Source organism: Cheilinus undulatus, linkage group 17, assembly GCF_018320785.1.
Source record: "Cheilinus undulatus linkage group 17, ASM1832078v1, whole genome shotgun sequence".
NCBI lineage: Eukaryota > Metazoa > Chordata > Actinopteri > Labriformes > Labridae > Cheilinus > Cheilinus undulatus.
In genome coordinates, this window is record NC_054881.1 from 20,709,185 (window position 1) to 20,851,361 (window position 142,177).

The following is a 142,177-nucleotide window of genomic DNA, read 5'->3' on the forward strand; positions in this document are numbered from 1 at the left end:
AATAGTTTTGTGATTTTACAGGTTTGAAAAAAGACATGTTTATTTTTTACTCCTTAATATCTTAACCCTTAGTTAGTTTTAATGTGTGCCTTAGAGGAAAGCATAAAGAGGGGATAGCCTCAAATATAAAGTGTTTTAAATTTAGCCAAAATCAAAGATATTGAATAGGCTCTACTGTGAATCATACACAGAGGAACTGAAACTGAATGAATTGAGAGAAAAGTGGGTGTGCACACAGTGAAAGAGCATGTTCTTCACAGCTGAGAGGAGGGGGGCAGTGGGAGGGAAGGAGGGGGCGTTCTGGGAGGGTACAAGTCTGCTGGAGTATATAAGGGTGGGCAGATCTCACATGTAGCAACAGTCTTCAGAACACTGACAACTTCTGTGGACATATCTGCACTGAACGTTTCTTTTTCTTTCACAAAGGACAAACAAAGAAGAAAACAGAATGGAGATGGAGCCGACTGAAGGGCCTTATGATTACTACGACTACGTGGAGACTGAAAACTCCACCATGTGTGACTATTCAGAGTGGACACCGTCATACTCCGTCATCCCGGTGCTGTACATGCTTATTTTCATCCTGGGCCTCTCTGGAAACGGGGTGGTCATCTTCACTGTGTGGAGAGCCCAAGGAAAGAGGCGAGCTGCAGATGTCTACATCGGCAACCTGGCCCTGGCTGACCTCACCTTTGTGGTCACGCTGCCTCTGTGGGCAGTTTACACTGCCATGGGCTACCACTGGCCCTTTGGTGTGGCCCTGTGCAAGATCAGCAGCTATGTGGTGCTGCTCAATATGTACGCCAGCGTCTTCTGCCTCACCTGCATGAGCTTCGATCGCTACCTGGCCATTGTTCACTCGCTGTCCAGCACCCAGCTGCGTACCCGTGGCCACACAAGAGCTTGCCTCACAGCCATCTGGCTCCTGTCCAGTCTCCTGGCCGCCCCGACTCTGATCTTCAGAACGACAAAATATGATCCAACTAGCAATCGCACATCCTGCGCCATGGACTTCAGCCTGGTGCTGACAAACAAAGAACAAGAGAGCCTGTGGATCGCTGGACTCAGTATTTCCTCCTCAGCTCTGGGTTTTCTTCTGCCTTTCTTGGCCATGATGGTGTGTTATGGTTTCATTGGCTGCACCGTCACACGCCACTTTAACACTCTGCGCAAGGAAGACCAGCGGAAGAGGAGGCTGCTGAAGATCATCACCACGCTGGTGGTGGTATTTGCCGCCTGCTGGATGCCTTTCCATATCGTAAAGAGTGCTGATGCCCTCTCCTACCTGGAGCTGTTCCCTGCAACGTGTGCCTTCCTGCGTTTTCTACTGCTGGCTCATCCGTACGCCACCTGCCTGGCCTATGTCAACAGCTGCCTCAACCCCTTTCTTTACGCCTTCTTCGACTTGCGCTTCAGATCCCAGTGTCTGTGCCTACTCCACCTCAAGAAGTCCTTGCATGCAAGCCCCGCCAGCTCCCTGTCCTCTCAGAAGACAGAGGCTCAGTCTCTGGCCACAAAGGTGTGACGACAACTGCGGGTCAAGATTAACTCTGGGGGAAAAAGTTGAACAATTCAGAAGAATGCAGGTAAATCAAAACTTGGCAGTGCTTAGTATGCCCAAAGATCGCCTATGGTCAGTTCCAGGGTGGCATCTTTGCTCCTCTCAGACTCTGTAGACCATTGTGGGAAACAGTTGGGGTTGAAGTTTTGAGGGCTGGCCACACACAACCTCCTGCCTGACTTTCAGTAACATGGCAGCAAAACTAGACTTCCTAACACAAGGCACAAGGCAGTGCCACGATTGTCTTTTTTGGAATAAGTGGAATGTATTATTGAAGGACTACATGCTCTTGTGTCTCTTGGCTCTCCTGTGGACTGAATCAAAAAGACTGAGCTCTGAACTTTGTCTCGTCAGTCTTGTTTGAATGTCTTACTCATGCATTTGATCCTGCTGTTCTTGTTTTCATTTGTAAGCACTTGAAGTGTGATCTCTACCACGCCACCCCACCCTCCAGCTCAGTCGGTAGAATCACAGGCAGCAGTTTTATGTGTGTATATGTATAGGAAGGGTATGCCAGTCAGTAAGAGGTGTTGGAGTCTGATAAGGGTGTTGTAAGAAGAGACGGAGATAGTGGTTGGGGTTGGGGTGGGGGGGGGGGGGGGGGGGGGTGCTGGGACCCAGACAGACAGACAGATGGCAGCTGACAAATGTTTTCAGGCTGGTGGAGTGCCCAATTAAAAGGTGACTGCCTTGACAGCCTGCCTGAGTGCATGCATGTGTGATTGTGTCTGAGTTTGAAGGAATGAGTCTGCTTGTGTTGACTGAATAATAAAAGCATTTTGTGGAATACACAGTATTTTGAAACCATGTTCATGATTTGTAATAAAAAGGTGCTCTGAAAAACACAAACTCTCCCTGGTCTCTCTCTTTTCTTTCTTGTGATAGCTTGTTAAGTTTTGGTGGAATGTATTTTCTCCCATCCAGTGAATGTTCTTCTTCTTCCTGTTGGTGCATTGCTGAGGGGAGGCAGTCGCCCTCCTATTGTGTTTCGCAGGGGCTGGAATCAAAGCATATGTCTGCAGGAAATGCATGTAGGACTTCTGTTTCCCGCCTCCAACATTTTTGTTTCTTCACCCAAACAATCAGCGAGTACAAACGTTTCTAAATTGGATCAACAGAAGGACATATGGCTTTGTTTCAGAAATGTTTATGCCTGTTAGGGGTTAATAAAACAATGATTTCAGATCAGAAGAGAATCTAAGTTATAACTCATACCCAAGTAAGGAATAGGAATATAAAAAAAGAACAGGCATATAAAAGAGTGTTAAGTTTGGCAGCTATTTTTAATTTTAGTCTTAGTTTTAGTCTTTAGATGAAATGTCTTTTAGTGTTAGTCACATTTTAGTCATTTCTACCCTTTATAATTTTAGTATAATTTTAGTTGATGAAAACTCAAAAACATTTCATTCTAGTTTTAGTCCATAAAAAGTCCTCACATTTCAGTTTTTACTCTTAGTCCAAGCATTTACTTTCCTGCCTAAATCTGGTACCAAGTCGTGGTAGTGCGCTCTATGGACTCTCCCAAACCAGGGGTCCCTGCTTTCTACAGCTGAGAGGCAGAATAGATACAGATGCATTGTTTTTGGATAGATTTAACCACAGAGGAGAAATATCAATGATTTTGAATGTTCGACAAAAACTACATTACATTTTAGTCTAATTTTAGTCATCTTGACAAAAACTAAATTAACTTTTAGTGAGTTTTAGTCATCACAAATGGATTTTTGTAAGTCTTAGTCTAGTTTTTGTCATGGAAAAAACGGCTGTCGACGAACATTTTTAGTCGTAGTTTTAGTCGACGAAATTAACACAGAAAAAAAACAAAAATTTAAGGAAGGAATTGTATTTGATTTGCATGTACAAATATATGAATATAAATATTAGGCCTGTCTGCATTAATGCATTATCTTTACAAGAATCATATTAATCACATTCTTTATTCTTTATTCTTTATCTCAGCTAGGGCTGAAAATCACAATTAATTTAACTTTTTTTCTTCGATTTTGATTATTGAACATTTATTCCATCCCTGATTAGTTTGTGCTGTAAATACAGTTGAAACTAGACATTTGCATACACTGTATAAAAACACACATGACCTTTTTTTCCCTCACTGTCTGACATTAAATCAGACAAAACTCTCCTGTTTTAGGTCAGTTAGATTACCAAAATCATTTCTATCTGCTCAATGCTAGAATAATGAGAAAAAATATTTAGAGAATGTTTATTACTTTCTTCAAAGTCTGAAGTTTACATACATTTCCTTAGTATCTGGTAGCATTACCTTCAAACTATATGACTTGGATCAGACATTTTGGGTATCCATCCACTAGCTTCTCATAAGAGTTTGCTGAAGTTTTTGCTCATTCCTCCTGACAGAACTGAGGTAACTGAGTCAGGTTTGCTCGCACACTTCAGCTCTGCCCTCTTATTTGCTATAGGATTGAGATCAGGGCTTTGTGACCTCAGCAGTCAGCCAAAAACTCACAAAAAGTCACCTGCGCCTTGTGTTGCCAAACACTTAACCCTTTAGCTTTTCCCTTATTTCCTTTTCAATCTATAACAAGTTCATTTTCAATAGTTAAGTTCATGTCCTTTTTTCCAGTTTACCTGAAGTTATTTATTTTCATTTAAAATAAGGAATACACGTTCTGTATCAGAACAGAAAGTAAAATAATATACAAAAATCCAACATGAAACAAACATTAAGCAGGGCTCAAGTCCTTGTTGAAAAAGTTTTATTGACTGTCCATGACTTTTGAGTGGCCATCAAAGTAACTCAAAGTCTCAAGGTTTGATTCACAACACATGCCATGCTAATCATTATCAAGATCACAGGCAGATGACCTGGTGGTAGCCAGGGTCCAACAGGGTTTTCCTGAAATCTGATTGTCCAGGTGAAATCCTTAACAATGATTGGCTATTTGTGTTGTCAGGTATTAATGCAAATCTGTAAGGTAGTTTTTTTTTTCATTTGGTTTTACTCACTTTAATACACTAGAGGGGAGGTCTATCAAAATGGCCCTGGGCATGCAATATTTTATCTGTTCTTCTTAATTTAAAGGATAACCACAGTCCTCTAAAATGTTCATATTAAGGCATGGACTGTCCATCCTATTAAACGTATTATTTTCAGCAAAGAAACTCCAAAATCAGTAGTTAAGCCTTAAATTAGAATTTGCTGACCGTCCATTTTGAGGGTAATGAGCTTTTTCTTGGATAAAACAGCAACAGCAGGCAGACAGAAGGATTGGACTAATCCTTGTTGCTCTTTTGTACGATGGGAGTCGACTATCTGCCCCCGTGTAATACCTGTGACAAGGAGAATTGGCTTAGTTCAAATCACTTCCAATTACATTTCACCAGTTTGTGCCACTATGTTGAGTGTGACAGCTGAATGTCTCATCAGGTGAAAAGGGCAGCTTTAGTTTGAGACAGGTGAAATCTGACTACTTTTTTGTCCTTATTACAGTGAGAAACCAAACAGCTGCAGCGACAGCAACTCTTTCTCCTTTATCGCTGTTTCAGCACTACTTAATCTCATCCCAGCCAAGTCACAAACACAGACATTCAAGCTGGGCTTTTGTTAAATAGATCACTTAATTTAGTCAAGGAAATCTAGACTATAAAACAAGAGATTTACCAAACACAAACTTTTGGTAATTAACATGTAAAGCTGACAAAGGAACATCCATGAATTAGATAAGAAATTCCAAGCAGCAGCCACTTTATAGGATGACTTGTCACATTATCCTCCACCTGTCAGCATCAAAGTCAAACCCTGCTGTGAAAGATAATCCGGGTAGATTATTTTCATTGGTTTTCAAGTTTTATGAAGCCAATGTGATCATGTTACAGATTTCATGGCATGCAAGCCGAAGAAAGAGAGAGAAAAGGAGGGATGAATGCCCTCTGATTCTCCGCTGCCTGCATGTTTGTCTGAAATGACAGTTCAGAAATGATTCAACAAATGCTTTCATTCCTCTGTAATAACAGAGTGTGAACATTTAGTGTCTATGCTGGAACCAGAATGGCTGCAGGGAATCCCGAGGGTGTAAACAGTCTGCCCTCCCTCTCCCTCTCTCTAAGAAATCACAAGCATGGACAAAAGCTCTCTAGAAAAAAAAGCTTAAATCATTAGATAACCTCTGCTCTTTAACAACAATAGAACTTTATCGCTGTACTTAATTGTGACACATTACTCACATTACTACACACCTTGCATCCATATCATTCATGCACATGTACTTGTACTGGTAAAAATCACTGACAAAAGATTGTACATATTTAAATCTTACACTTCTTTTTTGTTTTATTCATTTTTATATCTAATTTTTAATACCTGTATATCGAGAGTGAAGCTTACTGGAGTCAAACTCCTTGTTGCGTTAGCATACCTAACCAAAAAAGCTGATTCTGATATAGCAGAGGCAGAAAAATATAAAAATAAAATAATAAAAATATTTTTCTCCTAGTGTCTAATTAAACAGGCCATCCCCCAGTGGCAGTAGATTTCAAAGAAATTCTTGGTGTTGTGTTTTTTAAATTGCATGATCACATAAATCTTATAATAAGCATTTAGTTGTGCAATATTTTCTGAGATGTCCAAGATGTGCTGCTTATTGCTCTGTTTGAGGCTGTGCTTCTAACCACACAAATTAAATTTGTGGCAAGAGGTGTAAGGTATTAGTCATGATGCGATTAAAGGCCATAATTAGTTAGTGCATAATTTAAAAAAAAATCATAAGTTCAGCCAGTGCAGTGTCTCCCTGCAGCCACAGTGATGTAAAATAACTCCACCACTGCTCCTTATTGTTAACCTTGCAAAGCAGATAGATACGCCCATTTCTGTGTTTCTCACTGGCTCCCATCTGAACCGTTTGGACCCGGTTAGAAAGTGACAGGACCAATCAGCGACGACGGGCAGTACTTTCAGAGTCATGACGTAAGCAAGCATCAACAAGAGGCCGATGCAATTATGGCGGAAGAGCTTAGCGTGGATGCTGCTAAAGTGCCAGTTTTATCAGAACTTGGTGACATTTCTTTGTTAAAGAGGAACAAAGAACAGCAGTGAGTTGTTTGTTTTTCAGAAACGACAAAAGTCGTGTACTGACATGTCTACAGTCACCATGGTTCGCGTTATGCAGCTCTATATGGAGTTTACTCCTTCAGTAGGGGCGCAGCTCAGTAGCGGCTACATCACGTGTTTTGTTGCTCTGATTGGCCAGTAAAGACGTGACAGACAGAAAGTTCATCCAATCACACTGAGTTTTTCTTTTCTTTCTTTTCTTTTCTTTTTGTATTAGCATGTTTTTCTTCCTTGTTTTCTGTGGAAATATGTATTTATTAATTTACTTTCTTTAATAATATATTGCAGACAAAGTCCCACTTAGAACGGGAGGGTTTTAGAATTAAAAAAAAAGGTTGTTGCAGGATTGCAATCATTTTGTGCCTCAGTGTTAATTATACAGGTGTAAATACATACACTGATGCATACCTGCGACTTAGAAATGAGTAAAAGCTGGTCACACTGCAAAGAATATGTTGGAGAAAATGTTGTGAAGGTGCCCTTTAGGGTGCCTTCCAGTTGATAATGTAAAAAAAAAAACTCATTGATGATTAAATGCCCAAAACACATAGAGATCGGCGTGTTTATTGTATGAAAAGTAAATAAAGGCTGTTTCAGCAGCTTGCTGTTTATCATCTCATTTGACACCTACCCTGCAGCGGTGGCTACAAGCATTAAATATAACTTCACAGAAATAATCAGTCTTGTCACTGAGCCGGTCTTGATTTCTTTTGTAGCTCTTAAACAGACATCAGTCTTAGTTTCAGTCTGTATTTCGACCGGCTAAAAACTCCTCGCAGCAGCTTTAATTACCACCTCTGTAACTGGGGTAAGATGTATTTTTGTGTTGTGCCTTTATTTTCTGGTCTGACCCTTCAAGTCTAACCAGAGGGAAATCCCCTCTGACTTTGGAGGAAACCTAACAAATACACTGTGAAACCCAACACCTTAAATGGGCTGAATACTGTTTGATTATCAGGTGATGTTTAACAATAGAGACGAGGGTCAAAGGTAAGAGGGCCTGGTTTCTGTTGGAGAGCCCATTCACTCATTCAGTGTCATATCAAGGCTTGTTCCTCTGCGTTATTTTAAATCAGGCCTCCTGCGTGTTATACGCACATGTCTAACTGTCATAAATCAGAAGCTAATAAACCAGGTCATGTAAAAAATAGACAGAGGAAGTGTGCACACGTTTCTCCTCTTTGTAACAATGGAGGCTGAGCAGCACAGCCAGCAGACCGGACCTTGGCCCTGGTTTGACCATAGTGTGCTGGGATGAGATGCTGACCCTGGGGAGCGTCTTGGAGGACCCTCAGCTTCCTGCCGCCTGCCTCTGCAGACCTCCTCCTTGTATCGTCCCAGGAGGATGCCAGACCTCACGGACAGGATAGGAGTCAGCAGGCCAGGCAGGAAAGGCAGAGGGGTGGGCAAGGTAGGGGTTCCTGACCGGGGATATCCTGTCTTTCAGAAGCATCTTTATGCTTTTAGGGCCTTCTGTGACAAACATTAAGATGCATGCTCTACCTTAGGTCTGCTTCAGACTCTCCTTTACAGGACAAGATGTCAGTCTTTGAGACAGGTTATCTCTTCTGAGAGTAGAGTCACAGAAAAAGGACAATAAATCTTCAAACATGTGTCTCAAACACCTGAGGTGACAAATCAGACATCTCTTTCTCCCTCTCTCGCCCGTCTCCCCCTCTGAGATGTCAGATATTTCAAAGGCAGCCATCGTTAGTGAAGACACGTCGTTTCCGATGGCAGAAAGGAGCGGAAGTGGCCAAGCTTTGGGTGACTCCGGATCTTGGGTTATGTGGGGGTCTCACTCAGATAGGATAGTCCTCTTCACTGTGCACAAAGCCCCCCTTCATTCCCTCCTCTATCCTCTCCATTGTGCATCCTTCGCTCCCTCACTCCAGCCTAAATGAACGCCCTGTCATCTTCAGCAGCACCGAGCCAGCTCAGAGGCTCAGCTGCAGGGATTGAAGAGTCACAGGTAAAGAAAGCTGCACAGACACATGCAAACAAGAAATTATGCAACAGAGAGGCTGTGTGCCACGGTTCTGATTCATTCAGGGAGGTAACTTGGGTGCATGTGATAATGCCAGTTTGTTACTTAATCTTACAAGGTATTTTTGCAGATATATTTAAAATTCAGCTGATTGTGAAAGCTCATGTTATAGATGCAAACATGTGATCTGCTGCTGCTTCTTCTTAAAAGTCAACAGTCTGTAGCTGCCATACACAAACACAGTGAGAGATGGTACAGATGTGTCATGTATGTCTGCTATGTGGATTGTGGTTCAAAAGACACAATGGAGCAATTTCGTAATTTAATTTTTAAAAGATCTCCTGTGTACATTTTAACTCCCTTTGCTTGAAAATAAAAATTCTCATCATATTTCCAACTTTTGCCTGTAGTCCAGGTTATTTCTCAAGCGATGTGCAACACAAAAAGAATGTGGGCATGTTTTTATGTAGTAATATGTTGAGGGATCCCTGCAGCTCTAGTTGTTTTATTTAAGGACCTGCAGTTTATGTTTCTGCAGTTATTAAACTAAAAGAAAATAAGGGACCTCCAGAAAAAAGGCTTCAGTGGCAACTACATTAAGTCTATTTAACTCAAGTTGCAGGAAATTCACTTGAGTTGCGAAAAATAAAAATTGAAAGCCAAAACAAAGAGCTCCAAGCTTTCTGTCAACTATATGAAACTGTGCAAACCTTTTGCTTTGGCTACATTATACAGTCAATGGGACGCAGCGAGCAAGGTTATTATCTTTAACTAAAACTAAATTACTACAAATAAAATCTAAAAAACTAGCTAAAACTGTATTGTGTGCTTATAGAAGTAACTAAAAAAATACATAAATAGCATTAGCTTTAGTCTTTGACACAAGCTGACTGACTGGCATGTACATCAAACCCTGAGGAGTGTAAAGCAGTCCAGTTTGAATGGTCATGACCAAACACAGTGGTAATTTTGGGTTTTGAGTTGTTGTCAAATATCAAATTTGAGTAAATGGAATGGAAAGTGAAGATCAGCCATATTAATAGTAGTTTTTGAAATAGTATGATATTTACTTTCTCTGGCCGCGAAGCATTTCTCCCCTAACAAGTATCCTATGTTACAAAAAAAAAATATATACACTAAAACAAATAAGAGTCAGAAATATGAGAAGGTAAGTCATAAATAAAATATAAAAATTCAAAATTAAGAAACAAAAAGGCAAAATTATGAAATAAAAAGTCAAAATTTTGAGATAAGAAGTCAAAATTCTTACAGGATAAATCAAGATTATACAGTTTCATCTCATAATTTTGACTTATTATATTTTAATTATGGCTTTTTGTCTCATAATTATGACTCACTAGCTCAAATTTTGAACTTTTATGTTATAATTTTCTCTTTCTACCCATAATTCTGGGTCTTCATTTCACAATTTTGGCTTTATTCTCATGACTTCATCTTTTTATATCAAATTTTAACTTCTTTACTTCACAGATTCAATTTTAAATCTCCTAATTATGACTTTGATCTCATCATTGGGATTTTTACAATCCCATCATCTCATTGTTAATATCAAACTATCTTTTATCTCAAAATTTTAATCTTTAATGTCTTAATCATGACATTTTTTCCCTTAGTTTCCACTTTTTACATAGAATTATCACTTTTATCTCTAATTTGGGAATTTTTCTAATCTAAGAATTAAATTTTTTATATCATAATTATAACATTTTATTTCAGTTTTGATGTTTTAGCTCGTAATTTCATCCCTTTACATCAATAATAATAATAATTATTATATTAATAAAGAACTCGAAAATATTATAAAATAAGCTAAATTATAACTTTTTATGACATTATTTCCATTTTAGATTTTTCTTTTTTTGATAATTATCTAACTCCGTTGTTTTCTGTTTTTGTTTTTTGTTTTTTTTTTTTTGTTTCGTAAAGTGGCAGAAATGGGCTTCCATACTTTTTAACCCATCTGCATGTTGTAAAAATAAAGGTCTTTACTTAGCCATCACATAGAGAGGGATGAAGCACACTCCGCATTTAAAGGCCCCCTGTTTAGCTACAGTTCGCTGTTATTTCAGTCAACCTGTCCTGAAGGATGGATTAACTTTTCAGTTAATAAATATCTGTTTTAGAAAGCTATTCCATGCTGACATCTAGTGACAAGACTGGAGCATTTTTCGTCCCGGAACCTTTTTGTCCGTGTTTCGCTTCGGAGCTAGTTAGAAGTAGGACCTTCGACCCGTCAAAGAGAAGATAAATAGAACGGTACTAGCTGAAGCTGAAAGGCCTTCTTATGTGAGCAGAAATTACACTTAAAACACTTATTTTATCAGTGACAGTGTAGTCTGTTTCTACTCGATATGGTGTCACACAAACAGAAAAAGCTATGGAGGTTCATAGAGGACGGAGATTTGTTGCAGCTAAAGTCTTACTTGAAGAAGCACCGGGACGTCAGTGTGAACTTCTCCCGGGGAAGGAGGCAGAGGAGCCCGCTACACCTGGCCTGTTCCCTGAAAAACGACGATATGCTGCGGCTGCTGCTCAAACACGGAGCCGATGTTCTCCGGAAAGACCGGAAAGGAGACACGGCGTTACACATCGCGGTGAACAAGGCTCTGAAATACGGGAAAATGGGTGAGGAAGACCGGGAGTGAGATGAGTCTTTGTTATTGTGAATACTAGCTGTCAGTGGTTACAGCTGGTCTCTTACTTTCCAGAATATGACGATTTTGTTGTGCCTCTGAAAAAGAGCTGCCCAGAAGCTATGAAGGCTCCTAACAATGCTGGAGTCACACCAGAAGACCTGCTGGAGTGGATGAAACACAAAGAGGTAAATGAAGTTATTTCAAATAACCTCATCTCACCTAACAAAGCAACAGAACTACAGCACATCTGAAACATAAATACCCAATAATACACAAAAAAATCAGCCCTGAAACGTTTAACCCTGAGATATCTCCAGTTTTTGCTGTTTTGGGATGTGATGTGGAATCATTTCCTCTATGTGCTACTGTTTAGTCAAAAGAGTAGAGTACTCCAGTAAAAGTACAGTGGCTCTAGTTAGTAACCTCCTTAAGTTGAACTAAAATTACGGATTTCAAATGTACTTTCCACCCTTGTGTGGTTGTTGTTTTAATGTCAAAATGCTCAGGGCTCACAGTGGGCCCTCTTGAGTGTGTGCCACTCAAGGCAACTGCCCATATTTGATATTACGGTTGTAAATGTTACTAATATGTAAGGCTGATATATATACTGCCATTATGCTTGGCTAATAAATATGTATATCTGATGAGAACATCCCTGCATCCCTTGTTAAAATTATTTATATAAAATATATCTGTGTATCTCTGCCAGCCTTGCCCCTTAAAACCCTGTCTGCAAAATTTATTAACAGGATTTTTTTTTAATCCAATTTGGGCATTTAGATGCCAAGAGGTAACCTTAATACTTTGTGTGGACACACCTCAGTGTGTACAGAAGAGTTTGAAGGGACCATTTAGCCGTTTTTATATCCTTAAAACAAAAATAAAATAGGAACCAGCTTGCCTGCGAAGGCCACATTCTGATTCCCTCATAACTTGTCTTGAATTTAGTTGTCTTTACAATCTTACCAGGATCCCATAGGATCTATATGCTATATGGTATACCACTATGTCCTATAAAATGATTATGAGGAATTAAGGGAGAAAATCTGTTAAAGAAGCAATGCTTACCTCTTTGCTAACTCGCCCTTATCTTACTACTGTAATTGGCAGCATGTCTGTATGTCTGTGTTGATTTGCATGCCACACCATTGATTCAATTATCCCTAAAACCTCTCAAAAGACTTCTTGGGTGTACTGGTTTGAAACTGGTGCCATGAAAAAATCATAAATATATACAGATTTTCTATAAAATCCAGAAATGTTGCGTCATGTCGTCATTTATGCCATTATTTGAGGAAAGACACCCTTTTCCTTGCAAATTGTCACCTAATAATAAGGAAGGCATGGCATAAATAGAGTAAAGAGTAAAGATTAGCCTACTGTCTGATGAGAGTGTGTTGCAGTTTTTATGAAGCACAAACTGTCCAGAAATCAGGAAACAATTCCACCTCTGTATGACTTTAAAGAGATGCGATGTGTCACATATTTCTATTAGAATCATTCACTGTGAAATCACTGCTTGACTGCTGTTTTGTCAGCTGTAGTTGCCGGTGCAGCGTAAACTTGTTCGTTCTTATTGCAAGTGGCTTTGCTGTACATGGCATGTAGGGATACCAAACTATGGGAAGAGAGCCACTCAGTATCTAAATGCCCAAGATGGATTGTTAATCCAACTCGAGAGTGTTAGTGTGGGTGTTGCAGGAGCGCTCATGCCTCTGGACCGTCCTAGCTGGCTACTTTTTCCTACTGGGACAATCCCTGGTAATATACATTGAAAAATATGTGAAGTGTGTTAAAATGGAGAGCCAAGCTACTCAGCCATATGCATTTAAAGAAGAGATGTGTAATGTGGATTAATTGTGAAGATAATTTGATCATGTTTACATTTGTCAATGAGATTCTTGATCTCAATGTGGTTCTCCTGGTTAAATACTAAATAAATAAATTTGATTCTGTTGGTTTCTTGCAGCCTGCAGATGATTTGAGCAGTTCATCTGAATCTGATCCTGATGAAGCTGATCCTGAGAAGGAGTGGCTGAATAAGCTTTTTGATGAATGCGAGGATGAATTTAATGAGGCGTTTGGAGCATATGATGGTACATTAACATGCATCTTTAATCCATTATTTAGATTTTTGACTCCTGTGATAATAACACTCCTGTGTTTGGTTCACTGCAGATTATTTTTCCTCTGATGATGACGAGGAAGATTTTGGCGACTGGGCTGATCGCATCAGAAGAGAGTATTTTGAGAAAAAGCACGCTGAAGCTCAAAGACTGGCTGCCTCATCTTCTGGGTGGAAAAAGAGAAAGACTCCACGGGAGAGAGAGCAGGAACAGCAAACCAACAAGGAGAATCTGGAGCGACTGCAGAGAGAACATGAAGAGTATCTGGCTCGAGCTGCTCGTAAAGAGGAGGAGACTCGGCAGGGGAAGAAGCGCAAGTACGAGGAGGGCTGTGCAGCTACATTCCACGGAAGCTCCTCTGGTGACAGCAAAAAGCTGAGCTACAGTGACATCCCTTGGCCGGCTGCACGAGGCACCGTGAAGGAGATGGTGGAGGTGATGCTGCATGGCGTGGATCGCAGAGACACAAAGGCGTTTTGCAAGGCACTTCGCAAACAGCAAATGCTGTGGCATCCTGATAAATTTGCTCAGAGGTGTGAGGCTCGGTTAGAAGAGAAGGACAAGCAACGAATTCTGGAAACAGTAACTGCTCTATCACAGGAGCTCAACAGAGTGGCACAGAGCCTGAGGACTTAAACACTTGGTAATAATTCAGCTGAAGGTTTTCTGGATATTTGCAGAAATATTTCCATTAATGCAAGAGAGCCAAACAGCTGAGTACACTTTGTTTACTTGTTATCACTTTAACAAACTCATACAGGCTTAAAGCCCAGTGCCATGCATGTAAATGTTTACATAGCTCATTCAAATACATTCAAATCAGAGCACCAACATCTGTTGGCATGCATTCAAATGAAGATTTGTGGGATTATAGAAGTTTAAAGTCAACTAAGCTATCAGGGAAAACTGAAAGTAATAAAATAACTAAAACTAGAATATACAAATACAATAAAATGTACATGGGGACAAAATATCCTTATTTTTAGTCCCTGACAGCAGCGTACTGGCTGGCATGTACACCCAACCCTGGGTGATTTTATATGGTATGATTTGATTGAAGAAGCCCTTAAACTATGGCAATATTAGGTCTTGAGTACTGAAATATCACATTTGAATAAATAGAATTTAAAGAATCAAGAGTACCGTATTTGGCTATACTTTCTGTATGTGTACTTTTTCTGGTCCTGTTAGGCCTTATCTAATCTTGCAAAGCCAATGGATTGGCCAGATTTCATGTCAGTCATCAGGCAAATCTACCTTGCAAAGCAAGCTCTAGTCTGAGACAATTGTGCAAGGTCTGAGTAAAAACCAGACATCTCTGCGTCATTTGAGGAAAATGAGGCAGTAGCTACAGGCAGGGATTAGTTGTGCTGGTAGCTGGAAGCAATGGCTGCCACTGGTGTAGCAATGAGCTCAGATGCAGCTGTAGTATGGTGGTAGTTTAATCAGAACTAGGCCTTAGAGCAGAGAACAGCGCTGAAAGCTTCTCTTGGCAGAGTAGATATTTTTGCACTTCTCCTGACCAGCCTCAGCATGAGTTTTATCCAACAACAAGCTCCGCCGTTCATATGCAACGATAGCATATCGTGATGTAATTAGCCGTTACAATATCTTATTTCAAAAGTAGTTGCCCTACATAGTTAATGTTTCTATGTAAGCTGATGTTAGCTTTAGCAATGTTAGCTTTGTTAAAGTGTTTTTGTGGAGGATAAGCTTTCCCTCTGTAAGCAGACTGTTCAGCTGGCTAAAGTGGGTGTATTTTTAAACTTTTATCTTCGGTGTCCTAACCCTAACAAGAAGTTTATTCTAATTTTATTTTGAAAGTTTTGCTTGCATTTCTGTTCTGACACTGCCAGTGTCTGACAGCAGTGGTCTGCAGAGCAGAAGTCTAAGAGAGGCGGTCTGCCCAAATAGTCGTGACAGACAGAACATTCATCCAATCACCATCTGAGAAAATTGCCTGGTATGGGGGGTTTTCCCAGATATTGGTTTTCGTTTATGCTTGTAATTCATGACACAGTCTATCTGGTGTGTCAGGTATCCCATGGTACTGAAAAAACCCTGAAACACTGAAACTAATAAAAACTAAATCGTTTGCTAAATGAAAATTAAACTGCAATAAAACAAATTATTCTGACCTCGAAGGTCAGTCTAGGCTCATTCTTTAAAACTGGTGGTGCTTAATTTACAAATATGTATCAAACAGTATCACATAATTGTACTGAGGGAAGTCTACGGGCATTTTGTCTCTTTAAGTGACCTTCTAATTGGTTTTCTTCATAGATCCTATTTGAAAGGTAAAACAAGTGAGGCGGCATCGGCAGTACTGCAGACTATGAGGGCTGCTTGACAAAAATAAAAAATTTTTTCCTGATGATGAACTCGGGATTTTTACATGATTACTGATGTTACTAAACCATTATCACATGCATTTATCACACAAACACTTTGAAAAACAAGCAATGAATAGAAATAAATGAGTAAAACACTGTTATATCAAAACAATAATATAACAAGTATAAACAAAATACTTTTGTGACCAAAGTATTGGAGCAAACTTGTGAAATCTGAACAGACCTCTGTTAAGCTCCAGTGTGTCTTTGTGTGGAGAAAAATGTATATGGCTCTAGAGAATAGATTCACCTTAAGACAGTTTACTGATTTCTTTTAAAAACCTGAACTAAAACAGGTCTGATCGATATGTTATTGTTGCGTGTGTGTTTACTGAGATTTTTTTTTTTAAATTCAGGATTGAAGATGGAACTCAAATGTGCTTCTGTTGACAGCCTGATGTAAACAAGAATAGAAGAAATCCCACCAAGGTCTCTAACTCTATCAATGATTATATTTTTAGGCTGCCTCTGATGCAAACATCACCGAGTTCTAATAAAAAATGCCCAGACCTTTGCACCTCTATAAAATAAATAATAACGAAATCTATGTGCAAAAAAAAAAACGAAATTTAGACATAATTAATCAAACATCAGCCTAAATAAAAGATTTCACACAAAGACGAGCAGATGGTCGGGCCGCTTTCGGTGATGGAACTGAATAAGAAGATGCGGCGGTTGCCAGGTTTGTGAGCTAACCCCCTTTATCAAGACTATGATGAAAAACGACAAAATTACTCTGGTTTATTTGACTTTTACACTGTATGTTTAAAGCAGTTTCCATTACAATTTTGAAAGGCATTTTCAAAAGATAGATGCTATATAATTCTACTTTATGAAAAATACATGTATCTATATATTTCTAGGTTTTGAATACAGATTAGATGCTAAACCATTTTGCATGTTAGTAATTCATTTTAAAAGGTTTATAATATTTGGTATGAACATTTTTTAAGTATGCTTATATCTCAGTTGGCCCATGTGTCCTTGTCTGACCTTAACTGTTGCATAATCATATGTTTGCTTATTCATATCAAGTAATTGCTGTCTAACTGCCTAGGACAGTGTTTTTTAAACCGGGGCTACAAAGAGGAGAGCAGGAGTAATTTATAATTATCTATATGACAAAAATAAAGAATTTAGCAGACCAAACTCGGTAAAATTTAAACATTTATGAAAAAATGCCTATCTAAATAAGTGCTTAATCACCTCAATATATATAAAACTGATTTATATTTTTATTAACTTTGAATATGCTTTTAATTCATACATGAGAAGGGTCCCCTCCATGGACTCCAGCATCTTGGATTTTTGCATGTTTCTATGGTAGGCTAGCACAGAAGAGGCCAAATAACAGATACGTGTTTTTCCTAGTAACACTGATTGCCACATTTACCACACGAAGCGACCATTGAAATATAGACTCGCTGCACCTTTAATAACATTAATTTTTTGCGATTATTAAATGTAAAAAAAAATCAGTACGTTTGTGAATTGTTTTGTATTTGGTATAGTAATATATAAAGAAGGAATTCAACCTAATTTGCCAAAAACTAATGCTATATACTGTATGTGGGGAACAGGTGGATTTACCATTGTCAAAGGTAGCCAGTTGGAGTCTCATTTGCCAAGGGGCCACTAGTCATTGTAAGTGTGCATCAGATTTGAAGTAGGACCCTCAACAGTGTATCTTGATTGTAAATAAGGGGTCTAACTCTAAATTATAAAAGTCCATTGGGATAGATGTTAATTATCAAAAAAAAAAAAAAAAAAAAAAAAAGTCCATGAAGAGGACCTTGGCCCCACCAGTGAAGTCCATTATAATCCAACAGAAAAATTGCAGCAGCAAATTGGTGGATTATTGTGTGGTAGAATTGCATGCAATACATAAAAAAACATTTAAATAAGAAAGCAGTAGAAAGCGTATGTTTTTATATATAAGTAACATCTGGCGTACAGACATATAAGAATATTAGTTTAAGTTTTGATGCTCCCAATGAGAAAGTACTGATACTGGGGCTCAAAATATAGCAAAGATTGGGAAGATTAGCCTAGCATCGTTTAGTTTGCTAACTGTAGTTTAAAATAGATTAATAGAAAGCCATAAGAAACGAAACAGGGAAACTATATGCCAGTCACACAATAGTGAAAAAAGCTACTAAGTAGTTTGTTTATTAGTAACAGTTTTACTCACGTTTCGAGGCTCCAGTTAGCAACATAACTCAGGAAAAGGCGGCTAATTATTTGGAGGATGCGACCATATCTGGCAACCCGGGGACGCAATCTGTGTCAATTGCCGGGCGACGTAGCGCGAATAAAGGCCGTAGTCTATTTCTGACTGAGGCTTATTTTTAACGCGCGTGGCTGCCTTCAGCCCCCTTTGTCTCCATGGCGGGTTGATGCTTTCTTTATCTTTTATTTGGCCTGTTGCTCGTTTATTTCGTCGCGGTGATTCTGCGTCGTCGCCGTGTTTTTGCGCCGTAATGACAGGTGATCTCAGGATGACGCCTTTCTCTGTAATCGCTCGATGCAAAAGGTGCACAAGGGAGGTTTCTGCCTTTGTTTTCATATTGTTTATTTAATTGAAACCACCAGGGCTAACCGGCACTCAGAATGAGAACCGTTCCCCCCTTGTGAAAGTCGGCATTATTAATGGACAATTATTAATCCTCAGGGGGGGACGCTAATTGGTTAAGGGTTTTAAAGCCACGCACTGACTCGTTGAATTTTGTGATGTCCTATTTTCGCGTGTAGCACGCGCGGCTCGTTGTGCAGGTTCGGTAGTTTGCAGGCAGATTATAAAGAGGTGGTGGAGGTCTGTGTGGCTGCAGATAAAGATGGTGTTTCGGAGTGAGGAGATGTGCTTGGCGCAATTGTTTCTGCAGTCCGGCTCTGAATATGACTGCATCAGTGAGCTGGGGGAGCTGGGGCTTGTCGAGTTCAGAGATGTAAGTAGAGATCATGCTAAGGTGCAAAAACCCTCATTTTTAAACATGTGCTAAGTCATTACAGTGGTGTTAAGTGCTACTACGTATTTGCATGCATGTGAAAAAGAAGATCTATCTATCATTTTACATAATCGTTACATGAGCTTAGGACCAGTGGTGCCACGTTGATCCTTTCTGAATACATTTGCACTAAAATGATGCAGTGACTTACAGCCACCTGACCTGTGGTGCTCCTCTAATTTCAGCTCAACCCAAGTGTCAGCTCATTCCAGCGGCGCTTTGTCAGCGAAATCAAGAGATGTGAGGAGATGGAGAGGATTCTGGGTAAGATAGAGCACCTGGGGTGTTAGAGACATTTACCTGAAACCACCAGGGTACAGTTAGCAGTAGTTCATAGCTGGGAGAGTCTCCTAAAGCAGTCCCTCAGAGATTGAAGATCTCACAGCTGGAGCATTAATTACCATAACACAAACATCAGCATGTTTTGGATTTTCAGGCTATCTTCTGAGGGAGATTCAGAAAGCTAACATAGCTGTACCAGAGGAGGATGAGAGTCCACTCGCTCCTCCGCCAAGACAAGTCCTTGAGATCATGGTAAGTGGAACTCCAGTCACATTTTGTGGCAAAAGTAGGTTTCAAAGTTTTATATCTAGTATATTTACATGCCAGCTAGTATCCTGGATGTTATACTTCACTACTGGGGTATTAAAAAACAAGGAACCTGTCTATTTACACCTCCAAATACTTAATATTATACAGCATACTAAACTGTATTTAATTATAGTTTTTGTCTTACTGCATTGCCTATGAGTGAAAACTGTAAAAAAGACTACATGTTATTTAAGCTGCACTGATCCAACACAGTGAAGTATTTTCCCTCTCTGACTATCTCTAGTCTAGTTTTGGCTGCTTGGATTTTGCATTTCCAGTTCATCATAAATAAAAGGGCACTGCTGGTAGCCTAGTAGTTATATCTGTGCAATATGTACAGAGGTTGTTATCCTCCAAGCAGGTAGCCATGGTTCATCTTAAGGTCCCTGTTAAGTGAAATCTAAACTTTCTGTCTTAACACACTAGATATGTTGGAATAGAGCTGCTGTAAACATGTGAAAACACTGAGATCTCCAGTCTAAGAAATTTATTAGACCACCCTAACCCTAACCAAAGTAAGGTTTATGCCACAGCTGCCCTAAATAAACAGCATTGGTAATCACCAAAATCATTTTTTATGTTTCTGCAATGGTTAATGCACCAATATTTAGAAGCTCTTTAACCCAAATGATATTTTTAATGCTAAAATATAATTATTATTGTTACCCATGAATTTTCAAATGTACTGATTTCCAAAAAAACTGAAAAAATAGTAAATCACCTTATTATTTCTTGATTAATATGTCAAATTATAGTTATTTACTTGCATTCCTGAAGAGAAAAATGAGTTTTAGTGGTTGAATGTTATGTTTGATTCATTTCTGACTTCTCAGAGAAGCCCAGTGAGCCGGCTCAAATTTGGCTGAATTCAGTTTGAAATCCCTCATTCCTGTTCAAAATGGTAAAACGTGGAGAGCTCACTGAAAATGAAAGAGTCCACATTAAAGCACTTCATGATGCCTGATGGTTTTTGAGACAAATATGACAGGTGGTCTAATAAATTTGTTAAGCACTGTATGTGTGACTGAATTTTGGACTTGGACCGTTACAGAGCTGTTCACCTCTTTCCTGGCTTGTTTTAATTTGGGTGGGGCAAATATAGAAGCCCATGACATCTCCAGTCTTGATGGGGATTTACCCCACCCCCCTGCGCTACAATGATATCCCAGAGCAGTTTATCTCAGTACAGTCTGTTGTTAGCTGATGTCACTGCCTTTACTGAGAGGTAATAGCCAGTGTCTTTGTTCATTGTGAGGTAAATTTCCCAAATCTATCAGCCTTGGTGGCCAATGGGTTATTTAAAGTATCATAACAGAAAGATTTGTACCAGAAAACAGTAAATTTGATCCCCAACTTCTGTCCCTCAGCACACATCCAGGCAGCTGCGCTCCGATTAGAAGCTGTTTTTTTTTTTTTTCATTTGAGAGGATCGAATATCTCGTGAGTGGGTGTGGCTTCAGCTCATTCTGCCAGCATGCTGCCACAAGATAATATGCCATGAGATAATATATACAGTGCTTAACAAATTTATCAGACCACCTGTCATATTTGTCCAAGAGGCCATCCAGCATCATGAAGTGCTTTAATGTGGACTCTTTCATTTTCAGTGAGCTCTCCACGTTTTACCATTTTGAACAGGAATGAGGAATTTCAAACTGAATTCACCTTTTTATACCCAAATTTGAGCCGGCTCACTGGGCTTCTCTGAGAAGTCAGAAATGATTCAAGCATAACATTCAACCACTAAAACTCATTTTTCTCTTCAGGAATGCAAGTAAATAACTATAATTTGACATATTAATCAAGAACTATTAATGTGCTTTACTATTTTTTTCGGGCTTTGTGTAAATCAGTACATTTGAAAATTCATGGATAACAATACTAATTGTATTTTAGCATTAAAAATATCATTTGGGTTAAAGAGCTTCTAAATATTGGTGCATTAACCATTGCAGAAACATAAAAAATGATTTTGGCAATTACCAATGCTGTTTATTTAGGGCTGCTCTGGCATAAACCTTACTTTGGGTGGTGGTCTAATAAATTTGTTAAGCACTGTATATAGAATATAAATATCACAAAATTAACAAAATACATAATTATAATTAAGTTATATCTAAGAACATACTTACAATAACATTTAACACAAACAAAAAGCATAAACGTGAATGTATGAGGTTTATGAAAACTTGTTTGTTAGATTATAGATGTTTAATATCTATCATCAAACCTGTATCCATACCAGAGATACATAGCAACACAACAGGTATTAACAGCAGTGAAGTGTTCTTAGGCATCTTTTGCAATATTTTAAAGACAAAAATCTTTTGGGAATAAATTTTTGATATTATGGAGCTCCCATATTGTATTGAAAAATGCCCCGCAGCTTGTGAAATGTTACAGAACCTGCCAGTTTGAACTACAGAAGGTACAAAACATGAGAAATGGAACAAATCAAACACATTTAGAAAGTTCCTTACACACTTTTTGACACAGGCACACATACACAACCCAGTGAAAACGACCCCATCACACAGCTCTGGATCCTGACCCACCTGTTGTGAACTACTGCTTTAGACTACCTCCAAATATCAGTCTAATTTTAAATAATTTTCCTTAGTGAATATTTTTTTTTTCTTTAATTTCTGCTGTTGGGTGCTACTGCTGTGCAACAAAGTACAGATTTATAGTTAATGCAGTATATTTTATTTGCAGTAATCACTTGGCCAATACTCTGAAGTCATTGCAACAAATTGGAGAAATTTTTTAATATTAAAAGCAGTGTTTTTTAACTCAGAATGTGTAGAACTTGAAGCCCTGAGTATTCAGCTATGCTCTTACACCATTTTGATGCTGTCAGTAAAGCTTAAACCAGCTATCATCTACTCTCTGATCAACAGCATTGGGGGTAATGTAACACATTAGTTTATAAACTCAAGTCATCCAAGATTAATCACGTTTTGATATAAGTAAAAAGTACTGAAAAAAATGCAGTTTCACTTTACCTCTTGTCACTTAAAAACAAAGAAAAAAGAAAGAAATCTGTCCCTAAGGCATCTGCACTGATTCTGTTTCTCTCTTACCTGTTGGCATGTTTCTACGTGCCAGCAGAAGGTAAACACAGCTGTGGCAGAGCGCAGGTGTAGCTAACGGATTAAGCTAGTGAGATGTCTGAGAGGACAGCATTACACTGTGGGATTATCCCCATTATGTTGAATTTGTGGACAAAAGTGACTAGAGAAACATCACAGCAAAATGCAAGTCAAAAAGCTTGTTTTGTTTTCATTAAAACAGCCACAGCTGTTTCAGTGAGGCATACAGTTTTACACACAGCCTATGTGTAATACTGTATGCCCCTGCCTAGTTCATTGTCAGTTTGTAAGCATATTAAAGAGTTGTTAAGGTTATGACATCTGTTATGCTGTTAGGCTGTCAAGTGACAGACAATGTGCTGTAAACTAGGCTGCAGATTGACAGTGGAGTTGGCACATTCAAAGGCAGCTGATTTTACACCTAACATGACAAACAAATAGTTTAAGAGTTCTGTTTTTAGGTAATAGTAAACTTTTGTGTTAATATTCAAAGTGTGTAACACTGTGATATCACGGGTTAAAGTAACAATACCCGCCACGGCTGATTAATTGGTGCCAATTAAATGGTGAGAGGGAAAAACTTTATGAATTAATTCATAGCAAAGGTATTGTGTAAAAGTTGAAATCCAGAGGGAGGAGACTTTTGTTGTGATGAATTTTGCAGAAATACAATGTTTCCATACGTTGCTGCACTAAGAGCCAGTGGTTTGAGAGAGACACAGCCACAGTCTGCTTCTTCAAATCATGCAGGACTTAAGACAAGTAAGATACGGGTTAAAAAACATGTTTAGCAGGTGACAATGTTAGTTTCTGCTTTGCTGGGCTGAAGTCACACTGAGACAACCATTTCAGCTCATGGCCTGCTTGTCTCTGTGTTAGAGCAAGTAGGGCAGCTGCCTGGGCTCAGATTTGCATTGGTTTCTGTCAAAAATCACTCTTTATGTTACCTTAAAAAACCTGTCTACACTCAAGAAATAATCTGGCCACTTTTGCCAGGTTTCCGTGTTTTAATTACATCTCAAATTTCAAAGTTATTCTAACTTAAACTAATAGATACTTCTTATGGAATAAAACAGATTAATAGACTGAGAATTTAAGTAAATATAGATCACAGAATTTACTGGATTTAGTTAAAATGTGTTCTAGTGCACACAGTGCATGCCAATGTGTGTGACAGAGTGACATGTGACAGACAACAGCTCAGTCTGAGTCCAGTCATCAACATGTTTTGCTCTAGTATTACAAGCTGCTGGTTAACCAACTACATATCACCCGTTCGTGCCATTTTAATTAAGCACAGTAAACAGGTGAAATGTGGTCTCTCTTCAAGTGTAATGTCTGTAATAACAGCAACATACAGCGAGCATGCTGGCTGAGCTCTGCAGCGATTCTTCTTTTAACCGTATTAGCAACTGTTTAGACTTTTGTTTAACTCATGACTTAGTTATTTTAAGTCTATGATGAGTCAAAAAAGAAGGCTGTAGCTTTACAATGTTATTTAGGGAATGCTAAATAAGGCGATGTATATCTAAAAGATAGATAAGTGTTCATGTTGTTAAGGACCTTGCCAAATGGTCTACACAGGATACTGGCCGTGCCATGACTAGGATTTAACCCCATCATTCTGTACCAAAGTCAGTAATGTAAACCAATGAACTATCCAGCTGCCAGGTCAGAGACAGAGGGCGGAGTGAGGTAGTGCCACATTTAAGTGTAAATACTCTGACCAGAAAAAGAAACCTGCTGCCACTGACTGAGCCTTTATGAAACCCAGTCTCATTTGTTTTATGTGTTTTATTTGAATTTGAATTGAGTTGGAATAAATCACATTGGGTTTATTTATTTGTTATAAATAAAGGTTGTAAATGTATGTAATTGAGTAAAAACATGTTAATTTGTTCTTATAATGTTTATGACTGCCAAAAATCCTTTTTGAGTGCATGACTGTGGCTGGTAGGTTGGGCTGTTAAGGCAGAGATCGGCCAACAATGAGCCAGTGCTTTTGTGTCACTGTAGTTTTAGAGGGCAGGATAATTCTCTTCGGGCTTACTCACATTAACCTGGCATGGCAGATACACTGTACTGCATTTGATATATTACACCTCCATTTGGGCATTGCTGATACAAAGTGTTTTGGAGGGGTAGAACCTTTGAAGTTCTTGTAGGGTGATTGGACAAACATTCTGTCATTCACATTTATTATGGGTGAATCAGAGCAACAAACATGATGATTTAGTGGGTTGGCAGCTCTGGTAGGTAAACAAAATGATGTGAGCTCAACAGGTGGAGCCAGTTAGCGAATAAAATGCATACCACTCCACCAGCTGGGAGAAGAAAAACTTTTTTTTACACCAATAAAGACTTTAAGGGGGGGTTCTTTGCTCATCTTTTTATAAAGAATTGTAGTCCAGCTCTGTTTAAAAATGCTGCAACAGCTAAATACGAACTGATCACTTCACCTGTGGCAGCCATAGTTTAGCAGCTTGCAGAAAAACCAAACCCGCCCATAGCTACTGTCTCGTTCTCCTCAAACAACACTGTTTAGTCTAGCAGTTTTTAATTCAGGGCACAAACACTTCAAGTTGGAAATTTGCAAGATGGAACTGCCTGATGACAGACTCTGGCCAATCCATCAGTCTGGCTTTGTGAGGGGACATGTGTCACTGAGCCCCACATTTCGCCCTGCACAACAAAAGAGCCCTGAAAGTGATGAAAAACTTTCTAACAGTCTAAATTCAAAACTTAGTCATGCATAATTCTTAGCTTTTTCACGTGTTTACAGAAACTTTATTCCAACATATCTAGTTTGTTTAGAGACAGTTTTGTCTGTTGCTTTACAGGGACTTTGATATTATCTCTAACAAGATCATCTTTTGTTGTGGTTCTCCTGTGATAGTTTTTTTCAGTCAGACCAGAGTAGATCTATCAGAATTGAGTCCATTAATAGATGTCATAATACCAGAATTTTGAATTTTGACTAGTTAAAACCAAAAGATAAAGATAGCACAACATGAAAAATTACCTTGTGCGCACTCAGAGCTGCTTTATTTTTAGTTGTTTATTATTTCCAACCTGCACATTAAAGGGTTCACTTAACAGTGAATACATACCTAAACGTAACATAGTTATAGTAATAAAGGGCAAATTAAATCCAATTTTCTACCTAAAATCACATATTTCTGCTGAATGATCAATAAACTGGAAGAATTGATTGCAGTGATTTGCTGTCCATCTTTAAAAGAAGCTAAAGAGAAAATAAAACTTATTTGACATCTGGTGAGTAAAACAGGAGGAGGATAGAAGCTGTGGTGGAGTGGAGAGGCATGCAGCAGGTCTTTTGCATCAGTAACACAAAATCCTGAGTCTTCCTTCATGTCTGTGTAGATGTGTCGATGTTTTTCTTACTTCTTTGGAGCGTAACTGCTGTTAAACAAGCAGAAAATGAATTGCCTTTAAAGCACATGGTTTTGAAAAAAATTTGACAGCTTAATGGCATTTATGTTTTTAAATTGTGATCACACCGTGATACCAGTCATAACCATTGTGGATTCTTCACAGCATAAATGAACTGATTAAGTCATCTCACAGCTGAATTCACACTTCAGCTTTTGTAAAATGGTTTTATGTGTTGATTTTCAGGAACAGCTGCAGAGGCTGGAGATGGAGCTCAGCGAAGTCGCTCGAAACAAAGAGAAGCTGCAGAGGAATCTTCTGGAGCTCACCGAGTACACACACATGCTGAAGATCACACGCACCTTCATCCACAGCCGCTCCAGAGTGAGTCTTTCTTTCTCTTTTGTACACACTGCTCGTCTCACTGCTTTCCTCCCTAGTCTTACTCTGTTTTGCATCTCAAGCAAAGTGTGTCCCTTTACCTCTCCTGCAGTGCCTTGTTTTCTTGTCACTGTCATGTTTTGATTCCCCATGTGATGGGTGTAGCACCAGAACTGATTTTAATTAATGACACAGCTACAGTGCAGCTGTTACAAGCAGCACCTGACTCATCCAGTCTGCCATGTTTACAATAAATACTGCACAGAGCAACAGCGCAAATATGTCAGACAGGGGTTTGTGAGAGTAAACATCCCATCAGCTGTGTTGAGCCATACAGGGAGCAGTGAATATTAGCTGTCATGAATGAAACCTGCTCCTTTTTATAATTAGCATGAGGCTCTTGGTCCCCAGTATGAAGAATTCCCCACCATGGAGACGGACTCGGTGACAGGATGCACCGGCATGCAGAGACTTGGAGCAAAGCTGGGGTGAGCTGCATTATCTAATGCTTACATCCACACTGCTGGATGTTATTGTGGTCTTTGGTTGTGAGTGTTTAAGCTGATCTCATATCTCCTGGCTGCAGGTTTGTTTCAGGTCTGATCCAGCGGGTGAAGGTGGAGGCGTTTGAACGCATGTTGTGGAGAGTTTGTAAAGGTTACACCATCCTCAGCTACGCAGAGCTGGATGAGAACCTCACTGATCTCGACACCGTGAGTTTGGATTTGTTGTTATTGATTTAATCCAAAGGAAATGTGGCACCATGCCTTCAAAACCAGCAGTACTGCTTTTCTTTTATCTTCTGAAAGCCTGTTTACATCTGCTCCTTGATTTGAACAGCATTTCCTCTTTGCATTTATGTGTTTTTCCTTTTTTACACTGTTTCAGAGCATGCAAAACTATGTTGAAAAAGATGTTACTTGTTTCCATGGAATCATAGTTTACTGAATCAAAATGATATTAACTCCAAGGGTTGTTTTCATGTTTTCATGAACAGCTGAATTGTGGGGCCCCCCACCAAGAATTTACATACTCAAATCAGATTTGTCTATAATTACAGTCTACATTGTGTCGTAGTTGCTTGGGACATCCTTTGGGGGACAAAAATTCTTTTTCCTAGCCTGCAAAACTGCAAAAGCACAGATTTTAGACTTCATAGCTAATGCTATCAAGCTGTACTGTCCTGGAATGAGTCATTACTAATAACTGACAAGGAATGATGAATTAATAAACTTATCAGAATACAGTCTGATTATTTTCCATTCCTTATGAAAGACTGGATAAAAGATCCCATTCAACAGCCTGACATGTCTTTCCAACTTTTGTGAATTTTGTGGATTTAATGAATCTAACATCTATTAATCCACAGTAATTCACAGTACCCTTAAAAGATCTACCACTGTTTAAGGTAGTGTGTAATGAAGTGCTGACTACACACACACACACACGCACACACACACACACCCACACACATAAATTTTGGATCCCATTATCAAACCAAGTTTATCCTTTTGCTGGACGACCTGCGGTCACAGTGTTCTCTTACTCGGCTCTGGTCTTCAGTTGGGTTAAATATAAAAAAGTCACCACCATTGATCTCTGGAGGCTGAGGGTGAAGACTGAGCCCGGTTAATTTTGAATTAGTGTAATTTTTTATTTTTTAGGAACATCTTAGTGACTCTACCTTTAAAGAGGGCTTACTTTGATCAGGAGTGGGAGCAGATGTATCATCTTGTCAAAATACATTTCCTTGTGGGTGTGTTTTAACAAAGTCCAGTTGTTTACCAGCTCTGTCCCTTTATCTTAAGAAGTCCTGGAAAATGGAATGCATTCAACTCGGGTGTGACGTCATTCCCAGCTCAGATATCCAACCTGCAGGATAGACGGCAGCAGTTTCTGAATGATGACTGTGCACAACATTTTGGAATTAAAAAAAAATGTACAAATTTTTGATATTTTCATGGCAACAAGGAAAACTGGAGCAACAGTGTTTTGTTCAAATACAGACAGACGCGCCGCCAATGTAGTAAGATATTGGATAATCATAACCTTATAAAGCAGATGGATTTCTTTGCTGTTCATCCGACCGTCTTTGGCATGAGTTTTTTTTGGCTCCACTAATGAACAGCAATAGTGGCTAATGTGATGGGTTCACTCTGGAGCTGTAAAGGGTGACTACATCATATGCCTTGTTGCTCTGATTGGTCTGTAATGAATGAGACAGCCAGAATCAGCCTCTGAGATGTAGTTACAGGTTCTGCTCTTCCAGATGTCACTTATGGTGTGTTTCCCAGACAAATATGATGTATGTGAAACAGTCTATCTGGTATATCTGGTTAGAATGATCATTATGAGTAAAGGAAATTCTTCACATTAACATGGAACAACATTTGTTTTGCAGGGCATTGGTGACACAAATGCGTATTAAAAGCACATCAATATTTCAGACTTAATAAAAAGAAATACCATTAAATTGTAACTATAATTTTTTTTCTTATATGCAGGGAAACTCAATTTAAAGTTGTAGGGTATGTAGTCTTCTATTGTGTGGGTTTCCCCATGAGTTTATAGTAAAGTATGAAAAGCTGCAAGGGTTATTGTTATTTCTGACACTTTATGGGCTTAACGAGGAAAAACAAATGGTTACTGGAACAAAAATTAATTTGTTAAATTAGCATTAATAAAAAATAATTGCATAATAAGGATGAAGATAGGCAATGAGTCATGATTTATTTGGACAAAACAGGCACATTTATATAAAATCAGGCACTCAGCACCCCCATATAGTTGGAATAGAAAGATTTTTGTTTCATAAGCAGCTGTTTGACTGTGGGATTGGCAGCTGAATGAGGCTTCAATAGATAAACAAATATCTGTAACACTTAAAGGGGTACTCACCATGAATACATTATTTATTAACTTGTTGATTAATTGACTGACTTCTTTATTTTGAACAGGTAAAGGTGAACACCAGTTGGAACAATATGAAATGTATTTATGCACTAGCTAAATTTATTGACACTAAAAGATCTTAAAAAAAATAAACTTTTTTTTTTGTTGCATTTTTGTGTTTTTTTTGTGCTGTAGTACTAACCCTCCTGATGGTTGTTGTTTCAGGGTGAGATAAGCAAAAATGTTGTGTTTCTGATCTCTTTCTGGGGAGACCAGATTGGACAGAAAGTCCAGAAAATATGTGATTGGTAAGAAAGACTAAAATCATGCATCTACACCTCACAGTAAATAGTTTTTCTTTTTTTCATTATATCAGGATTCACCTCTGTCTTTGCTATCCCCAGTTACCACTGCCATCTTTACCCACATCCTGAGAATGACGAGGAGCGGGCAGACGTGTTGGACAGCTTAAGGACACGCATCCAAGACCTTAACAATGTAAGGCCTTTTAGCCTCTTAAAGAAACAGCCATTGTATCCAGACATGCTTAGCAGGTTTTTGTCATGATGGCTGTTGTTGGTTTAGGTGCTGCACCGCACTGAGGACTACCTGAGGCAGGTCCTGCAGAAAGCTTCAGAGTCGGCCTACACCTGGGTGGTGCAGGTGAAGAAGATGAAGGCGATCTACCACATCTTGAACCTCTGCAGCTTCGACGTCACTAACAAGTGTCTGATCGCTGAGGTGTGGTGTCCCGTCAGTGACCTGGCAAACCTCCGAGGGGCGCTGGAAGAGGGCTCGGTGAGTGATAAATTGTGAAAGTTTTCATTGTTATGTAATGGTGATTATTTAAAATCTGTATATTTTTAATTTTGGAACCCCTTTTTCTCTTTGATAACTGAAAAATGACCTCCAAGTACACAATCTGCCCAGTAACCATGAAATAAACTGCCAACAACAACAAAAATTCAACTGTGACTGACATTGTCAGACTCTCCTAACACAAAGCAGCAACACTACAGACAAAGAGCTATGATTTAGGTGTGGAAAGAAGTCTTTTTTTTGTTTCAGTGACTGATTTACTTATTACAAAGCTTTTACTCATTTCTAGCCTTTTTGCTCTGTCAAACTTTATCCATTCATCCATCCATTTTCTATACCGCTTATTCCGTTGGCGGTCGTGCCCAGCTGTCATTGGGCGAGAGGCGGGGTACACCCTGGACTGGTCGCCAGTCAATTGCAGCTCCCAAACTTCAGTTTAATTTAATTTAATTTTTGCTTCCATTCAGTTTGGCACAGCTGATTGAGTTTTAATTCCCTCCCTTGAAAACTGGCAGCTGATGATTAGTATGACTCCCTGCCTGAACCTCTCCATGTTTCTTTTTTTTTTTTTTCATTATTGGCTGATTCATCTGTGTTGTTTGCTTTTGTTGAACAATATGTGCCAGCAAGATCTTCTGTTACCAGCTGATTATTTGATATTTTTCTGATAATGTTTCTCATGGAGGATACAACAAAGAAATACTAGCTGGTAATAAATTCTTCTTTAAAGGAGCAGTGTGTAACATTTGGTAATATAAGCAAAATCAAAGTCAGGTTTTAGATTCTGATGCTCTGCTCTGGTGGTAACCATGGCCACCAGTGGAATTAAAAGAGGGGTTTTTGTTATTTTCCTCACTTCTGTAGTACTCCATGGAGGCGACCCTCCCTATGTATGAATGAAGACCTTAAAGTGCATATACAAAGAATTCACCACTTGGATGTTTTATACTTTTCGTGATTTTATAAACCAATCATGGTAATTTGAAACCTTTTTAATTTCTGAGTGAAAATAGTTTTCTAAAAGTATTGTCAATTGAATACAAAAATGTAATATAAAATGAGTGACTGCCTAAATATTCACCCCCTCCAAGTCAGTATTTAGTAGAGGCACCTTTGGCTGCAGTCACAGCACTTAGTCTGTGTGGATAGATCTCAGTCAGGCTTGCACATCTGGACACTCACGTTTTACTCCATTCTTTTCAAAACTGCTCAAGCTCTGTCAGATTGCATGGGAATCAGGCGGGAACAGCCCTTTTCAAGTCCAGTCACAAATTCTCTATTGGACCGAGGTCTGGGCTTTGACTTAGCCACTTTAGAAGATTCACCTTTTTGTCTTTAAACCATTTCTGTGTAGCTTTCACAGTATGCTTCAGGTCATTGTCTTGCTGGAAAATAAATCTTCTACCAAGCTGTAGTTCTCTTGCAGACTGAACAAGATTGTCCTCCAGGATTTTCCTATATTTCGCAGTGCTCATTTTACCCTCTACCTTTACAAGCATTCAAGGGCTGAGAAGCATCCCCACAGCATGATGCTGCCACAACCGTTCTCCACAGTGGGGATGGTGTGTTTGCAGTGATGTGGAGAGTTTTGTGTCTGCCAAACATAGCATCTTGTCTGATGGCCAAAGGCACCATTATGTCACATCAGAGATAAGAACTTTCTTCCACTCAACCATGGAGTCTCCCACATGCCTTTTGGCAAACTCTAGTCAAGATGAAATGTGAGTTTTTTTCAACAGTGGCTTTCTCTTTGACACTCTCCCATAAAACTTTGACTGGTGAAGAGTTATTGTACACAGAGTCTCTGCCATCTTAGCTGCTGAAGCTTGTAACTCCTTCAGAGTGGTTATAGGTGTCTTGGTGGCCTCTCTCTCTAGCCTCCTTCTTGAACGGTCACTAACTTTGTGAGGACAGCCTGATCTAGGTAGAATCACACATGTGCCACATGCCTTCCTTCCTGAATCTTCTGATGTTCAGTCCCTTGGATTTCTTTTTTTTGTATCCATCCCCTGTCTTTTACCTTTTAATAATCTTTTCTCTGAGTTGCTTGGAGTGTTCTTTTGTCTTCATGATATAATGGTAGCCAGGAATACTGATTAACCAGTGACTGGACCTTCCAGACACAGACCTGTACTACTAAAATCAATTGAGACACATTCTCTGCACTCAGGTGACCCTCATTTCACTAATTGTGAGACTACTACTAGCACCAATTGGTTGGACCTCTGTTGAATTAAGTCAGTTACTCAGGGGGTTAATATTTATGTCATTACTTAATTTAAAATGACATGTTTTTATCTAATTGGCATTACTTTGTAGAAATCTGTTTTCCCCCTGATGTTAAAGAGGTTTTGTTTGTCCAAAAAAAAAAAAAAACGAATTATGTAAACCATGTGTTCATGGAGTCACAACAAATCTTTAACTTTACAATACTGTATAATGGTTAAAACAGGCACTTTTTAATCTGCTTTGTTGTGGTCCACAGAGAAAAGGTGATGCCACTGTACCATCCTTTGTGAACCGCATCCCAAGTACCGACACTCCTCCAACCCTTTTAAGAACCAACAAGTTCACGTCCGGCTTTCAGAGCATCGTGGAGGCTTACGGGGTGGGGGACTATCGCGAGGTAAGCCCAGGTAAGAACTCACACTGTGTTCTGTAAAGAAATCTGACATCTCATTTTGACAGTGCAGCTTATAGGAGGTTCAGGGTGAGTGCATTGACTACTTTTCTCTTCCTTACAGCTCCCTACACCATCATCACGTTCCCTTTCCTGTTCGCTGTGATGTTCGGCGACCTCGGGCACGGGACCGTAATGAGTCTCTTCGCCTTGTGGATGGTGCTGACGGAGAAGAAGCAGACGAAAAAACGCTCCAGTAATGAGGTCAGGATGAATAGCTCGTCTCATCTGTAATAGAGGCTCTGGCAGATTTAAATTAGTTTTAGCTCATAAAATGTGTCTCTGTTTGACTCAGATATGGACGACGTTCTTCAACGGGCGTTACATTATCCTCATGATGGGGCTGTTCTCCATATACACAGGGCTGATTTACAATGACTGTTTCTCCAAGTCTTTTAATATATTTGGTTCTGGCTGGAGCGTCAAGGCTATGTTTGCAAATCAACAGTGGACGTGAGTTATAGAGAGAACACACTTTCAGATGCACATTTTTCTTTGTATGCTTGGGCATTTGGTGCTTTTATTACTACGTACTTATCTACTTTTACACTACAGAAACAAGACACTCCAAACAAATGCTCTGCTCACATTAGACCCTAATGTCAGTGGTGTCTTCAGTGGGCCATATCCATTTGGTATTGATCCTGTAAGTGGATACACACTGATATCAAAGCATTAACCTCTGGATTTATTAAAGTATAATTTTCACAGAAATGCTGTTTGATTTTCTCTCAGATATGGAACCTGGCAGTGAACCGTCTCTCCTTCCTCAACTCCTACAAGATGAAGATGTCCGTTATAATCGGGGTCATCCACATGAGCTTCGGAGTGGTTCTGAGTGTCTTCAATCACTTGTGAGTGACTCTGTGTATAAATCGCTTGCAGTGACCTTACATACATTTTGTTTATGTGATTACAGCACAGCCATCAATCAGTCAGGAACCAACATGAGCAGATAAATTTGAGAGTGCATGACGTATAGACATTTACTACTACGCACTGCAACTGTTACAGTAAAATTCACTGTCTAAGCTGGTCTTTTAATACCTATTTTTCATCTAAAAGTTGGCTGCTGCTCATATACTGGGTCAACTTACACTCAACCAGTGTTAATTTAAAACTTAAAAACATTGTTGTCCAATTTTAGTCAATAAAAAGTACTTACATTTTTAGTCATTGCTTTTCATCACAGACATTCTCTGATCTATTTCAGTCAGCTGAATTGAAAATTAAATATAAATGTAAAACCCTCACAATAACACAGTATCAATACTTGGCATAATATGAAATAGATTGATCAAAGTACTGACATACAGCCAATCAGAGTCAAACGACCCCCAAGTTCTCTGATTGCTTGACTTTGTGGCACATTTGTAATGCTGTGCACAATGTAAGTGAGCGCACAGAGGAAGCTGAGTGTGTATATAAGATGAAGATTTTCAGAGAGGGAGAGACGGTCTGAGCGAGCCCACTGTGGTCTGCCAGCACATGGAGGAAGAATTTGTGAGAGGTCATAGAATGAAACTGAGGGCAAAGTAGTTTCTTGTTTGCCCAACCTGAATCTTTTCTTTGCTGAAGTTGAATTTTTCCTAGAAAAAAAAAATAAATTAGTGTGCTCACACAATATATTTTTCTGCACTCAAAGTTTGCCATTGCCCTCTCAGGATTGAGGCACAAATATAACTGTGGGAATGTGTGCAGTGGAGTTGTACAACCAAAATATCAAACATGTCAGAAATCCATCCAGCCAGACGGGAGCAGCTGGTCAGGCTGTGATCAGGTCCTGGTCGTTTGTGGTGTCCCCATGTACACTACACGATGCTTGGCCCAACTGAAAGTCAGCACGATTCATGGCTGAATCGGATGAAATTCGTGTACACCCAGCTCTAAGTAAGGCCCATTTGGGCCCTGAACATTTTCAAAGAGACCCCAATGATAAAACAACCACCAGATTGTCTACTTCCTTGCTCCTTTCTCAGCTCTGCATAAATCATGTTTGTTACAATTTTAAAAAGAGAGAATGTATCAGTATTGGCTGAAATGAGTTTTGAAATACTGGCATATCAGATAAAATCCAAAATCTGATTGAGGAGCAAACCAGGGATCTTCTTGCTGTGAGGCAACAGCGCTAACCTCTGTACTGCTGTGCAGCCTCATCTTCTTCTCATTAAGAAATTTTGTTTTGGGCTAAAGAGTTAGGTATTCGGCCATTGCCATCATCGTGTCGCTAATCCACCTACAAGCATGCCAACTGGTCCAAGCTCTACGCTCAATAATATTTTCCTTCAGTACCACAAAAATTATCTCTGTAGTTTATTTTGAGTCAGTCCCACACACACACACTGTAGCTGCTGTTGCTATAAATACTTATCAAACAACCAGGTCTCAGGTAAAAATAGAGCCCTACAAAGAGTTACCAACAAACTGTTGATTCTCTTCCTTTTATTAGAATATTATCAGAAAAATAGAAAATAAATAACAATCTTAAAACAGCTGTGAAACATGCATTCTTAGCAACAACAGTGTTAGATATTGTCTTCAGATTTCTGTATGTTAAAGTTCATTTAATTAATTTCAGTGTGTAATACTAATTGTCCTTAGTGTTTCTTTTTTAAAGGCAAAGCAGACAAATCTTTCTCTTTTAGAAGATGCAGATTACTCACAAGTGTACAGTTAAATGAAATCAGACAGTTTACAACAGTGAAATGATGATTTTCACTTTTTTCCCAACACCATTCCAAAAATGTTGGGTCATTGTTTAAAAAATTGATGGCAAATCCTTTTTAATTTAATGCAGCACAATACAATGTATTTAATAATTTAACTGATAAATTCTTTTTCTGGAATTATAGACTACACATTCTGATCTGATATCTGCAACAGGTTTCTAAAAAGTTGGGACAGGAGAATGCTTACTTCTTTGTTATATTGAGTTAGATTGCACATGCACCAATCAGCATGAAACACACACACTATATATATATATATATATATATATATATATAGCAGTTATTAATTTGCTCCCATTGCTGTTATGTGTATATTTGGTGGTGTGGCTGTTCTGGGGTCCCCCTGCCCTTCCTCAAGCCTATGTGGAAAACATCAAGCAGGAACAGAGCATGTTCCGACTCTTTCTGTGCCTACAAGGAAATCCTGAGACAGGGAGAGAAGCAGCAATAAACCCCTGAGCAGAGCAGGCATCAGTGACAACAGAATTACATTGATATAGATGTAGATATAGCATAGAGGAGGAGCTGGGGTGGAGGAGGGTTGCAAAAAGCAGCTTTCAGAGGGAGCAGCAAAGCATAGTAAGGCTAGGGCAGTTTAAATATGGCAGCATGAGTGCATTTAGCCAATAGTGTGCTTAGAACAAAACAGCTGGTTGTCAGCTGATGAGGGCTTGCATGGGTCAGCTGATCTCAAATATATGTCAGAACTTGACTTTGCTGCCTACCTGTACTAATACTTTGCGCTCAATTAGTTTGCAACCATTGTGTCCACCTTGTGTCCAAAATATCAATATAATCATTAACTGAAGACTTTTGGACTCGTGTCATTACCTTCTTTTCATTCTTAATTGTGTTGTTAAACTGAATCATCCACCTTTTACATCCCTTGTCACTTTTTAAAAATTTCCAAACTCTGTTCTCTCTTTTCAGGCACTTCCGACAGAAGTTTAACGTCTATCTGCTGTTTCTTCCTGAGCTGCTCTTCCTGCTCTGTCTCTTCGGTTACTTAGTCCTCATGATTCTCTACAAGTGGTTAGCATTCGGCGCACGAGACTCCAGCCAAGCTCCCAGTATCCTCATCCACTTCATTAATATGTTTGTCATGCAGGGGAAGGACATGACTCCTTTGTACCCAGGACAGGTATGTCTCCATGACAGCATGTGCATGAGTATGAGCTCTTTTGTATTCTGATCCCTCTAAGTGTTTATCTTTTTTTTGTCCTTATTCTGAAGACTGGGCTGCAGATTTTCTTGGTGTTGATAGCTATGCTGTCAGTTCCTGTTCTGCTGTTAGGAAAACCTCTGTACCTGTACTGGCTGTACCGTGGAGGCAAAGGCCTGCGCAGACGCAGAGTATGAATCACCAGATAACTGCATAATTGAAGTATTTTCAGTAACTGTTGGTACTTGTGTAAATCAATGCTTTGGTTTCACCTCAGGGTTATGAGAGGGTGAGGCGTGTAAGCGAGGATGAAAATTCTGCACCAGCTACGTATGAAGAGGATGAAGAGGAGGGACTTGATGAAGTGCCAAGCAGAGAAGCTCTTCCCAAACAGGTCAGAGATCTACTGGTGTCCTGTCCCTGTTAAGTGTTGTGAATCAATATGCATTATATTGAATACACTCCCTGTATCTTATTGTGATTCAGTGCAATCTCAGATCCTTTTAAGAGTCATCAGGTATCATTGTCTAACAGACGCTGTGTGCCTCTAGGAACAGACTTGAAATTCTCAGTCCTTTAAGTGAACAAGCAGTTAGTGTTAAATGATTTCTTTTTCTGTGTGGCATTCACGTATACAATGTAAATGCTGCTATGTCTTCATCCATATAGCATTGTATCTGTATAGGTTGTTTGCAGACAATGTCATGTTGCAGCAAAGAATTCCAAATAGGGGGTAAGAAGGGACGTCTCCACAGAGAAGTGCTAGCAAAATACCAACATTTTGGGCCATTTTTAAAACAAATGGGGAAAAAAGTTCGAGCTACTTTTGGTTCCTGAAAGTAGAGACACATTCATGTTAAAAAAAAGAAAAAAAAAAAAGAGAAGTTTAAAACGCTCATGGACAAATAGAATCAGACATTGTTAAAAGCCTCCATATAAAGCCTCAGATAGCACTTTTGTATGGTCTGTTTCCAACAAGTGGTATGGTTTGGTTCAGTACAGTTTGACATGACAGTAAACCCAGATCTTGTTTGTCTTTTCCTAGTTAATGTCTGTCCAGCTTGCTGGTTGTGGTGGGAAATCCATCTCTTTTTAGAGATCTGGGTCATTTGGCTTAACTCAGCAGTAACAGTGGTTATTTTGGCTCCCACACAGCTTTACATTTGGTACCAGTTTGTCTTTTTAAATGTGGATTAAATTTTAAAAAATGGAAGAAAGGAAACTGGCTCTTAAATACAGTATGTGCTGGCTCCTTCTGTTCTTAAAAAAGAGTCGTTTCCTAGAACAGGTTCGTTCAGAAACAACACATCAACACTCTGTGGCTTATCCCACTGTCTTTTTTTTTCTTAATAGTATATCTGTGTAGCTTAGCTTTATAGCTGTAAAAAGGGTACAGCTGGTCTTTTACCTATGTTTAAGACTCCTCAAGAACCCTGTCTCCCTTCATCTGGCTAGACCTGTTTAAGAACGTATGTAGGACTGTGCCATTTGTGATGTCAATCCCCTCCATGTCGGGTAAATTGGTCAACCTGTGGAAAAAAAACATTTTTTTGTAAAGTGTATTAATCACACCAGTGTATGTAGCAATTTTCTGATAACAACTGCAACATACAGGTCTATTTAGAGCATTAAAATACCCGCTTTTACACAGTTCCATTCATTCCTAACTAGTTTTTCTTCACTTCCTGCCCCCCCATCTGATATTCATGCATTGTTGCACCAAACTCTCAATTTAGAATCTGTCACAATCAGCATTTACATGACTTGATGTGATTTTACTATTCACCTAAAGCAGACACAATTCTTTGAATATTACTGCATGCATATATTATGGATTTGTTTTTTTTGTTGTTGGGTATCGTTTATCTCTTAATGATTTTTTTCACTCTTGCTGTCATTTGAGTGAACTGTTGTGTAATTTTTGTATGTTTTTGCCTGTCATCACATCTTTCCAAAGGATTACTGCTAAAAATATGCCTGCTGATTAACACTGGCACACTTACAGAAATGCTGATTGAAATATGTCACACTCACAAATGAAAAAAGAAATGTTAGAGTAAAAGTCACATCACAGAAAGGAATCAGATGTTTAACCTTTTTTTTAATCATGTCAGCACAAGCATTGTCTTTTTACACCAATAATGTACACTGTGTTTGTGCAGATATCTTATAAATTATTTGTATTGTTTTACAGTTTGACTTTGCAGATGTGCTCCTGCACCAAGCTATTCACACCATAGAGTACTGCCTGGGCTGTATCTCCAACACAGCGTCTTACCTTCGTCTCTGGGCACTCAGCTTAGCTCATGCTCGTAAGTACATATAGGAGAAAGCACATCATCCATGCATCTTCAGTTTTTTTGCTTTTAGATAATTTTAATTTGTCTTATTTTACTATAATTTTAGAGTTGTCAGAGGTGTTGTGGTCCATGGTAATGCGTTTGGGTCTGAGGATCACCACGAGAGTCGGGGTTGTGTTTCTGGTCCCTGTTTTTGGCCTCTTTGCCACGCTCACTGTGTCCATCCTACTTGTCATGGAGGGCCTGTCAGCATTCCTCCATGCTCTCAGACTTCACTGGTGAGTCTCATTGTACCAACTAATCAGGATGCTTCCAATCATATATTAGCTAAGTTTTAGTGATAGTCATTGCAATAGGTGGTAGCTGTTCTAATCAGCTGATTATTCTGTCAATGAGTTGATTGAGCATTAGGCTTAAAATTTCAAAGTTCAGCAGGATACTTATCTTCACAGTATGTCAGCACATTTCTTGTTTTGTATTAGCCACCTCCCCAAAACCTTAAAAAGTTAAATTATTGGCAGAAGAGATCATAAAATCCCCAAATTGAAGTTAAAATTTCTCCTCTTCTTACGTTTTATGACGTCTTTATTCATTGTCATTATTAAGAATTAAAAAAAAAAGCCTCAATGATAAATATTTAAAATGCCATTATTAGACAACAGATAAACTTGCTGTTTCACCTTGCATTTGGTCACATTATGGGCATATTGGAACAGTGAGGCTACTTCCTTTAGTTTTGCTATAGATTGAAACCATCAAAAATGAACATGAGAAAAGAGATCAACATTGCAGCTTGTATTTCCAGGTGTTTACATCTGGATCTGATGTACAACTTAGAAGAGAGCACCTTCTGTTTAACCGTGTGAGCTAAAGTACTGGAACATGTGACTTATAGGCGTGTTTTGTTGTCACGTATTGTTCTTCTATGGTGCATTAATAGAGACACAAGGGGACAAAACAAAAAAAACAACACAGCAGGTTTATGTCAGTTATTGGCTCCAAATGTAGGTTTTGATTATTTTTCAATTAATCGGCCAGCACTAGTGAAAGCTGTAAAGAAAGATCTTAAAACAACTGTTAGTGACATCAGCAACAACCTCCAGAGGGCAGGAGTGAAGGTATCACCATCTACTGTTCACAGAAGACTTCATAAACAAAAGTACAGAGGCTACACCAGCAGATGCAAACCACTCATTAGCAAGAATAGGAAGGTCAGAATGTGCCCAAAAGCACGGAGACAAGCCTCAAAAATTCTGGGACAAAGTATTATGGACTGATGAGACAAAGATTAAAGTGATGGAAAGGCTAAAGTTTGGAGAAATATAGGATCTGCTCATGATCCCAAACATACGAGCTCATCTGTTAAACACAGTGGAGGTAATGTCATGGCTTAGGCTTGCATGGCTTCTTCTGGGACGGGCTCATTAATCTTCAGTGATGATGTAACACGTGTCAGCAGTAGCAAAATTAACTTAGAAGTCTACAGAAACATTTTTCTGCCAATTTAAGGAAAGATGCAACCAAACTGATTAAGAGATCCTTCGTCATGCAGCAAGGTAATGCCCCAAAACACACTGCCAAACAACAAAGGAGTTCATCAGGGGAAAGAAGTCGAAGGTTTCCGACTAGACAAGCCAAGCTCCAGACTTAAACACTATAGAGGATGCCTTTGACCTGATGTAAATACCTGAAAATTTAAGCTGAAATGTTGAAATTTTGTCTCATATTCATGTTTTGATAAACTTTTGGAGGGGAGTATGCCTGCCTATACTCTGAGTTTTACTGGAGGGCATCTCCACATGGTGCAAGATACAGCAACTGACTGAAACCGAAATTTGTCCCCAAACAAAGTAATCTTTTCAGGTCCTAATAAAGATACCTGGAACATTTGTCCATTAAGTTGATGTATGCATGTCCTTTTAGGGTTTCCACAGATTAAGACATGGAGTTCATTGTTTGCAATGAAAGAATGTTAAATTGTTAAATTTAAATTTAAACCTTGTTAAATGTTTTCATTGTGCTTATCTTTTGATTTAGGGTGGAGTTTCAGAACAAGTTCTACCACGGGACCGGTGTCAAGTTTGTGCCCTTCGACTTCTCCCTACTGCCGTCTGTTTTTGAACAGGACGGCTTGCTTTAAAACAAGACAAGGACTCTGAGGTGTATGAAGGAAAGCAGACTTTATAATTGGTAAGGGGCTTGAAGGGGCTTTGAATTCTCCACACTGTGATAACGACGACAAACCTTCAAGATTGAAACTCACTCTTGTAGCGTTTTTTCACCATGACAATTTTTAAAACATTTTCGGCTGTGCTGACTGCCTTACTACATTATCCAGCAAACCTTTGAATAAAAAGACGCTCAAAATTCCTGTTCAGTTAACTAGTTAATTTTGTAGGCAACACTTACTTAGCACTACTTTTATGGGTGAATTTGAATTTTTGATTTGCATTGTGCTGTGTAAACTGGTTTTGTATTATTTACATGTTATTTAAAGTGAGAAATTATACAGCACAATGTAAAGTTAAAATACATCACAACAAAACGACTGAAGTCCATTTCAAGCATCCTGATAGTGCCATAGAGATTTATTTCTGGTGATGATACGTGGATGGATGCCTTTGGCTTTTTAACCTGAGGAGAGCAAACCTGTCAGCAGCAAAATCTTAAATCTAAACATTAAAGCCCCTTTTTGTGAGACGTATTGTCACAAAGCACTTTGCAGAAATGATTGTACAATTAAAATTTTTCACTACTGACTGTGATGATGCCAAATGAAAACTAATCTACAACTGTTAGCTGTTCGCTTATTTACTTATTAATGCATTTATTTAAATGTAACCTCCCCTGTAATCAATAGTAAACTATCAAAAACTCAAGAAAAAGTCAAGAAGCCTTAGGTCTTTCTTTGATGATACTGCTTGTTGCATTTGTTAATAATTTATCACGGTATTTATTTAAATATTTGTCTGTACAAGAGTCTAATATTTTACCATTTTGATGTGTTGAATAAAGGTTTCAAGAAATGCAAGCATAACAGCCTGAATGTTTTTTTCTTTGCTCCCTCTATCATTAAATTTTGTGTTAAGTTTGATGATAAAGCAAACTGTTGTTTGCATGAATGGCTCCTACATTTAACTTTGTGAAATGTTCTGCCATGTTTCAGCTACAGTTTAAAGTATCAGGGCTACATTTTTATATTAGTCTCAACATGAAAAACTTAAAAATATCCTAGTTCTTTTTTAAAACAGCATTCATACACTGCATGAGCATAAAATTTCTATAAATACGCCCTTCTTTGTCTGAAACCTAAGCCATCCATCGATGGAGAACTGGAGCAGGAGTATGAAGGGGTAAGCTCATACACTCATTATTTGAAGAAGTAGTTTCTATTTTTATGGCCAGGCTGCTCTCCATTTTGGCTGTAGCCTCTTTTATAACAGTGTGAAGTGGTGATGAGGTTGCAGAGAGGGAAAAACAAGGAGAAATATGCTCATGACTTAAAAGCGATGTGAGCTGTTAGTTGTTTGGTTTGAAACAATCTTACAATCATGTACAGTTTTAATGACGTGGAGAGACAAACACCTATGCTATATTGCCAAAGGTATTCACTCACCCATCCAAATAATTGAAATCAGGTGTTCCAATCACTTCCATGGCCACAGGTGTATAAAATCAAGCACCTAGGCATGCAGACTGTTTCTACAAACATTTGTGAGAGAATGGGTCGCTCTCAGGAGCTCAGTGAATACCAGCGTGGTACTGTGATAGGATGCCACCTGTGCAACAAGTCCAGTGGTGAAATTTCCTCGCTCCTAAATATTCCACAGTCAACTGTCAGTGGTATTATAACAAAGTGGAAGTGATTGGGAACGACAGCAACTCAGCCACAAAGTGGTAGGCCACGTAAAATGACGGAGCAGGGTGAACGGATGCTGAGGCCCATAGTGCGCAAATGTCGCCAACTTTCTACAGAGTCAATCGCTACAGACCTCCAAACTTCATGTGGCCTTTGGGTTAGCTCAAGAACAGTGTGTAGAGAGTTTCATGTAAATAAGCTCTTAGAAGTAACACAAAATGTTGTTTTTTTCAGTGGCCACAAGCATGAAGTTTCCATGTATTAATTTACAGGGGTCTGAACATTAACTTAGGCCCTGCACTCTCAGTTGAAAACAGTTTAACCTTTGGAACAGCTCGATCAAGAAGGAGCCAGGCCTCAGGAGAATCCAAACTAACTTGTCTTTTCAAGGGTAAAGTTATCCATGATGGATCCGTTTTAAAGCACTGTCATGAACACTACAGATGAAAGCAGAAGTAAACTTTTACAACCCAGCAACAATAGAGACCTGTGAGAAGAGCTCTGAAACTAAGGTCAAGAGGGCTTACTTGAGCCCTTATGATTTATTTTTCATTATAATACTCATCAGCAACATAGTTTTTACCAAACAGAAAGATTCGGGACCTTTAAGAAAACATTAGGGCTTAAGCCCTGTGAACCACCCCTTTGCTCCGCCTGTGCTGATTCTACCTAACTGTAATAGCTTAATATGAAGGCATTTTGGGGCTTTTAAGGGGTATGGACCTTGCTGTTGCGGCCAGGGGTCCTCCTTAGTAACTTCTTTAGATAAATAACATCTATTTCAATGCTTTTTTACTCTTGGTTCCTTAATAACATTTAAAGTACATGCCTTAATGATCAAAGGCCATTTTAAATATATACCTCCTACTTGATGTACACCTATAATGACTATTTTGAGCCTTCAGATAATAGCCTACCTAATGGTAAAACAACCTACTTGTACTTTTTTGAACTTTTACTTAATTAAGTTACTGGGAAAGGGCGTTACCTCTCTGTAATCTAAGTAGCATCAGTAACTAATAAGTAAAATAAAAACTACAGTTGCAAGAAAAAGTATGTGAACCCTTTGGGATTTCTTGGATTTCTGCATAAATTGGTCATAAAATTTGTTCTGATCTTCATCTGAGTCACAACAATAGAGGGTGGAAAAAGTATGTGAACCCTTAGGCTAACGACTTCTCTAAGAGCTAATGGGCTCTATGCATGAACTGCTTCCGCATCTGGCATTAGACCGCTCCCACACTTCTTGTGGGGAGAAGAGAAAGGCGTATGATGGCAAATTTGTTTACTTCCTGTTTCATGAGTTACCTGAGCTGACTGTCAATGACGAGCTAAATTTAGCTGAATATGTACATTGCAGCATGCAGCAACGATGTCCAGAGGTGCTTTTAACCTGTTTTTGAAACATCATTTTAGCATGTTTGGATGCCAAGCGATGATGATAGAGTAAACACAAACAACAATCAAAACAAAAAAAACCCAAAATGGACAAATTAAGGCAGTATAGGAGGGCTTAGATTCCATTTTGGCTTAACACGTTCGTTGGGCGGAAGTTGTGAAGCAGCCTTATTTTCCATCAGCAATACGCCACCCCCTGCCGTGCATAGAGCCCATTGGAGCCAGGAGTCAGCCAACCTGGAGTCCAATCAATGTGATGAGATTGGATGTGTTGGTAAAAGCCCTTTAAAAAACACACACCAGTTCTGAGTTTGCTGTTCTCAAGAAGCATTGCCTGATGTGAACCATGCCTGGCACAAAAGAGCCCTCAGAAGACCTATGATCAAGAATTGTTGACTTGCATGAAGCTGGAAAGGGATACAAAAGTATCTCTAAAAGCCTTGATGTTCATGTGTCCACGGTAAGACAGTCTACAAATGGAGAAAGTTCAGCACTGTTGCTACTCTCCCTAGGTGTGGTCATCCTGTAAAGATGACTGCAAGAGCACAGCACAGAATGCTCAATGAGGTAAAAAAGAATCCTAGAGTGTCAGCTAAAGACTTACAGAAATCTCTGGCACATGCTAACATTTGTGTTGACAAATCTACAGTAAGTAAAACATTAAACAAGAATGGAGTTCATGAGAGGACACCACGGAGGAAGCCACTGCTGTCCAAAAAAACAATGCTGCACATTTGAAGTTTGCAAAAGAGCACCTGGATGTTCCACAGCACTACTGGCAAAATATTCTGTGGACAGATGAAACCAAAATTAAGTTGTTTGGAAGGAACACACAACGCTATGTGTGGAGAAAAAAAGACACAGCACACCAACATCAAAACCTCATCCCACCTGTGAAATATGGTGGAGGGGGCATCATGGTTTGGGGCTGCTTTGCTGCCTCAGGGCCTGGACGGATTGCTGTCATTGACGGAAAAATGAATTCCCAAATTTATCAAGACATTTTGCAGGAAAACTTAAGACCATCTGTCCGCCAACTGAAGCTCAACAGAGGATGGGTGATGCAACAGGACAACGACCCAAAGCATAGAAGTAAATCAACAACAGAATGGCTTCATCAGAAGAAAATACGCCTTCTGGAGTGATCCAGTCAGAGTCCTGACCTCAACCCAATTGAGATGCTGTGGCATGACCTCAAGAGAACGATTCACACCAGACATCCCAAGAATATTGCTGAACTGAAACAGTTTTGTAAAGAGGAATGGTCCAAAATTCCTCCTGACCGTTGTGCAGATTTGATCTGCAACTACAGGAAACATTTGGTTGAGGTTATTGCTGCCAAAGGAGGGTCAACCAGTCATTAAATCCAAAGGTTCACATACTTTTTCCACCCTGCACTGTGAATGTTTACATGTTTTGTTCAATAAAAACATGAAAACATATCATTTTTGTGCGGTATTAGTTTAAGCAGACTGTGTTTGTCTATTGTTGTGACTTAGATGAAGATCAGAACAAATTTTATGAGCAATTTATGCAGAAATCCAAGAAATCCCAAAGGGTTCACATACTTTTTCTTGCAACTGTAGTTGGGAATTCATATTCTCTTGTTTATTTCACATAAAGGAAAAATCATTTTCTTTTCAACCCCCTCAGGTATAAATTAGAACTTGAGTAAACATTAAATGGATTACTTTTACTTGAGAAGATTTCAAGATTAGTAATGTTATTTCTATTTAGATACATTTAAAGTAACTCTGTTTTTACAGGAGAATGATATTCCTGTACTCTTTCCACCTCTGTAAAAACGCAGTATTGCAAAACAGATAAAGTATGCTGCAGAGGAGCTAAGTGTTAGACATGCAGGATACTGTATAATTAAAGCCATTATGTAAGAATGTGACTGTGTTTCACTCTAAAACCTCAGACTTTGAGCTTACATTTTGTATTAAACCTCTAAATGATGAATTTATCAACTATTCAAGACTGTTTAATCTTAAATAAATGCTATATCTCTCATATCTGAAATGTTTTATTATTAAAATTATTATTACCACTGCTGACCTCTCAGATGTCTTCAGTTATTTGCTGATAATTCAACCCTATACCACAGGCATGTTTTATCCAATGTTATTTTATTTCCTCTTTGTGGTGACTTAGCATTAAAATGAACGTTAACCCTCTTATAAAGGCAGTATTGCTCTTGCAGCTTACTCTTGCAGTGATGCAGAAAATCTCAGTAAATGCCATGTGACAGACAGACCTGCACCCATATGCTACAATCCTGTGATAAGGACGTCATCATGATCCCCCCTCTCTCTCACATCCACGGGCTTTATTATAACACGCAATACAAGTGCAGGCTCAACCGCTGTATACTTTCATGAGGCAAAGTGGCTGTTATGTTGCTCATCCTGGCTTAAACATTTCTCCTCAGATTTTTTTTTTTACAACTATCCCAGGGCAAAGGTGGACACTGACAGAGCATCACCAGACAGCTGCAAGCTAACAGTAGCTTTAGCGGAGAGAGGATACAGTGCAGTGCAGCTGGCTCACTCACGCTAGCTAAACCACACGGTAACGGTACAGCTGTTGAAGGCTAACTCCACAGACAACTGCCCTGACTCACCGTCCATCCCGCTGGAGTAACGTTACTGCCCGGGAGGAGGATATGAACGAGCTGGTGAAGAGTTTGCCCTCCCCGACTCTCCCGGGGCTCCTCCTGCCAGGTGCGGACACCTACAAAGGCTGGCTCTTTAAATGGACCAACTACCTGAAAGGCTACCAGCGGCGATGGTTCGTGCTCAGTAACGGCCTGCTGTCCTATTACAGGTAACGGTAACTGACGGCTACTGCGACTGTTGGTTGGTTCTACAACTTCAATGGTTTATAGCGTTTTGCTCCGGTAACTAAAATACTTTATTATGAGGGAATTTATAAGCGGCAGGGTGTAGGGTGGTTTTATTCCCTTTATTCAAATCTAGTATATAAAACTTTTTTTTACTGTGTTTGAAAGGAGTGCCTATGTTGCCACTTTAACAGCAAGAAAACACCTGAGTCATAGCCGTTAAAATAATGGCGATTAAGGTTATAACCTGTGGCTAACAATTGAGTGTTTCTATCTATATTCAAGCTGGGTTACGTTCAATGTCCGTACGCATTTTCATTGCGTAGGATTAAATAAATTGTAGATTTTATTCAGGTTGTATTAAAATGTAGAAGGTAAACTATCTTTAACCAGATTGTTTAAGCTAATTAGATTATTGTTTTGCCACTTGCCTGAATGGAAATTAGGTGGCAACGAAATTCTACATTTATAACTGAGTTATATGAAGCATAAATGATTAAAAGAGGGGAATAAAGCCCCCCAAAATGCCTATCAGTTGGCACTATAAAAGAGTTAAAACTGTGACTTTTAAAAGAATGATAATGATATAGCTGTATTTATTAAAAGTTTTACTTTCCATGACATCTACCCCTACGTTAGAGCTATGTCATATTTATTACGTAGAGTTGTAACAGTTACTTAATAATGCATGCAAATATGCAAAATAGGAAATATATAATATGTTGAAATATAAAATGGGGTAAATTGCTTCTCAAACAGGTAAAATGCATGTAGTAGTACATGTAAAATAGGACACCGTTTAAACGCAGAGGTGAATTCTGTGTTTTCATTGAGTGCTGTACCATACACAGCAGGAATAACATGGAGGAATGCTTAGTAATCCTCTAAAATTAGTATCCAGATAAATTAATATAAAATATATCTATTATGGGAAATTATCATACAATACAAAGCTATAAATCTATAATAGACAACATTTTTGTAGTGCTAGGAGCCCAGTAGTTGAACAGACTTACTGAGATACTTTATTAACATAAAACTGACCTGAATCATTTAAATTGTGGTTTCCTTTGTTTTTAAATCTGCATCTAATTAATCTGAAAGCTTGCAGAATGTTTTGCCGCAACCCTGCTGCCACTACTAACCTTATCTATTCCCCATCTGTTTTGTCTGGGTCCCTCAGGACTCAGGCTGAGATGGCACACACCTGCCGGGGCACAATTCCTGTCGCAACAGCGCACATCGAGGTGGATGACACTTGCCACTTTGTGTTAACAAGTGGAGGAAGAAACTATCACCTGAAGGCCACCTCTGAGGGAGAGTGTCAGAAATGGGTGTCAGCCCTGCAGCAAGCAAAGGCCAATGCCACATTACTGATGCATCACTCAGGTTAGAATGCACTTTTATACTCAGCATGATATGTACAGCTCTTCCTTGCTTCAAATGGGAGTTATAAGGTTAAAAATCCAAATGTGATTTAACCTGTGCTTTGCACCACCTTATGTCCTTGAATATGTGGTTCAAAGAAACAAAAGTGTTCACCCTAAAAGGCTGGTGCAGATGGACTAATTTTAGCCATAACCTGAATGAAGCCTTGTGCAACCAAGACCCACTTTGCAAGATGCATATTTTATTTATTTGTTCCCTTTATGTCGTGTGAACAACTGGCCACAAGAGGGAAGCATTGCCCTACATGTGCTTATTCAATGGGCTAGTATGTGATTGTGTAATAGTGGTAAATTATATAGCTCTAATTCTTAACATATATGCTTTCTGTCTCATCATATAACAGTTCAAGAGTACATGAAAGTATATAGCATGATTTAACGTCCTGCCATGGTGAAGAAACAAAAGCACTGCATTTTTCCCTCTCTTTTCTCTCTCTGTCACTCTTCCCTTATCCTCCCTCCCTCTCTCTCTTTAGCACAAATATGCACAGACGCACATGCAGCTCCCACCACCCTCCCACTGCCGTCTCCTTTCTCCCTCCCTGTCTCCTTCAGTATGACGACAGTGAGAGCTGAATGAAATGACCTTCCTCTAGACTCCTCCTCCCATTCTGTTAGCAGGAGGGGTAAAGAAAGAGACAGGGTGTGAGGGCTTTCATTGAAAACATTTTTCAAGCATACACTCTATGGACAATAGGGAGACACGGGTGCTGCTATTTCAATGATTGTCACCTTGTAAGTAGCTTATTCATTATCTAATTAAAAGCGTAGAATGGGGGCTAAAATAGAAGGCATGTGCTTTCATGATTGCATGCATGTGTGTGCTTGTAATTATTGTAGAGTGTTTGTTTGTGTAGTTCAGCAAGTTTGGCGATAATCAGGGTGAATGTCTGTGTGCTGATTGGATTTGTCCCGGGGAAGATTTGACAAATAAGCTTGTATTTTCAAATTCACTGCAGAACAATAGAACAGTTAACACCTGCACAGGTCAGATACACAACTTATGTCACTAAAGTTTCTGGTTGTTATGCAGCCTACTTTTTAGGATAATTGCAATATTTACAATTTCTAACATGATCACTCCTACTAAGAGGTGTGTTGCCCTGAAACACCCTTCACTGCTGACTAAAGGGTTTGCACCTGCAACCATGCAAATCAGTGTTTGAGGATGCAAGCATGGGGAGACAATCGCCAATGTGTAGGGAGTTAATTCTCTTTCTACAATGGATAACAATGGTAGTGATTAATGGCTGTGATTACAGCTAAAAGGGATTTAATGAACTGAGCCTCTTAAGAAGATTTTAAACAGCCTTACTTTCTTTATGCTTAAGAATTGTGAGTAACCATGCTGTTATGGTATTTTTTCCTGATTGTTTTCTACTTATAATGCCCATTGAAAATATAAATGTCTGATTCATTTATTTTATTCTTGAACAATTAATAGCAATACAATCTGCTTCACACAGACCGACTTCTGTACTTTCATGCACATGGCAGCACAGGCATAAACCCCTGTGTGTTTTGATGAAGTGTGTGATGTGATTACAGATTATTAATGCATGAGCCATTTGGTTGTGGACTTAGGGGCTATAATAAAAGGGCAAATTAATTGACTGAAAGAAGATTAGCTCAGAAGTGATTAGGTGGATTTTTTATCATTTGTTAGGTCTTTATAATAACAACTTTAGTTTGGGCACACATAGGTTTAAAAATATAATAAACCTCTTCATTGAAATCTAATGTGCACATATGTGTGTTTATAAGGAGGAACTAGTGACGCACATGTTTTGCTTTTACCATATCACAACATGCTTTGTTTTATTGCAGAAGCTTCTGGCACAACTGCTGATTTTTAACTCTGATTCTCTCTTCCCACGCTGTGTCCATATTGGTTCTTCCACCATCACCTGTGGGTGTGTTTTCATGATTCACTGATGAGTCACCAGTTTATCCCAGACCCTCCAGTGTCCTGCATGAAAAAAATAATTGGTACACAGAGCAGATGAGTAAACCACTCCAAAAACACAAGTTGCCATTACACAGATATGTATCAAACAGCACTTCCATATAACTGAATGTAAAGTGCACTGCTTAGACAGCAGGTCTACATAAGTCAAGTAATATCACTTTATCTCTGTTGTATTTGGGTCATGAAATTGTTCCACATGCCTGAAGGATTTTTTCACCCTCTCATTTTTAATCCTCTCCCCCTGGGACTTCAATAATCCAGTTTGCTCTGATTGTTTTGATTTCTTTCTCCGCTCTTTAAACCAGTGTAGTAGTTCGTCTGCCTGCTTTGATACTCGCAGGCGATGCAGACTCTGGCCTAGATTCAACAAACAAACTCGCGAGTTTTCAGATTACACACGCAATTTGTTGCTCCTAGGGAGGTAAAAATGTTGTGACCCAGAAAAGGCTGTTTTATATGACGGAGGCAGTCGCTGACATTTTCATGCTGGATTATTTAATAAGACCAGCTGTAATCTAAATTTGTACTTTTTAGGTGGTCTTTTTTTAGGACTGATGTCACTGAGAGTTCTTAATAGGGTACAATTTGCCCTCCAACCCACTGACATTTCACTGGATAAAGATTAAAAATAACATTTCAGGCAATGAATATTCAAGGCTAAAGCATGAAAAATGTTGGTAAAATCCTGTGGTTTGGTATCAGATACATCAGTTTGATTTACAGCAACATGGCGCTATATATCTACAGATTTCTTTTATTATCATAGCAGAGTATTACAAAACATGCATAATTGATTTGAAAGTTTCCCTCAAAAACAATCAAGACACGGTGATGAATACAGTTTTCTGTGACATGGTAGCTTATTTTTCAGTTTTAAGATAAAAAGTAACTTATTTGAATATATATTTTGATATAGGTTAAGTGTTCAATGAACTTTAAAATTAAAGTAATCTTTTCTGTCATTTATCTCTATAATCAGTCCACTCTCCCAGCTGTCTTTTTGAAATCTCTGAGACAGACTACTCTGCTGCCAACAAGGGGTAGGGAGGGAAAAGGAGAGGAGAAAAAGGGTGGTGCGTCATCTTTTTTTCTCCCATTTCTCCTTTCTAAAAATAGCCGAGCCTTCTGATTGCATGGGCCCACGTTTCCAGGGCAACGGTTTTCATTCACAGCTTTCCAATGGTGAAGAAGAACGGGGATAAGGGGTGTGAAGTGTTATTATCTTCCTCCATCCGTTCTCCATTAGCACTCTTCAGACTTGTCAAAGTCTGAATATAGAGTTTAAAATGATATATACAGAATGTCTAATGAGGCAGGAAATTATCATTTTGTGTTTGCTACAGTTAATAACCTTAAATAAAATCCTTGCATCTTGGGTAAATTATGTAATCTTTGTGGTTCCCTTTGTTTTTCTTGTGTGAAGATGACTCAGGAGATGAAGGCCCTGAACCTCAGGAAGATCGAGCCCTGACCCAAGGGGTGCTCAAGAGTCTGGCCAGCAAGCTAGATGACCTGAGCACCTGTAATGAGCTGATAGGGAAGCACGGCGCCGCCCTCCAGCGCTCTCTCAGTGAACTCGAGGAACTGCGTGCATCCTCTGACAACACGGACAGAGTGAAAGCTGTTAATGAGAGAGCCACCCTCTTCCGCATCACCTCTAATGCTATGATCAATGTGAGTTCCTCCAATCAGCTTCAAATGTCTCTTCTAATGAGCGACCGCAGCTCCAGGGTTCCTCCGGCCACATTTAAGTGTGTGTTTTGTTCGCACCTCAGGCTTGTCGTGACTTTCTGGATGTAGCAGAGTCTCATAACCGGAGGTGGCAGAAGGCCCTGCAGTATGAGAGAGAACAGCGCCACCATCTGGAGGAGACCATTGAACAGTTAGCCAAGCAGCACAACAGCTTAGAGAGAGCCTGGAGGGAGAATCCCACCTCGTATACAGGTGAGATTCCTCATTATGTCTGGCCCTGTTAACACTTGGTATTTACATACTGTATGTCCCAAATCATTTGATCACTAGTGGATGACTTAGAGATGACCAGTTTACAGCTACCATTAAAACATGTTTCCATGGGACTGGATTTAATTGGTCCTCCTGCTAAGTTTGAAAGCAAAACTGTCCTTTATTTTGCTTTTAAACAACAGCATATGATCAGAAATGAAACAAACTCATCAGAGAGTGAGAAAGAACTGGTAAAAGGAGAGCAGAGAGACTGAGCAGGTAATATTTATCAGAGTTTTGGTTGTTATATAAAAGCTTATTTCTAAGATGATGCCCTGTGTTACTCCTCATTTTCGTGGTTTGATCTTTAAGTACATGAACTACACTGCAGACGAGGGCTGTCTGGACTTTTATCAGTAAGAGCCAATACTGAAAAATGCAAACATCACTGGGACACTTTGATATTTGTGGTTATGTTACACAATACTCTTGGCAGCATCTTTAAGACTGCCCTGGGATCACACTGAGGCTCTGTGAATGCTTCACCTGCAATTTACAACACACCCTGGTTTATGGTCGGTTAAATAGATAGAGAGTTATAGATGTATTGATTAGATAGATTATAGATGTGATGTGTAATCAGCTCTCTAAGCATGAGTTAGTCATGTGTAGGCCCACACTTATGCATTACGAGCTGTCCAGTTTGATCTTTTCAGGCAGGAAGAAGGTTAATATTTGGTTTTACAGGCTCTGTCTCTGTAGGAGAGTGTCACAAAATTAAAACATGGCCCTCTTCTGGCCAGCAGTGGCGATACATGCAGCAGCAAGTAGTTGAGTTTGTTTATCGATAATAAATGATAATAAATGCATATTTTTGTACATTTATAGATGTGAAACCTATATATTATATAAAGGTTAGAGAATGCAGCCAATTTTCTTGTTCTTGTAACTACTGCTCCTCTTTTGATCAGTTGTTTAATTTGACAACATTTTGCATGTTCATATACACTTACTGAAGCCATATCAAATGTTGCAATTGGAATCAAGGCTGCAAAAACTATTAATGTAAAGTTACAATAGTTGATATGCAAGATATTTTGATCTTCAGTTGTCAATGAAACTTTCTTTTTTCTGAACAGTGTTTCATGGTAACTTATAAAGGTGATATTAGGATTCAATTTTGTTGCATCACTAGTAAACAGTAAGGAATACATATAAAACACTGTGTCTTACAACAGAGAGTATTTGACCTTGGTATGAAGACACTGGGGTCATATTGTCCCATTTGTCACTGCAGGCGTGGAGCGGTCTCAGGAGGGGGATGCAAGTGACGAGAATGACGAGGCTGAGTTCTTCGATGCCATGGAGGACTCCCCTGCATTCATAACAGTGACGACTAGTGGTGAAATCCAGCACAAGTAAGATATAGTTTCCATACAGAAAAATCTAAAAGTTGTGTTGTAGATCAGCCACAATCATGGTAATTTAATTTTTTTTTTTTTTTTTTTAAATAAGATGTAATGGCTGCTAGTTCACGAATGTTATGGTACACTACATCCAGCCCTGTTTTCATATTTGCATATCTTGTGGATGATTTTTTTAAGAAAAAAATGGAGGGATAAAAGGAGATCATTCTCAAACATTAAAATTTAATGAACAATTTCAAACAAATTAGAAACTTACGTAATTAATGCACCCACTTCATGTACATGTTTTAGTAAACGATGTAAATGCAAATGCAATAGAACAAGGTAAACATTAAATAGCATGATGCAGTAGAAATAATATTAATTATTGTATCAAAACAGGAAAAAAAAACATGAAAGGTCTATTTTATACTCATTTCAGGTTCTCTTTCTCCAGTCATGTTTGGTTTAGAGGAAGTGCAGGCCTGCAGGCAGGCTTTTATAATGTGGGAGGTTTGCTTGAGCAGGAGTGGCAAAGCAATCAGGTATGGAAGTTCTGAGTTGGTGAAGACTTGCAAGCATTATTTGAAACATGTTGTTTTCCCACAGGCGCTCAGGGAGTAATCAGAGTATGATGAGCGGAGGAGTGTCCAATGACTGGACTCAGAATGAGAATGTAAGCCTTGTGATTAGTAATGATTTTTAAAAAGCCTTTTGATCCTTGTCCCAGGCTTTATACTGACTTTTTTGGGGGGTTTTCTATTTCAGGATACCTCAGGCACAAACCACATACAACTACGAAGAACAAGACGCAGTCGTATTCCTGACAAACCAAACTACTCCCTTAACTTGTGGAGTATTATGAAGAACTGTATCGGCAAAGATCTGTCCAAGATACCCATGCCTGTAAGTTAAACACAAACTGTGAAAAATGACTCTTGTCTAGATTTTAGTTATCTGTTGTTCTAAATAAGGGATTCTCTGCCCCGCTCTGTGTCCAATGCAGGTAAACTTCAATGAGCCATTGTCGATGCTGCAGCGTCTGACTGAGGATCTGGAGTACGTCGAGCTTCTGGAACGGGCAGCTCGCTGTGACTCCTCTCTGGAACAGATGTGCCTGGTAGCTGCTTTTTCAGTGTCCTCATACTCCACCACAGTCCATCGCACAGCCAAGCCATTCAACCCTCTGCTGGGGGAGACTTTTGAGCTGGACCGACTGGAGGAGTACGGATATCGCTCCATCTGTGAGCAGGTGAGACAAAAAACAGGATTCATCCCCTTACTACTATATTCCATGCTCTAAAAACACTGGTTTACCCCATTAACGAAGAGCAAACTTTTCATATATTTTTATGTGCATATTACCAATGTTGAGACAAGACAACACCTTTAAACCTTCAGGTCAGTCACCACCCACCTGCTGCTGCCCACCATGTGACATCACAGCGAGGATGGACCCTATGGCAGCACATCACAATTGACAGCAAGTTCCGTGGGAAATATATTTCTGTCATGCCTTTAGGTAGGAAAAAAACATCAAACATGTACCAATTCTTAATTCAGTTTATAGAATAGTACATACAGTTGCAAGAAAAAGTATGTGAACCCTTTGGGATTTCTTGGGTTTCTACATAAATTGCTCATAAAATGTGTTCTGATCTTCATCTAAGTCACAACAATAGACAAACACAGTCTGCTTAAACTGATATGTTTTCATGTTTTAATTGAACAAGCCATGTAAACATTCACAGTGCAGGGTGGAAAAAGTATGTGAACCCCTAGGCTAATGACTTCTCCAAGAGCTAATTGGAGCCAGGAGTCAGCCAACCTGGAGTCCAATCAATGTGATGAGATTGGATGTGTTGGTAAAAGCTGCCCTGCCCTTTAAAAACACACACCAGTTTTGAATTTGCTGACCTCAAGAAGCATTGCCTGATGTGAACTGTGCCTGGCACAAAAGAGCTCTCAGAAGACCTATGATCAAGAATTGTTGACTTGCATGAAGCTGGAAAGGGTTACAAAAGTATCTCTATAAGCCTTGATGTTCATGTTTCCACGGTAAGACAGACTGTCTACAAATGGAGAAGGTTCAGCACTGTTGCTGCTCTCCCTAGGCGTGGTCGTCCTGTAAAGATGACTGCAAGAACACAGCACAGAATGCTCAATGAGGTGAAGAAGACTCCTAGAGTGTCAGCTAAAGACTTACAGAAGGCTCTGGCACATGCTAACATTTGTGTTGACAAATCTACAGTAAGTAAAACATTAAACAAGAATGGAGTTTATGGGAGGACACCACGGAGGAAGCCACTGCTGTCCGAAAAAAAAACATTGCTGCACATTTGAAGTTTGCAAAAGAGCACCTGGATGTTTCACAGCACTACTGGCAAAATATTCTGTGGACAGATGAAACCAAAATTGAGTCTTTTGGAAGGAACACACAACGCTATGTGTGGAGAAAAAAAGGCACAGCACACCAACATCAAAACCTCATCCCAACTGTGAAATATGGTGGAGGGGGCATCATGGTTTGGGGCTGCTTTGCTGCCGCAGGGCCTGGACGGATTGCTGTCACTGACGGAAAAATGAATTCCCAAATTTATCAAGACATTTTGCAGGAAAACTTAAGACCATCTGTCCGCCTCCTGACCATTGTGCAGGTCTGATCTGCAACTACAAGAAACGTTTGGTTGAGGTTATTGCTGCCAAAGGAGGGTCAACCAGTCATTAGCCTAGAGGTTCACATACTTTTTCCACCCTGCACTGTGAATGTTTACGTTTTGTTTAATAAAAACATGAAAACATATCATTTTTGTGTGGTATTAGTTTTAGCAGACTGTGTTTGTCTATTGTTGTGACTTAGATGAAGATCAGAACACATTTTATGAGCAATTTATGCAGAAATCCAAGAAATCCCAAAGGGTTCACATACTTTTTCTTCCAACTGTATACCACCAATACCTGTGAGATATGTTTATACATGCTTAATATCTGAAAGATCATGAATAATTTAAGTCAATAAAGTTATTTTTAACTGTAATTGTGCACATCTGTTTTGATGTTAATTTTTCATTTTTCTCTTCGCTGCTGGAGAATCTATTTTGACATTTTCTTTGCTTTCTCTGTTTTCCCTTCACCACAGGAAACATTCATCTGCAGTTCCACTCAAGTGGGAACCACTATGTGTGGAGCAAAGTGACTTCAACTGTGCACAACATTATTGTGGGAAAACTTTGGATTGATCAGGTGTGCCCTTCTCATATCTCAGTTTTCTATTTCAACTGTCAAAAGTACAACCTGTCAAGTTTTGTTATGCAAGTTTGTGCTTATTTTAGGAATTAGAAAGTATGATCACAACAAGTTTGATAGTAAAATAAAAAATTATAAACTCTCTTAAAGCATTTGCCACAAATAGTAAATGGTGACCTTGTTTTATAGTAACAAATACTTTAAAATCCAATGTACAAGTCGCACTTTTAATAATTATTTTTTAAATCTAAAAAGCTGGCTGCATCCTACATACTGATGGAATAAATATATCAGTATAAAGTGCTGAGTCATGAGCTGTCATGATTGAAATTGTCCCCCATTCATAGTGTATTGCAAGCTGCCATTTCACTGATCACTGATTACACCATGCTAAGATGCTGAGATACATAGTGATGCACACCAGACTGGCCGGGAATGGCCCCCCTTTTTGCCAACTTTTTCTCTCTCATGAGATCATAAATCTGCCTCTAAGGAAACAGGAGTATACTGGTATACACCTTGGGGTGATCTGATTGAAAAGACTCTTTAGGCTAAGAAAACATGAGACAAAGGAAGTGGCTGCCTGTGTCTGTCACCTCAGAGCAATCGCTGCAGATTGAGAGCTTAACTACCATATTATAGTTAGTAGAGGAGTTAATTTCTTACGGCAAAAACAGATTCTAATAGAGTGACACAGCTGCACAGAAACTGACCATTGTGAACTTTGATAAACGCAGTAGAAAATGCAGTTTAAACCTTTTTCCTTTTTGCCAAGAAGCCAAGAAACAAACCTGTGGTTTCTATACCATTTATCCACATGTGTGTCTGGGTTGCATAATGGACGAAAGGTAACTCAGGTTATTATACTCTTAAACGCTCCTGATAGTAGTTTTTACTGGTCATAATTAAGACTAAATTAATACTTGTACCTCTTATGGCCTACAAAAGCAAAAAAAAGACCATCGGGAATACGATTGATTATCTCTATACTGTTATCACAGATGCACACAGATGTTATTACATATGCTGCTGCAGAGTAGGTGACTTACAAAGGGATTAAATGTAAGCTCCCTAAACAGCTTTTATTTACATTTTAAAAACATGGGTTCTGTTTGGTTGATACAAGTAGTTTATAGAAGAGGCAGGATGAGATGGTTTGGGTTCTTTTCAACAACAGGAACTCTGAACTAGGAACCTTTTGACTATGTGCTTTTTGACCATTGGAACCAGGGTTTAACTTTGGTTCCAGGGAAAAAAACAACCTCTTTAAATGTCCCCGCTCAGGGGTAGTATTCAGGAGATGGGGCTGTGGTGCTGAATGTTTCTGACTGGAAACAGGGTCAGTGACTTGGTCAACAAAACTCAAGGGACCATTTATAGGATTGTAAGGGTCTTTTGTTACCTCTGCCAAGGAGGTTATGTGATTGGCAGGGTTTGTTAGTTTGTTTGTTAGCAACATAATTCAAAAAGTTATGGACGGATTTTGATGAAATTTTTTTTAGGAAATGTCAGAAATGGCATAAGGAAGAACTGATTAGATTTTGGGAGTGATCCAGATCACCGTCTGGATACGGGAATGTTTTAAAGGATTCTTTACCATTGGGAGATAGGGCTAATGGTGGAGATCTGCGCTCTCTGAGTGCTTCTCTAGTTAACATCTGTCTTTTTTTTCTGTTTTCTTCTCTTCTGTTACTACTGGCAGTCTGGGGACATTGACATCGTAAACAACACTACCAAGGACACCTGCCGTCTCAAATTCTCCCCATACAGCTACTTCTCCAGAGAAGTTCCTCGTAAAGTGAGTCTGATGTGCCTTTTTCATTCTCTGTCTAGCTGCTTAAGATAATGTAATCCACTCGTCAAAAGGCAAAAATGGCAGAGCAGACACAAACCTGTATCAATAACCTACAGCACTGTTTCAGCATATTTTATATTGCTTTTGCCTAGTATTTGTTCTCAGTATGATTCATTTATGGTTAATAGTAATGAAGAAACCCAGAAAAGATGTCTTACTCATGGAACAGTATTTGTTGTGATATCAGGATTTATAAAGAAAGGTTTTCAAACACACATGTCAAGACTCAGCAAAAAGGATTCAGCAGTAAATATGTCTTTGTAGGACTGGATGTAACTGATCTTTCCATGTGTGTCTCCTTCTCTGGTGTCTCAAGGTGACAGGAGTGGTGGAGGACAGAGAGGGCACTGCTCACTACATCCTGTCAGGGACTTGGGACGATAAGATGGAGAGTGCCAAAATAGTGGACAGCAGCCATGGATGTGGAAATTCTGAAGGCAAACAGAAAACTGTTTACCAAACTCTTCAGCCAAAACTGTTGTGGAAGAAATATCCTCTCCCGTATGTTCATCTGAACAAACAAATTCTTATCTATCATTTGTAAGCTGTTCTCAGCTTGTCCTAATGGTCTGATTCTTCTGTCCTTTATTCCTCAGAGACAATGCAGAGAACATGCACTATTTCTCCTCCTTGGCTCTGACTTTGAATGAGCCAGAAGAGGGCGTTGCGCCCACTGACAGCCGTCTGCGGCCAGACCAGCGTCTGATGGAGGTGGGTCTGTGGGATGAAGCAAACACCCAGAAGCAGCGACTGGAGGAGAGTCAGAGGCTGGAAAGGAAAAGGAGGGAGGCACAAGCTACCCAGGCACTCGAGGAAGGTGAGAGCAAGGAAATCTGTAGGGTATAAAATCCTAATCTAGTCAGATACTATTTTGTTAACAACACTTTCATATGGGTGTTAGAATTTTTCTGTGTAGAGTGATGTATTTTTATTCAACACCAAAAAGTATTAAAAGGTTTTCTCGGCTGTGCTGTTAAATTAGTTCACAGTGAGGACAGTCATTATTTTAAATCCATCCAGCATAAACTTGCACTGGTACTGAAAGACTGTAGATAATGCAATATTGAGAGAATGTTCGTTTTTTAAAGGGATAGTTTGTGTTTTTTTAAAGTGGGGCTTTAAGAGGTACTTGTTAATATTAAATGAATTAGCCACAAGAGATGCATCTCTGCATCCCCCCATTATTGTGACAGCCCCAAAGTGTCAGTGTAATGACAATTAAAACATCCCTGCTAAGATTTACATGCACCTTGCAGAAGGGTACAAATTGTATGACTTGAAACTTGCCAGAAATCCCTCAAAACAGCTAAAATTATGAACTGATTGGAGTTTTTTGACCTGGAAGTGTCTAAAACAAAACTTACAAGGATGAACTATTTGCTGGTACCGTAATAGACCATATCTTCTCTTTTTAATTAAAGAATTTATTGACCTTATGCACTTTAATGTGGTGACATCACTCACGACAGTAGATGACGGGGCATTATGCATTTTAGAAGATAATTATGTTCTAGGTGTATTTAGAAGTACAAGTAAGAAAAGTACCACAATAAGATTAACCTAAATGTTAGTGATTCTGTCAAATGAAGTGATTCACCTTGAGAGCACTCACAAACATGCAGTGACCTTGAAGCAAACAAGATGAGATGTCACTGTTCACACAAACACCTCTTTATTGTTTCTGTAAAATGTCAAAATATGCTCATCAGGCTACACAAAGAGGCAGTTACAATTACTCTTTCTGTTTTCAACATCTTATTTGATTGAAATTCATACATAAACAGGGGCATATTTTATCATCATTTGCTAGCTCTAGCGTTAGCCTATTCTGTGCTTATTTCTAACATAGACGTTGCTACGGTCATTGCCACTTGACTCCTCTGAAAATAATATCTAATACTGGTATAACAGCTTTTTAAACTTTCCATGTACAAAATATGCACTACAATGATCACTACAGGGAATTTGATGACATCACCATTTATTTAGCTCTAGCTTCCAGTAAGTAGCATGCCCCTTTTTGCCATGTAGGCGATAGCAGGGTCGGAGGGAATATCATACATTGCAAAACACTTGATTTTTTTATTTTGTGTTGTGATATATATATATATATATATTTGTTTTTTTTTTACCTTAAGGGAAATTGATATTCACACCAGCATATAAGCTAATAAGGTGAATTTTCAGCACTGCTAGTGAGGAAAGAACTCATTACTATTGAATTAATGTTTCACTAATGAACTGTCTAGAGACGTTTGTGTTGCTTGTTTTAGTTGGTATATTTTATGTATTGTGTGTACTTGTTGCTTGTTTCATATCTGGACCACCTTCCAAAAACTTTTGGAAGCTTATTTGTTTTACTGTGGTTGTTTCTGTTGGTTTCTTGTTTTTTGACATATGAAATTAAATTAACCACTTCAAGGCAGGCATGCATTTCATGATATAACACCTGCATGGAAGCTAGGCTATATGTTGCTACTAATAAGGCCTTTTTTTGCATCTCATAATTTTGCTAACTTAAAGGAAAAACCGACTTTGAAACAATGTTGGGGATAAATATACACTACACATAGAAAATTCTGAGTGCTTTACTTTCCCCTTAGAATGCCACTTTAGCAATTCTAGTCTGCAACACATGCAGATATATTATAGGGGGTGCCTGAGAGCCTGGTTTTGAATCTTAGTTCAAGTAACTCAACCTTTTTTGTCCTCTTGTCTTGAGTGGAACACATAAAACTAAAATAGAACAAAAACAAAGTTACAGTTCTTCAGACAGAGTTGTGTTTTTTTCATGATGATTACAGTTATTATGAATGTCTTTTTTAGGACAAGACATTGAGGGATACCAGCCTCTGTGGTTTGAGAAGAGGACAGATGACAGAACAGGAGAAAACACCTACGTGTACAGAGGCGGCTATTGGGAAGCCAAAGACAGACAGGACTGGAGCCAGAGTCCTCAGATCTTCTAGGACAATATTTCTCTTCACAATGTGTCATTAGACCAGCTGAGAGGTTCTTCCTCATGTAAGGATACTCTGTGAGTTATAAGGACTACTGTCTGGGTGTGGATGTGTTTATGTGTGAGTGAATGCTGGTGAAAGTGAACCAGCTATTTGACGTAGCTCCTGGAATATGAAGCACAAAACAGCTGCAAAACAGCTGTTTACGAAGCAAAAACTCCTGCTTCCACCTACTAATCTCCTCTCTTCTGCTCTGTTATGACGTGTTTGCAGAAAGCATGGCCTCAGTTTACGTGTGCTGTGTAATCGCTTATTCAGCACTGCAGGGAACTTACATTTCAGAGTACATGAAGTTCTCATATGTGTCTAAGTGTGTCTGTGGGGCTGAAATACTTTACATATGCTTTACAGAGATATGACTCCGACACCAAAACACACTTTTTTAAGTGTTCTCAACTAGTGGGCAAAAGGAGTCGCTGCATACTGAATGTCTTGTTCTCCTCAGAGCCAGAACAACATGTTCCTCAAGCTGGACTCCAACACAGACACCGGCTTTTCAGAAGGAACGCAGCAGGACAAATCATTCTTGTGTGCTAAAAGGCTTTTCAGACAGATTTTCATCTATGGATCCTTCTGATTATTGGGAATCTTTCCTATCCTTTTCAAAGTTGCTTTAAAAGCTGTATCTTGAAGTTTATACCGTTACGTCCAGGGTTAAACTTGCACAAATCTGTAACAGACAGCCTAACTTACTAGGAGCATGGAGTTCTAAGCATTTGCCAAGCTGGGAGGGTCTAAGAGAAGAGTTGCATTGTGGGAAATGTAGGATTCATCAAGTTCAGAGCTTGAAATGTATCAACTGAAAGTTGTAGTATCTGATTAATGCACCACTCTTTATTCAATTCATCTCTGACTTATCCCAAAAACTTTTTTGAGTTAATAACAGGAAAACCACTTCAGATATCTTAAGATTGAAGTCCCTCTGAAGTGTAAATCTGCTTAACCTGGGGATTTTCTTCTGCAAGGATTTATTTTGGTGCTCAAAGGTAATTTTAGCCTTAATTATGTAATGATGTATTAAGTCCTTTGTGAACACTGCATCCAAACAGAAAGATTCAGTGTAGTTTAAAGAAACCAAACTAGACATATTTTTCTTCAGTATCAGGGTTTCTCTATTGGATTCTTCAAAGTAAATCAAAGAGGGTTTTTTTTTAATATTCTCAAAACAACAGGAGATCATCTCGGTAAGTATCTAGAAATGTATCCCTCATTGAAACTGTGAGAAATGCTGGCTTTTCTTGGGGTTTCTTTGTTTGAAAATGTGGCATAATGTTAGCAATAACACAACTGCATGTTCACTTGAGAAGAAAAGTGTCCCGAGACTGAAAGGTGTTTTAGGCAGCATTATAAGGTGTTTTATTCACAGTATCCATTTGATGAATGATTGATACGTAATGTGATTTATACATGTAAATCAGGAAACAATGAAAGAAAGGCTTAGCAATACATAGGCTAATCTTTTTGTGAAGGCGGGCACTGGTGTTCGTAGATAAGTAGTGAATGTAGATTCTATAGCTAATACTAACCTATTTATTTGTAGATTGCAGCTTCCTGTGTATTGTAACATGCATTGGATGGTTGATTTTGCCTGTACATAGTTAGAAATAATAGAAATAGGATGACTATAGTCACTTAAAGGAATTATTGTTTCACATTACTTGAACATTGGCATTTTGGTCACTAATTAAACTATATTGTGTTTGTGTATAGATCATTTTAAATGGATTGTAAACCAGCTAATGAAGTGTTAAGAGCATAGGTTACCAAATGAGATGAGGATTGATCATGTACATTATTGATGATGCAATTAAGGTGTTTCCGAAACAAGCACAATATAAAGGTTTTCCTCCAGGTAATTAATACACGAGACATAGGCTAAAAGATCTTCATGGCAACACATAGCTATGCATGGTTTTAGAGTGCTGAGGCACTTATGTAGTGAAAAAAAGCCTCTTCACCTAGCTAATTGTTTGTAAACTAAAACATGATGTGAACTCACCTTTTGTGCCCTATGACCTCAGAAATTTGACATTTTTGAGCTCAAATAAAAACATAAAAGCCTGTCTGTGGTGTTGTTTACTGACAGGCGGATTCTGTCCCAATCTTTTTACCCAAAAAAGGACAGGTGAAACAGGAGATGTTCAAAGGTAACATGTATATTGTGATTGAGAGCAAACAGTACATGACTCTTCTCTGGTGTGAGACATAGATATACATGTACCATACAGGAATATTTCTCAACATTTAAATACCCTTACCAACACATGATGCCTTCTTTCTTCATCATGATGCTTTATTCACGGCAACAACCCAAAACAATGACAAAAAAATCTAGACTGAAATCAAGCATACTGAATGCTCAAAAAATATGCTTAGAGCATTACATAGTAAACTTAATCCCACCAAGCCACAACAGATGGGGATACTAACCTTAATGTAACATCATTACCGATTTTACTGCCTTATTTTTATTACTTTGAAGCTTAATTTTATAAACTTAGAGGTTTTTCATTACTGAAATTTGGCCTGGTGGGTTATAACAGTGGCCTGCCACACAACACACCTAAAAAAAAGGATTTTTTTCACTTCATCACATCACTTCATAGGGACTTTAACTGTAATAACCTTGCTCATTTGTATCCCATATTACAGAGAAAACTACAACTACATTAAAACTTATCTAAAATGAAGCATTTTCTAAAAATAAATAAATAAAATAAAACTGAGAAAACCACCTGTAAAAATAACAAAAATGAAACTGAAATTGAAAGGAAAAAATGGAAACAGAATACAAGTAAAACAAATGAAAAATTTACAACTATTTCAACCTTGCGTCACAATTTCAATGGTACATTGTTCAAGATATCACTGTCAGTTTTAGATGAGCAGATTACATATTTACTTTCACATGATAATATTTGCACGAGGGCAATTATACCCACATCATGGATGAAAACAATTCACTTTCATTGGATGACGCAGGGGCATGTGAGGCTCCAACACTGAAAAGCCTAAACGGGAACTAGAGGTTACATTCATATTGCAGCACGCGTACACTACACAGTACAAAAATATGTGGCATTGCCCTTTAAGTAAACCGTCCAATAACACTGGAGCGCGTCCTCTGCTTTGGTTTGGCTGACAGCACTGTGACCGACTGACAGAGGTTTGGGGATGCTGCCAGTGCTGTCACGGTACATGTCGAAGAATAAGGTAAAATCTCATTACAGGAGAATGTCACTTGGCCGGGTTTGCGGCGGGTTAGCGCTGAGCGAGTGAATGGAGGCTAACGGCGGGAGTCACGTCAGTGGTTGTTTTGTAGCTAACCACCGAACGTTAGCTAACGGCCGCTGTCTCCGCACTTGCTAACGTTAGCATGACAGCTAGAGCTAGAGAGACGCTCTGGTATCAAGTGACAGGTTAGTTTGTCAAATAGGTCAGGTAGTTTAACACACCTTAAATCTGTATTTTGGCGGACAAAAACGCTGTAGTGCTTAACGGCTTCCGTGCTGCCAGGCGAAGTGATACAGGTGTGAACGTAACAATTGACTGACTCACGTTTTGTATGTTATGAACACAGAATCAGTTGTCAGGGTTTCCCTTTGCTCCGCTGCCTGGAAAAGGGAATCATAAGATCAACCCAGGCGTGAGGTAAGCTGCTATTTAAAGCCATAGTGGGAAAAATGTCTCTCTATTGAGCTGTGCTGTATGGTGGCTGGAGAAAGGATTCAGTTACAGGCACATCCAGTGCCGAAGTTGCCCCATTATGTTTACTACACTGCTGCTGAGGTTTTTGGTGCATCGTCGCCGTCAGGGTAATGACCAATCCCCTCAGTCCTCGTCGTAGAGGAGAAGGCGCCTACTGTTTTTCAGTCAGCCTTGTCCAGCATATGTCATTTTCCCTGCACAGGGTAGGTTACACAACCAGCCTGTCATGCAAAATAGAAACACGTGTTTGTAGGCGGCGCTGAAAATACAGGTTTTCGAAAAAACAAAGACCGGCGAGCACCAGAAGGGAGGGAAACTGCTGTGTAGCCGATTGTTTGACGATCTTTTCACTTAGACTGACTGGTTCGGTTATGCTTTGCGAATGGAAATGAAAGACAAGGACTCAACATGTGTTTCCCTTTCAGAGAGGACAATGATACGAACATGATCAGCGCCGATGGCTTCTCTAAATACGAGGCGACCCTGCAAGACAGAGGCAGGAGGAGGCCACCTGCAGAGATGCTCCATCTGCTGTCAGCTGTTATTGTCTGGCTGGTGACTGGGACCACCATCTCCAGCCTTAACAAATGGATATTTGCCGTTTACAACTTCAGGTATCCTCTGCTGCTGTCTGCACTGCACATGCTGACAGCCATAGTGGTGGACTATGGGCTGATCAAACTGCGGGTGATACGGCACAGAGGACCCGGAGAGCAGGACTTGACCCCCAGCGCAAAATGTAAGGTGTTCATGTTGAGTCTTACATTTTGTGCCAGTATCGCCTTCGGGAACATGGGTCTGAACTATGTCCAGCTTTCATTTGCACAAATGATCTACACCACCACACCACTCTTCACTCTGGCCATCTCAGCGCTCATCCTGGGCAAGCAGCATCACATCATCAAATACACAGCCATGATGCCAATCTGCCTGGGAGCTTCCTTTAGCATCATGGGGGAGGTCCAGTTTGATCAGACTGGATGCTTCTTTGTGTTTGCAGCGACCATGCTGAGAGGTGTCAAGTCCATACAGCAGAGTAAGTCAAACTTTTCCTGCTATATGAGGGTTTTTTTGTGTCCATTTATATTATTATTAACCTCTTTTTCTGTTCTGTCAACCATTTATATATGTATTTTAGGGATGCACAATATTATCAGCATTATATCAGTATTGTAAGATATTCACTTAAAAATACAGTATATAGAATTACTGTACTAATTTAAAAGTAACTATTCCTATGTTATATATTTCTTTTGAATTGAGGTCTTACAGTATCTCAGATATTTCCAAAAGTTTTCAAAGACAGGTGTAACAGGCGTGTCTTTTTATAGGGGCTGCCACAGGTTGTGAGTTCAATTGCCCAAACTCACCACTGTATCATAGATCCCCCCCACCCAAATTATTACCAGCACTGCTTAGAGCTTTGACAGACCTTTGTCAGCATACGTCTTTTCCCTTTATTCTTCAACATTCCTTACAATTTGAAGTGTTTTAACAGCTGATATGTGTTGATTTATTCATCCACAAACTTTAAATTGTGTTTTTTAAGAGCTGAGGTTCTCTGTTTGAATAGAAGTATCAGTATCGACTAGCATATTGAATGTTTGAAAAAAAAAATCCCTTTTTTAATTTACCAGGGACATTATCACATACCAAAGACATCATTGCAGTGTCATCCTGGGATACCGCAGGTCGTCTGCAGCCCTGGAACATTTTAGTGATTCACCCCTCAGCCCAGTGACACACCCACACATTTAGGTGGCACATTTTCCTGTTTCCTAGGAAACATAATACAAACAAAAGCACGTGTGTGTTAGAATGGGTTCACCTCACTTCCTGTTTCTCTGTCTGTGTATGTTTTGCCTGAAATAACTAAACAAATAGAGGAACAATGTTTTCTTTCACTGAAATACTTTTTACCATCATGAGTGTGTGGCTTCGGACACATATCTCTGTCTTTAATTCATGTCTTGTGGGCTGAGTCCTACATTTATCCAGTATACCTCTCCTTTATCTAATGTTCTGTGCTCTCAGGGATGAAGTTGATAGGTTTCTGTGTGCAGTGGATTAGACCCTTTAATGTCATTAGTCTCAACAACCTAGTAGTTGTCAGAGACGGAAAAAAGTAATGAGCTTCTAAAAATATATAGAGGCCTCATATGTTACGCAACACTAAAGCAGATCTTCAGTTTTTCTCAGAAAAAAATGTACCGCCACATACTTTGTACCTGGAGGAGCTGAGGAACACGTCACAGTTACAGGAGCAGGCTTGTGACTGAAGGGTCATCAGTTTCAAGCAGAAACTCTGCAGTAGAGCGGCTCAGTGACAAACAGCACATGACTGCATGTGTGCACGTCCAGCAGATCTTTTATTTTTAATCACTACTATAAACCTGATGTCCACAACCAGCTCAGTGATGCTTTCTAAAGTTTCAGGAGGCTATTTCTGTCCAATGTGTTGTTGTTGTAACAGTTTGCCATGTAAGTTTACTTTTCACTGAAACACTATAGCGAGGTGTAATTTATTTTTTTCTAATAAGATTATTTTTGTGGGCTTTTGGCCCTTATTTTGATAGGGCAGCGGAAAAGAGGCAGGAAATATGGAGAAAAGATTGGGTAAACCACGCACCAAACAGTGCTGAGACCGGTGCCCACATGTTGTAATTTTAAAGAGTCACAGATAGATATGTAATAATTTTGAAGATCAAGGTTGCTTCTGATGTTTAAAATAATAATACAATAATATACCTTTCCTCCCCATTTCTTCTTTTGGTTTAAGACTCTCACTGTCCCAGTATTTTCACTCTTTAACAATGAAGACGGATCAGAATTTTTCTAACAGGGGACTTCTTATGCCCAGTAAAACATGTCTTATTTGATTCAGCAGTTAGTCTTACTAGATGCAAGCATTAATTGGATTTTACACAACAGATAAACACCAGCTACTGATATCTGTTCATGCCACATGATTTCCAGATGGCCCGTGTTTGACAACAGGGCTGATATCAGTCAACATGGAGGTTAAATGATGCACCAGTGCATCCGTAGGTGTGGTATTTTAATCCCATGGTTCTCAACTAGTGGATCAAGACCCAAAATTGGGTCTAGATGCCATTTTCAGTGGATCACTCAAAAGGGCTGAGGATTTTTAAAAAATATGTAGTAAAATGTCTATGATGTGCTTTTTTGAAGATGTCTCCATCTCTTCGTTTTTCCTTACATCTTTAGTTCTGTTTCAGTCCAAACTGAAATAATTAAAAAAAAAAAAAAAAAAAATCAAAAATTTGAGTTGCGATTTGCTGACAAGGAGTTGATGGTGGATCCTGGCTCTAGGCCAGTTGATAACCATTTCTTCAATCTAGAAACACCATGAAATGTTTACAGAGTACACACTGTTTGCTTTTAGTTCATACTTAGACAGTGAAGCAGTTTTGCATGTGTTCTGCTTGTCACATGTCCAGAGGCATATTACTGTTACATTACTGGGCTGGAGTTTTGCATATTTTACTTCTTTGTTACCATCCACATACAGTATATCCTTACTATATGACCTGTAAAACAAAATAACCCTCTGCCATCTGAACAGTTCTGATACACTACTTCAGTGATTGGAATCAGGACCCAGCACCACCTGCCTAAGAAAAGTTACCACCCAATTTCCAAACCTTTCCAACCGCTCAAAAATGTATTCAATGAAAAATGATATGCTTTGGACCCCAAATGGAACAAAACATAACTGTGCGAAGAGAGAAGAAAACAAACAAAAGGAATCTAACATTGTGATCAAAAAAAGGAGGTACATTATTAGAAAACCTTGAGATAGATAATTAAATTTACTCCTCATCAAAAGAACAAAAGGATGTGTTATTGACTGTACATTCTCTTTGGGCTTTCTTATAAAGACTATTTTTTATGCCATTTTTTTCTTGGCACACATTCATGACCCACTGGAAGGAGCCTCACAACCCACTTTTGGGTCCCAAACCCACTATTTCCAAACCTCATTTAGCTAATATGTGTATTGATGCTAATTTATACACATTATTTTATTTTTAAAAAGAGGGAATTCACCTGTTACTTCACTTATTGAGACAGTCTATTTGTTTTAGAAACCAGACATGCACTCATTGTGAAAATAAGGGCCAATGCCAGTGTTTTTCTCTTGATGGTACATAGCACAATGCCTATATTTTGCCTCATGTTTGAACATGCCCAATCATAAACCTCTTCTCTTAATCAGCTTGGGGGATGGGGTGCTAAATGCCAGCATTAAATTGATTGAACAGAGAAGATAAACATCTGATACTTTCATACTGTCATACTGTCATGCCCAAATAACTTTCCAATGACTAATGTTTGTCAAAAGGGCTGACGTTGGCCAATGCGGATGTTAATCCATGTATCTATGCATCCCTATTAGAAACAGATAGGAAACTGCACAAAAAGTTAATTCTCCCACATATAATGGGACATTCAGTTATGAAGAACAAAAATAAACTCTGCATGGTACATGTGCATTACGTGTAAAATCTTTTTTTTACTTTGCAAGTCAGCATGTGCCTTTTCCAGAGTTACAAACAGCATTGTGACAACCTGTTGATAGAAAATTAATATATTTTTTTCCTGGGCTTTTTGCCTTTGTTTCAATAGGACAACTGAGGAGAAACAGGAAATATTGGGAGAGATTGGGGAAAAACATACACCAAATTGATCCTGCAACAGGTGCATCCAGGACAACAGGCTTTTTAGATGGGCTCAAGCTCTACTAACTGAGCTTGGCACCCAAAAATGTCTTCCTGTTTTGGAGCTTTTACTTGACAATTATACTGAATACTCCCAATTAAAAAACAGGTTTAAAAGCAGGGTGATTCACTGAGACAATCCTGACAAAGGGCCTGACAAACTAAACTTTATTTTGAATCCTCAACCAGTTAACTAGCTGTAGTAAAAACATAAAACGTTCATCCTTAAAACCCTCATCAAAGTTAAAGGGAGGAAGATGAAAAAGAAGCTCAGATGAATAAGATTCATTGACTTTGCTTTAAACTTCTAAATTTATTTATACAACCTGCTTATATTTACAGCCAATATGTCAGATGTAAATAACTGCTGAAATTTTCATCCCAGCCAGGGATATGAAAGTAACTAATTGCTGATAATATTGTGCATCCCTACTAGCTATCTTAAAGTTCTGCCTTGGCAAGTTCAGCCTGAATCCTACATTAAAACCTAAGTTTTGTCATTGTTGACCCACAGGGACGAAAGTACATTTTTACCAGGACAGTGTAATGTGATGTCAAAACGAACCAAAATGTTGTTGCAGAAATTTGTTTTTACTTCATGTGGTAAATCAGGGAGAAAAACTTACTGGTGCAATGTTTGGTCAGGTGTCACTTCTCATGCCTCATTGTCTAAAGGACAAGTGGCTAAACATAACTTCTGTAAGCTTATGTTAACAAAAAGAAACATAACTATGAAAAAAGGTGTAATGATTATGTTAAAACTACAGCCTATAACTTTAATCTTGTGCAAAGCTTGTGTAAAATAACACAAATAAAAGCATATTTATCTGCTCATATTGCTCTCAAAGTGGATTTATCCACTTGTACAGAATAATCTGCTAAATTTTGAATGGATACAGCTGCAAAATAACAGACACACTAGCAACGGGCACATGTCTTGTTTCTCTCCGTGTCACGTTATATGTCCACTGCCAACAGGTCAGTGATCCTCTGTATCTCTGCCCCTGGAAAACGAAGCAGGATTGCAAATCGGAGTCATCAGACATCTTTAAGGGATGTAATTTATCACAGAGGTCCCTGTGCTGACGCTAAAACCCGTGCTCCTACTAATCCTCAGAGTTATTCCACCTTTTAAATCGATGCACCATGACAACTGGTGCTTCATGAAGGACTTTACAGAAGCTAGAAGTAAGATGAAACATGTACTTCATGCCTACGTTGGAATCATCTCAGCTGATGCAACACTGTAAATGTGATAAATGCATGAACGTCATCCTATTTTAGAAGTTACATTCAAACTAGGTTGCGTTTGAAATTGTGCATAGCTGATGCAAGCCCTTTAGTTGCTGAATCTACTGTTAAATCTCCTTAAATAGGAAATTTAGTAGAGGAATCAGGAGTTGTTTTTGGCATCTCTCTGACTGGAGTGTTATGGTTGAACAGTGGCAGAAATTTGTGTATTTAATCAAGCGGTTTACTTAAGCAAGTTAAAATGTTTAGTTGTTGATCTTTTGTTCACTTCTTCGCCAAATACTCTTTTGTTGTGTACATGGTTTTGTTGTTTCCTGTCCAACCCTGAGCCATAAATATTATAATATATGCTCAATGAACTTTGATGTTTGTAACCATCACATCCATTTTATTTGTCCTCAGGTATCTTACTACAGGAGGAGAAGATAAACTCTGTGTTCCTGCTCTACCTGATGTCCATTCCTAGCTTCTGCATCCTGATCGTGGCAGCTCTGGCTTTAGAGAACTGGGCTATGCTGGAGTCGCCGCTGCATTACGACCGCCACCTCTGGGTCTTTATCCTGCTCAGCTGCCTGGGCTCAGTCATGTACAACCTGGCCAGCTGCTGCGTCATCACACTGACCTCGGCCGTCACTCTGCACATCCTTGGCAACCTGAGCGTGGTGGGAAACCTGCTGCTGTCACAGCTGCTGTTCGGCAGCGAGCTGTCTACGCTCAGCTGCGCAGGCGCGGTGCTGACTCTGTCTGGCATGCTTATCTATCAGAACTCAGAGTTTATCGTGAGCTTCCTGGATGCACGCAGGGCCAAAGCTAAAGAGTCTGCACACGTGGATTTTCACACAGGAAGTGGAGAGGACTTGGACAAAGGTTGTGCGTCTGAAACGACATATCATCAGCAGAGAACGGACAAAAAAGAAGATGAAAAGATTGACTGAATTGAGAGGATGAAGGAGAGAAAAGATTAAAGGTTAAAATGATAAAGTGTCTTGTGCTGAAGCAGACAGGAGTGTGGCCGTCATCACTGATGATCTTACAGATTATTTTACCTCCTTAGTGTGCCATTTTATTTCCCTGAGGTCACAGAAATTGAGTCTAGAGAGAAAAAGGTTGCCTTTATTTGTGAGTGTGACGGTTGGATTCTCTCCTTCGTCTGTAGACCCGTCATACAAGCTAGCCTTTAGCGATATATGCATGCATGAGCACACTTAACTGTTTGGTACCTTATGAGGTATTCACACTGACACTCATACTACTCCACTGTGAAAACGTTCTCATTTACAGAGGGCTCTAATTGCTGTTTGGGTGGCTGTTGTGGATATTTTAGGCTGCAGGGAGCCTCAAATCTGAACAGGCACACTTTGTATAATAGAGATACTTAAATGATACTGTTACCTGATACTGACCTGGCCCTGTCACGGTGACAGACAGGGTTTTTGGCAGCTTATTTTTGCTATGTGAAGCAGGAAGTTAGAGTTACAGTGATAGACATTTCTGTGCAATGAGACGCCTCTTTTCCTCAACTGAAGCACATTTTAATAAGAGGCCTGAGCTCTGTGTTGTTGTCCTTCCTTTTGAACCTCAGCGTGGCTTCCCACTTAAAGGCCTAGATTTTTGTTCTCATCACAGCTTGAAAAAAAGATGCTCTCTGTAGAATAAGTCCAATTATTTCCATCCTTCACAACGGCGCGCTCACTGCAGCGTACCTTCATAATTAGGTTCACGAGTTCTCTAAGGAGGGACACTCAACTTTAGCCATCTTTTCCCCATGGAAGAGACTAGAAAATGAAGATTGAGCTCTCCTTTAATCCAAACCAATGTCATCCGTGACATTGGTTTGGATTTTAGTTTGTTCTGATTTTTCTGGGTGGCATTTTAAAGAGTTATCTTGAGCATCTGACTCCTGCTGGGCAGTGTTCAAGTTTATTTTCAATCAGTATTTGGAAAGCATTCTAATGATTTATTTTGAAACTAAATATATTTTATCCCCCTTTCTGATATTTATGCAAAAAAAGTATTTATTTTTTAATGGACATAACAGTCACTGGCTTTGTTGAGCTGTAGATTTTGTTCCTGAATGTCTTGCACCTGCACACGTTACATGAGTCACAACCAGTTTCTCCTGTCCTTTCTCTTGGGGAAAAGTTTGGTTTAAAGCAGACGCCTGCTTTCAGCAGTCTGAATAAATCAGGGTGTCTGCTAGCAACAGATCGTACACTCCCTCCTACATGTGTGGTATGCCAAGTGTTTGCTTTGAAAGCTTGTCTTCTGGTCAGGTGTGGTTCTGTCAGTTGCAGAAATGATATTACTCATCTCCACTTTGAGCTCTTGCAGATGACAAAGCCATACATTACATACCTGCCACATATGAAACCTTATTGCCATAAAAATACCTGCTTAAGAAGATTTCACTTAATGTTTCACTGATTTAATATTCCAATGGTGCCATCATTCATGTTTTTGTCTTGAGCATCATAAATGAATATTGAATGCATTTTTATTAATTCAGGGTTTAGAATTAACACTTCTGTTTCAGCTGTCTTCAGCTACAAGTTTGAAGATCATGTGCAGATTTTTTTTTCTTGTTTTACATTTTTTGGATGCCTCAGCTGTCAAGTAGGACTTGGTATGCCCTCTAGTTTATGAATTGTTTACTGTAATTTTGATTTTAAACAGTTTCTAACGTCCACATAGCATTGCAGCATGTGAATGACAGATTTTAATAATGTGTTCAGTCAATAAGAATAATCTACAGAAGCCCTAAGCAGACACATCAATACATTTTATATGACTCAGTTAACCTTTGATAGTGACTAAATTTTTGTTGTTTCCTTGTGATCTCAACTTCTTTATCATCTTTAGATAGCAGCACTTGCCTTCTGGTGATAATTAGTCAAATTTTTAAGATGTAGATCACATGAAAGTTAGTTGTGTTATCTAAACAGAGCCAGATAAATATGTTGGGATCTTGAGGAAACAACTGAAATTTACTCGTTGTCAAAGGAAACAGAGTAAGAAACAAAATGTTTGTATGTTTGTCCCTTTAGGGCTTCTGTAATATCCAATCACTGATGTCAGCGTGTTTTATCTCAGTTTAAGTTAGGGATGCACGATACAGGATTTTTGCTGATATATGATATGCCTGTATTTACAAATTGATTTTAGCCATTAACAATATTAGTGCGGATATGTAAATATAAATCAGATCTAAAACTTCAGTCCTTAAAACATATCTGAAGATTTAAGGAATTATAATGAACAAGGAAAAACACGAGCTAATGTGTGTTCGTCGATCATACCTAAAAGCCAACACAAACTTTTGTACAAATGGCTGATATTTACATCCAACATAGGCCCATATTTACAGCTGATTAATGCTGAAATTTGAAGCAAATATGGGCTGATATTTATAGCTGATGTAGGCTGATGTTTACTGCTTAAATAGGCCAATATTTATGGCTGTTTATGGCCGGACATTTACAGCTGATTTAGACTAATATTCACAGCAGAAACAGGCCAATAGTTACAGCTGGTACAGGCTGATATTTACAGCTGGTTTAGGTCTGTAATAGAATGATATTTGCAGCTGAAATAAGATCATACTTGCTCTTGATATTGACAGATATTGAAACTGACATGTGCCCATATTTACAGCAGAAAATGGCTGATTTTGACAGCTGATATAGGCTAATCATTATCAAGGTTGATAAAGACTAATATCTACTGCTTTTATAGGCCAGTATTTTCAGCTGATATAGGCTGATATTTGCTTTCAGGATTGGTCGATATAGTTCACTTGAGCTAATTTTCAAAGCTGGCAAAGACTGTCATTTACAACTTTTTGGACAATATTCAAGGGCAATATATGCTAATATTTACAGCCAATGTAGGTCAATATTTACAGCATAAAAAGGCGAAATTTTCAGCTGACATAGGCTTATATTTGCTTTCAATGTGTGCCTGTATTTTAAGTTGATATAGGCCAATATTCACAGCCCATAGTTGTTATATGCTGACATTTTCAACTGATTAAGGCTGATATTTACAGCTCATATTGGCCATTATATACAGCAGAAAATTGCTGATATTTAAGACCGATACAGGCCCGTATTTACAGTTCCTATAGGCTAATTTTTAAAGTTTAGAAAGGCTGCTATTTACAGCCTGTATAGGACAATATTCAAAGGCAATATTGGTGGGTATTTACAGCTGATACAGGACAGCATTTACAGCTGGTATCGACTGATATTTGCCAATATTTAAAACTGATTTAGGTTGATATTTACACTAATTTTCAAAGCTAATAAAGCCTGATATTTCCAGCTGATATAGGTTTATATTTACAGTTCATATAGGCTAATTTTCAAAGCTAATAAAGCCTGATATGTCCAGCTGATATAGGTTGATATTGAAGGTCAGTGTATCAGTTGTAAATATTGTTTAAAAAGTTTCATATCTGCCCATACTAATGATAAACTTTCTAATTTAATATCTGCTGATACCTATATCTTGCAATAATATCGTGCATCCCTAGTTTAAGTTGTAAGGTTTCGCTGCAGATTATGGTCTTTAGGTTAAGCGACAGTTGCACTGACGGGGTACAAAAAAGCACCACCGTCATACATGTACATACTGGTTGTGATTGTTTGCAAAGCTAGTCGGTTGTAAATATTTTATTATATTTATGTATTTCATAGTCATATATGGTTTAAACTGTGCTGGTTTAAGAATGAAACGTTTGCCTCATGCCTTATTTGGACATACTGTATAAAGGAGTGAACTGATCTATCATCTTCACATGTTTTGGTTTATACTGACAGTCAACAGCCACAGAGCTTCTGTTTAAGGGGAAATACAAGAACAAGTCATGTACACGTGATCTGCAACTGCTTGAATTAAAAAAAAAGACAACAGATTCATAAACAATAAAAAACAAACAACCTCATTTCTGAGTCATTGCCGACATTATTAACTTTAACTGTATTAACTCCTTCATTCGTTTCACACCTTCTTAAAGTGCTCTTTGGTCAAGTGTCTGATCTGATAAAGATCAGTTGAATCTGCGTGTTGTCATACACTGGCGGGATAGTGAGGCAATGATGAGTGTTCACCACTGGGTGGAGCTGTTATTTCTGAATCCTGATTGATCAGACCACTCTCTCAATCTTCCTTAACTTTAAAATGTTCAATAACCACTGATAAAGTTGAGGAGTGTGCTTTCCTGGTGGTGTTCTTACATGTGTATTTCAGTGTGTGGGCAGACTGTCTCCTCTAAACAATAAGCAGCAGGGCTCTTCAGTCTTTTGCCTGAAAAGGCAGTGTATGCAGGCACTAGAGCCGTTTCCCCTCATTAACCCTTTGTTTACTTCTCAGAAGTTTTGTCTGCAGCTCTCTCCAAAGTGAAATGAAGTTGGGCTGAGGGAAATCTCCATAAAAGTTTCATCTGACATCATCGACATGCAGTGGCAAGAAGAGGAGAGATTCTGGCCAAGGGTGACAGAGACCTCTACCTCCTCCTGGTCCTCCTCCTCGTCCTCCTCTTTTCCCATCTTGGGAGGTTCATGTAAGCAACCTCCACTCACTTTCTAAACATGCATCTTTACGGAGCTGTACAGTCTGAGGTGTGATCTCGAGCTCTCCAGTCATATCTAAAGGAGGATTCTGGAGGGGAGAAAAGAGAGGAAGAAACTTCTAAGAAACCCCAAAAATTGCCACAACCCTCATTGCTAGTTGACATCAAGGTGAGTTGAACTGCACCTTTACTGCCACCTCACACCAAACTCAATGTATATTTTTCACATTTTTAACAGTTTTCTTTCCTCAAGCTTTGCTGCATCTCCTTTCCTCCCTGCATCTGAGCGCATAGTTTTACACTGTTATCAGATTCTTTTAGTATCGGGCTTGTTCCACCACATTACTATATTTGTACGTGTTTTTTGCCTTGTCTCGGCTCAGTTGCTCAGATACACCGAGCAGCACTTCAGTAAGACAAACAGTACTTTACCCTGCCGCTCACTTTATATCAAAACTGTTTAGATTTGAGTTTCTGCAACAGGATTTTATAGCCTGTTTTTGACATTTGTTTAGTTAAGAATCTGATGAATATTCTGTCTGAATAATTCAATCATTCTAAAATGTTTTTAACAGTGTTGGGATTATAAGAGCTAAGTTGCATTTGCACATAAGAAAGAGTGAAGTTTTTATTGTTCAAAAATGCTAGGTAGTCTCAGGATTGTATTGGATGTTTTTTACCTCTCTAAAATTTTCTTGAATTATTATACATTTTAAAATACAGTTTACTGTATGTCACCAGTGCTGTTTTTTAAACATCTCTTTAGATTTTCTCCTCAGAAATGGAGTCAAAAACTGATAGTGGACCATCATCGTTGACCAGTGAAGAGCTGGCTGCTATTGAAGATGAAGAGGTTCTCAACAAGATGGTAAATCAGTGATTTTAGACTTAGACAATCACGCACCTACAGAATTTATTCTTTAAAGTGTTGTGAGAGCTTCAAGGGCATTTGGTTATTACAGCTTTTCTTCTAAAATTTCCAGACCTCTAATTTTTAGTCTTCATTTTTCTTTATTTTTACTATCAATATGGAGAAAAATAAAGTTACCTAGATCAGTGGTTCTCAACTGCTCCAGCACCAGGATCCATCACAACCTCCATAAAAAGAGAGCGTGACCCACATTTATGACATTTTTCATCATAACAAAATATTTTACTTGAAAAAATGGGTCAGTTTTGAGTTGAGATTGAAACAAAGATGTGATGGAACAAAGAGATTGAGACTTATACCTCAAATTAAAGCACATAACAGACTTTCTGCTGAATATTTTGTTCCAGAGACACATCTGTGACTGAAAATAGCTTTATGGCCATGGTCTGACATGGTCCTGATCCTCCAGCTGAAAACCTAAGATCTAGAGTCATCTTGATCACATCTTTAAAACAGACTTGGGACTAGTTTTATGCCTCTGTTAGGAATAGCTGAGGCTGGAGGCATAATCTTTTTAAGTTGTCTGTTTACGTGCGTGTGGACAAAAGGATGAACTGCTAAGATTGATAAAAGTATTCTCCATCCAGGTTCTCTGCCGGTACTAAGGCATTTAAGAGGTTTAAATATGAAAACAGTTCAGTTTAATAGTTGTTTTTTTTTGGGGGGGGGGTCCAGGGGCTGCCAGTAAGTTAAACATAAAAATGATGACTTGTCTGATTAAGGATTGGTATCTTAACACACTAGTGGACTTAAGAGTGGGAGCCCAGGCCCTGAATGCTTGAATAAACAATGCAAAAGTGCCCTTTAGTGGGCAAAACTAGACAAAGTGCCCTTTAGGGCCCCTTTTAAGTGGACAAAATCTAATAATGCTCCTTCTAGGGCAGTGGTTCTTTATTTCCCCAAGGCACACCTAACATCCAGCCAAGTTTTCAAGGCACACCATATTTATTTCCATGCAAAACAACCTATCTAAGATGCGTTTAAAAATCATTTCCTAATACTGACAATCTGTTTTTCTCCTTTTTTTTTTTTTTTTTTTTTTGGTGGGTCTTCCTCATTTACAGCCCATTGGGTTTAATACACTCAAGGAAACAATCCATTTCCCCTTGATTTCCCTCCGTCACAAAACTGTCAATCAAGCCCTTTGATGTGTGTCGTTGTAACAATCCCCCCACCCGCTGATTTAACAAACTGCAAAGACAGCGTTCCTTTTAAGGTGTTGTAGGGATTTTTAAATTAGGCAAATAGAATTTGCAGCCACACATGGAAATAAATGTTTATAAAATACTGATAATGTACATTTAAAAAAAAAATCAATCATATGTTGCTGGATAGTTGTAAATATGACTTATAGTAGCAAAAAATCTCACGGCACACCTAGACTTGCCTCAAGGCACACCATTTGAGAACCACTGTTCTAGGGGACCTTCTGAGTGCATAAAATTTGACCAGGTGCCTTTTTTAGTGCCCTCCAAGTGGGCAAAACCTGGTAAGGTGCTCTCTAGGGTGCCATTGTATGGGACAAATTTTGAAAAGTGCCCTTTTTGGTTGCTAAGTTGGCCAAAGTACCTCTTTGCCCCATAGGTGAGCGAAATCTGACAGTTTCCTTTAGGGAGCACTTTAAGGGGGCACAATTTGACAAAATGCCTTCTTTGGTTCCTTCATAGTGAGAAAAAGTGCCATCTAGGTTGCCATCCAAGCAAGCAAAATTTTACCCCCCCCCCCCATAATATTCCCAAGGTGTAAAAAAAACATGAAATCCTCACCAGAGTATTGAACTATTTCACTATAAATGTATGAAAAACTGACATAGCATACCTCATGTGTTTATTTCAGCCATGTTAAATGAGGTGGATCTTAACTTTTCAAATGTTATTAACATTGTAGTGAATGTTTGAAGAATCTGCTTCCGGGCAAACAGACTACAGTTCCTGCTGTCAGGGCAATCACATGAAGTAGTAACACAACACCAGTCTCACATTTGACCGCTATCCTCCTCTCTAGTTTCAGCCTAAGAGCCAAAGAGCTCTTCTTTTACACTCCTCTGTCATCTGAGAATTAAAACAATAAGGCTTTTCAATTATTTGAAAAAGCACAAAAGGCAACAGTGATGTTTAGTTTCTTTTCTACCATTTTTTCTACTGGTTTTCACCCAAATGGAGGCATGGTGACTCTGGAGGGCTGAAAGTTGGACTGCTCTTATTTATTTAAGCAATCAAATGTCAAGGCCACAGGGGCTTATTATCATCCCTTGCTTTCCAGGCCAGGCATGAAGTCAAATTTCACTAAAGCTGATTCTGATTCTCACTCTGGACCTTTCTAGTTGGACAATGCTGAAGATTTTGAGCAAAGGCGAATGATCCGTGCAGCATTGAGGGACCTGCTGAAGAAAAAAAGAGGTAAATATTACTCCTGATCCTATGTTACAATTTGCTCTAAGCTTCCTCCACAACTTTTCTATATACCACTGACAATTTGTGACCTTTCTGAAAATATCACCACCTTTCTCAGATAAACGGGAGCAGGAGAGAGGGTCGAGGCAGCAGGATTTAAAACAGCAGGGCCTGAGCAAAGGAGGGACAACAGGAGGAGTTGTTAGCATAGGCAGAGCATCCATGAGCCAGCAGCCACCCTTAAACAGTAAGACAATGTAGGATTAAGTTTTATTTTTTCATGATTTCCTTGAATATGACTTTTTATTTCGACTTAATTTTGTTAGAGCCACAAAGCAAGCCCTCTCCTTCAGCTTCAACTTCCACAAACAAGACAGCAGGCAGGTAAGTAGCCACAGCTGTATGATTAATTATGCATTTCTTTGTTTATTTTTTATTTTTATAAATATCACATTTAAGGAGGTAAACATTCACTTAACCCCAGACATATCTTTTTATTTTACTTCTTTCTGTGGCAGCTGTATGATATGTTACATGGGTGAGTCAGTAATTTGCAGAACTTTTAATTCATAAGCAGTGCCACCCATAAGGGGGAAAGGAGGGGAAAGCTTTCTGGGGCCAGCCAACTGGGGGTCCCATGGAGGTTTAGGAAAATCCTGGTCCTGGTTAATCTGTGACAACCATATTTTATATCTAACCGCAATACTAACCAACCCTATCAAAGTGACAAAAATATAACTGATTTATTAATGCTGTACTACAATAAAGACTTTTCAAAATATAAATATTCTTGAAACAGAATGGCCTTTTATATTTGTAATGACAACAATGTGGATGGGTACACTGAACTAAACTATGTGGAAAGTAATGTCAAAATTCACAGCTAAACCATGATGTGCACAGATGTCAGGAAAGCAAAAAAAAAAAAAAAAAGTAGAATGAATTTAAACAACTTTAAGGGATAATTGCAGAATTAAGGTGAAATCTAGAAACAACTGGTTTAAAGTGGCAAAAAAATGGCTTTAAGGGGCAAGAAATTGGCTAAAAGTTGCCAAAATGGGTGGCAAAAATGGTGAAAAGCAGTTAAAAGGTGGCAAAAATGGGTTTTAAGTGTCAAAAATTGGTGGGTATAAGTGGTTCAAAGTGTCCAAAAAAATGGCAAAAATTAGTTTAAATAGGACATTACAGGTCAATAGATGGAAAAGAGGTTAAAGCAGCAGATATTGGCGAGGAAGTGAAAAAAAATATGCAAAAATGGGCTGTAAAAATTTTGAAAAACAGTTAAAAGTGGCAATAATGGGTTAAAAGTGGCAAAAATTGGCTAAAAGTTGCGAAAAGGGTTTACAATGGCAAATAAGGGGTGTAAAATTGTGAAAATCAGTTAAAAAGTAATCCAAATTGGCTGAAAGAGGCAAAATTGGTTTATTATGGAAACAAATGTGGCAAAATAGGCAGAAAAAGTGATTAAATAAAAGGGGTTAAAAGTGAACATCAGCTCCAAAATGAAGAAACTGTTAGCCAAGATGCTAGCACCAATGCTAATGTCCCACACACATGCACTGATGTTGTCAATAAACCACACCTAGAGAGGACCCATTCATTAGGTTTTCAGGGGCCCTGACAATTCTGTAGGCAGTCCTGTTCATAAGAAGCCTTTTCCAAGCAATGCCACTGCAAGAGCCTGTCTGCAGCCAAACTGCTGTTAATGATAGTAATCTTCCCAACAAAAAAAAGACAATAAACATTTCTTTTAAAAGGGAAAAACACATCAAAAATCAAACTTTTTGTATTTGATCATCTTCCATGCATTTTTTTATCTACTTGCCTTTATGTCATTTTTTTCTCTACAGTCAGGCCAGTCCTTCTGCAGCCGCAGCCCAGAAATGTCCTCCTTCTGCAGCACCCAATGCTAAGAATGTCAAGCAGATGCTTCTTGATTGGTGCAGAGCCAAAACAGAGCCTTATGAGGTAAATTTACGCTGACTCTGTTTGCCTGTGAATTATTGCCCTGCGGTGCTATACATAGATCTGCCTCTCATGCCTCATTATCTGCCACCATTTCTCTTAACCAGTGGTTCTCGGCTGGTCTGTCCCCAGGACCTGACACCATCATCTCTATGATTAGAAATTATGACCAAAATAACAGAAAACTTTTGCAGTTTGTAGCTCAGATGGTGAAAAACAGGACTAAACACAGAGACATGTTTAAACAGTGCATTACTACAGAGGCCCTGGGAGAACATGCGTGCATGTGAGTTATTTCTCTCTGTCTCATGATGACATGAAAAGTTAAGTTTTCTAGTGATCTCAAGGACATAAATAAGAGTGTTTGCACATGACAATGAAGCAAATAAAACTGTATATTCCTTTTTCTTGGTACTTTATTATTGGTACCTTATTGGTGACTCACAGATACATTTGCAAGTCTGAAGCACATTGGTTTGAAATGTCACTTGTTGCTGAATAATCCTTCAATAGGAGCTTCCTGATGTGCAGACATTTTTGCTTCTTTATGATTGTTTGGTTTGGATTCAGCACCCGACAAGGGATGTGTAGTCTGCTATTACATTAGTAACATTGCTCTGTGTCTGAGCATACTTGCATATGAACACAGTCCGGTAGAGTAGATGGTGGTATGTGGCTATGATGAAAGAAGGGGAGGCAACCATGGCAGCCACTCATTCTCACAGCAGACAACAGAGTCTATCCTGCAGATCACTTTGATGTTTTTATTCTTTTTAACACACCAACAATGACCCTCTTTTTATTTCCACATCTTCTGTGCAGCTCAGAGGATGAAACGGGCCCATGCTGCATGAATAAAATGCTTTTTGGTGACAGGATTTGATTGCTTTTGCAGCTCTACTTTCTCTTCGAGAACAAACCAGACTCTGGGGTCAAGTGTACTTGGATCTTGGCCTTGGTCCCTAATGTGAAAGCACACTTAAATAAGACCTGGCAAAAACAACTATAATTTACATGTGATGTAGTCATATGTGTTAAGCTGGTTAAATTCAACTGTTATTTTTTACCAATATCAGTCCTTTCCATGTTGAATCTTCTATTACACATGGATAATGCTGCTAATTCTTTGCATAATGTAACCAATCAAAGCGTATACAAGCAGATAAATTCAAGATGGATTTAAAGACAGGACAGACACAAATTTATCTCATTTAGATCTCCTTCAGCATATTATTTCTCTCTTTTTCTGCATCTTCCTCTTCTGTCTTTCTGCACCACCCCCTTCTCTTTTTCCCTGTATCTGTCTTCTTTTTTTCGTCATCTCCTTCTTCCTTTGCTTGCACTTCCCTCTGTCCTTTTACAACCCATCACAGCTTTGACAGATGTTTTTTAAAATCAGTCTGGTTCCATTCAAGGTCCCTGCCTAATTAAAAAACAGTTTTCCTTGGCCACAGTTACTTTTTCATCGAGGATTAATGTTTGGTCTTTGTGAATCATACAACATAGAGTATGTTCTGGACCTGCCCTCTTTGTGAAGTGTCTTGAGATGATATTGGTTATGAATTGGCACTATAAAAATAAAGATTTACTGACTGACTTTGATTGACCCTCCAGATGAGGACCACTGTCTTAAACTGCTTCCTCCTATGCTGTGAAATAGGGAGTGGACATCCAGAATTTCTCCTCCAGTTGGAAAGACGGCATCGCCTTCTGCGCTCTGGTACACCGATTCTTCCCTGATGCGTTTGAGTACTCCATCCTCAACCCCAACAAACCCAGGGAGAACTTCCAGCTGGCTTTTAGCACTGCAGAGTGAGCTCTTACTCCTGATATGAAGTTGTTTCTTTTTAAAACAAGCTTTAGGTGCATTGCAGATGAGCACAAAGTGACTTTACAATCTTATGTCATTGTTTGTTTGGAGTCATTAATCAGTGACGCTCTCTCCCTGTCTGCAGGAGACTGGCTGGCTGCCCCCCTCTGCTGGACGCTGATGACTTAGTCCGAATGCACGAACCTGACTGGAAGTGTGTGTACACTTACATCCAGGAGTTCTACCGCTCCCTGGTGGAGAAAGGCCTGGTCAAAACTAAGAAGAGACTCTGAAGAGCTGATCTGATTTCATACTGTGTTTTTGCATTTATAAGCATGAGCTCACCTCATTCTGCAGATTATTTACAGTGTGTGACGTGTCCGGCTACTGCATCATGTGAACGTAAATGCACAGCAGTCTAATGTGCAGTATCTTTGTGTTAGCAGGGACTTATGGGTGTCCATGTGCTCTCTGCGGACAGCTGGCGCTTAGGATCAGTACATTCCTGTGAGATTACACATCTGCATTAATCCCAGTCAGAGCCATAGAGAAGCTGGGAACACTTTTTATGATGTTGCTGTTGAGAGCCTGAGTGTGAGTATTAAAAACGCAGTTAATAAATATCAACTCTGTTGTTCATGCTGTCGATCTGGAGGTATGACACAAAGTCTGTCCAGTGGGAAGCAAAGTGCTTTTAGCACCATATTAGGGAAAATTCTTATTTTTCATTTGAAATTCTTCAGCAAATACTTTGCTTTAAATAGAGTAGATTACTGTTGTGTGTATGATGGATGTTAACAGTTAACAGCCAACTATTTCTCACTCATGAAGCTCTGTTTGCTCAATTAGATCTAATTTTAGCTTGTATGGTATATACTTTTCCTCATTCAGATAAAGCCGATTTGTGCTCAGTCATATTTAATACTTTTACCCCTACCCCTTGATTTTGAGTTTCCCTTGAAACAGAGTTAGAAGTAGTTGTGAAATCTCCCCCTATTAAATATGGTGATCATTGACAGCATTTCTGTAAACAGGCACATAACAACAAAGGACATTTCCACCACAAGCTGTTTTTTTTAAATGTTCAAAATCTAAAGGATCACTCTCTTCATACATTTAACCATTCTATCACAAAAATGGATATACAGTTTTACCTGCTGGACAAGGCTTTGTTAAAAGGATGTTCCCTGGGTTAGTCAAGCAGTATGCGTTAACTTTCCATGGAGCATATGGCTAGAAGCTCCCATATAGATAGCTACATTTCTGAAAATGCATATTGAAAAAAAACAAAGTTAGTTCAAAGGCAACTGATGCATAGTAGCATGATTCTGAATATGAGGGTGCAACAAGCTTTATGCTATAAAGGAGGAGGCTGGGGTGGAGGAGGTTAAACTTTGCTAGCAGCAGCGTGGTGCATCAGCATTAATGCAAGCAGGGATTAGAGAGATATACTAATATATTCATAATTGAATACACCATTGTGGTGAGAGAAAGAGCTGTGATTGGCTGTGGGAGCTGGGAGCCAATAATTGGGATCAGCTGGCTGTCAGCTGATCACTGCTGGGTGTATGACTACTGTGTCCTGCATGAACTAACAGCAAGCTTCATGTATGATAGATTGTTGTTGTGATTTTCCATCCTTGCAGATGATTGACAAGTTTCTTTGATAACTTTCCAGAACACTTGGTTTGGCACGTGTCTCTGGAAATCTCCATTTGAAGGTCCCTGTAGCCCTTGCACTTCTCTGTAAGCCTGGGGCATACAGTGCAACTTCAAAGCAACTCTATAACAGTCGTGGTGGAATGTAAACTCACAACATGCAACGTTATCATTTAAAATTCAGAACCATCATGTACAATTTATGTGCTCATACTGTGCAGCCTGACAGTTGTGCATGACCTTAGAGCTCACACTGAGGGACTATAACAAATGTTAGCAGAGTTTCCTTTAAAAAGGTCATATCTATGTTCTCGTTTTCAAATAACTACAAACAAAACTGCTCATGCCATCTCTTTCACACACATAAACAGCAACGCCAGCAAACACAACTAGCAGCTAAATAACAACAAATGTTCTGTGTTAGCTGGAAGTCCATTGTTTGGCCTGACTGTTTATTTTCTTTATTATACTGTAGTTATGTTAGGCACATGAGAAAGCCATTTTTGTAGTTGCCATTGGAGATTTAAGAAACTGTCCAACAATCTACAATGAAAAAATGCCCAAAGTTGTGAAATCTGCTTGTAGCCATCTTTTCTTCAAGGAAATTGTTGCCCCATCAGTGTGAACACAGAGTTTAGAACAACAAACCCAGAGGGAGTTTTCCTTTGCAGAAATGTATTACTCTATGATATATACAGTGCTTAACAAATTTATTAGACCACCACCCAAAGTAAGGTTTATGCCACAGCTGCCCTAAATTAACAGCATTGGTAATTACCAAAATCATTTTTTATGTTTCTACAATGGTTAATACACCAATATGTAGAAGCTCTTTAACCCAAATGATATTTTTAATGCTGAAATATAATTATAATTGTTATCCATGAATTTTCAAATTTACTGATTCACAAAAAAATGAAAAAATAGTAAAGCACATTAATATTTCTTGATTAATATGTCAAATTATAGTTATTTACTTGCATTCCTGAAGAGAAAAATGAGTTTTAGTGGTTGAATGTTATGCTTGATTCATTTCTGACTTCTCAGAGAAGCCCAGTGAGCTGGCTCAAATTTGGTTATAAAAAGGTAGAATTCAGTTTGAAATTCCTCATTCCTGTTCAAAATGGTAAAACGTGGAGAGCTCACTTAAAATGAAAGAGTCCACATTAAAGCACTTCATGATGCTGGATGGTCTCTGAGACAAATATGACAGGTGGTCTAATAAATTTGTGAAGCACTGTATATGCTGATTTTTGTACCACCTATATTACTGTATTTATTTAATTTTACTTTTATTATGTCTTTAATAACACCAGATTTTCTAATAGCTTTTTTGTTGCTCACTTACAGGCATATATATCCGTAAATCATTTCACTTTATGGCTGCACCAGAGTTCGTGTGAACTTTCACACCACTCTAAATGAACTAGACTATCCAGGAATAACCCAAATTCATTTAATGCAGACCAAACAGCTCTGGAGTGAATGCGCCCTAAATTTATTCAACTGACCACAGAACAGTTTTCCGTTGGCCTCAGTCCATATTGAATCGGCTTTGGCCCAGAGAGAACAGCAATGTTTCTGGATCCTGTTCACATTAGGGCTTCTTCTTTCCATGATGCAGCTTTAACTTAAATTTGTGGATGGCCAAATGTGTTGACAGAAGAGTCTCTGGAAGAGTTCCTGATCCCATGCAGTGGTTTCTAGCATAGAATCATGCCTGTTTTTGAACGCAGTGTCACAGTAACAGTTTACAAATCACTCACATGTCACACCCTGGTTCAGTTTCATTTCAGTCCAAACCAAATCAAAGCTTTTCCAGATTATTAACCAAACATGTAAAATAAACTCAGACTCAACTGTCAGAGCTCCATACCCGAGCAGTTGAAAGATAAGCCTAACACATCACAGCAGATCCCACACATCCACTGCATGAATCTTTTTAGCTTTAACCATCAGGGCGTCGCTATAAAGTCCTCCTAAAAGAAAACCAGTAACCAAAACTCCACTATTCCTACTGCCTTTAATAAACAGAAAACATTCCTCCTACAACTACTGTCAATACTCATGCAAGGCATATTTGAGGAACATTTTTCTGAAATTGTTCTACAATTTATAGACCCAGTTATACAAACACTGGTGAATCTGTGCCCATCTTTACTTCTGAGAGACTCTACCTGCTTAAAATGCTCCTTTTATACTCAGTCATGTTACTAACCTGTTGCTTATCAAACTGATAGATTGAAAAATGCTACTTAAATTTCCCTACTTTTTTGAGTTGCTGCCTTCAAATACAAAACAAGCTCATATTTTCTGATGAAATGGTAAAATGTCTCAGTTTCAACATCTGCTATGTTGCTTATGTTCCTTTGGGAATAATATCTGGGTTTATGTGATTTGCAAAAATTGCATTCTGTTTTGATTTACAGTTTACACAGCGCCCCAACTTTTTTGGAATTGGGGCTGTAGTGAGGACATGGTGTGGGTACAAAAATCCTAATTTAAATGGTGTCATTCAAACTAATTTTCAGTCGTGGTAACTAGCCAATCACAGCAGCTCTGTGAGAAAAGTGTTTGGCTTGTAAGCAGGTTGCCACGGTAACAGCCGTATTCTATCAGAACAGTTATGCTATTGGCTACATTTAAATTTAAAACAATTATGGAATGTTTGCTGTTCTTTGGAATGTTTGTCACATTCTCTGTCCATTCATGACATCACAGTGTTCTCTCCAAACTTCTAGTCTAAGCCTTCAGAAGAGCAGCCACTATTACTACAGTCCTGTTGGAGACCATTACACTGTCCAGCAGCGCTCTTTTAGTCCAGCTATTACAGCCAGACACTTTAAGATTCTACTCTTCAAGAATTCAAGATTACATCCAATAGTTTGTAGAAATCCCAGATTATGGAGACGGCCACAAAGAAAAAAGGCAAAAAAGGCCACAACAAACTCAATAAGGTTTATGTCGTCCCAGACTGGGAAGAGGACCGCAAACTGAAGAACTGTTTTCCTGCAGGAATGGAAGATGATGGCTACATCGAATACGGGGGCATGGTCTTTGAATTACCAAAACCGTATGTCCCAGAAGCCCCAGAGGTCCAGATTGATATTTCTGAGTTTCCTGCTCTGACCAAGGAGACACTAAATGGAGCTCCAAAATGTCAGCAGAAAGAGGAGAAAGTCCTGGAGGAGTCTTCAGAGACTCCAGCTGTAAAGTCTGCAGAGTCTCTGGAAGAACTTCAGCCGGAGACTCAGACAATCAAACCTGAGGACGAGCCTCAAACAGGGTCTGCACAGACTCAAGAAGAGCCTCAGTCTGTCGCTGCAACCAGTGAGTCAGCAATCCTGACTAGTGGTGACACTGAGCTCAAGAATAAGAGAAAGAAGAAGAAGAAAGTGATGGTAAGTTAATATGAAGATTTTATTCTGCATTTACTGCCAATGAACGTCAACAACAACAATGCATCAGCGTTGTTCTTGCTATTGCGCTTATTTCTGCATCAGTTATGTTTTTGTAAGATAAGAGGGGAGGTTTTACATGAGCTTTGGCTGCTGCCTTCACCCTTTCAGTTACATTGGAAACACAGAAATTTCACTTTGATTTTGTATATTGTTTTATTTGTTGCAAGTGAACTGAAATATATTTCTTCCATTCAGTCAAAGAAGAAGACGAGGTATGAAGCCCAGTCCAATCCACCTCAGCAGAAAGAGGAAGAACCTCAAGACAAGACTGAGCCTGTGTCTGAGGAGGTACTTGTTCCTGAGTCTGTGCCTGAGGAGATACTGGTTGGGGAAGGAGAAAAATCTCCTTTCCTGACCAACGACCGGGAAGACCAGGAGAAAAAGAATTTCCATTTGGAAGATGAGATGACTCATCTGATGGCTCAGGTCTGCAAAGAGAACCACATCCTGAAGGATGAGTTAAAGCAGACCAAAGAGGAACTGATAAATAAGAGCCACGAATGGGAAGAAGAAAGATCCCATCTTCTGGCCCAGATCAATGTGGCTGCTTCAATCAAAGAAGACCTCCAAAACAAGACCAAACAACTGGAGGAGTCAAGGTCTGATTTGGCCCAGGTTTCCAGGGAAACTGAGACCCTAAAGGCAGCTCTGAAACAGGCTCAAGAGGACCTGGCAAAATATAGCCGCCAGATGGAGGAGGACAGATCTGCCCTCAAGTTAAAACACGAGGAGGAGATCTCCAAGTTAAGGGGTTCTCTGGACCAGGCCAAAAGGGACCAGAGAAAACAACGAGACCTGTGGAAGGAGGAAAGGTCCCGCCTCCTCTCTGAACAACAGGAGACAACAGGCCATTTTGAGGGGGCTCTGAAAGACCTCCAACAGGAGCTCAATAATGTCAAGAGCCAACAGGAACAAGACAAGTCTAAGTTCTTGGTCTCTGAACTGGAGGAAAGGTCCAGAACTCAAGCTGCGCAGGAGACAGTGGAGAGCCTAAAACGCCAGTGGGAGGGGGAGAGGTCCTCTCTCCTGGCTGAACATCGCCAAGAAACTTTGGAATTGCAGGCGGCTCTTCACCTGGCAAAAGAGGACCAGGAACGTTACAGACAACAGTGGGAGGAGGAAAAATCCAAACTCCTGCTGGAACAGAACACCAGAACCTCTAAAATAGAGGAGGAGCTGGCCCAGGCCAAAAAAGACCTGGCTGACCAACAACGCCAGTGGGAGGAGGACAGGTCAAGTCTCCTCCAAGAGAGCGTCAGCCTGAAGGCCTCCCTGCAGCAGGCCCAGCTGTTCATGGATCAACAACGGCTGGACTGGGAGAGAGAAAAGGCCTCTCTCGTGGAGTCTGTTCACGCCATCAAGCAGACTCTGATGGAGAAGGAAAGAGAGAACGCTCAAACATTAGAGCGCCTGATGGACAGACTTGATCAAGTCGAGTCTGAGCTGGAGGAGAGGAAAGAGAAGAAGAAGAGGTCCTGGTGGAAGAGGCTCATGTGTCTGTAAAGCATACAGTCAGGAGCCTCCACCTCTGACAGCCTCTGACCCCAAACCCTTCTCTCGCTTTAAATACAATTAAAAAAAAGAAAGAAAGTTTCCTGTACAGCCCATGTTTAAAATATTTAAACGTGATTCTTCAAACATCACAGAGAGAATAGAATAATTCACAGATTACATGATAGTCACTGAAGCAAAAGATTTAAGTTTGGTTGATTTTTTACATTTTGATGTCTTTGTTTTTAAAGTGAATACAGATGTCTGTGTCATGTGTAAAGATGATCAATAAAGGCTGATCTCAGTATGAACCTGAGTAAATAGTGAACTGGTAAATTTTAATTTTAAATTTCAAACATATTGGTAGGTTTGGATGGCTTTGTTCCCTTAGTAAATGAAATCATAATGTAAAAACTGCATGTGGCATTTACTCAGGATATTTTTGTCTGATGTAAAAATTTGTTTGATGATCTGAAACATTTAAGTCTGTCAAATATGCAAAAGAAAATAAAAAAGTGGAGGGGAAAATACTAAAAAGAGGTCTTGTTTGGTGCACAATCATCAATACACACGGTTACATTTTAAAACATAACACCGGTGTTGCTCGCGTTAGCATCAGCCCACTCAGTGCCAGTTATAAATGGCATATTGCTTTGGAAAATGTCTTTAAATGCTTCATAAAAAGATTTTCAGGGATCTAATATGGAAATTTTACATCACTTATGTTTACTAGAGCCAGACCTGTATATGAAAGAGGTTACAGACTTGAATACTTGGTTTTGCTGTTGCACATAAGATGCCGAGACTCACTTTAAATGCCTTTAGATGAGGTTGTGTTTTCTGTGTTCACAGGAAAAAAAACATACACTATATGACCAAAAGTATTTGGTCCCACCTGTTGGTTTCTGAATCCAGCTGTGTCAATTAGATCTGTTATCACAGGTGTATAAATTCAAGCACCTAGCCTAGTCAACGTTTTTGATCCTGAATGTGTCGATCTATGGAGCTCACTAACTTCAAGTGTGGTACTGTTATGATGCCACCTTTGCAATAAGATGGTTTGTAATATTTCATCCCTGCTGGATATTCCACAGTCAGAAGCAAATGATATTATGAGAATGTGGAAGAGTTTAGGAACAACAGCAGCTCAGCCATAAAGCAGAAGACCACGCAAAACCACAGAGCAAGACCAAAGTGCCTTCAAATATCAAATAACTGGTACCTTAGAACAAGTGTTGTAACTTTCTCACCCCAGATAAGAGACACAGCATTTAGGTTGGAGCTCAGTGCTACAGCTGTGTGGGTATGATGATGTAATAAGTGTCATTATTGAATCAAAAGCGATTGGTCAACAGACTGAAATTTGTATCAAATACAGTGAAATAAAATACTAGGACGCGTCTGCAAAAATGTCCAAATGGTGCAGTCCAGCACTGCGAAATAATGCAGGTAAATTTAATTTAACCACTGTAAAAATATTGCTCATAAATTTGGAAATTAAATAGATTAATAAATTAAATAGATTAATTCATCAGTAAATGGTCAGGGAGAATGAGTGTCTGAGCAGCTTTACTAAAACTCCATTATTTCTTTTCATTAAAACTTTTCTTCCAAAAGGTAGGTAGATGATAGACAGACAGACAGACTGATAGATAGTCGTTTATTTTCACTGCATTTTAAAAACACAAGGAAATAACGTTTAGCCGTCTCCTCTGTAGCAGCAAACACAATCGTCCAAGCGGTGGTTAGAAATCTGCAACCTCACGTCATCCGTCCTGCTGGCGAGGGAGCGGACCCCCGGGAGAAAGATGCTCCGTACGTCAGGTTTTGGGGCAGCTATAGATGTATTTATATATATTGTAGAGATGCACCCAAGTCATTTTTTGCAAGTCCAAGTCAAGTCACAAGTCTTTGGTCACAAGTCCAAGTCAAGTCTCAAGTCTCCGATGGTTGTAATGAGCGTTCTATGATCTGCCTCTGACGTCCAGTCTGCTTAGACCACTGTATCGTTCTGTCTAAGGAATCTAAATCCAGTACTGTATTGTCACTATCAGCAGGGTGGGGTATTGTCTGTGGACGGCTTGCCGGGGTGTGTGCATGTGTACACTTACATATGAACAGGGCATGACATTAATTTTTTTCACAGCAGCCACTGTGACTAATGGTTACTAGCCACTCAATGTTTCCACTAGCCACAGTGCCCTCTTGGGAGCGAAAACACATGTTAAAGTGTCCTCTTGGGAGCCAAAACACACGCTAAAGTGCCCTTTAGAGCCAAAACACGTGCTAAAGTGCCCTCGAGAGCCAAAACCCATGCCAAAGTGCCCTCTTGGGAGCCAAAATGCGTGTTAAAGAGCCCTCTTGGGAGGCAAAACACACATTAAAGTGCCCTCTTGGGGGGCAAAATGCCTGTTAAAATGCCCTCTTGGGAGGCAAAGCGTGTGTTAAAGTGTCCTCTTGGGAGCCAAAACACATGTTAAAGTGCCCTTAAGAGCAAAAACACATGCTAAAGTGCCCTCTTGGGAGGCAAAACACACTTAAGTGGCCCCTTGGCTGGTTAAAACATGATGAACCGCCACTTGGGGGGCAAAAATGTTTGTTTCAGTTCCCTCCTCATTGGCAAAACACATCAAACTGCTCCCTTGGGTGAAGAAAACACACTAAAATCCAGAAGACCATTAGGACCAAGAGTACTATGAAACATTACTGTTGCAATGACTTTTATGTTGGGCCCGTTTTTGATCTATATTGAGCTAAAACTATATCTCACAGAACCAGTTTGGATTATCTGGTGCTAATATGGTGTTAAAATTCACTAAAATACAGGAAATGGCATCTACTTAATTGAAAATGTTCTGTGGGAAGACCCCCAGACCCCCTAGGGATTTATTTATTTATTTCTGTATGTTCTTCACAGTCCAACATTGAATCTACACAGTTCTTGTGGATGCTGATCCTAGCTACAAACTAACCTGAGTGGTCTGTCTAGTTAGTCTGTTTTAAGGCTATATAATGTGCCATTTGTATAACATATAAACATGTCTAAAGTGGCCTCTTCAGTGGCAAACTTAGTGCCTTCTTCAGTGGCGAGAATGTGCTGTATGTGCCCTTTTTTCTCTTTTTGCCCCTGCCCTTGAAAAAGTCTGTGCACGCCACTGAGGCAGAGTGCCTATAAAACATGTTCACCCTCTTGGATATTTTAGCCTTTTATTGATAATCAGTTATGGTCAATATAATCTGGATGTTTTTGGCAAACCAAATTGTACAACAAAACCTCTTTAAAGTCAAGTGAAAACAGATTTCTACAACATGATGTCGATTAAATAAAAATATGTAATGTAAAATAAGTGATGGCATAAATATTAATCCCCTTCAACTCAGTATGTTGTAGATCCATCTTTGGCTACTATCACAGCCCTAAGTCTGTGTGGATAGGTCAGGCTTGTACATGTGAACACCACTGTTTTACTCCATTCTTCTTTGCAAAACTGCTCAAGCTCTGTCAGGTTACACATGGATTTGGACGTGAATGGCCCCTTCTAAGTCCAGGCATAAATTTTCTGTTTGATTGAGGTCTGGGCTTTGACTGGGCCACTCCAGAACATTCACCTTGTTGTCTTTAAACCATTTCTGTGCAGCTTTCACGGTATGCCTCAGGTCATCGTCTTACTGGAGAATAAGTCTTCTTCCAAACCATAGTTCTCTTACAGACTGAATAAGATTGTCCTCCAGGATTTTCATATATTTTGCACCTTTCATTTCACCCTCTACCTTTTAGAGCTTTCCAGGTCTGAGAAGCATCCCCACAGCATGATGCTGCCACCACCGGCTCCACAGTTTGGATGGTGTGTTTGTGCAGTGTTTGTTGTCTGATGGCCAAAAAGCACCACTGTGGTCTCATCAGACCAAAGAGTTTTCTTCCACTTGGTCCTCCACATGCCTTTTTGGCAAACTCTAGTTAAGATTTCACAAGTGTTTTCTTCAACAGTGACTATCTCTTTGAAACTCTCCCATAAAGCTTTCACTGGTGAAGAACCTGGGCAGCAGTTGTTGTATGCAGAGTCTCTTTCATCTCAGTTGCTGAGTTTATAACACCCTCAGAGCAGTCATAGGTGTCTTGGTGGCCTCTCTCTACATATGTGCCATATTCCTTCCATTTCTTGATGATGGATTTAACTGAATTCTGGGGGATGTTCGATGCCTTAGAGTTTTTTTGTATCCATCCTCTGACCAACACTTTTCAATAACTTTTTCTCTGAGTCTCTTGGGGTGTTTTCTTGTCATCATCGTGTAATGGTAGCCAGGAATACTGATTAACCAGTGACTGGACCTTCCAGACACAGGTGTCTTTACACTACAATCACTTGAGACACATTCACTGCACTCAGGCGATCCCATTTCTTAAGTTGGAAACTACTAGCACCAATTAGTTTGACCTCTGATGAACTAAAGGGGAGAATATTCATGCAGTCACTTATTTTACAGTACATATTTTTAGGATTCTATTGGCATTATTTTACAGAAATATGTTTTCACTTCAACATTAAAAAGGCTTTAGTAATTTTTTTTTTTAAAAAGAAAAACAAAAAAAGTTTATTATGGCCATGATTGAATTATAAATATATTTTTTGTTAAATCGCGTTGACAGAAAAAGACAGCGCCTGTACATAGTATAAGTTTACAAATGTAGAAACCCTTTTTCCATTTTACATTGAAGCCAAATTTTTGAGGATGAAATAAAAAACTTTAAATGATATTCTGTTAACATGGCTGAATAGAAGTGATTGCACAAAAGTGTATAGGGGAAAAATTCCCTTTAAAGCTTCTTTGAAGATTTTTTTTAAAGGGTGATGAAACAGACTGAAATGAGAAACACTGCCTCTGTTTGAACTATAAAACAAAACAGGACCATTAGAGCTGAGATTGATTAATTATATATAGGCTGACGAAGAAGCTAACAGCGGAAGAGCCCTCCTTCATGCCAAAGATTCATTGTGAGTTTCATGTTAAACAGATTTTTCATCTCAATACCAGAGTGTGCACAGACTTTTTCAAGGGCAGGGGCGAAAAGAAAAAAAGGGCACATACAGCGCGTTCTCGCCACTGAAGAGGCCACTTTAGACATGTTTATATGTTATACAAATGGCACATTATATAGCCTTAAAACAGACTAACTAGACAGACCACTCAGGTTAGTTTGTAGCTAGGATCAGCATCCACAAGAACTGTGTAGATTCAATGTTGGACTGTGAAGAACATACAGAAATAAATAAATAAATCCCTAGGGGGTCTGGGGGTCTTCCCACAGAACATTTTCAATTAAGTAGATGCCATTTCCTGTATTCTAGTGCATTTTAACACCATATTAGCACCAGATAATCCAAACTGGTTCTGTGAGATATAGTTTTAGCTCAATATAGATCAAAAACGGGCCCAACATAAAAGTCATTGCAACAGTAATGTTTCATAGTACTCTTGGTCCTAATGGTCCTCTGGAGTTTAGTGTGTTTTCTTCACCCAAGGGAGCAGTTTGATGTGTTTTGCCAATGAGGAGGGAACTGAAACACACCTTTTTGCCCCCCAAGTGGCGGTTCATCATGTTTTAACCAGCCAAGGGGGCAGTTTAGTGTGTTTTGCCAACCAAGAGGGCACTTTAGCACGCATTTTGGCTCCCAAGAGGACACTTTAGCATGTGTTTTGACTCCAAAGAGGACACTTTAACACGCATTTTGCCAACCAAGAGGGCACTTTAGCACGTATTTTGGCTCCCAAGAGGACACTTTAGCATGTGTTTTGACTCCAAAGAGGACACTTTAGCATGTGTTTTGACTCCAAAGAGGACACTTTAACACGCATTTTGCCTCCCAAGAGGGCACTTTAGCATGTGTTTTGGCTCCAAAGAGGACACTTTAGCATGTGTTTTGGCTCCAAAGAGGACACTTTAGCACGCATTTTGCCAACCAAGAGGGCACTTTAACACGTATTTTGGCTCCCAAGAGGGCACTTTAGCATGTGTTTTGGCTCCAAAGAGGACACTTTAGCATGTGTTTTGACTCCAAAGAGGACACTTTAGCACGCATTTTGCCAACCAAGAGGGCACTTTAACACGTATTTTGGCTCCCAAGAGGGCACTTTAGCTCCTGTTTTTCAACAATTGGGCCACGAGGGGGGGCGACTGCCCCCCCACCCCCTGTCCCGTGCACACCACTGCTCAATACATTACAGCAATGACATACGACATACAGCCAACTTCTGCACAGCTTTCAAACTTCATCACAGGAGCTTTAATAATGAAACATATCCATCTTTAAACGTTATCAAAAACATGTGGAATCATTAGTGGTCAGTGGCAGAGTAGATTTAATGGCTGCACTGAGGGGTGATTATGTGTCAGATATCAAACATCTAGTCTATTAAATATTGCAAAAGGCTATCTGTTTGAGCTAGATTAAAATGTCATTCATGACATGCTGACCCATAATGACGCACTAATCCCAGATGAATACGTCACTGAACGGACAGATGCTCAGTTATTTCTGCGCTCGGACAGCTGATTTTTTTTTGTTTTGTCTTTCCTGTTAAACCCGCCCCTCAGGTGACCATGTGTTTTACCCAGAGTGCTCAGAGAGAGAGAGAAAAAGGTGCACTGAGAACGCGCGCGTGATGGGTGTGAGTACAGCCGGTGTGCAGGAGGTGCAGCCGGGATGCTGACTGTAAGGCGCACAGCAGCTCCGGACAAACTGCTCTTCGCTGTGGACAGTCATCAGTAGGAGGAGGTAAAAGATACATTTAAAAAAAAAAAAAAATCAGCTGCTGTGTTGATATCAGCATGCACGAGTCCGGACACATCACGCGTGACCGCCTCCTGTCCTGACAGGGCTGCAGACAGCGCGGTCTGCACCGTGACGGAGACGTCCGCGGTCCCCGGTACCGACGGCTTTCATCCGACCTGCAGGGTGCAGCTGCTGGGTCTCTGAATCCGGTCATTAAATCCATCTTCGACTTTATGTGACATTCCAGCGGCGCTGATTGACGTGCAGAGGGAGACTGGTGCTCTTCCTCCTTTGGAATTTATAAGATCACCTTTACGGTTCACCTTGGAATCACAAAAACGCGCACAAGGTAAGATGAATCTTTTCAGGAGGTCAGCGAGGCAAGGATGCTTCTGCAGCTGCATGTTTGTGTTGATTTTGTTTGTGAAGATGTGCTTCCTGGTGTTTTAAATGAGATCAGGCTGGCACCTCTGTAGAAGAGGGAGCTGTCATTCACACTAGCAGACTCATGGACTGTGAAATCTAAAAAACAAGGGCCTGTTTTTTTGTTATTTAATCTCTGAAAGTTGCTCTCTCACTTTTGAAGTTGATTCAATCCAGCCCTGTCTGAACTCCTTCTCTCTGGAGCTTTGTTTGTCAGGTTACTACTGTAGTCTCATGGAAGAGATCCTGATTTACATATCATGAATGATTAAATGAGGTGTATAATTTCTGTGTGGGAGGGCAGGTAAACAATAAGGAAGGAGGCCGTGTTTTTCCTAGTGACCTACAGTATCTGTTGACATTGTCTGATGTGCTCCATCGTCCTCTGGTTTCTCAGCAGGAGGAAATGCTTTCACTGGTGAGACTTGAGGTGCTGATACCATCCCATAATGAACACCAACAGTATTCTCTTTTGCTTTGTAAGAGGGTCAGGGGCTAATTAATGTTGCTAGGCAACAAGAATATGATCCAGGGCGAGAGGCCCAAAGTTAGTTCTTCAACGCACAGCTGGAGGATAAAAACTCCAGCTCTGTAATAACGTCCATTTTTAATGTGCTGAAGTATTCTCTTTAATGCTCCCTGATAACATATTCTACAGGAAGACAGTGGAATATTAATCTGACAGCTTTACCATCTAGCAACACTGCAGATTCAAATTATTAGCATTATATCAACTACACTATGCTGACAAAAGCATTATGCTGCCTCACCTTTACACCTACAGGGGCCTTAATGACATTGTGTCCAAATAAATGTACTTTAATATGGGGCTGCCCCCTTTTGCCGCCATAACTGCCTCCTCTCTTCCTGGAATTTGTGCCCATTTATTCTGTGGAGCATTCATGAGGTCAGGCACTGACTAACTTGTTCCAGTTAATTCCAAAGGGGCTCAATGGAGTTGAGTTCTTCTACACTGAACTCATCAAACCATGTCTTTATAGTCCTTGCTTTGTGCACTGTAACACAGTTATGTTGGAATAGAAAAGAGCCGCCCTGAAACTGTTGCCATAAAGTTGGAAGCGTAGCATTGTCCAAAATGTCTTTGTATGCTTGAAGTATCACTCCACAGAACACGTTTCCACTGCTCCAGCGTCAGTGTGCTCTACACCACTCCATCTGACCCTTGTCATTGGGCTTCCCGCTGCAGTTTTGCGCTCACATTAATACCAGCAGAACTTTTCAACAATGGAATCAGTAGAGCGCTGGCGACTTTGACACACCATGCACCTTAGTAGTTGTAGATTTTACGTGGTCTTTCGCTTTGTGGCTGAGTTGCTGTTGTTCCTAAACGCTTCCACTTTCTAATTGTATCACTTACAGTTGACTGTGGGATATTCAGCAAGGATGGAATTTCAAGAAACGTCTTATTGCAAAGGTGGCATCAATCCCAGTGCTGCATGGAGACTGCATGGCTGGGTGCTTGATTTAATACACCTGTGGCAACAGGTCTGATTGAAACACTTGAATTCAACAGGTGTGGCCAAATACTTTTGTCTATAAATTGTATGACAAACACAAAACAAATGATGAAGTAGGGGTAGAATTTGCCCTGCCAGTACAGGCAGTAGCATCATAAAGACATTTGTTAGTTCATAACAACAGAAGCCTGAAGAAACAGTGTGTCCGTACATTTTATTTCCCAGCTCATGATTTTGATGGAGTTGTAAATTAGTATCATATGAGAGCCAGTGTTGTTGGCCCAAGATAACAAGACAATGAAGTCAAGACTGTGGGAAAACAACCAAAGTTCATTATCATAAATGAACTATGTGACATAAAATACATGGCTGCATGTATGCACTGGACGTGCAGCCTTAACTACAACCACAAAACAGGACCAATCTCATAAACCCATATTTTATTCACAACAGAATATAAAAAACATATCAGATGTTAAAACTAAGACATTTGACCATTTCATGAAAAAATAATAGCTCATTTTGAATTTGATAGCAGCAACATGTCTCAAAAAAGTAGGGACAGGGCAATAAAAGGCTGAATAAAAACTAGCTGGAGGAGCATTCTGCAACTAATTAGGTTGACTGGCAACAGGTCAGAAACATGACAGGAGCATTTTAGAGAGGCAGAGTCTCTCAGAAGTAAAGATGGACAGAATTTCACTAATCTGCAAAAAAAACGACATCTAAAAAATGTGCAACAATTTCAGGAAAATGTTCCTTGATGTAAAGCCTTCAAGTATCCCAATATCTACAGTACATAATATCATCCAAAAAATCTGGAGAAATCTCTGGGCAAGGGGCTGAAGGTCAGTATTGGATGTTCATGATCTTTCCTCAGGTGGCGGTGCATTAAAGACAGGCATGATTCTGTTCTGGAAATCACTGCATGGGCTCAGGAACGTTTCCAGAAATCATTGTCTGACAGCACAGTTCACCATGCCATCAGCAAATACAAGTTGAAGCTGTATCATGCAGAGAAGAAGGTATATGTGAATACAATCCAGAAACGCTGCTGTCTTTTCAGGGCCAAAGCTCCTTTAAAATGGACTGAGGTAAAATGGAAAACTGTTCTGTGGTCAGATGAATCAAAGTCTGAAATTATTTTTTGAAACCATGAATGCCTGCTGTCCTTATATTTGTGCTGCTCACTTGGACCACAGTCATTCTCTGCCATCAGTTGTGAGTTTAATCTCCTAAACTTGGGCACCACTAGATATTCCAAGGTGGAGAAGGGACCAGCCCTTCTGCTCAGCATGCCACCCTTTGCAGTTTACATCTTGGATTGAACTGAGGACTCTGCACTCCGTAAGGTGTATTTCCTAAACTGTAAAACAATACTTTGTTTCATGATGCGAAAATTCTTTTCTTGGATCAAATCCTGTTTGAAAATGACCTTGCTATGTGGAGTTTGCATGATCTCCCTGACTGTGCTTGTGTGGGTTCTTTCCAGTCACTCTGGCTTCCTCCCACAGTCCAAAAACATGCTCGTTAGATTAATTAAAGACTGTTAATGGCCTGTAGGTGTGGGCATTAGCGTAGCTGCTTGTTTGTCTCTAAATGTCAGACCTGTGATTTACTAGTGACCAATAAATATAGAGACTCTTTCATCATTCTTTCAAATCTTTTTAAATGTTTTTCTGTGTTTATTGATGGTCTGATGAATATTCTATAAATGGTGTGAAAGATGCATGTTTTACTGCTGACTGCCAAGCAAATTGCCCTTTCCAGGGATAATAAAGGCAACCTTGAACCCTGAACCTTGAGTTGTGACAACCCTCTTGTGAATAGCCTTGTTCTTTTGTTCTTCCTGCTTTAGGTTGATGGATAGCATGCAGCAGCGACAAATCAATGCTGACCCATGTGGGCCAAAATTACAGCCTGGCCCCTGTGCTGTGATTGGACCTGCACCAAGTTTACCCCCACCGCTAAAAATCGTCCCACCTGAGGTTCTAAAAAAGCAGCCTGGATTGAGCCCCACCCAAGCCACAATAGCACCCATTAAAGTGACGGACCAAATGCAGTCAGGGCAGCCAAAATCTGGGTCCAATCCAGTGCCGCTGTCAAGCATAAGCCGGCCTAGACCGACAGCTCTTGGGACTAAACCTGCTCCAAAGACGCCCAGAATCTTAACGGACCCTTCCAAGGATATTGATCTGATTCCACTTTGTATCCCTGGACCTCAGAGTGCAAACGTGCCGCAGCATTCCCCAACAGAGTCTTCTTTACCTGTTCACAGCCCTCAGAGTCCCCACAGCCCTCAGTCCTACAGCAGCCAGCCTTACCTGAGCCCTAACTCCAGCCTCAGCCCTAAACCTGTCCCCATCCCTCAGCCGCAGAAGATCTCCTCACCTGGGAGCACCACACAGAGCCAAACACAGGGGGAGAAGACAGGAGGAGAGAACAATGACTTCAGGTGAGATAATCATACCTTTATTAAACATTTCATCCTTGTTTTTGTCATTTCCAGAGGGATTCTGTTTTCACCGCTGTCAGTGTTGTTCTTTGTTAGGCCTAATACAGCCACAGACGCCGCCCTCAGTCAGTGGCTGCAAGAAAGCTGATGTTTACCAGAGCATGTCTCATGAATCAAAGCTGCAATATTCTCTGAGAGCTTTATGAACGCGACCGAGCAACACAGCTGCGTTTTAGTGGCAGAAGTCTCAGAGTCCTAATATTATCAGCTGCTGTAAGATTTAAATGATGGAAAATGTGTTTTAATGAAAGAGGAAACATGGCAAGAGGGATTTAGATGGAGGTGACTACTGCAGGTCACAGTAACAGATGCATATCTTTTTATGTTATGTAGATCAGTAATTTCTAACCTTTTTTCCTCCAAGGCATCCTGCTTGTGTCTAATAAAAGCTCAACACCCCGTGACCTACACCAAAGACAAAAATGATTCATTGCTGTCAAAAATCAACATGAATTTTTTATTGTTTGATTGAAAAAAATGAAAATGAAACATGTAGATAGGTAGATAGGGAGATCGGTATGTAGGTAGGTAGGAAGTTAGGGAGGAAGGGAGGTAGGTAGGTTGTAAGGGAGGTAGGTAGGGAGGGAGGGAAGTTGGAAGGTAGGTAGGTAGGTAGGAAGGTAGGTTGGTTGGTAGGTAGGTAGGTGGGTGGGTTGGAAGGAAGGTAGGTAGGTAGGTAGGAAGGTTGGAAGGTAGGTAGGTAGGAGGTAGGTTGGTTGGTAGGTAGAAGGTAGGTTGGTTGGTAGGTAGAAGGTAGGTTGGTTGGTAGGTAGGTAGGAAGGTAGGTAGGTAGGAAGGAAGGAAGGGAGGTATGAGGTAGGTTGGTCTGTAGGAACGTTGGTAAGTAGGTAGGTTGGTTTGTTTTAATCAGGCGTCTGTAGTCACCTGTTTAATATTCTTCTCTGTTAACACACATTGTGACTCTTCACTAGTAACATTAATGTCTCAGAAGGCACTGATAGATTCCTAAAATCAGGAAGTGAGTGGCATAGTGGAATGTTTAACAAAGTGTCACCAGTTATTCCAACACCAGGTAAACTGTGACAAAGGTGACATGAGTTCAAACTCCTGGCTTTGTTTTGTTACTTCTGAGAGTTCAAATAATTTCATAATTTAAAAAGGGATTTGATTTTTTCTTTTTTCTTTAAATTTTAGAGTTTTAGTCATTTTAAATAATTTCATGAAGCCTACCTACAGCACCTCTGGGGCCCATCAGTGTGTACCAGCCAGCACTTAGAAGCTGTATTGTAATGTATTAAGGGGAAAAAGCCATCCTAACCTACCTGGCCCCATGTCAAACAGTAATTGCCCCCTAAACCTAATATCTAGTTGTGCCACCCTTGGTGGCAACAGCTGGCAACAACTGCAAGATCCACCACTGTTCCAAGTTTTCTCCATTTGTGGCTAATGGCTCTTGCCATGGTTTGCTTGGGTCCCAAAACTGATAGCTGTCAGTGACTTTATTTCTCATCTGCTCTTTTTGAGGAATTATTGTGGTGTTGTTTCTCTTGTTATGAAAGCGTTTGGCTGTGAGTTTAGTTTCAAAGGATGGTTTCTCTCATACCTTTTTCTCCTCACACTGTCACACACATTAACACTCAGACTCACACACCTTAGTCATCATGGAGGTACAAAGAGGTGCTTAATTGTACTTATCCTTTTTTTTCTATATCCAGCAGCAGTGATGAAAGCTATTTCCCGGAGGATTACAGCACAGATTACGTCCTCTATCATCCCATAGTTTGTATAGGACTTATATCTAATGCAGCATTTCCACGTTTCTCTCCTCTCAAAGGGTGTACATCGTCACGTGGAACGTGGGATCGGCTGTCCCGCCAGATGACATCACCGCTCTGTTTGGACCAAATGTTTCTGATGGGAGCGTTGACATGTTTATCATCGGGTAAGCAACTATTCTCCCATGCTCAGCAGTGCCAGAGAGAGACAGCAGTGAGTGCCCACTCAGTCATCTGTGACGGTTTTGATCCGTCTGCCTCTGTTAGCAATCACTGTCCTTTTTATCAGAGCTTCATGCTGTCTTGTTAATGATGTTTCTCTACTTTTCTGGCACCACACAGACTCCAAGAAGTCAACTCCATGATAAACAAGCGGCTGAAGGACGTGCTGTTTTCTGACCAGTGGAGTGAGCTTTGCATGGACACGCTCAGTCCTTTTGGATACGTTCTGGTCAGTCAGGTGCTTCTGTCTTTATTTAAGCTCAAATAGGTTTGTCTTATAGATAATGCATCTTTTATCCGCCTCATCTGTTCAGGTGGCATCCCAGCGTATGCAGGGCGTGCTGCTGCTGGTTTTCTCTAAATTCTGCCATCTTCCATTCCTGAGAGGTGTGCAGACACAGAGCACACGCACAGGACTCGGAGGATATTGGGTACGTGCCAAGCATTGAAAAGCTGTGCTCAGAATTCAGCTCTGAGATTTATTACGTCGCAAATTTAGTGGTGGGTTTGTGTCAGTAGGGTAGGGGAGATGAAAGGTGCTATGTATGTGTGGCCGCATATGTCAGCGCATGACCTTCCCGTGCGTGTTGATGTCAGCATCACCCCTGGCTGCTGCTGGTGCAGTCTCCTTCTCTTTGAGGTCAGTGCAGCAGCAGGCTGTCTGACTTTCTGTTTCTGTGACTCAGGGGCAAAGAACACCCCGACTTTGTCCCTGAACACAGATATATTTCATACATGATGCTCCTGTTTTATGTTTTTTCTTACGTTCATACCCATTCCTCTCCTTATTCTCTCTCTTTTCCTGTTTTTTCTTGTCCCAAGGGGAATAAAGGTGGCGTCAGTGCAAGGATGACGATGTTCGGCCACCCAGTGTGCTTCCTTAACTGTCACCTGCCGGCTCACATGAGGAACCTGGAGCAGAGGATGGAGGACTTTGAGAGCATCCTGCAGCAGCAGCAGTTTGAAGGAGGGACGGCAACAGGTGTACTGGACCACGAGTGCGTGACATCACCTTAAACATATGAGCTGAAGATGACCACCATTAAAAAAATCACCATTTGATTTAGCAGCCATAGTAATGTATAAATATCACACTCTCTACTTCCAAAGTATTTCGGACGTCACAAAGTATGATGAAAATACAAACCAAAATTCCCAAAAATAACGGGACATTGCGTAAAATGTGAATTGAAACAATGCAGTGGTTTGCACACATATTTCAACCTATATTTAGTTGAATACAGCACAAGACAAGATATTAAGTGTTCAAATTAACAAACTGTATAGCTTTTCTAGATATAAATACATATCATGAATTTGATTTCTGCAACATGTTCCAAAAAGTTGGGAAAGAGCATTACTCCAATGTCTGTCATCAGGAAATCCATTTTAAAAAGCTCTAATCTACACCGTTTGTCTCGCACCGAACACGGTTTATCCAGTGGCTGTTGCAGCAGGAGTATTAACTCAGATGCAGCTGTAGGAGAGTGGTAATTTAATCGGAACTGGACCACATTTTTTTAAAACAAGTACTAAGAGTCACTGAAAGCTTGTTTTGGCAGGGAAGATGTTTTCACCCATCTACCGACTGGCCTTGGCATACACTTTTTTTCACTGAGGTGCACCACCATTAACATCCGTGGCATCGGTAGCCTGTCAGCTCTGGAGTAAGCACATGTGTACAACCACATTTTGTTTTCTCTCTCTGATTGGCTCATCATGAATGTGACAGACAGAATGTTCCTTCAAGCACCTTCCTAGAATTTTTTCAAAAGTCCTGCCCTTCCCAAACACTTTCTATGGGAGCTTACCCAGATGAATGTGAAATATATCCATGCAATGGAGATATGAAACAGTCTATCTGGGATGTCAGGTCATTACTACTGTGTTACATCACCTTTTCTTCCAACAACACTCTGTAAGCATCAGGGGAATGAAGATACTGATTATTGAAGTGCTGACAGAGAAATTCTTTACCATTCTTGCTTGATGTAAATTTTCAGTTACTCAAATCTAGCTATACATTTTCAAAGGGAGAAAAGTCTGGACTGCATGCAGGCCAGTCTGGTATCCACACCCTTTTACTGTGAAGCCATGCTGTCGTAACTCGCTGAAACTGCAGGGACATCCCTGAAACAGTGTTAACTTTGTCAACCAAAACTATAACTTAAAATTTTTTTTGACCTTTCTTCTAGGAGAAAGACTAAGCTAGAAAGGATCTTTGTTGACTAAAACTGTGACTAAGATTAGTTCAGTTTTCATCAAAGAGACAAAGAGGAGAATAAATGTAATTTAGTTTTCATCAGACATTCAAAATCCTCGATATTTCTCCACTGTGGGTAAAAGCTCTTCTACCTTTCAGCTGTAGAGAGATGTGACTAAAAGTAAAGACCAAAAGAAAAGTTTTTATGGACCAAAATGGAACTGAAGTGTTTTCTAGTTTTCGTCGACTGAAACTATAAAGGTTACAAACAACTCACAGATGCTGGCTTAAGATTTAGGCATTAATTACAATCAGGATGGTCCTTCTTTAGCCTGGAGGGCCCAACAGCCATTATTTTCTAAATTAATTTGAAACGTGGACTCATCAGACCTCAGCACACTTTCTACATTAGGTCAGTTCATCTCAGACTAGCTCAGGCCCAGAGAAGACTGTCATGTTTCTGGATGTTGTTGATTTATGGCCTTCACATTGCATGGTAGAGTCTTAACTTACATTTGCAGAGCCAGTGATGTACTGTGTTTTCTGAAGTGTGTCTGAGCCTACATTCCAGTTTTTAACACAGGGCCACCTAAGGGGTTGAAGGTCACAGGAGTGTTTATTTCCAGCCTTGCCTGTTATGTGCAGAGATTTCCTCAGATTCTTTGAAACTTCTGATGATATTATAGACTGTAGCTGGTGATACTCTGGTAATTTGCTTTTGCACACTGATGAACACTGATTATTAACTACTGAACTATTTGCCAATGCAGTCTTTCATAAAGGGGAGGACCTCAGACCAATGTTGCTAGTGAATGGCTGAGCCTTCTAGGAGTGCTCCTTTCATACCCAATTATGGCACTCTCACCTGTTACCAATTAACCTACTCACCTGCGGAATGTTCCGGCTGTTTCTGGAGTATTCCTTAATTTTCCCAGTCTTTTCTTGCTCCTGCTCTGACATGTTGGAACGTTTTGCAGAATGTGTGTATTTTTCCTGAAAAACAATACCATTTGAACATTAAATCTTGTCCTTGTGCTGTTTTCAACTGATTATATGTTGAAAAGGATTTGTAAAGCCCTGTATTCTGTTTTTATTCACATTTACAAAATGTCCAAACTGTTTTTGATAAAGGGGGTTGAAAACTAATAAAAAATGTATTAGATCCTCAGTAATTCATTAATTTCAAAAGTGGTCTATTAAGGAGAGCTCAACAATGACAATTAAAGAGAATCTTGTGTTTAATCTTATTCTGCTGTCCACTAGAGATCATTTCTCTCCATTTTAAATAATTTGATCTTTAATATGTCTTGAGTACAAGATAGCACATTTGCTGAAGCAGCATACTGCCTTTGTTTCTCCTTCCCCAGTGTCGTGTTTTGGTTCGGTGATCTAAACTTCCGAATTGAAGACTACGACATCCATGTAGTGAAATGTGCCATCGACAGCAATAAGCTGCCTCTTCTGTGGGAGCGAGATCAGGTGAGGCACCTTGTTGTTGAAACACCTGGAATGTTCTGGAAGGTTTTACAACACCTGTTTGTCTATACATCACCAACCACAAGCAGCAGAGGGCACTGTGACACAGCGTGACCTTCTGACAGGGTGAATCACATTCATCCAGTCATGACCAGCCCTGTTTTAGTATTTCAGTCAATTTTGAGCTTATGTAGTTTATCACTGAGAGGGTTAGGATAGCTCTCAATGCCTGGCATCAAAGAACTTATTAGTTAAATGATTCACCCTCTTTTACCTGTTCTATTTCTCCCATCTTTTGTCTTTACAGCTCAACATGGCTAAAAACACAGAGTCCATCCTGGAGGGCTTCATAGAAGGGCCACTCAAATTCCCACCCACCTATAAGTTTGATGTTGGCACTCATACATACGACACCAGGTTAGTCCAGAAACCTCCATCACAAACGTACCCTATCAGGCTTCATGGTCCTGTGACAGTCTGTCTCTGTTTTCTTCTTTTCTATCAGTGCTAAAAAGAGGAAACCAGCCTGGACAGATCGCATCCTTTGGCGCCACCGTCGAACGGGCTCTCCAGTACCTACCCATAATGCAGCACTTCAGCGGGGTTTGACCTCTTGGTTGGGCGGGGCCACTAAAGTGACTCAGCATGCGTACCGAAGCCACATGGGTTTCACCATCAGTGACCACAAGCCTGTTTCTGCACTGTTTTCACTGCATGTGAGATTTCAATCTAACATTCAATCTAAATTGTAATCATTAACTAAAGGCATCCTACAAGGATCAGTTCTGGGCCCATTTAATTTACAATCTATAGGTGCTTTTTCACCAAAAGTAACAGGAACTTTTTGTTGCAGGAACTTTTCTTCAAGGAACTAAATGGTTCCTGTGGCCCACTGTTGTCTGCTTTCTCGACAGTGCAGTTCAGACATTATGAAACAGCTAGGTAACAGAATGACAAAGTAAATCAACCAGATTATCTGATATCAGATCATTTACTAATAAAAAATATCAGTGCCAGATATTAAATATTTAACAGACTGAAAAAATCAGATTTTTTAAAGCAAAAACTGTAATTTTGGGTTTTACTGTTAATTCGATCTTTTTGGAGGGCTTTTTTCCTTCATTTTGGGAAGACAGGGCAATGGATGTAGTGTAGGAAATAAGGGAAAGAGAGTGGGAAATGACATGCAGGAAAGGAGCTACAGATCAGATTTAAATCCTGGGCTGCCTACCCAAAAAAACAGCCTCAGGACGTGGGGTGTGACCCAATTACGACACCATCTGTGCCCCCCATATATGTAATTGCAATCTTATCAAACCTCTGTGTAGGTGCTCAGACAACTAGGGTGTGGCTATTCAAAGCTTTCCCCTGTAAAAGATATTAAGATCCATCTTTATGTAGATGATGTCATGTTAAATTTCTCTGCTAGAGAAACTGAAACTTACTTTTAACAGTCTTCATACTGCTGAAAATACCAAACTTGCTCTACTGACTACTAAATTCGTCAAGTCTTGTGGGTTCCCTCCAAATATGGACAATCTGCTTTTATGCTCCAAAAATGGGGAATAATCTACGCCCTCTGTTCCAGTTCCCATTCAAGGTGGAGGTTCCTCTGGTGGAGCTGCATGTAAACAAGGAGTGGTGTAAAGTCTCAGACGCTGCAGTCAGATTCACTGTTGCATCAACATACCAGCGCAGCTCATGGGACTGGGTGGCAATATACAAGGTAATGCTGGGATTATTTATTGCACAAAAGCCTAGGAATAAGCATGCATCTGTGTTTGATGCCGTGGTTGCTCTCTCACAGGTGGGATTCAGACATCACAAAGATTATCAGGCGTACATTTGGGCAAAGGGAGAGCACGCAACACAAGTGAGTCAGATATTGAAATTCAGCAAACTCATTTTGTTTCAACGCGTTAATTTATTCAAGTTTCTCTCTTAAACAGGTGACATTTTCAGAGGAGGATCTTCCAAGAGATGACTGTGAATACATGCTGGGTTATTACAGTAACAATATGAACAGTATTGTTGGATTGTCAACACCAATTCAGGTGAGAAAAGCATCCCACTGCTCCTTATTGCACACTCATCACGGCATATGGCCGGGATTTAGAAACCTAAACTTTATGTGTCTGTTTAATATCTTCTTAAGCATATGATCATTATAATGCTGTCGCAACAACGTTCTCTATCCTAGAAAAGTTTTCACAAGATTTGGCATTAGTGAAGTCGGTCACTGATGTCGGCTGACTCGCGCTCAGTGTTCCAGTTCATCACAAAGTAATTTCATGGGGTTGAGTTCGAGGCTGTCTGCAGGGCAGGCAGAGTGTAAAACTGTGGAAATGGCACCTACTTAATCTGGATTATAGTACTTAGATATTAAATTACAAGGGGATTAATGAATTAGTCGGTGGATTGAGGAACATTTTACTGATCTGCTATGTGTCAAATATTCTCAGACACTGAATTGTAAAGATTTTTATAACTTTATATCACCCATGTGGTTACCAAAGAGGGTTTCTAAAAGCAATCTGTGGTGATCTCCCATTTAAAAATGCAGCTTTGGAGCAACCAAGAAACAGACAAAGAGGTCGAGCTGAGGGAAAGCCTACTTTTATTCATTTAATAAATCAATCATGGTCAATATAATTTGACAGATAAAAAAAACACAAAAAGCTGTTTAATGTCAAAGTAAAAACTGGTTTATACAAAGTAATGTCAACAAAAAAGCCTGTAAAGTAAATTAGGTGATTGCATAAATATTCATCCCCTTTTAAGTGACTGACCTAATTCAGCAGAGGTCAAGTCAACTGGTGCTAGCAGTATCACAATTAGTGAAACAGGGATCCCCTGAGTGTAGTGAATGTTTCTCAAGTGATTGTAGTATAAAGATACCTGTGTCTGGAAGGTCCAATCACTGGTTAATCAGTGTTCTTGGCTACCATTACACTATGAAGACAAAAGAACACTCCAAGCAACTCAGAGATTTCTAAGGCACTGAAAATCCCCTAGAGTTCAGTTAAATTAATTCAAGGAATGAAAGGAATTTGGCACTAGAGGTGGGAGAAAAATCAATTCTTAGATGCATCGTGATGTTGAGGTTGAAGATTCTGAATTGATTTATAAATGTCCAGTAATCAATAATAATTTGAATGTTTAATACAGTAATAGCAGGGACAAAAAGCTGGAACTCTGAAATGCAGCGAATAACAGCAAGATTTAGATTACTAGTTGTTCATCTGTGAAAAAGGACATTTTTATGTTTGTAAGTTCAGATATGTTACAAAGAAAGCATGCTGCTACATGTGGTTCAGTGCACTTGTAAATTTTCAGTTTACAAATATCTTCCATTAGAGGATAGTGGAAAATCAATTTAGTCCTTTTTTTCTAAACACAAATGTAATGTTTTATGTTTGACACAGTGAGAACAGAAATATAGAAAACACCCAAGTGCATCAAAATGCATCAATAATTGATTAAGAATCAAATCGTAGCCCTATAAATCATAATTGAATCAAATTGTGAGGTGTCTAAAATTCCCACTATTCCCACCCAGTATTGAAGATTTCCCAGATGGTTGTGTGAAAAACATCCATCTGGCGTGCCAGGTTAGAAAAGCTATCCTCAGATGAAACACTTGGAAACAACAAAAGGCTGTGCAGATGCCTCCAGCAGCAACCAACTTCACCCTAGGGCAACCAGTAAACCTCAGAAAATCATCTCTGGAAAGGTGTCAGGAATGCTGATGCAATCTCTCTTTCTCACCTCTGGCACTATAGGGATTAATCCACAATCAGTGAGTAGCAAGTGTAATCTCCCTTTAAAGACTGCATGAAATTTGTATATTTTTGTGGAAATAGACACATATTCTGAATATGATGCCTATGCTCCAATATGAGAAAAACAACTGGGAAAGAATTCCACTATAAATACTTCTACAATTAGAGTCTTCAGTCTCCTGTACTAAATAAAAGTGATACCCCTGGTGTTTTATTTTTCTGTAAACCTCCATCCTGACCAGATCAAGATCCCAGTCCACAGTCCCACAGCTCGTCGTTCTGACAGCTCAGACATCAGCTCAGAAGACGACAGCACCCTTGTCCTGCTGGCTCCGAGCTCCCGCAGCCCGAGCCCCAAAACAGGCAAACACCACCACCATCGCCACCGTCGCAGCCGCAGCCCCGCTGTTCCTGCTCTCTCCTCCAACCCCCTCCCCTCCCTGCAAGGCCTCAGCCTCCATCCCCGCTCCAAGGAAGGCCAGACCCGCAGCCGCTCTCCCTGCTCCGCTGCTAAGAAGGAACGGCTGGTCTCCCCCGACGCTGTGCAGTCCCCCACCATCAGCCCCCTCAGCCCCCGCAGCCCTGTGTCCCCAGGTGGAGGGGTGACTGCCCCGGAGGCTCTCATCGCTGCCATCATAGGTGAACACAGACCAGCTCAGGTTAGCCCCACCGGGGTCAAACAGATAGGAAAGGCAGGGGAAACAGACAGTTAAAGGAGAGCTCAAGTATTTTAAACATGGGTCCTATTTCCTCACATATTTTGAAGACTTACTGACAGATAAGTTGGAAGAAAATTTAAGACTGTTCAACCAGCAGCCTGGAAACAGACTTTAATGGTGGCTAGTCCATCTTTTCTAGTAAATCTCCCATTTAAAAATATGTTAACAAGTGCTGTTTTTACCACTGAAAGGTTCAGGTTGTTACTAAAAGTAAGACTACTACCTGGCTGTTATATTCTGTACATTTAAAGTACATTGGTGGGTCATAAAGAAGGGCTGGGGTGAAGGTTACAGATGCAGCTGTATGCAGATGGAATAAGGCCAGCTGATGCTGTTGCCTGATTCAATTTGCCAAGTCACCAATTACTGGTTTTAAAACATAAGGCATGTCATTTACTTCAATAACCAATCAGCACCTTGGCGGTCAGAGAGAAAGTCCACTGGTCACACGAGTTATATGGCTGTAAATAGTCAGCGTAGGAATTTAAGATAAAATGGGACACCGCCAGCCTCAACCTCACAGCATAAATCAACGTAAGCCCCGGGGTATTCTGTTAAAGCTCTCACAGAAGGCTCCAAAACTGGATTCTCTTGTTTTTTTTATGTGTTATTTTATGTGTTTTTGTTCCTTTGACAAAAGCAGGATTGCAGCTGTTAAACGTAACTCACCGTCACTGTCCTCATTCACAGTAATTTACACGCAGCTATTAGACAGGTATGAAAAGTAGAGACTGGAACATGGAAGGTAACTGCGATGAAAGCAACACATCGTCTCCTTGAGTTGCAGCAATGTAAACCGACAGGCTCTCACAACATAGCAGAGAACAGCTCACTGCAAGTTCATTTTTACTCATGTATTTTTAAGGATATATTTGGGCTATTTCATGCCTTTATTGAAGACAGTGGATAGAATCAGAAACAGGGATGAGAGACCGGGGGTGAGAAATCTTGGAAAGGAACTACAGGATGGACTTGAGGCCATCTGCCTTCGAGCTTGTTTCAATGTGCCTTGTGACAAATCTGGGATCTGAATTCAGCTTTACAAGCCAGGGAAGAACATGAGGCTAACTAACATTGACCTCTGGCCCAATGACCTTGACCTTTTACTCCTGAAAACTAAACAGTTCAGTTCTGAATCAGAGTGGATATGTGTTCAGTATTTCAACAAGAAAATCCTTTGAAGTGTTCTTGAGATATCATGTTCACAAGCAAGGGATAAAATGCAGAGTGATGCAGCGTGACGTTTTTCCTTTATCCCCATTTCCTGTTTTCCTTTCGGTCACTAACATTGTTCTGAAAGTGCTATACAAATAAAGTTATTATTATTATAACAAGGAAAAAGGGAGATGACAAGGAACCAGGAGTGTCAGACAGGAAGATATCCTTGAATTTCTTTAACTTTCTTCACACAACAAAGCTTTTTGCCTTGTCTTAAAACTGAGATAGTTGTGCATTAAGTCCCTGTTTGAAATCATGCACCCTTCCTTTTGTCATCAAGCTTTGGTTTGTTATTGTGCCTCCAAATAGGGTTAAACAGTTATATTTGTTTATCGAATTAGCTGGTGCAAGATTTAGAAGTTGGTTAAACTAATTCCTTTAATTTTTTATAAACACTGGCTCGACATCCTGGTCTATAATGCTCTTTTAAATGTCCTCCTGCCGCTATAAGCCGCTGTAGCTTCAGTTGATGGCCATTGCCTTCCTGTCTGAGCTTTCCCCTGGCACTTCACTGGATGTAAATATGAGAAGCTTAGCAGTTAGCATGTCATTGGAACAGAGCAGTATGACAGTCTTTTAAGTGATAAATGGAAATAAAGTGGTATGTAGGCTGTCAAGGGTTGAACTCAAGTGTAACTATCTACTCAAATGAAGTGAAAAGACACCATATATCAAAGCACAATATAAATCTGCAAAGAGGAACGAAAGCTGCAAAACTAGCTGCTAATGTTAGCCACACCGTGCAGAGTATATCAGGCTCACATCACACCTGCTTGCAGACTGACCTTGTGATTAATTTTACTGTTTAAGTATTTTCATCTCTGTCGACTAGTCAGTTAGACACAATGTAAACAGGCATTTTGCTGAATAGGGAAATAGACACCTGAGAACATCTGTATCTCCAAACACCAAGGTCAGAGGCATTATGTTTTTGGACGTCTTTCCATCAGGCCTAATCTTGTAAACTCAATACCTCAAAAATGCTTTGATAGATTTTTGTTGCTTTGCATAGATGTTAACCTTGACCTAAGGATAATATAAGAAATTTTGGAGTTTATAGGTCACAGGTTAAAGGTCAGTGGGCCTCATGTTCACATCTTGCTTTCCAGGGCATTCTTGTGAAGATATGTTCAGAACGCTTTGAGAGATTATCTTCAAATTTTACACTTATGTTCATCTTGACTTAAGGATGACCTGATTTTATTTTGGAGGTCATAGGTAAAAGGTCAAGGTCAGGGGTCTCATACATACCCTTACTTGTGAATGTGATAGCTCAAGAACATTTTGGGGGACTTTGCCAATGCTCAGGTAAGAATGAACTGACTTGATTTTGTAGGTCAAAGGTGAAGGCCATTAGGCCTCATGGCTTGTCCTTGCCATAACATTTGCAAACAGAAACCACCCCTGTCCTTCTTCTAGATCTACCACTGTGCTTTCATTGTCTGGCAAATGGAAACTTGTGGAGGCATGTGACCACCAAGTGATTGTTTTAGTTTGTTAATTTGAGTTATTAGAATATTATTTTTGACCAGAGATAGGGGCAGCTATTTCAATAGTCGAAGCTGCTGTGTACTGCATGGTAAAATGACTGTTTGCCAGTGAAGTCTGGTTGCACTGTACACATTTGTTTCATGGTATTTAAAAATTTGTTATAGGTTATGGGTATGTCTCATGTATGCAGATGACCCAGGTTCAAGTTCGGCCCGAGGCTTCCCATTCTCTTGCCACTGTTTCTGAGGCTATCCACGTTTCTAACCCTATAACAAAGGCATATAAAGTTCAAAATTACATCTTTGAATATCTTATTCTATAGCAAATGGTCTTTCTTTGTGGGGCATTTGCATTCTGTAGAGTTGTCAGACATTTTAACTGCAATCTGAGCCTTTCACCCACTTAGATTTGATGCATTTCCTCCAAAGTGTTATGTTACAGCCATTAAAGCCTGTTTTCTGCTGTTAATTTTGGCAGTCTAATGCAGACAATTCTAGACTTTGCAAATTTTTTTTATCATTGAGACTAAAAAAAATATGTAAAAATAGGGCCTATGTAAAAAAGGAGGTGCTGCACAAGGAGAGCAACAGCAATATCCCTGCACTCAGAGTCTGATCTGATCTAGAGTCGCTGTGCTCGTAGAAGCAGCACGTCTAAAGACTCCTAATGTAGTTTGCAAACATTCCGCGTTGTAGCCCTGCAGCTCTCTGTTTCTGAGTCTACCATCGTCTCATACACTGTGTGTATCTGGGAGTCAAAGATGTGTCCAGACCCCCTATGATAAGTGCTTTTATAGACTCATAAGCTGAATCATACGTAAAAATATGTTGAATGTGAAACCAAAGGGAGAGGATCCATGTGAACAGTCTCATATCAGAAGAATGACTCATCATAGAGAGAGTGTGTGTGTTGGGTGTATTTGTTTTTCATGTGTTAAAACATAAATGTGTGGATTGAAATTCCCCTCTATAGTTCTTGGTCTGTATTCATAAAAAGAATTTTAACTATCCAAGAATAGATATAGAGCATTTCACTGTGTTGGCCAATCTGAAATGTACACGTGATCATGTAACGTGAATCTTAGATTAATGCTCTTATTCTTAGCAGCTTTGTGAATACAGCCCCTGGTCTATAGAGCTTTATGAATGGATGTTTAGGCTAATGTGGTTATTTTGCTTTAAGGAAACAGTGTCGTGTAACTGTGTGAGTGTGCAAATAAAAGAAGAAGAGACAGACATTGTACTGTTTATTGGACAAACACTGCTTCAAACTGTCAGGAAGAAGAGTATATTTGTGTTTAAGTGTATGCTCAGGCTTGTTCTCATTTACCATAGAGATGTAATAAGTCTTTGAGAGTGTGATATAACAGCATTGGATGGATTGTGAAGCATGAAATGAAAAATAAGAAGACAGTGTGCACAGCTGATGGTTTGCAATGAAGATAATCGCTCTCTGGATTAGCAAGTGGGCCATAAACCAAGGACGAACACCAGGGTGAGGAGGCAAAACAAGCTGCATACATTACATGCTCTGATGGATACCTTTGATCTGATCTGATGCCAAAATGACATCTGATTCAGACTAGTCTTTATCTGCAAGTGCCTGGACAAAGCTCCACAGTCAGCACTCACTCATTATAACAAATCTAACCAAACAACTGGCATAGCAACAAGATGAAAACAAAGACAAACTAAAAATAGAACTAATAAAATATACTTTTGATCTGTAGTGAAACAAGCACTGCATCCCTTCTGCCCCTTAGTGGTCTAAAAACTTTGAAAGAAACTGAAATGCTACCCATTTCCAGTTCTTCTAGTTGCAAAATAACCCCAAATCCTGAAAGCAGTAGTTATTAATACTCTTTAGGTCCTCTGAATTAGTACAATTCTAAATAATTGGTACTCAACCTTTAATAAGAGTAACATTTATACACCTCCTGTTAAGGCCATTGATACCTTTAGACTCTAAAGCCTACAAAAACCCTTCAAATCCTGAAAGATAAGTAAAAAATTTATTAAGTTTTCCCATTTCTATCTTTTAATTTTTCTATATGTATAGTTATCTGTAATTTCATAACCATTTTAACAAATCCCATTCATGAATCCATGGGAGTCAACCCCAGCTGAACAGTAAATCACAGGGCTTCCATGAACAAACAGCCACAATCACACTCACACCTATGGGCAATTTAGAGTTAACAATTAGCCTCACAAGCAACAGAGACCCCATACGTGCAAACATGCAGCCTCTATACAGGCCCCTTTCCGACCGGGTTTCAAATCAAGAACCTTCTTGGTGTGTGACAACACTGACTACCAAGCCATTTTACTTCCTTCCATTCATTCCTCTTTGGCTCATGTACTTCTCTGCTTCTAAATATCATTTGAATGCTTTTCTTTGCTTATGTAAAGCACTTTTTTTGTGTGAAATTTGCTGAATAAATAGAACCACCTTGCAGTACCTGCAGGCCAAGGACAAGTCCTCAAATAGCCTGAGTGAAATACTCTCATCTTCAAGCCTCTGGAAATCTCTTTATATCCTGCAAATAAGTAAATTAAGCACCTCTTTGGGCCTCTTAAATCTTTTAACAATGGAGCTAATCTAAAATTTTGCAACCTATTAAAGATCAGGAGTAGGAATTTAAATATAACTTGCAATACAGTTTAAAAAAGAGAACATAAATATGGATAATTTAAATCAATTTGACAAAACAAGGGTATATAGGGCAATACTTCTTGCGGTTTTTAACCACTTTTCTTTGGAGGCAACGTTAACATTACAAGGCACGCATTTGTAGAGTCACAAAGCAGGTTTTAAAGGAAGAATAAGAAGAAAATATAACTTTGCACATACCTGGTCAAAAATATACAAACAGTGATGGCTCCTTGAGTGTACATTGTAACTCCACAAATACTTTCTTAGTAATGTTTCTAAAGGCTCTGATAAATTCCTGTAATTGCTTAATGAGTGGCAAATTAAGAGGTTTATTTTGCATCATATGTAATGGTTGCAAAGGGTTTTTGGTGGGCCCCAATACTTGCCGGATGCACTGTAATTGACTGAACGGCACTTAATGACGACATTCATAACACTGATAAATCCTCCTACATGTGAATGACAGGTGTCATGTCAGTCTTTTGCATACTGCTTCAAATAAAGTGTTGACCAATGAAACTAAAATAAAAACTGACTAAAACTTCACCACAGATGTACAAAACTTACTAGCTAACTGACTTCACACCATGGTTGTTTAAGGTCTAACGTAAGTCGCATTTAAATATTCAATCTAAATAAAAAAGAGGAGTGAGGAGTGGCCTATTTGATTGATTAAAACTTTAAAATTAGACAATGTTTAGTTATTTAACCCTTTTGGGTCTCACACCTGATAAGTATCCCATATTACTAAAAATCTAAACTAACACTAAAACTCAATTTAATCAAAGCATTTTGCAAAATAAAAACTAAACTTTTAAACCAGCATTCAAAACTAGCAGAAACTGACAAAAAAAATCATAAAGATAAAAACTACTATAAACACCTTGGAGATGCCTAGGCCACCTGTAAATTGAGTGTATTGTAACTACTTCCCCTATCATAAATAATGGGAAATTTTGATTCTACCATCAATTAAAAAGCCCTTAAAGCAAAATTTTCTTTCATAAGAATTAAATTATGTAAACAAAAATGTGAAGAGGAGTTTACAGTCGGCATTGCTTCACTTTTACAGTCTTATTAACCCTTAGGGACTTTTTAGGCTAATTAGAGCACGCCCACGTGCACCACATGGTCTTTGCTCAACATCAACATTGGCTGAGGAGAGAATAACTTAAAAAGGTCTGAAGAAGTTACACCGGCAGTTTACTACAGCTGTCTGAGCCGCTCAGCCCCTCCTCACCTGTCGAGCTGAAACTAAAGTCACTGTGGTTACTTCGTGTTTGAGCAGTAAACTCAACTAAAGCGGTTTAAACTGTGAGAGCAGCTGTGAGTTTCTGAACGGCTAGCTTGTTAGCTAAGAGGGGAAAATGAACGGCCAGCTGAACGGCTTCCACAGCAACTCGCTTATTGATGAAGACTGCTTCCTATTCACTTCTGAATCAGTCGGGGAAGGACACCCTGGTAAGTTTTAACAAGCCTTTCTGAAAGGTATATCAACCTTTGATAATAATAATTAGCCTGGTAGCATCCCGTTAGCCTATCAACAAGGTCATGTGGCGTTAGTGTTAGCTCAGCGTGTTGTTGTACTGTGTCAGCTGGTCTCTGTCCACCCCATTCATCCTCTTTGGACCTCTGTCAACACAGCCAATAAGCGTGTCCACACCGTTTACCAGTGGCCTAGTCATACTTTATCAAACCCCTATCATGTGAAGGAATAATTTCATGTATTTGGCTTAAATTACTTGGGCATTAAGAGGAAAGTTGCTGCTGCATGCTAACAACACGGCAGCTAGCTATCTGAGCTAACACACGTTAGCTCGGACTGTGTGTGCCTGTCAATCACCCTAAGCGCTATATGGGTTGCATTCCTGTATTTTTACGTCTTTGTCTACACAAGCCAATAGAACGGGCAAAACGTCTGCTAGGTTTGTTTATTTGTTATTGTGTCACTTTATTGCGAAATCGGACCGGATTACTAGCTATGCCATGCGGCATTGCATCATTACAGTATCCTATAACTGTCCATGCTAACTGTATGTGACATGTGCTCAGCAGCTACACAAGAAGTGGGTTTTTTTGTTGTCTGATTGGCAAAAGAAAAGCCAAAATTTCTTCAAAGAAATGCATAAGCTTGTTTAAAGTGTCTTCTTAATGTGAAGATTACTTTAATAGAAATTTGCCCATCATCTGTGATTGAACTACCATGTCTTAATAAACCAGGACAGTTTTGTCAAGCAATCAAGCATTAATGCACATTTATTTAAGTTAAGATGTCCCATCTTTTTTGAAGCCTTTCTAAGGTATTTTTTAGACATTCAAGAAATGTATAGAACAGTTTGCTCATTGCAGCGTGTTAAAACTCAAAGCAGAGCAACTCTAGCCCTATTAGAAAAACCTGTCCTCTTCAGGACCGCTTAATTAAAACTGAATACTATTTCAGTGACAAATGTTGATTTAAACTGATTTGCTTTAGGAAGCTGCTTTAGTTTTATGTGTATACAACCTCAGGTTGATCATACATCTACAATAACTAATTTAAATTGAGTCCTTATCATATAATATACTGCAGTTTTCAATTTAACATTAGGGCAGTGGGTGCCACTCCATTGCAACAGATAATAGGCTTACCAGTAGTCCTAAATATAGGTACTGCAGGGGCCGCAGCTCAGCTGTGGGTGTAATGTAGTCACATCCACATGCTTTATAGTTGCAGGGTACTGTGGAATTACCTACATAGATCTTTCTGCATAGATAGTTTGCCTTTACCCATCTACAGAGAGCTAACCAAGCCTGCATTCACACCACAAGCCTTCCTGCTCAGTGTGAACATTTTGCTTGGATCTGATTGTTTTTGGGTTTTTTTTGGCTCATCTGTTTATCAAGCTTTAAAGAAATGTGGGCTTTGTCAGACTTGTCCACTGACTTCAGTGGCTTTACAAATGAAAGTAGCTCAGATCTGATTTCAGTTTGACTTGTGCTTTTCAAGCAGTCAAAAAAATAAAATCAGATTTAGGTCTTGCATTGCTGTGTAATGCAACCTAGATATCTTAAATGCATCTGAGCGGCTTCAGCCATCTTTGGTATGCTGCCACACCAGTTTTTATTCATGTGTGAGGGGAATAATCGCCATTCACATGACTAGGTGAGAGAAATTTAGACCACACTGTGAGTGAGGTTGATGCATCGCATACATGTTCAAATTCTTAACAATATAGTGTAACAACATGTGGCACGAAATTCCACGTCTTTTTTTATTTAGTGTGTTTGTTATTTGTAAACACTGAAAAAATATTTTATGTTTCTCCTTAGATAAGATTTGTGACCAAATCAGTGATGCTGTGTTGGACGCTCACCTCAGACAAGACCCCGATGCCAAAGTAGCATGTGGTAAGTCTTTAAACGGTGAAACAGGTTGACTTAGAGCCTGTCATTTCCTGACTGTAATCTGTTGAAACATGCAAGTACAACCTGGGGCAAGTTACAAAATACTGGTAAGGCCCATGTTACTAAACACGTTTTATAATTTCCCTATTCAGGAGTGTTTTCTGTAGTGTTATATGGTTCCTGTGATGTAAGACATCATATAAACAAGATTTTTTTGCACATTAGAATAGGGTTTTCTGGTTTCATGTAGAAACACCAGTTTGTCTATAGCCTCAGGTGCTAAAAGGTTGAACTAGCAGTTCTTTAAAGGACTGGATATTTAATTTTCAATTGAGTTGCATGATATATATTTGCTTTTGAAGCTTACCCAAACCTCTGGCTGTTTACGAAAGCAGACCTGCTCATCAGCTTTAGCTTTTTTTGTTTTTCCAAAAATTAATGTCAAAGGAAGAGTTTGCTGTTTCCCCATGACAGTGTTTTAAACTAACAATAGCTGACAAATATTATCTCACTAACAAAGCCCTGACATTTCAAAACTTCACATAGAACAAGTGGCATGAACACATCTATACACATCAGTTTGCATTTTGAGCCATCATTGATCACAGCAGGGGAAAAGACAATCTTTCTCAGATTGATGAATTAAAAACATTATCTCTTCTCAAAAGGGGATGGGACTTGTAATGTACTGCATCTAGGGTCAGTTTTATATTTCTGGTAGAAAATAAAGCATACTTGGGTTTCTTGTTTGTTGTTAAAGCAGATTTTTTAGGAATGGCAAGCGTTTGACAGTTCTCTTAAACTCATAACAAACTAATAATATGTTTATTTAATTCAGACTGTGGTCATAGTAAACCTTTAGCTTAAAGTATATTGAGGTTAACATTTCACTGTTAATTTTTTATTGTTTACTGAAACTCTGACATAAAGACAGACAACACTCATCAGTCTAACTGTAGGTGTAAACAATGTTCCCATAAGTTACTGAAAACTGCTGCAGTACATCAGCCAGAGTCCTACATTTCCTTCCACCTCTCTGTTTTTAATGACCCACTCTGTAGTTCTCAGTCTGACTCTCATCCCTCACTCTTCTTGTCTTTGACTCAGAGACTGTTGCCAAGACGGGGATGATCCTGCTGGCGGGGGAGATCACCTCACGGGCCAACGTGGACTACCAGAAGATTGTCAGGGACACAATCAAACACATCGGCTATGACGACTCCTCCAAAGGTACAGTGATTATCGCCCACCCTCAACTAGTGATGTACCTGGGTATCCACTTTCATATCCAATTACATGCAAATTTTATTAAGACTTAATTGACTGTCTAAAGTTAAGAAAACACTCCATGAACAGTCAAAATAGAGCATTACTTTAAACAGGATCACAGCAACATTATCTGGCTGATATAGCTAATGCTAGCAGTGCTAGCACTACCCTCCTTAAGTCCTCCTTGTAGGTTAACATTCACTTTCCTTTGCTGAATTTTGTCACTCTGTGCTTTGGTTGTATGTGAGTATAACCTGATGCAGCCTTCCTATGACTTAATCTCTATTTTCTACATCAATATGGTACTAAACCACACCGTCCCTACAAGACGCTATCGTTGCCATCAGTTCAGAGTTGTTTACATTGGATTAAGGGGCATTGTTCCATCAAGACAGTAGCCATTAAGCTCAGCTTCATGGGCAACTAGTGGCAGGCAGATCCATCATTATCAGTAGAAAAGTTTTCGTTACAACAGAGGAAACAAAAATAAAGAAAATAACATTTTACCTAAAGAAATTGTCAACATTTACCATTAAGGTAATTGTTCTGTCTGATTCCTACCTTTCTAGTTTATGCTTTCATATCTACAGCAGTGAATGTTTTAGCATTCGTTTTTGCTAAAATGTTCTGTTTATGAAAACATGTGGGTGATACCCTTGTAACTGACAAGTTTGAGTCTTTCAAGGACACACCTCACTGCAGTCCCACTTTTTACTCCACACATTACTGACAGTAATTCTGCTGTTGAGTGACAACAACTGGTGCGCTGCCAAAACACTCACAATTTATCTCGGGCTCCAGAATATTTATTCTGCACGTATAATTTGTAGACATAACATGATGTTTGGGGACACAGCTTGTTCAGAACTGCACGTTCTGTACTGAGCGGTTTCAGAAAAGCCATTTTACAGCTTTGAATTAAAAACAAACTAAGGGGATTTTTTGTCTTTCCCTCCAGGCTTCGATTATAAGACCTGCAATGTGCTGGTGGCTCTGGAACAGCAGTCGCCTGACATCGCTCAGGGCGTTCACCTGGATCGAAGAGAAGAGGATGTGGGAGCTGGTGACCAGGTACAAGGCTTTAATATATAATATAATATATATATATATATATATATCTCCCTGCTGTGGGCCAGGATAAAGATGGGATAACCAGGTTGTGGTATTATTTTCACTTCTATTTATGATGTGATTTGTGAACTCTACTCTTACAGGGTCTGATGTTTGGATATGCCACTGATGAGACCGAGGAGTGTATGCCCCTCACAATCGTCTTAGCTCACAAGCTCAACGCCAAGATGGCTGAACTCCGCCGTGACGGAACGCTGCCTTGGCTCCGACCTGATTCCAAAACACAGGTTAGCTGCACACAAAAAAGATAACCTGGTGATTTATTTGGCCAATTATATTGACAATAACAAGTTAGAAGACAGCAAATGCTAATTTAAAGTCTTTGTGGTCCAGAGTCTAACTTTTAGGGGTACAAAACAATTAATATATATTTATTTTTATTAGACATTTACTAAAGAAACCATATGGTAAAGAGAGATTATGAGTCCTAATGAATACTTGAATATTTGTCATTATCAATACCTTGAGAATGACCCCCTCTGGCAGTACTGTATGTGATATGTCTCTAAGGCTTAAGGTTTTTTTTAACCAAACACCATTAACAATCAAACTTTTACTTATCTCAAGCAACTCTGTTCCTCAAACTGCTCTGCATGTTTTTGTATAAGCCTTTTTATCCCTGGGGGTAAAAAAAATCTAAAGAAAAACAAAGGTAATCTCTTGCTTCCTATTGACTTTTTTGTATTTATCCTTTTTTTTTGTCCCCCCTCAGGTGACTGTTCAGTACAGGCAGGACCGAGGCGCCATGGTGCCGCTGCGAGTCCACACGGTAGTGGTCTCTGTGCAGCATGATGAGACAGTGAGTCTGGACGAGATGTGTCACTGTTTGAAGGAGCAGGTGGTAAAAGCTGTGATTCCCAGTGGGTACCTTGATGACGAAACCATATACCACCTGCAGCCCAGTGGACGCTTTGTCATTGGAGGACCACAGGTGAGATGAGAACCTGTGATTTTCATGCTCACAGAGTCGCATCAAGAGAATTTGCCAGACCCAGTTAACATGTTTTCAGTTTAATGACAACATGTTGATTTGGCTCTCATTGTAAATAGTAAAATATTGTTAATAAATCATGCCACATTCTCATGAAAATTATTTTAGTGTCGCTTCTTAAATGTTCCTAAATTTTAATGTCTTTCTCACAGGGTGATGCTGGTCTGACTGGGCGTAAGATCATCGTCGATACTTATGGTGGTTGGGGAGCGCACGGAGGCGGAGCATTTTCAGGAAAGGATTACACAAAGGTGGATCGCTCTGCTGCCTACGCTGCCCGCTGGGTGGCGAAGTCTCTGGTGAAAGCTGGGCTCTGCAAGCGAGTGTTGGTCCAGGTGGGCAGATGAACACACAGTCAGTGCAGATTTTTCCAAAATTTAATTATTTAGCTGTAAAGACACAATCACATGCAATTAAGCATACATTTTTGGAAAAGAATTCTAGATTTTCCATCCCCTCTTTTGGTGTTAGACTCCTAGTATGCCAACATCTTCATCTTCTTGACCATGAAAACAGCTCAGTTTGTCTAGCTGGTCACTTCTTTTGCCCAGTAAGAAATTTCTTATTCGATTCAGCAGGTAGCTATACCAGAATAAAACTGATTGGACACAACTGAAAAACATTGGTACCTGATATCTGTTCATGCCTGTTATTGAAAACAGGGCTAATATCTGATGATATCAATGTTAAAGGGATGCATCAGTACGTCTCTACTTGTAAGTGACTTTAAAAGAGTTTCTTTGAAAATCACATCCCTTATTACTTCTGGGTGCTGCTGATATATCTGCTAAAGGAATGAGCATTTCAGTGAATCTTTAGATCTTCTGATACGGACAATTGACTTCTTACACTGTTATCTGCTGATACAGATATTGTGTAATCATTTCAGTCTCACCAACTTAAAACGTCTGAGGGAAACTTTAAGAAATCCATTTTCAAAAACCCATTTTTCTATATTGGAAAAATGCTGGTTTAGTTTATGCTTTGAGCTTTCTTGAGACAAAAAACACTTTTGTATAATGCATATACTGTTTTAGGTATCTTATGCCATTGGAGTTGCACATCCACTGTCTGTCTCCATCTTTCACTATGGGACCTCGCAGAAGAGCGAGAAGGAGCTGCTGGACATTGTGAGGAGGAACTTTGACCTCCGTCCAGGAGTTATCGTGAGGTATACCGTGAAGTCTAGTTTCAGTTTTCCTCTTCCAAACACAAAGTCAAACTCCCAGTCTTACAAAATATCAATGTTTTCCTTTTCTTTCTCAGAGATCTTGACCTGAAGAAGCCCATTTACCAGCGCACAGCAGCTTACGGTCACTTTGGTCGTAATGTCTTTTCATGGGAGGTGCCCAAGACGCTGAAATACTGAACCTCTTCTCTTAATGTCCAAGCAGGTGTATTACAGATGAGCCTGCATCTTTTTCTCTTTCTCTTATCCTTTTCCTCCTCCTTCCTCTTCCTCCTCTCACTCACAGCAACATCACCACAGCCACACCTACACGCTAAACTGACCTTCCTTCACCAGTTAGTAGTCTACACATCTCAAGGACAGAAGAGTGGTATGTCAGATGCCAAGATGTTAAATTAAAATCATAGAATGTTTATAGTGGATTTCCTGATGGACCATGTGAGTATTTCCCACCGATGATGATGTTTTTGTAGAAAGAAATCTAGTATTGCTCAGCTTTTAATTTAAGAATCTCAGTGCAGTTGTTGATTTCCATTTCACCTGACTTAGTTGGGTTAATGGCTGTTTAGAAAAGCACTTGTAAAGTATAAAAATCTGCTTATTTTCTTATGTGTGCTGTCCCTTCAGGCCACTTTTGTTCTGGCGTTTTACAGAGAAGTCAGAAGCTGCTAATGACCTTGTGGTTATGTTGGGCTGCACTGTGAAACCACTCCATTTTTGTAACTTATTTTGTCTGTTTGAATATTGTGATAATTGTTTCAGTGCTCTACTTAACAAGATGAAGACGAGGTACACTTCTCCCTCATCCTGGGACTGGAACTGGGTGTAGCTACAGAGAAACCCAGGCTCCATTGCCTCTTGGTAGGGAGTGCCTTTATCCCAGTTCAACACTTTACTTGAAATATAATGGAGCTTAAATACTGTAGGACTAGCCAGGAAAGAATGCATGGGTCATATTTTTATATTTTAAAACCACACAGGTGGGGCTCTGTCATATGCACAAACTTAGGGCAAAGGCACTGACAACCACCATGAAAAGCTTAAAAGCAGCAGCAGCCAAGTTGATCCACACTATGCTACTGCTCACGCCTTTCCAGCAGAAATGGATTATTGCAAATGATGACCTAGGAACCTGCATGTTACTGAAGGTCGGATCAGACTACATGAATTTAGCCAGACTTTGACCAGATCGCATTGCTCCAACCAATCATCAAGAATCAGGCCCAAATATGAACAATGGTAATGACAAACACTCTCGGTGTGTGACAAAACCAGCGATGCATCCAGGACACCCCACGATCTCACAAGACTGGCGTCAGAATTTTTCTTGTATCTTCTGTCTAGTTTGACGCCTTGACCCAGGACTGCCTGTAAAGAAGGGATAAAGGGAAAGCTTTCTGGGTCTCTCTGAGCATTTTTGGTGTCATAAACTTTATGGGCTGGCCTTTGGAACAAAGCTACTAGTTTATGTTGGTTCTATAGCCATGCCATGACTGGAACAAGCTGGGATACTGGAAAAGAAAGGAGAAGATATTCAAATGTAGAAGACCTCAACAACAAACCTTTGTTTCTAGTTAAGTTTCAAAGCTGATCTAAGTCAAAATGTTCGCCAGAACTAGTGATGTTCCTAGCCATACAACTTCCCACCTGATTTAACGCATAATATAATTGTGTTTAACCAGCTAGTCTATAGTTATATAAATATGAAATCTGTAAACCAACTTTCCACTGCAACGGTTAACAACATCACACTGTAATGGTGCAAAGTGGGTTTGTGGAACCAGATTGACATTGTCACTTAGTGCTTTGGTGTGGTTATAACCTGACACACCCTGCAGAGAGAGATGCTATCAGTGCCATAGCAGTTAAAGTTTTTTATATATATGATTAAGAAGCTTTGTAGCACTAAGGCAGTGGTCATTAAGAACATCTAGACAGAGGGTAGACCAGGATTGTGGGCCTACACTGACAAAAAATGTAAATAATTAGTTTAACCCACTTGTAACTCTGGTGATGACTAGAAAGAGATCCAGATTTAACAGTTTATCATTAGCCAAGAGGCCGGTGCTAGCCTTGTTGGTACGGATGTTGATGTGTGAGGAGGACCCTTTAATTGGGCGTGTCCAGGGCCCAGCAGTCTTTCTGGGTCGGTCTGCCCTGACGTTAAGGGATGTGAATCCTGACACTCAACAGTAGGAAAGCATCTCCTCACTGCCTCTTGTTTCCTTATTTACCAGAATGTCATTACACATTCCCAACACCCACGCTTTTTTCACATCTGGGGCATCTGGGATCTTCTGTTTACATACAGCAAGCTAGCTAACTAGGCTATCTTGGTTAATTTTCCTGACATGTTATTACATTTGTGTCTCAAGTTTTATTTGAAGGGCAGCCAGACCATATTTTCCTCTCCTTGAAGCATGCCTATGAGTCCACAATCGTTTATTCTTGTTTCATTTTTTTTTAGAGCACGAGACTACTACCATCAAACAGTGCTTTTGTTGTAGCGCTGCTTGACAATCTTTGAACTCAAGCACAGTTGCAAAAACAGTCAAAGAAAATATACAAAGATTGATTGGGATCACATTTGAAGTGTTGCCCCACTGTCGGCCAAGACGGAGCAAGATTTTTCTTTCATAGCCTGACATGGTGCCATTGCAAATGATAGAAAGGTATCATGTGGTCTGATCCGGCCATTGCTGCTTGTTATGAATTACTTCATAGCACAGCAGATCTTAGACTCATCAAAAGACTTACTGTTACAGTAGTTTGCATTACAAATGTTTCTTTTAATGGATCTTTTTATTAAAATAGGTCATCTGTCCAATATTTATAACATACAGCACAAGTCTGATTTCCTAAAATCCCACACCTTGCTATTTTTTTTTATCATGGATTAGCAGAGTTAGCTTGCTTTCAGATAATAAACCTGGCACACAGTGGAGGCCTTTGAAGGTTCCCAGTTGCACATGTATGCTGACAATCCTTACTGTTAGCCTGAGCAAGATAAGTGCAAGTAATCACAACTAGTACCTGGTCTGTGTGGAGTTAGTGCATCTAAAAAAAATCTTTGTCTCGTCGCTGGGTGACGCTGTTTCCCCATATACTGTACAGATTTGGTTTTCCACTCTTGCGCCAATCTTGTCTTAAGCTCGTCTCCTCTGGCACCACCTTGTGGCTACATTTGTGTATTGCATATAAATCTCAGCTAGGAGCCATTATGTTGACTGCGCTAAGATCATTCTAGGTTGATCTGTGTGTGACCTGAGGGTGAAACGAAGTTCTCCCAAAGATTTTTTTTTTTAACACTGTTTGAATCCTCTCACTCGGCCACAGAGGAGACCAATGATTGGTTGGTGTTGTACAGAGAAACCAGCCTGTTTACATGGTCTCCTGTGGCGGGTTTTAGGAGTTTTTTCTGTTATGTATTTTTTTAAATAATTGGAAGCACGTCCGTCAGTGTGGTTGCTGAATGTGAACAAGTGCCTTCTCAATTCCCCTGGTCCCTCCACTCCCACCCTCCCCTTATTTCTGTCCTGTGATTGCAAAATTTCCCTCTCTGGTGTTTAACACCAAGGAGTCGGATTTGTCATCTCTTTCAAACCCTTCAAATAAAGTGCACCCTTCTCTGTGCTCATGGGCCGTGCTTTGGCTTTTTATTTATGCTATTTACAACTGACTTTATTTTGGCTCCCATTACATAAAATTACCAATGCTACATGCGCATTAGCATTAAGCAGATTGCAGAATTTTACAATAAATGCAAGTATATTCAGACAAATGGTGCAGCCTCTCTCAGCATACATAGACCCATTTACCTATTGGATGACTGAACTGCTTTTACTTTGTTGTGTTGCAGACAAATGAAGCTCAGGCAACCCATCAGCTAGCTTTTGATGAATTAGAGGTGTTGAAAGCATTTTAGATTCATTAATGTCTGATAACCTCTCTTTGTGTTTATCATGCTTCATGTTGTTATTGTTCATTTGCTTAACATAATGCAGGCCTATTTATGAGAGGATGTTTGCAACAGCCAATGACAGTACCCTGTAGATTTTAGATACATATGGGCTTTTATATTTAATGTAGCAGGTGGAGACAGAAGTTACACTGAAAACAGGTGGTAATGGGATCATTTCCTCATGTAAAACTTAGTTTCTATTATTGTTTCCCATCTGTTCACCGTAAGGGAAAATCTCATACAACCTTCAACACGTTTTAGTTGTAGAAAAATGCTTCAGCCTGTTCAGTGTTTAGTCAAGAAAGCCTGAACTTTTTAGTCAGACTTGTATTCAATATTCAGAGATGGGAGTAATGTATGTCCTTAAATCAAAGAGTGCCATTGTGTCATAGTAGACATGTCTCATGTTCATATCTAGTTAATCTTATTTGAATATCCCAAATTCATAACCATTGTTATCTAAAGACAATTTTGAAAGAGGGAAGGTCCAGACTGTACTCTTTGATGTTATGTTGATCCATCATGAGCACAGCTCTGAGCAACATTTGGGAAAAATGACAGTGACAAGAAAAACAGAACCAGACTCAAAGAACAGCCATCTGCTAAAACTGTTCAGGGTTTTAGGAAATAGAAGAAGAAAAACAGCAATGAATGACATAAATCTATGGCTGTCCTTCCTGTGAATCCAACTTCACTGTATTTTCATCCATATGTCTACAATGGCAATAAATAATACTAACAATATATGTAGTTTAAGTAATAGCCATGTATGATTAAGAATGATAAGATTGTGAAAATAAGGGCTAATACTGATACTGATGTTTATTCCATCACTTTTTTTAGTGCAGCCCTCCCTCTGTGCCAACATTTTCTCTCATGTTTGACCTTGAAAACAGATCAGATTTGATCAACAGATGACTTCTGCCTCATTTAAATAAAACCTCTTCAGTCAGTTGTAAGGTGTACTAGACAAGAACTTAATTGATAAGACAGATAAACAATAACAACTGCTTTCTGGTTATGTAAGGTCTGAACGATTTTGGAAGAAACTTGCATTGCAGTATTTTTTCCTTCTGAGATATATATCACAATCTTAAAAAAAAAAACAAAAGAATTATACCCGATAGATAGTACAGGAAAAGGTATGTTTATTTTTAAACGTTTTAAAATTTCCTATATTACACTCTAAAAGACACATGTAATGGGGGATATGATGTTTTTATATTAAAGGGGACATATGCAAAAATCACTTTTCCAGGCTTTTCCAACAAAAATATGTGCCCCTGGCCTGTCCACAATCCCCTTAAATACCAGAACCCCCCCTTTTCCACCTTTCAGAAAATGTGGAATACTATTTTAAGTATACTTAGAATATTGTGGAAAAGTCCAAATTGCAAAGTTTTCATGAGCCTTCCTTCTCTCATTCTGGTTCAGTACACACAAGCACAATCATGGGGAAGACTGCTTACTTGACAAATGTCCAGCTGACAATCATTGACATCCTTTACAAGCCACAGAAGGTCACTGCTGAAATGGCATGCTGTTTTCAGAGGCTGTGTCAAAGCATATTTATGGACTGAAAGATACAAGTGTGAAAAGGCGCACAAGCAACAGGGATGAGCTCAGCCTCCAGAGGACTGTCAAACAAAGCAGTTTTAAGACCTTAGGGGAACTTTACAAGGAGTGGACTGAGTTTGGATTTAGTGGATCAAGAACCACCAGACACAGGCAGGCCTAAGAAATGGACTACAAGAGTCATGTTCCTAGTGTTGAGCCAATCCTGAACCATGGACAACAACATCAGTGACTCCCCTGGGCTAAGGAGAAAAAGAGCTGTATCACTTCTCGGTGGTCTCTTGTTTTCAGATAAAAGTCGATTTGGCATTTTATTTAGAAATCAAGGTCCCAGCATCTGCAGAAAGAATTGAGAAGCACAGAATCTAAGGTGCTTGAAGTCCAATGTTTTCAGTTTCCACAGTCAGTGATGGTTTGGGGCTCCATGTCATCTACTGCTGTTGGTCCGCTGTGCTTTATCAAGTCCAGAGCCAACACTGTCAGCCGTCTACCAGGAGATCTAAGAGCCCTTCATGCTTGCATCTGTTGAGAAGCTTTATGGAGACTACCTTATCCAGGAGGACTTGGCGCACACGGTGAAGCCAAAACTACCAAAAGCCTGTTTGCTGACCATGGTATTACTGCATTTGATTGGACAGCCAACTGGTCTGACCTGAACCCCGTAGAGATCAGTGGGGAAATGTCAAGAGGAAGATGAGATACCCCAGACTCAACAATACAGACAAGCTGAAGGCTGCTATCAGAGCAACATGGGCTTCATAACACCCCAGCAGTGCTAGGACTGATCAGCCCCAGGCCAAGTAACAATCGATGTAATTCATTCAAAAGGATATCAAACTAATTACTGAGTGCATAAATGAGCATTATTTTACATAAGGTCAACATTTCTGTATTATAAATCCTTGTTTTGATTGGTGTTTTGTGATATTCTAATGTTCTGACATTGTGGATATTTGATTTCCATGGGCTGTATGCCTTAATTATCAACATTTAAACAAAAAAGGCTTGGGATATTTTACTTTCTATGAGATGAATCTAGAATATATAAATGTTTAACTTTTTTAAGTAGAGTCTGGGAATAAAAGATGAACTTTTACATTATATTCTAATTCTTTTAGATGCACCTGTATATTTACAATAGTAGATGTAAGGGAAGCAAGTAATGTTCACAGACCATCACATAAACACATCTTGTTCCAAATTTTATTCAGATGAAAGATATAAAAAAGAAAAGTTTATCAAAGTAGGTTGTTTCCATGAAACATTAAAAAATGCAGTTGAATAGTGAGTAGAAAAACAAGAATAACATTTCAGTCATTGGTTATAATCATTCAAGTTCCTTATTTGACGGCTGAGCTCCCATATCTTTTCAACATTCCTCTCATTTCTAGAGTTCAAATAACCCTTTTGTCAAGCTAGGTCCTTGTTTTGTTGACTCAGTGCACACAGTATGTGCAAAGTAGAACCACAAAAAGAGGAAAGATATTAAATCAGCATTTGAAAGTAGTCCTATCAGGTGAAAAGCCACAGGTGTAAAGCGATTAAATATTGACTGAATATTTTCTGCAGAAGGATGTGCAGTAAGTCGTCTATGTTGGCTTGTACATTTTATCCAACCCTAGAAAAACAAAAGATATTTTACAATTTGTACAGTATGTAATGCATGACCTAATTTAAGTAACATTCATCCTACCTTGACGTTTTACATTGTGTTGGAGCTGAGAGGCTTCCAGGCAAATTTCTGGCAGTAGAACACAGTCTGACACAAGGGAGCATGCAGTTAGATGTCTTCATTGATCAGTCATAACCTAAACAAGGTAATAATCTGATTTTATATACTTACTCCACATTGGAATGCAGTCTTGAAATCTTTGCACATGTACAATGGCAAAGTGCACGGGTCTAAAAGGGAAATTTGAATGGTTATTACACAGGAAATATATTAGCTTTAACACCTGACAGATAATTTAACAAGTAGTCCAACACAAGTACTTGAACTGACCCACAACAGCGGCCTCCTGACCATCACACATGTGAATGAGAGCACAGATGGCCTGAGGGGTGGCGTAACTCAAAATGGCATCCAGCACTGTCTTGGTGAACTTTCCAACGACAGACTCACACTGATTTCGGTAGGCGGAGGGCAAAATATGACATATCTCCTCCAGCAGTTCAATCACAGCATCCTGCAGAGGAAGAAGAGAGACAGGTTAGCGTGCTTCACGCTTTTTACTGTCTGGTGCCATTTAGATTTCTCCTAACATGCATGTTTTTGTGGTTATGCAGAACAAAGAGATGAATTGTTTGACACTGTGTGCGTGTGCTTTGGCTGTATGCTAACCTCAGTCCTTTGTTTTGGCAGAAGATCCTCCAGTGTCTTGACAAGAAAAATGCAAAAGGAACATTCTTTGGAGGGAGTCCCCTGATTGACAGACAAACAGCAAATGCAGGTCAGCAGAATTGGTCAAACTTGGACATTTAATCTTTATAATGAGTTCCTCAGTAAACCTTTACATTTTCTCTGTCCATAGCAGCCTGAAGGACCTCCTTTAGGAAGTAGCTGAGCATCTTGTCCCGCTTATCGCTGGAACCACACAGGCCAATGGTTTTGCAGAGCTCTGCTGGTTTCTACCAAAGAAGATAGCGTGTGATTAATGATGAAAATGGACCCAACAAAAGCACTAGAGCCAACGATGGAATCAAACACATTTATTTGTCTACAGCCGATATTGTTCCTATGATCTCGACCTAGAGGACAAAGCAGTGTGAGACTCACAACAAAAGAGGTGAGGAACTTGATGGCCACTGGGAGCAACTTCTGAACCTCATCTTTGCAGATCTTGGCAGTGCCAGGTGGTCCAGGCAGAATGTCACACATGTGGTCAATGGCATCCATGATCTTTTTCTGAAATAAAGCCACATGTCAGCTTTGTATTGTTTAAACTGTGTCCTCTAGACCAGTGGTTCTCAAATGGTGTGGCAAGGCACACTAATGTGCCTTAAGGCAAGTCTAGGTGTGCCATGGGAATTTGTACAATACGTTATTACTACAACTTTATGGCAAGTACTGTAACCAGGCCTGACCACAGATCTAGCTGGACCCCTGAAAAACTCCAGAGAATGTGACCTCCCCAGTTGGGATTTATTGATGATATCAGTGTGTGTGTTGGATCTGTAGTATTGGTGCTAGCATCCTGGCAAATAGTTACCACATTAAGAGCTGAAAAGCATGGCAAACTATTATTGGGTCGAAATTGGTGTTGAAATTATAAATTCATGCTATTTTTAACTAAGTTAACCAATATTTCTATCCATTTTTGCCACTTCTTTTGACAACTTAAACCATTGTGCTGCTTTTTAAGTGTTTTTGCCACTTTGTATTACTACTTTTTACCAATTTTTGCTGCTTTTTTTTTTTTTTAAATTTTTGCCACATTGAATCTATTTTTGCTACCCTTTTGCTGCTTTTTCATCCAGTTTTGCTGTTTGGCCATTTTTTTGCCAAATTTTTCATCACTTCTTACAACCTTTCAGCAGCTTTAACCATTTTTTTTCCACTTTTCTGCCACTTGTAATCTACTTTGCCACCTTTTTGACACTTTCAACCCATTTATGCCACTTTTTTTTGCCAGTTTTCGCCCCTTTTTATCACTTTCAACCCATTTTTACCAACTTTTTACAACATTTAACTCTTACAGGTCACTTGAAACCCATTTTTGCCACTGTTTTGACTCTTTCAACAAGTTTTTGCCAAGTTCAACCCATTGTTTGGCCACTTTTTTTGACCAATTTTTGCCCACTTCTGACTTTGTTTTGCCACTTTTGCCCAATTGCCTATGTTTTTTCATCATTTTTAATCCATTTTTGCCACCTTTTGTCCACTTTTGCCACCTCCATGAACCCCCAGTTGGCTTGGCCACAGAAAGCTCTCCCCTTTCTCTCCCCTTACATGCCACCTTGACTGTAACATTATTTAAAAAGTCTATTTTGTATTGCCTTGAGGTTTTGACTTAACCTTAGGTGTGCCTTGGGCGAAAAAAGTTTGATTGAATTGATTTGTGTATATATTGACTGTTTTAAAAATCTAAACACCTTCAGAACCAATATTTATCATTTTATTTGAGATCATGCATCATTATTCCCTTTACTTGGATTAAAAAAGATGAATGGATTGATTGAATAGTTGAAATGCTCAAACTGATAACATGTTAGCAATGCTGAGTTAATATAGAACAGAATAAAGGATACCCACTTCAAATCCCCTCTCCTTGGATGTTAAAGGCAACATAAAAGTAATGGGAGTAGACTAGTCTGTTGCTTGGTATTGCTTTACCCTCTACCCTCAACACTGTTGGGAAATATGGAATAGCTCAGTAAAAACACAGTCATGTAGTTGTCTTTGCCTCTAGTCAATGGCCAGTGTTGATAAAATCTGCTCTTCTTTGGCCGTTGATTTAATATTGATCCTTACTTCCTGAACAGACACAGTATCTGTGACCTCCAAAAGAATTTAAATTTTTGATTAATCTGACCACAGAACGGTTTTCCATTTTGCCTCAGTCCATTTTGAATAAGCTTTCCATTTGGCTAAGGCTTTGCCTTCAAGATGTTTGACTCATAAAGCTAACTATAAATAATTTTAGCTTTCCCTTTTAGCCTCAGATGGGACTTCCTGCTGTACCCACCATGCTGAACGCTGAGGAAAGAGGATCTTTGAGGTCAGGTAAGGAACAAAAACTACCGTTGAAATTTCATTTCTACTTTAGTTAAAAAAACAAAAGAGGAAGAAGAAAAGGGAACACTTCCTTAAGTATCTATGTGTGTGTTTCACTGATAACATGAGTGATCAGAAAAATATTTTAAAATGGATCAAATAAGCTGATAAGCCTTTTATTTTATTGAAAGCCAGTCAATAAAATGTCCTAGAAATCACTCCAGATAGCACAGCCGGTGTTTTAATGTGAACATAAAGATAACGTCATCCACAGTATCAGTAATCACATCCATGCGCAAACATCCCTCTGAAAGAATGTGTTTGCTGCATTGTTGGCTATTGTTCTCACCTGGAGGTCTGCGTTGGACAGGAGGTCAGCGAGAAGTTCAAATATTTGGGTACAGTCCTTGCAGATGTCCCCATTCTGTAAAATTTTGTCACAGATAGATGAACCATTTAAGTGATGAAACTACGAACACATTTAAAGTTGCTTCTACATGAATAACACATGTGAACAATATTTGTGCAGGGTTGTAAATCTTTAGTTGTTTTTAAATTTGTGTCATGAGAAAGAAATCTATTTGCATCTGTATCACTTCTGCCTGGCCCCTAACTAAAACTTAGAGGAGCATGTGAAACCTCAGTGCTTGATTTAAAATCATGAGGTGTGAAAGCTGAAAAGACTTCCTCATTTTAAAAGATCAGTTCTCTCTGTAAGATGTCAACACTTGTTCTCTAACTTTCAGTTTGATTATACAGAGCAATGCGTCCTGAAATACTTGATTATATGTAATTATTGAAGAGTCAGACACAACAAAACACAGCCAGAAGTTTTAACTTATGTCACCTTTTATCATTTATTTTGTTTGATGAAAACAGCTGCTGTCGTGGTTTAAAAGGTGTTAACTAGTTACGCTCTGTTAAACATTCTGCTTTGCTCCTCACTTCCCATTTTTAAGAATTTATGTCTTCAGAGACATTAATGCTTCTTGGAAAGAGTGCTGAGGCACAAGGTAAAACAGATAAAAATAAGAAAATAGAATTGATTATTTTCAAATGCCTAATTAAAATAATATGAATGGACGTTGCTCATCAATTGTACTTTTGCCTCCAAAACACTTTCCACATAATGATGATGTATCTGAAAGCAAAACATTTGCTTTTAAATTCCCTGTTTATGAAACAAAATATGAAAATAAAAAGTAAATATTTGACTCTCATGCAGGTCTCATGTTGGGCCAGCATACTGAAGTTTGGGAAAGGCTGCTCTAAGGTGTCTCTTAAAAATAATAATTTGCGCTGGAGTGTCATCCTGATTCTGTCTGCTTTTTTTGCCTCCAAAATAGTGGTGAAGAGAAAGATACTATTCCTATACTTTGAGGCACTGATGCTGTTGTACTCAAAACTATGGCTTATGATATTTTCTACTGTACAGAAAGGTCAAAAACTCCTCAAATGTATTACTTAAAAACACATTTAATCAAGACTGCATTCGTCTTTTCTGATACGTCTTATTTTTCCACCTGAGAGATTTCCTTGCTGACGAAGTTGTCAAAATATACCGTTTGATACGCTTGTTTGAAAATGTAGAGGTTCTTATGGTTAAAATTGATTAAAAGTTGGGAAAAATAGATAAAGATTAAAAAATGAAGCTAGAGATCTGGTAACATTTTTTTTTTCCTGAAGCTGCTGTGAGAGAAAGAGAGAGGCTAGTACAATCTGCCCAAAAATTATAGCAAGTTTTGTAACATATTTATGCTATTTGAATTGATTTATTTGATTGGGACAATGCAGATTTACATAGTTTCATAACAGGGCATTAATCTGATGTGCTGCACCAAGAGTTTATAGCAATTGCTAATTTCCAACTCTCGTCCTTAGTTGGGCCTTTGAGTAAAAAATTCATAACATGATAACATTTAACTGCATAAAATGGCACAAGAGTTTACAGAGTAAATAGACAATAAAATACAATATATATACATAAAAAACAAATCAAATTCTATAAACCAGTTCAAATATGAAGTTAAAAACATGACAGTCTAAGAATGATAACAGCTTTGGTTTGTTTTCAGCCAGCAGTGAAGGATTTTTAATCTGTGATTAGTTTTATTTCGGTTGGATTGCGCAGGATATCAAATATTGTAGGGCTAAAGAATTTAGGAATATAAACATATTTTAATTATTTTTTCCAACGTTGTGATTTAGTATGCGATTATTATAACCAACACAATATAAGATAGCTGAAACTAGGGCTGAACTATTAAAAAAACACCTATTTGTGATTATTTTGACTCATACTGCAAATTCAGTATGAATTGTATTGAGGCAGTGTTTATGTTTATCTCATTCTCAGTTCGATTAAGTGAAACAAAAATGAGGACAGTAGGATTTTTGTTGTAAATTATTACCAACAAAAGACATTAGAATAGATTATTATTACTTTCTTTGTTTTAGCTGTGATATGAAAGTGATTTGATTTTTCTGGAACTGAGTCAAAGTTTTAAAATCTGGTATTGTTGCAACTCTATCACTTAAATGTGGTTAAAAGTAGCTTAACCTCCTCTGGTTACAGCATGAAACAAGTAAGATTAATAGTGGCACGCCCAAAAGTATGGTCCTGAAATTCTCTACAACTTTTTCATTTCACAGTGTTTCTTGTGGAGTTGAGTTGTACCTGGGCGGTGGATTTCTGGATGTATGTCCTGAAAATAATTTTAGTTAATGTGATGCACAACTTGAATCTGCAGATCTACTTTATTCTCGTTATTCTCACCTTTGTGTTAGAAACGCTTACCATAAGCCAACACCTGATTTTGTAAGCAACAGTGTATTTTATCTTATATTGATATTCAAAGTGAGTAACTTACTTCTGTCAGGGGGTCTGGGACTTTCTTCAGACCATCACCATCATTAAAAGCTGAAGACAGAGCTGTAGGGTAAAATTTACACAGTGAATAAATCCTTATTTTTTTTTTTCACAAACTTCAATTATTATTTAACTATTCACTCTGTAATTTTTAGTGATTCTTCAGTGAAGCATAATCTCACCACAGCCTTCAAGGCAAATGAAGAGAAGCAAAACGATCTTAAGCAAGGCCATCTTCTGTGATTTTCAGGCTCCTCGTTAAGCGTCTTCCCTCCTGTGATCTGTACAGAGAGCTGTAGCTGCAGCTTATATTTGGCATAGCCCACCTAACACTGCAGCCCCCACCAACCAGATTCTAAAGGGGAGTGAATAGCTCAGACTAGTGTGATAAGATATGGATTTAGCTTTGCAGAACCATTTTTTTTCTCCAACCAGTAAGTTATCGTCAGTCAGGTTTCATATCCTCAAACCAAGATATACAAACTTCAGAACTAAAATAAGTTGTGACTGCATAGTGTCACATCCTCTACTTTTAGTTTGATACATTCTAGCTCTAAATACTCACATGACTGTTGAAGTTTTTCTTTGTGCAAATGGCAGCCACTTAGCTATAAAACTCACTGAAATGCACCATATTTATTTTTTCTTATCACCCAATGCCAAAAATAATAAATTAAAATAGTATCACAACATTGTAGACAGACATGTAATTTCACCTTTGTTTTGAGAAATGCTGAGAGTTACCTGAGAATAGCCTGCAGCCCCTCTTAGAAACTGTGGTTCGCTTGATCAAGCATGACCCTGTTACTCTGGCAACTCCTAGTGGCAGCTTCAAATAAAACACGACAGTGTAGAGAGAAATGCATACAGCTACTGTAACTCTCTAAGCATTGATCTGACCTCTGAAAATGGGATTTTGTCTACTCTTGGTTAAGTTGGGGTCGGGGCCCCCTTTAGGGTCATGAGATGCTTAAGGGGGGTCACCAGGTGCCTTAAAAAAATTAAGGAATATTTTTCTAATGATTTTTTTCCAACCTATGTTGCTATTATTATTTGAAACTTTCTATCTATTTCTGCACAATTTGGACCCATTTTTGTTATTTTTTGACTTTATACTAATTTTGCCACATTTTAACCCATTTTCATCACTTTTTCTGACCAGTTATTGCCAATTCTAACACAACTTTGCCACTCTAAACCCATTTTTGTCCATTTTAAACCCTTTCCACCACTTTTTTCTGTTTCTGTCCCTTCTGTTGTTGCCTATGTTGAGCCATTATTGTCACCCCCTTTTTTTTTTTACCACTTTTTACACACATTTCAACCCATTTATGCATATTTCTGCTTTTTGCATCTCAATTAACCCATTTTGGCTAGTTTTGCAGACCTATTTCTGATGCTTTTAATCCCCTTTTAGCCCTTTTTATGCCTGCTTTTGCCACTTAAATCAATTTTTACCTTTTTTTTTTTCAAATTTTTGTCACTTTTATCTAATTCTTGCCATTTCTAATGAAGTTCTGCTACTTTTAAAGTTCCATTTCACCACCTTTTCCACCAACTATTTTTTTAATTTCTGTTTTTAAGATATTTACATTTTTAAGATGGTTATACACTGTGGCACAAATGAATAAAAACAGATATGTGTTGATATGATAAGAGTGGCTATTATTCATGGTAACCCCTTAAAGTCTGTTGTATCATATTTCATACATACTTTTATGATACCTCTATCTAATCAATATGATCAATAAATTACTAAAAACTTCTGATTACAATCTGATAAATAATAAAAATGCCATCAAGTGGATTATCAGTTACCAAAAGCACCTAATGTATCAAATATGACACAAAAAACATGTATGTTAAATTTTATGTAAATTTGGATTTTGGGGATTTCAGTAGAAAGTTAAATACTCTTTTCAGTCCCCAAAACTTTGAAATTTCTGGCCATAATTTGTGTTTTCAGGCTTTAATGGGTTAAATTTAAAATATGGGTATCACAGCTTAACTTTACAATGGACCATGATTTTACTGACCTCCATTAGCTTCCAGTGTAGCTAGGTCCCAGAAAGCTCTCCCCTTTATCTCCCCTTGTGGGCAGCCTTGTCTGCAAATGACTATTCTTGATTGTGCATGACTGTTCAACCACCTTCAGCTACATTGGAGACCCCTGTTCTGTGACACCTTTATTTTGGGGGTTGCGGGCTGAAAAGGTTGAGAACCACTGTAACAGAGAATAAAAAGAGCTAAAGAATAAAGAGTAAACTGCAGTCAAGACACCGATTACACCTGCCAATCTCTGAGGTGATTATGAGAGTTCTGATTCTTATGATTGTTAAAAGCGTGGAGAAGGTGAACAACAGAAACTGCCCAAGAAATGTACAGTGAACCCTTTTTTTTAAGTAATAACTAGATGGAAATACAACTGTAGGTGCTGCATGAAGATTCACAACTTTATTCATTCCACAGAAAAATTCAGTTTTTGCAGTCTACCCAGACCATACGTACATTTACAAAAATCAGGAAATGTCAGAGACAATTATGAATAGCCAATACATACAGTAGACCAAGGTGCTCATTGCTATGTTGGCACCCTCAGGTGGTCTCTGTGGGAACGGCACACCCCTGGGTCAGGCAAGTTCACATTTAGGCGGGCCACACACTGGACATTTTTAAATCTGAAACCATGTTAAAGCCGTGGGAGACCACAGACATGAGGACAATTTCAAAAGATTTTTCATCTTTAATCCTCTGAATGCACACCCTAGACCAGTGGTTCTCAACCTTTTCAGCCCGCAACCCCCTAAATAAAGGTGCCAGAGTCCAGGGACCCTGACTGTACCTGAAGGCGGTTGAACACAGCCATGCACAATTAAGAATAGCCATGTGCAGACAAGGCCACCCATAAAGGGGCGATAAATGGGAGAGTTCTCTGGTGCCCAGCCAATCTGGGGGCCCATGGTGGTCAGCAAAATCATGGTCCATTGTGAGGTTAAGCTGTGGTATCCATATTTACCTGTATTGAACTTGAATAATAACCAAACTTACCAAAATAACAAACGTCTTTATTTATTCATGTGTGGTGAAAATCCTCCCTAAAAATGTAAAACCCTTTTGTTTGAAAAAGAATTAAAATGGTTTAAAAATTTCTAAAATGGGTTACTAATGGCAAAAAATGGTGGAAAGGGTGGTGAAGTTGGATTTTAAAGGTAGCAGAAAGGGGTTATAAGTAGCAAAAATAAGATAAAAATGGCAAAAATGGGCTAAAATGGCAAAAGTTTGTATAAATAGTGGTAAAATGGAGTAAAAAATAGCTTGAAATTGGCAAAAATCGGTGGAAATTTGGTGTAATTCTGTTAAAATTTGATATACATTGATATCCTTAACTGAGAAAGAAAAAATAGACAGATGTTGGCAGAAATTGGTTAAACTAACTAAAATGGACATATCAAATGGCAAAATGTGGTTAAAATGGGAAAAATTTGATGTGAAAAGGGGTTTATAGTGGCAATAATGGGTCAACAGAAGCAACACTAAGCTTAAGTGGCAAGAAATGGTTTAGAAGTGGCAAAAACA

The 142,177-nt window shown here is 39.3% G+C and overlaps 10 protein-coding genes across 15 annotated transcripts; 9 read left to right on the forward strand and 1 right to left on the reverse strand.

Moving 5' to 3' along the window:
• Window positions 1–372: 372 nt before the first annotated feature.
• Window positions 373–2,130, forward strand: LOC121524839 (apelin receptor B-like). The gene has a single exon (XM_041810354.1). It carries the CDS (start codon window positions 449–451, stop codon window positions 1,523–1,525), a length of 1,077 nt encoding a protein of 358 aa, XP_041666288.1. The 5' UTR covers window positions 373–448; the 3' UTR covers window positions 1,526–2,130.
• Window positions 2,131–10,887: 8,757 nt separating this feature from the next.
• Window positions 10,888–15,651, forward strand: nfkbil1 (nuclear factor of kappa light polypeptide gene enhancer in B-cells inhibitor-like 1). Its single transcript, XM_041810381.1, has 4 exons — window positions 10,888–11,283; window positions 11,367–11,479; window positions 13,264–13,390; window positions 13,473–15,651. Exons 1-4 carry the CDS (start codon window positions 11,010–11,012, stop codon window positions 14,054–14,056), a joined length of 1,098 nt encoding a protein of 365 aa, XP_041666315.1. The 5' UTR covers window positions 10,888–11,009; the 3' UTR covers window positions 14,057–15,651.
• Window positions 15,652–18,141: 2,490 nt separating this feature from the next.
• atp6v0a2a (ATPase H+ transporting V0 subunit a2a) lies at window positions 18,142–41,820 on the forward strand. Of its 2 annotated transcripts, none has more exons than XM_041811760.1 (20): window positions 18,142–18,758; window positions 19,004–19,082; window positions 19,255–19,352; window positions 26,141–26,278; window positions 26,666–26,763; window positions 26,862–26,988; window positions 29,393–29,475; window positions 29,572–29,665; window positions 29,753–29,965; window positions 32,472–32,622; window positions 32,731–32,870; window positions 32,962–33,119; window positions 33,222–33,312; window positions 33,402–33,520; window positions 36,326–36,536; window positions 36,629–36,748; window positions 36,835–36,951; window positions 38,752–38,869; window positions 38,964–39,135; window positions 40,895–41,820. In XM_041811760.1, the coding sequence occupies exons 1-20, from the start codon at window positions 18,648–18,650 to the stop codon at window positions 40,995–40,997; spliced, it is 2,541 nt and encodes an 846-aa protein (XP_041667694.1). In that variant the 5' UTR covers window positions 18,142–18,647; the 3' UTR covers window positions 40,998–41,820. The 2 variants fall into 2 exon arrangements, with proteins under 2 accessions (XP_041667694.1, XP_041667695.1); XM_041811761.1 differs by having other exon boundaries at window positions 26,687–26,763.
• A 4,655-nt stretch (window positions 41,821–46,475) lies between these two features.
• Window positions 46,476–63,864, forward strand: osbp2a (oxysterol binding protein 2a). Of its 2 annotated transcripts, XR_005993210.1 has the most exons (15): window positions 46,476–46,943; window positions 48,143–48,348; window positions 51,800–52,050; window positions 52,152–52,320; window positions 53,618–53,738; window positions 54,336–54,402; window positions 54,495–54,632; window positions 54,733–54,978; window positions 55,128–55,248; window positions 56,866–56,969; window positions 58,675–58,770; window positions 59,144–59,328; window positions 59,424–59,644; window positions 61,654–61,851; window positions 62,293–63,864. XR_005993210.1 is itself a non-coding variant. In XM_041811181.1 (14 exons), exons 1-14 carry the CDS (start codon window positions 46,783–46,785, stop codon window positions 61,794–61,796), a joined length of 2,229 nt encoding a protein of 742 aa, XP_041667115.1. In that variant the 5' UTR covers window positions 46,476–46,782; the 3' UTR covers window positions 61,797–63,864. The 2 variants fall into 2 exon arrangements, 1 of the variants encoding a protein (XP_041667115.1); XM_041811181.1 differs by having other exon boundaries at window positions 61,654–63,864.
• A 1,037-nt stretch (window positions 63,865–64,901) lies between these two features.
• On the forward strand, window positions 64,902–76,490 carry slc35e4 (solute carrier family 35 member E4). 2 transcript variants are annotated; one of them, XM_041811384.1, is made up of 3 exons: window positions 64,902–65,060; window positions 65,981–66,591; window positions 71,951–76,490. In XM_041811384.1, the coding sequence occupies exons 2-3, from the start codon at window positions 66,000–66,002 to the stop codon at window positions 72,481–72,483; spliced, it is 1,125 nt and encodes a 374-aa protein (XP_041667318.1). In that variant the 5' UTR covers window positions 64,902–65,060; window positions 65,981–65,999; the 3' UTR covers window positions 72,484–76,490. The 2 variants fall into 2 exon arrangements, with proteins under 2 accessions (XP_041667318.1, XP_041667317.1); XM_041811383.1 differs by lacking the exon at window positions 64,902–65,060 and having other exon boundaries at window positions 65,811–66,591.
• A 501-nt stretch (window positions 76,491–76,991) lies between these two features.
• Window positions 76,992–84,843, forward strand: smtna (smoothelin a). The gene is made up of 8 exons (XM_041811570.1): window positions 76,992–77,286; window positions 77,884–77,985; window positions 80,372–80,447; window positions 80,560–80,688; window positions 80,768–80,825; window positions 82,292–82,409; window positions 84,067–84,218; window positions 84,362–84,843. Exons 2-8 carry the CDS (start codon window positions 77,899–77,901, stop codon window positions 84,507–84,509), a joined length of 768 nt encoding a protein of 255 aa, XP_041667504.1. The 5' UTR covers window positions 76,992–77,286; window positions 77,884–77,898; the 3' UTR covers window positions 84,510–84,843.
• LOC121525529 (trichohyalin-like) lies at window positions 84,688–91,345 on the forward strand. 2 transcript variants are annotated; one of them, XM_041811567.1, is made up of 3 exons: window positions 84,688–84,810; window positions 88,891–89,276; window positions 89,532–91,345. In XM_041811567.1, exons 2-3 carry the CDS (start codon window positions 88,893–88,895, stop codon window positions 90,837–90,839), a joined length of 1,692 nt encoding a protein of 563 aa, XP_041667501.1. In that variant the 5' UTR covers window positions 84,688–84,810; window positions 88,891–88,892; the 3' UTR covers window positions 90,840–91,345. The 2 variants fall into 2 exon arrangements, with proteins under 2 accessions (XP_041667501.1, XP_041667502.1); XM_041811568.1 differs by having other exon boundaries at window positions 84,748–84,810; window positions 88,849–89,276.
• A 6,562-nt stretch (window positions 91,346–97,907) lies between these two features.
• LOC121525512 (inositol polyphosphate 5-phosphatase K) lies at window positions 97,908–112,148 on the forward strand. The gene is made up of 13 exons (XM_041811547.1): window positions 97,908–97,949; window positions 101,360–101,956; window positions 103,812–103,919; window positions 104,095–104,203; window positions 104,289–104,405; window positions 104,797–104,972; window positions 107,545–107,656; window positions 107,961–108,070; window positions 108,159–108,369; window positions 109,242–109,379; window positions 109,461–109,526; window positions 109,603–109,707; window positions 111,678–112,148. The coding sequence occupies exons 2-13, from the start codon at window positions 101,364–101,366 to the stop codon at window positions 112,146–112,148; spliced, it is 2,316 nt and encodes a 771-aa protein (XP_041667481.1). The 5' UTR covers window positions 97,908–97,949; window positions 101,360–101,363.
• Window positions 112,149–118,667: 6,519 nt separating this feature from the next.
• mat2aa (methionine adenosyltransferase II, alpha a) lies at window positions 118,668–129,124 on the forward strand. The gene is made up of 9 exons (XM_041811374.1): window positions 118,668–118,979; window positions 120,828–120,905; window positions 122,010–122,132; window positions 123,130–123,242; window positions 123,386–123,529; window positions 124,015–124,233; window positions 124,446–124,628; window positions 125,331–125,464; window positions 125,560–129,124. Exons 1-9 carry the CDS (start codon window positions 118,886–118,888, stop codon window positions 125,660–125,662), a joined length of 1,191 nt encoding a protein of 396 aa, XP_041667308.1. The 5' UTR covers window positions 118,668–118,885; the 3' UTR covers window positions 125,663–129,124.
• Window positions 129,125–132,207: 3,083 nt separating this feature from the next.
• Window positions 132,208–138,954, reverse strand: LOC121525577 (prosaposin). Of its 2 annotated transcripts, XM_041811630.1 has the most exons (10): window positions 138,784–138,950; window positions 138,603–138,664; window positions 136,082–136,156; window positions 133,795–133,923; window positions 133,533–133,646; window positions 133,360–133,440; window positions 133,021–133,204; window positions 132,862–132,920; window positions 132,712–132,777; window positions 132,208–132,636 (listed from the first exon to the last, which is right to left on the reverse strand). In XM_041811630.1, exons 1-9 carry the CDS (start codon window positions 138,833–138,835, stop codon window positions 132,721–132,723), a joined length of 813 nt encoding a protein of 270 aa, XP_041667564.1. In that variant the 5' UTR covers window positions 138,836–138,950; the 3' UTR covers window positions 132,208–132,636; window positions 132,712–132,720. The 2 variants fall into 2 exon arrangements, with proteins under 2 accessions (XP_041667564.1, XP_041667565.1); XM_041811631.1 differs by lacking the exon at window positions 136,082–136,156 and having other exon boundaries at window positions 138,784–138,954.
• Window positions 138,955–142,177: the final 3,223 nt, after the last annotated feature.

Coding starts and splice junctions, on each gene's coding strand:
- slc35e4 (XM_041811383.1), top strand. CDS start 65,964: ATGTGTTTCCCTTTCAGAGAGGACAATGATACGAACATGATCAGCGCC. Junction 66,592..71,950: donor TGTCAAGTCCATACAGCAGA/GTAAGTCAAACT, acceptor ATTTGTCCTCAG/GTATCTTACTACAGGAGGAG.
- LOC121524839 (XM_041810354.1), top strand. CDS start 449: ATGGAGATGGAGCCGACTGAAGGGCCTTATGATTACTACGACTACGTG.
- mat2aa (XM_041811374.1), top strand. CDS start 118,886: ATGAACGGCCAGCTGAACGGCTTCCACAGCAACTCGCTTATTGATGAA. Junction 123,530..124,014: donor GACCTGATTCCAAAACACAG/GTTAGCTGCACA, acceptor GTCCCCCCTCAG/GTGACTGTTCAGTACAGGCA. Junction 124,234..124,445: donor TTGTCATTGGAGGACCACAG/GTGAGATGAGAA, acceptor TCTTTCTCACAG/GGTGATGCTGGTCTGACTGG.
- atp6v0a2a (XM_041811760.1), top strand. CDS start 18,648: ATGGTGTTTCGGAGTGAGGAGATGTGCTTGGCGCAATTGTTTCTGCAG. Junction 19,353..26,140: donor GACAAGTCCTTGAGATCATG/GTAAGTGGAACT, acceptor GTTGATTTTCAG/GAACAGCTGCAGAGGCTGGA. Junction 36,952..38,751: donor GAGAAGCTCTTCCCAAACAG/GTCAGAGATCTA, acceptor ATTGTTTTACAG/TTTGACTTTGCAGATGTGCT.
- nfkbil1 (XM_041810381.1), top strand. CDS start 11,010: ATGGTGTCACACAAACAGAAAAAGCTATGGAGGTTCATAGAGGACGGA. Junction 11,284..11,366: donor TCTGAAATACGGGAAAATGG/GTGAGGAAGACC, acceptor CTTACTTTCCAG/AATATGACGATTTTGTTGTG. Junction 11,480..13,263: donor AGTGGATGAAACACAAAGAG/GTAAATGAAGTT, acceptor GGTTTCTTGCAG/CCTGCAGATGATTTGAGCAG.
- osbp2a (XM_041811181.1), top strand. CDS start 46,783: ATGAACGAGCTGGTGAAGAGTTTGCCCTCCCCGACTCTCCCGGGGCTC. Junction 52,321..53,617: donor GAATCCCACCTCGTATACAG/GTGAGATTCCTC, acceptor TTGTCACTGCAG/GCGTGGAGCGGTCTCAGGAG. Junction 55,249..56,865: donor TATTTCTGTCATGCCTTTAG/GTAGGAAAAAAA, acceptor CCTTCACCACAG/GAAACATTCATCTGCAGTTC.
- LOC121525577 (XM_041811630.1), bottom strand. CDS start 138,835: ATGGCCTTGCTTAAGATCGTTTTGCTTCTCTTCATTTGCCTTGAAGGC. Junction 138,665..138,783: donor CATTTGCCTTGAAGGCTGTG/GTGAGATTATGC, acceptor TTTACCCTACAG/CTCTGTCTTCAGCTTTTAAT. Junction 136,157..138,602: donor TCCCAGACCCCCTGACAGAA/GTAAGTTACTCA, acceptor AAAATTTTACAG/AATGGGGACATCTGCAAGGA.
- smtna (XM_041811570.1), top strand. CDS start 77,899: ATGGAGTCAAAAACTGATAGTGGACCATCATCGTTGACCAGTGAAGAG. Junction 80,689..80,767: donor CCAGCAGCCACCCTTAAACA/GTAAGACAATGT, acceptor TAATTTTGTTAG/AGCCACAAAGCAAGCCCTCT. Junction 84,219..84,361: donor CTGGCTTTTAGCACTGCAGA/GTGAGCTCTTAC, acceptor CCCTGTCTGCAG/GAGACTGGCTGGCTGCCCCC.
- LOC121525529 (XM_041811567.1), top strand. CDS start 88,893: ATGGAAGATGATGGCTACATCGAATACGGGGGCATGGTCTTTGAATTA. Junction 89,277..89,531: donor AGAAGAAGAAGAAAGTGATG/GTAAGTTAATAT, acceptor TCTTCCATTCAG/TCAAAGAAGAAGACGAGGTA.
- LOC121525512 (XM_041811547.1), top strand. CDS start 101,364: ATGGATAGCATGCAGCAGCGACAAATCAATGCTGACCCATGTGGGCCA. Junction 104,204..104,288: donor GTCCTTTTGGATACGTTCTG/GTCAGTCAGGTG, acceptor TCATCTGTTCAG/GTGGCATCCCAGCGTATGCA. Junction 108,370..109,241: donor CTGCACTGTTTTCACTGCAT/GTGAGATTTCAA, acceptor CCTCTGTTCCAG/TTCCCATTCAAGGTGGAGGT.